This window comes from Panicum virgatum, chromosome 1N (genome assembly GCF_016808335.1).
Source record: "Panicum virgatum strain AP13 chromosome 1N, P.virgatum_v5, whole genome shotgun sequence".
Taxonomy (NCBI): Eukaryota; Viridiplantae; Streptophyta; class Magnoliopsida; order Poales; family Poaceae; genus Panicum; species Panicum virgatum.
Window position 1 is genome coordinate 11510207 of NC_053145.1, and position 143027 is coordinate 11653233.

The 143027-nt window shown below is 45.0% G+C and overlaps 6 protein-coding genes and 3 long non-coding RNA genes across 36 annotated transcripts in view; 3 read left to right on the top strand and 6 right to left on the bottom strand.

Moving 5' to 3' along the window:
* The first annotated feature begins 11956 nt into the window (after positions 1-11956).
* On the top strand, positions 11957-16651 carry LOC120655148 (BEL1-like homeodomain protein 2). Of its 3 annotated transcripts, none has more exons than XM_039932864.1 (6): positions 11957-12332; positions 12962-13959; positions 14047-14450; positions 14534-14594; positions 14693-15024; positions 16548-16651. In XM_039932864.1, exons 2-5 carry the CDS (start codon positions 13012-13014, stop codon positions 14855-14857), a joined length of 1578 nt encoding a protein of 525 aa, XP_039788798.1. In that variant the 5' UTR covers positions 11957-12332; positions 12962-13011; the 3' UTR covers positions 14858-15024; positions 16548-16651. The 3 variants fall into 3 exon arrangements, with proteins under 3 accessions (XP_039788798.1, XP_039788799.1, XP_039788800.1); XM_039932865.1 differs by lacking the exon at positions 11957-12332 and adding an exon at positions 12358-12805; XM_039932866.1 differs by lacking the exon at positions 11957-12332 and adding an exon at positions 12358-12552.
* A 15529-nt stretch (positions 16652-32180) lies between these two features.
* LOC120655151 lies at positions 32181-35348 on the bottom strand. Its single transcript, XR_005667344.1, has 3 exons — positions 34272-35348; positions 33052-33483; positions 32181-32963 (listed from the first exon to the last, which is right to left on the bottom strand). It is a non-coding gene; the product is annotated as an uncharacterized LOC120655151 (long non-coding RNA).
* Positions 35349-35787: 439 nt separating this feature from the next.
* On the bottom strand, positions 35788-38755 carry LOC120655150. Its single transcript, XR_005667343.1, has 10 exons — positions 38603-38755; positions 38359-38431; positions 38160-38238; positions 37544-37640; positions 36948-37040; positions 36656-36823; positions 36504-36556; positions 36297-36417; positions 36144-36185; positions 35788-36050 (listed from the first exon to the last, which is right to left on the bottom strand). It is a non-coding gene; the product is annotated as an uncharacterized LOC120655150 (long non-coding RNA).
* Positions 38756-54627: 15872 nt separating this feature from the next.
* Positions 54628-56444, bottom strand: LOC120655152 (abscisic acid receptor PYL9-like). The gene is made up of 2 exons (XM_039932867.1): positions 55710-56444; positions 54628-55114 (listed from the first exon to the last, which is right to left on the bottom strand). Exon 1 carries the CDS (start codon positions 56366-56368, stop codon positions 55775-55777), a length of 594 nt encoding a protein of 197 aa, XP_039788801.1. The 5' UTR covers positions 56369-56444; the 3' UTR covers positions 54628-55114; positions 55710-55774.
* A 5157-nt stretch (positions 56445-61601) lies between these two features.
* On the bottom strand, positions 61602-67282 carry LOC120655153 (pentatricopeptide repeat-containing protein At1g51965, mitochondrial-like). 5 transcript variants are annotated; one of them, XM_039932873.1, is made up of 5 exons: positions 66555-67282; positions 64744-66180; positions 63772-63915; positions 62610-62835; positions 61602-62544 (listed from the first exon to the last, which is right to left on the bottom strand). In XM_039932873.1, exons 1-2 carry the CDS (start codon positions 67251-67253, stop codon positions 64975-64977), a joined length of 1905 nt encoding a protein of 634 aa, XP_039788807.1. In that variant the 5' UTR covers positions 67254-67282; the 3' UTR covers positions 61602-62544; positions 62610-62835; positions 63772-63915; positions 64744-64974. The 5 variants fall into 5 exon arrangements, with proteins under 5 accessions (XP_039788807.1, XP_039788805.1, XP_039788804.1 ...); XM_039932871.1 differs by lacking the exon at positions 63772-63915 and having other exon boundaries at positions 61602-62033; positions 62131-62544; positions 62610-62848; positions 66555-67281; XM_039932870.1 differs by lacking the exon at positions 63772-63915.
* Positions 67283-67390: 108 nt separating this feature from the next.
* On the top strand, positions 67391-75371 carry LOC120655154 (endoribonuclease YBEY, chloroplastic-like). 19 transcript variants are annotated; one of them, XM_039932880.1, is made up of 17 exons: positions 67394-67833; positions 68016-68267; positions 68362-68493; positions 69103-69277; positions 69397-69477; positions 69563-69663; positions 70173-70265; positions 70938-71027; positions 71362-71481; positions 71569-71619; positions 72314-72499; positions 72632-72921; positions 73024-73073; positions 73345-73666; positions 73758-74081; positions 74463-74908; positions 75009-75371. In XM_039932880.1, the coding sequence occupies exons 1-12, from the start codon at positions 67501-67503 to the stop codon at positions 72680-72682; spliced, it is 1665 nt and encodes a 554-aa protein (XP_039788814.1). In that variant the 5' UTR covers positions 67394-67500; the 3' UTR covers positions 72683-72921; positions 73024-73073; positions 73345-73666; positions 73758-74081; positions 74463-74908; positions 75009-75371. The 19 variants fall into 19 exon arrangements, with proteins under 19 accessions (XP_039788827.1, XP_039788820.1, XP_039788825.1 ...); XM_039932877.1 differs by having other exon boundaries at positions 73024-73666; positions 73758-73898; positions 74008-74081; positions 75009-75342; XM_039932879.1 differs by having other exon boundaries at positions 73024-73666; positions 73758-73853; positions 73964-74081; positions 75009-75342.
* On the bottom strand, positions 73269-74789 carry LOC120655156. Its single transcript, XM_039932894.1, has 2 exons — positions 74480-74789; positions 73269-73833 (listed from the first exon to the last, which is right to left on the bottom strand). Exons 1-2 carry the CDS (start codon positions 74752-74754, stop codon positions 73512-73514), a joined length of 597 nt encoding a protein of 198 aa, XP_039788828.1. The 5' UTR covers positions 74755-74789; the 3' UTR covers positions 73269-73511.
* A 4644-nt stretch (positions 75372-80015) lies between the features above and the next one.
* LOC120655158 lies at positions 80016-91506 on the bottom strand. Of its 4 annotated transcripts, none has more exons than XR_005667349.1 (4): positions 88946-91506; positions 84636-88759; positions 80370-80528; positions 80016-80234 (listed from the first exon to the last, which is right to left on the bottom strand). It is a non-coding gene; the product is annotated as an uncharacterized LOC120655158 (long non-coding RNA). The 4 variants fall into 4 exon arrangements; XR_005667348.1 differs by having other exon boundaries at positions 84636-84690; positions 85380-91506; XR_005667347.1 differs by having other exon boundaries at positions 84636-91506.
* Positions 91507-142321: 50815 nt separating this feature from the next.
* The window catches only part of LOC120653301 (protein FAR1-RELATED SEQUENCE 5-like), a 2267-nt gene continuing 1561 nt past the window's right edge, over positions 142322-143027 (top strand). Inside the window, exons 1-3 of the mRNA XM_039931068.1 lie at positions 142322-142488; positions 142589-142761; positions 142992-143027. The exon at positions 142992-143027 is cut by the window's right edge and continues 174 nt beyond it. Coding sequence (XP_039787002.1) covers positions 142322-142488; positions 142589-142761; positions 142992-143027 — 376 coding nt within the window. The remainder of the gene's footprint in view (positions 142489-142588; positions 142762-142991) is intronic.

Genomic DNA, 143027 nt, shown 5'->3' on the forward strand with positions numbered 1-143027 from the left:
AGCCCAAGCATAACATCATCAATGCTATGCTTCAAAAAAAGAATCTTGATACAATGGAAGTGGGAGAGCTTGTGGGTGAAATTCGCGCTCATGAAATGGGTATCCTTGGTATGTCCGAAGAGCCAACTACAAGCAAGTCAATTGCTCTCAAAACCAAGGCAAACAAGCACCGCAAGCTCAAGATGGTCAAGCAAGAATCAAGCTCAAGCAATGAAGAAGAAGATCATCATGAGAGCTCATCCGATGAAGAAGATGATGGAGAACTTGCTCTCATGATGAGAAAGTTCACACGCTTGAGTGACAAGATCAACAAGAAGGGTTTCAACTTTGACCCTAAAAGAAGAATGTTCCGGCCATGGGGAGATGTCAAGAACAAAAATTGCTACAATTGTGGAGAAAAAGGTCACATTGCTCCAAATTGCCCCAAGCCGGACAAAAGAAAGAAGGACAACAAGAGCAAGCATCGCCATGATTCAAGCGATGATGATGAAGATGAGAAGAAGAACAAAAACAAGAAAGTTGGGAAGAAGAAGAGCCATGACAAGAAGACCAAGCTCTTCCCAAAGAAAAAGGACAACACCAAGAGAAGCTTCTTGGTAGAAAAACAAGAGTGGGTGACCGATGTCTCATCAAGCGAAGAATCAAGTGATGAGGAAGAAGATATCGTCACCATCGCCCTCACTAATGAAGAATCATCACTACCTCCACCTCCCATGTGCCTCATGGCAAAAGGTAAAACAAAGATATGTGAGGTGGATAGTGAAAATGATAGTGATGAAGAGCTTGACCCTTATGAGTTCACTAACCTCATTAATGAGTATACATCCGTTATCAAGAGGGAAAAGGGCAAAGTCAAGATTCTTGAGAGTACTCATACCAAGTTAGAGTTTGCCCACTCCGATTTGCTTGGTAAGTACAATGACTTGCTCAAAAAGCACAATGAGTCAATTGTACTTGCTAAGCAAGTTGAAGAGAGCCACAAAAAGCTTAAACAAGAGCATAGGGAGTTGGCTCACAAATATCAAGAACTTAAATTTGCCTATGAAGCAATTGACCCAAGTCTTGAGAACTTTGTCAATGAAACTATTGAAAAGGTCAATTCTTCTACTTCATGTGATGACCTACTCATCAATGAAAATGATATTAATGCTTTGTCCGAGCTTACACCTTCTAGGGAAAAGGAATTGATGGATCAAGTGGCAAGTCTCAAGAGTAGTGTGGAGAAGCTCTCAAGAGGAGAATACATCCACAAGGAGATTCTCTTCAACAATGCCCGTGACTATGGCAAGAGAGGTCTTGGTTCATTTCCGGAGCCAAACATAGCTACTACTCCTTCTCCAGAGATCAAGACTAGCTTCATCAAGGAAGTTGGTTCATATTGCCAACATTGCCAAGTCACCGGGCACCACACTAGGGAGTGCACTTTACCATCACGTCCTCTTCCTAATTTACCCAAGAATTACTCATCAATATTTCAAAATAACCATTTTCTCGTGAGTAAAGTGAAGGGCAAGGTGAAGGCCAAATTCATTGGCAAACTCACTAAGGAGTCAAAGAAGAAGCTCCCCAAGCAACTTTGGGTTCCCAAAAGTCTTGTCACACATGTGCAAGGCCCAAAGCTTGCTTGGGTTCCAAAAACTCAACAATGATTCTCATGTGTGTAGGTGAACTACAAAGCCGGTGGAAAACATTGGGTACTTGATAGCGGTTGCTCTCAACACATGACCGGCAATGATAGCATGTTCACCTCTCTTGAAGACCCCGGCGACCATGAACATGTCACCTATGGTGATAACTCAAGGGGAAAAGTTTTAGGTTTGGGTAGAATAGCAATCTCCAAAGATTTATCTATTTCAAATGTCTTGTTTGTAGAATATCTTAGTTTTAATCTTATTTCTATTGCTCAATTATGTGATCTTGGATTAACGTGTACCTTTGACAAGAATGGTGTTGTAGTAACTCTTGAAGAAGACAAGTCAATGGTATTTACGGGATTTAGGCATGGCAACATCTATTTAGTGGATTTCTCTTCAAAGCAAACAAGCTCCATGACATGCCTCTTCACCAAGTCGTCTCTTGGGTGGCTTTGGCATAGAAGAATTGCTCATATTGGCATGAACAATCTCAAGAAAGCCCACAAGAGAGGGATGATCACCAGCTTGAAGGACGTTACCTTTGACAAGAACAAATTATGCAAAGCATGTCAAGCCGGGAAGCAAGTTGCAACACATCATCCCATCAAGACGATGTTGTCTACCTTCAAGCCGCTCGAGCTACTTCACATGGATCTCTTTGGTCCAACTACATACAAGAGCATTGGTGGTAACCTCTATTGCCTAGTAATCGTTGATGATTTTTCACGTTACACTTGGGTCATGTTTCTAGGCGATAAGGGTGAAACTCCGGAAATCTTCAAGACATTTGGAAGAAGAGCTCAAAGGGAGTACAACTCTCCAATTGTGAAGATCCGGAGTGACAACGGCACCGAGTTCAAGAATATGAAGATTGAAGAATGGTGCGATGAAGAGGGCATCAAGCATGAGTTCTCCGCCACCTACACACCTCAACAAAATGGAGTGGTGGAAAGAAAGAACAAGACACTCATCACTCTAGCAAGAGCAATGTTGGATGATTATGGCACGTCCGAGATGTTTTGGGCGGAAGCAATCAACACGGCTTGTCATGCATGAAACCGAGTGTATCCTCACCGACTCCTCAAGAAAACTCCATATGAGCTTATTACCGGGAAGAAACCAAATATATCCTACTTTCGAGTCTTTCGGTGCAAATGCTTCATTTATAAGAAGAAAATGCTCGGTAAGTTTGAGAGTAGATGTGATGAAGGTTTCTTTCTTGGTTATGCATCAAACTCCAAAGCATATAGAGTATTCAATCAAACCTCCGGGTTAGTTGAAAAAATATGTGATGTGGAGTTTGATGAATCTAATGGCTCCCAAGAGGAGGTTGTTGGCTATGACAATGTAGGTGATGAGGAAATTGAAGAAGCTTTGAAGAAGATGTCCATTGGGGATATCAAGCCGGAAGAGGTGCATGAAGGCAATGATCAAGGGGGAGGATCTTCCTCGTCTACACCAAGCACCTCCACGGCACCCCAAGTGGATGAAGATAAAGAGAAAGATGATCAACAATCTCAAGAAAATGTTTCAACGCCAACACCCGAAGTACAAGATCAAGAAGAGCAAAATGTTCCACCACAAGCACAAATCTCCCATCATCCACCTCCACAATCATCCGCGCATGTACCGCTAGTGAAGCATGGTCGTATCTCCAAGGATCATCCAATGGATCAAATCATTGGTAGTCCATCAAAGGGAGTAAGAACTCGTTCTAAACATGCTTCATTTTGTGAACATCACTCGTTTGTTTCTTGTATTGAACCCACTAGCATAGAGGAAGCGCTTGAGGACTCGGATTGGGTGATGGCCATGCAAGAAGAGTTGAACAACTTCACCCGCAATAAAGTTTGGGTCCTTAAAGCTCCTCCGAAAGACAAGAATATCATTGGCACTAAGTGGGTCTTCCGGAACAAGCAAGATGAACATGGAGTGGTGGTACGCAACAAAGCAAGACTTGTGACAAAAGGGTTTTCTCAAGTCGAAGGATTGGATTTTGGTGAAACTTTTACTCCGGTTGCAAGACTTGAAGCTATCCGTATCCTTCTTGCTTACTCTTCACATCACAATATTAAGTTATATTAAATGGATGTGAAAAGTGCATTCTTAAATGGCGTTATTAACGAACTTATTTATATTGAGCAACCTCCCGGGTTTGAAGATCCGAGGAATCCTAATCATATTTATAGGTTGCACAAGGCACTCTACGGGCTCAAACAAGCTCCAAGAGCTTGGTATGAGAGGCTTCGTGATTTCCTAATCATGCAAGGCTTCAAAATCGGGAGGGTGGACACCACATTGTTCACAAAAGACGTCAACGGGGATTTTTTCATTTGTCAAATTTATGTTGACGATATTATCTTTGGCTCAACTAATGATTCACTAAGCCATGAGTTTGCTACCATGATGTCTAGGGAATTCGAGATGTCCATGATTGACGAATTGACCTTCTTCCTTGGTTTTCAAGTCAAACAAATGAAGGAAGGGACATTCATCCATCAAGAAAAATATACTAAAGATATCTTGAAGAAGTTCAAGATGGATGAATGCAAGCCAATCAAGACACCCATGGCAACAAATGGCATCTCGACTTGGATGTGGACGGTAAATCGGTTGATCAATCCCTCTATCGTTCCATGATAGGGTCTTTGCTTTACCTTACCGCATCTAGGCCCGATATAATGTTTAGTGTGTGCTTGTGTGCCCGCTTTCAAGCTAACCCAAAGGAATCACACCTTTCGGCTGTGACTAGAATCCTTCGGTATCTCAAGCACACCCCTAGCATAGGCTTGTGGTACCCCAAAGGTGCTAGCTTAGATCTCTTGGGATACTCGGATTTGGATTTTGCCGGAAGCCGTGTGGATCGCAAGAGTACATCCGTGGGTTGCCACTTGCTTGGGCGTTCTCTAGTTTCTTGGTCAAGTAAGAAGCAAAATTCCGTGGCTTTGTCCACCGCGGAAGCGGAATATATAGCGGTCGGTGCATGTTGTGTCCAAATCCTATATATGAAGCAAACCCTTTTGGACTTTGGTGTGAAACTAGATAGGATCCCACTCCTTTGTGGCAATGAAAGTGCCGTAAAAATTGCCAAAAATCCGGTTCAACACTCTCGCACAAAGCACATTGATATTCGCCATCACTTCTTGCGTGATCACGAAGCCAAAGGAGACATATCTCTTCAAGGTGTGAGATCCGAGGAGCAATTGGCGGATATTTTTACAAAACCATTAGACGAGAGTACTTTTGTAAGGCTAAGGAATGAGCTTAATGTGCTAGATGCGGCAAACGTCATGTAAGTTGCCATGTCATATAGAAAAATGCATACATATAGGACACTTGTCTAACCATGGTAAGATAGTGATGAGCAAGGGTTTAGCTAGAGGTGGTGGTCCACTTGTTTTCCTCTAGGCTTGTAGAAAGGCTCATCATGAAGAAGCTTCCCGTGGGTTCAAACTTGACAAGTAGATCTTAAATTCTTGTTATGCATTTCTTGTCATATAGGTGTGCACTTCATGTTTACTTTACTTTCGCATGTGGTTGTAGCTTGCACCATCATTGCATACATAAGGGTCACAAAGGAGATCACTTGATGAAAATAAGACTTGTTTCATATACAAGATCTTAATTCATGAAAAGTGAAAAGAGCAAAGTGTTAGGTGCGTTGTTGCCTAGTGAGTCATGTCAGGATGAGTTTGAAGCTCTCTATCTTCAATATTCCTATGACATGGCTCATACATTTTATTTGGCGTTTTGTCTCGCGTTGCGGCTTTTCCCTTGTGTTTGAAAAGAAAAACTACTAGGCTTGTGTGCCATCCTAAGTATTTTGAGGGGTAAAGTCACCTATGCAAGTCCATTAACCTTGTTTTAGTCGAATCTTATAAGTTTATTGGACTTAGCATGGAAGAGTGAGCTGAGTGGGGTTTTTCGGGTTCACCGGTTAAACCGACGTTCTATGGAGCATCATCATCAGTTTAACCGGCGTTACTAAGTTTGTCTCAGCTCAGTCAAGCTTCAGGCGTTCAACCGGCGTTTTCAAAAGTCAGATCATCGGATCAACCGGTGAACGTCAGTACAGATCAGACCTAGAAATCAACCGGCGATTTGAGCAATGAATCGGCGAGTACATTTTTGGCAGCATCGGTTCAACCGGCGTTGAGATGCAGATCTGATGGAGTCTCGGGTAAACTACACCGACGTAATCAACCGACGTCCAAACCCTAAGCGTCGGATCGACCGGCGTTAAGAAATTTCGCGGGGCCCACTTGTCATATATCTCTTGACCCCGCGCTGCCGGCCTCTCTTCTTCTCTCGTTTCCCCGACTACGCGCCGCCTCCTCTCGCCGTTCCACCGCGCCGCCGCCTTCCCATTGCGCCGCCGCCGTTCCACCTTGCCGCCGCCCGTACGCCGCCACTGCAGGCCCTCGCCACCGCAGTACGCCGTCCTCGCACGCCCGCGTCGCCGCCTTGCGCCGCCCACGCGCCTTCTGCGCCGCCCCGCGCGCGCAACCGCCACCGCGGCGCGCCGCCGCCGCTTGCGCACCGCCATTGCCGCCACCAGCGCGCAGCTCCACCTCTCCGCAACCAAGCCAAGCAAACCTAGACACATCGCCCACGCAGCGCCAATTCGCCGCACGCGAAACCCTACTCGCGCATCCACGCCTCGCACGCCAAGTGTTCGGTGATTTGCCCGAACCGTCGCGCGCACCCTAGCTCGTAGCACCGCGTCCTTGTTGCTCCCAGTTGTCGAGATGGGTCATGAGAAGAGGAAGGGGAAGGAGGTTGTGGTCGAGAAGCCCGCTCGCAAGCGGACTCGTGCAGAGAAGGAGGCCGAGAGGGCCGAGATGGTGGCCAAGGCCGCCGAGGAGCAGGCATCAGGCCGTGCTCGTCCGTTCCAGATCAGGGAGGACCCCAGAGGCAGAGGCAGGGGTATGGGCAGAGTCAGAGGTGCCAGGGCCACCAGAGCCGCGACAGCAGCAGCAGCAGCGACAGATTCAGACAGTTCTGACCCAGAGGCATCACAGTCAGAGGAGCAGAGTTCTCCGCAGCAGTCGTCTGAGGGAGGTTCCCCGCCAGCGACAGAGCGTCGCACTAGACCGAGGACACGAGGAGGACACCAGTCCCAGGAGCCTCGCAGGTCCGCAGCAGCAGCAACAGCAGCTCGCAGAGCCGAGGCCCTAGAGGCCGAGCGCGCAGTGTTCCGTATGGACACTGTTGTGCGTCTGGAGACAGGTGTGATGCTCCAGAACTTGACCAGAGCCAATGCGGCCAAGGTCAAGAGGCTCAAGTGGAGTGTTGAGGAGGAGGTCTGGTTCCCAGTGACCCGAGACAGCAGAGTTGATAGGAGGTTCTGGACTCTGTTACAGGCCAGCTTCTACGAGACCTACCAGAGGAGGGGCCACCGGATCTTTCCGCACAGGGTTCTTGACTGGGTCTCACTAAGGACAGCTGCAGGGGGAGCAGACGTGAGAGCTCACTTTGCACACTTTAGAGGTCTGCCCAGGTTACTAGAGATGGAGCAGAACAGATACATCGAGGACTGGGTCAGAGTGTTCTACGCTACAGCTTGGATAGCACCCGAGCGCAGAGCCGTACACTTCATGTTTGGAGGGCAGGATTTTGGTCTGTCGAGGGCAACTATTGCAGGCATCCTTGGAGTTGACCTGGTTGACGTTTCACTGCACGAGAGGGTTTACGGGGACTCAGATCCACCCCGCAGGGCAATGATTGGTGGGATTGCACCTTCTCACGAGGCGATCTCTCAGTGCTTCCGCCAGCCGTTCCCTGCCTCCTACGCCAGAGTTCCCAGCCTGCTGACCCCAGAGTCATACGCAGTACACATGGCACTCCGGAGGACGTTGTCGCCGAGGAGTGGCTACCCAGAGGGGTTTACTGGCTTGCAGCAGCTGTTACTGCTTCACATCCTCACTCACGAGCCGTTCGATATTGTTGACTTTATTTTGGCTGAGATCGAGGATGTGATCACTGACGGGATGGGTGTTGTGCGACAGTTTCCGTATGCTCACTGGATCAGCTATATCTGTTCTATGATCGTGCCAGCTGAGTCACCCGTCAGTGCAGTCTACCGTCAGGACGAGGCTCCCCGGTTCCCAGTTTACCGTCCGACAGCTCCCCAGGACCGGAGGAGAGGCAGACAGGCCGAGAGAGCTGCCATGGCACAGTTGTCACCAGAGGCACAGGCCCGAGTGGAACAGGAGGATGAGGCACTACTAGCTACCGAGGCCCAGCTTCCCGGAGGAGATGATGAGATACACTGGTCTGAGCTTGAGTCAGACTCCTCCGAGGACGTCGAGTACTTCCCTGCAGCAGCCCCAGCTAGTCACGACCACGAGGCAGGAGGGTCCAGAGAGCCAGCCCCAGAGTCAGCCGCTGCTGCTACAGTTACAGAGTCACAGGTGACTCAGCCGTCCGAGCTTACCTCTCTACTTCAGCAGCTTGTCACTCAGCAGCGAGAGGATCGGATAGCACAGGAGGAGGCCAGGAGAGCCCATGAGGCCCAGCTCGCAGCCATTCAGAGAGAGGCCACCCGAGAGCGTGCTGCAGCGGAGGAGCGGTTTGTCGGGCTTATCGACAGAGTCTCTCAGAGGACAGACGCTCAGTTCCAGCAGATGCAGCAGGGCATGATGGCGATGTTCGGGATGATCACACAGCTATACACTCACACCGGACTCGCCCCGCAGCATCCAGGACAGCCAGGCCTTCAGGGCGTTGGAGCACCCCAGCTTGCAGCCACTCCAGCTCTAGCCCCTACTACAGCTCCAGGGACTACGGCGACATTGGAGACCACGTTCTCGATGTCCGCACTACTTGGGTCTGCCGGTCGTCCACTCTTCTCACCACTGCCAGCGACTTCACTCTTCCAGGACTCTCCTTTGGCAGTCCAGTCAGTCGCCCTCCCCGTCGTACCACAGACACTACCTTCAGGGGGAGGAGGAGAGGGTTCTTTGCTTTAGCAGTCGACACAGCCGGCAGCTTCAGCACTTACTACTTCAGATGTTGACACATCTTCTGCTGAGCCGGTTACCACTTCTACGGACCCTCTTCCAGGCAGTGCCAGCACGAGAGCCTCGACGACAGCTACACCCCCAGTCAGTTCAGATCCAGTAGGCAGTTCTGACCAGCAGCTCCCGTCTGTCACCGAGGGTACAACGTCCGACGACGACGACGACGATGACCCGGACCGCTTCCTCGCCGTGCCGCGACAGCCGGATCAGTAGCTCGCCTTTTTGGTGCTTTGACGCCAAAGGGGGAGAGAGTCAGGGGGAGTTGGAGTCAGGGGGAGGGTAGAGTTAGAGAGAGCTCGTAGTTTTATTTGGTCATATGTCAAAAGAGGCCCCTCAATTTCGTTATCCAAAAAGGCGATCTCGGTTTTCAACTCTAATATATGTCAAGAATAAGGATCTTTCTAGTCCTAAGTGTCATAAGGTTGAGAAGGATACTTAGGTTAGTATAGGTTTATAGTTTTGTAGTGATCGCACTATTAAGAGGGGTTAAGGCCAAGTAACTTGAGCATGGACATGGTCAATCAAAAATGGATGCACACTATGGTCACTCAGGTTTCTAGAAGTTTAAATAAGTGGTTTTCAACTTATATCTCAAGAATATTTGGATTTCATTCAAGACTCAAATCAGAAAAGGCAAAATCAGAAAAAGTCTTTAACACCGGTTTAACCGACGCTTTCATTTTTCTATACGTCGGTTAAACGAAGTCAGCAGAGTCTGGACAAGTCAATACACCGGTTAAACCGACGTGTTTGAATTTAACGTCGGTGCATTAGTCCAGAGTTGGTTTTTCCAAGGTGTTTCAAGTTCTATACACCGGTTAAACCGACGCTGTTTGAATTGAGACGTCGGTGCAATTGACCAGTGAGTTGGTTTTTCCAGGGATTTCTGAAGTTGTACTCACCGGTTAATCCGACGATGGTTTTGAGTTAACGTCGGTGCAGTTGTCCAGAGACTTGGTTTTTCAGTTGATCAGTGGACAACTACACTCACCGGTTAAACCGATGATACGTCGGTTAATCTGCCCAAGTTGTAACGGCTAGTTTTCAGAAGGGGAAGTTTACATTCATCGGTTAAACCGACGCTGGCTATTGGAGGATCGTCGGATTAACCGGCGCTACGTAATTTTCTGGCAGCTTTTCTCCAACGGCTCTATTCGTGTAAGCTGCCTATATATACCCCTCCAATGGGTCATTTTGCACACTCTTAACACTAGGCAACATTCATACACTCATACATTGTTGAGAGCCACCTTGAGCTTCATCTTTCACATACTTGTTCATCCAATCAATCAAGAAGCAAGATTAAGGACTTGAGTAGAGAGAATGTTGTGTGCATCCGTTCTTGGTGATCGGTTCTTGCGCAAGTGAAGGCCTTAGCTTGTTACTCTTGGTGATTGGCAGCACCTAGGCGATCTTGGTGATTGAAGGTGTTTCTTCCGGAGCTTGCCAACGATTGTGGGAGCCCGAAGAAGTTTGTACGTGGCTTGAGCTCCACCATGCCGGGATGGTGAACGAAGACTCTTAGTGAGCGCCCTCGTCTCGGTGACTTGGGAGGTGACAAGACTCTTAGTGAGTGTCACAACGTGGATTAGGGGTGTGTGCCAACACATCGACACCACGAAAAAAATCCGGTTGTCTCTTGCCCGCTCTTTACTTTCAAGCACTTACTTTCATGCAATTATTCATGTGCTTGACCTTAGAGATCATAGTTTAGCTCTACCTTTCTTAGTTTCATATCTAGTTGTATCTTTGTAAGCTTGTGTAGTTTGCTTAGCTAGCCGGTTGGTGAATTGAGCCTTACTAGTATTGCATAGGTTAAGGTTGATTTACCTTGTTTTAGAAATTTAAAAAAGGCCCAATTCACCCCCACTTGGTCCATCGATCCTTACAATTGGTATCAGAGCCTCGTTGCTCATTTGGATCATTAGGCTTCACCGCCTATAGTGTCCACCTAGGATCCTATGTGGCTTCACGTGGAGACTTCAAAAGAACTTCCAATTAGTAATAGTAAGATTATGATTAGTTAGGTTCATTAGATTCATCTCGCGATTTACAATCCATATGTGCAAAAAAAATTATAAATAGACTTCATTTAGTACTCTAAATTACTAAGATTCTTTTCCAAAAGTTTTTGGGAATGTGATCTGGCCATGTTTAGTTCCCAAAAATTTTCAAAATTTACCATCATATCAAATTTTTGGACACATACATGAAGCATTAAATATAGTTTAAAACAATAATCAATCGCACAGTTTAACTGTAAATTATGAGATGAATCTTTTGAATCTAATTAGTTTATGATTGAATATTAATTACCAAATAAAAATAAAGGTGCTACTAGCCAAACCCAAAAAATTTGGGGAACTAAACACGCCGTAAACACAGTGTGTTTTTCTCCTTGAAAAGCCTGCACAAAGAGTAGCAGAACAGCAGCAATAGTACTCAAACGATCCCACAACTTTAAAAGCAGCAGGTTTGGACACATTTGCTTGGCCTGGCCTGGCCTCCTCCGCTCTCTTCCTCCTCTTGACCTGTGCAATTGTGCATTCTGATTTCTGGATCCTTGCCTGCATTTGTTCCAGCAACCGGGAAGCTAGCGTGATAAAATAATTTCTTTAAAAAAAGGGTGATAAAAGGGGGAAAAAAAGAAGTCGGGAAGCTAGCGAGGCGTGACAGCAGCCGCATTGAGAACAGAGGGATGTACTAGCAAAAAAAAAGAGAGAATAGAGGGATGGGAAGGGGAAGAAAACACCAAAATAAAATTTGGGAAAATTCGATTCATGCCACCACAACTCCGTGAAATTGGGTGTCATGTTGAAAATTATGCCACTCAATGGCGTGATTTTCAACATGAGATCGAATTTCAAGAAATTGGAGTGGCATGGATCCAACTGACCCAATAAATTTCCAAGATTTTCAACGTATCCATGCAAATCTGATTTGCTTCCATCCCAGTGAAAACAAAAAAATAAATATTCAAGATATCCGAATCCGTGTGAATCCAATCCGCATCCATCCTTAGAGAATAAGCAGAGGGAAATGCATTGTTGTTGTCCAGATCCCTGGATCTCTTTCTTTTACATGCATGTATATATGCATGTGCTAAGATTGTTCCTGGAGATGTGATATAGGCCAACCTTTGCTAAGCTGTTGCTCAACTCCTGTGGGTGATGACTGATGAGGGATGGGCAGGGAAGCGCCTATTTTGTGCGCATGCATGATGCGTCGTTTCCTTAATTAAAAAAATGCACGATGCGTCGCTCTTGCATTCCATTTTATAATGTCATGGAGTATGTATGCTGCAGAACAGTGTGCATTTGGATTACCAATTCCATTCTTATCACTACAAGCAGCTGTGGATCATGGCCAATGATGATGGGGGTGGTAAACCTCTTATCCTGTTCCCTCGCACCCTTCGAGCTGAGCTCTCATGTCACGCCATGCCATGCCATGCCGAACACGGTGAGTATATAGGATGGGAGTGTACGCCTGCCTGTATGGGCGCCAACACCTTTGCCATTGCTTCTTCGGAGAAGCAGGGTCCCTCCATGTTTCTGATGTTCTGTGTCTTTGTGAGTGAGAGAGAGCCCCAGGCCAGATAAATCTCTGGACCCAGCAGTGTCAAGATCACGGAGAGAGAGGGGCCTGCTCCTGGAGGCTTTGATGCTGGATGCTTGTATGTTCTCAGCTCCCCCCTCTTTAATTTCCTGTCAACTCCATCATCATGCATGCTTGCTTGGCTGAGAAGTGATAGCAGCATCTCCCCTGCCGGCTATCTCCAATTCCTGTCTTTCTGCTTGTAGGCGTTCCATTTGGAAGTGCTCATCTTTCCATTTTAGGATGTGTGTGGGGAGTTGAATCTTGGAAGGCTTCTTGATTTCGTTTCATTTTTTTAGGTCATCTCCCTTGGTTCTTGTGGTCGTCTGATACTATTGCTTCTGTTCATCTCTCAAATCTCTACTTCTGGAGTCCATGTAGTTTACTGTTCATGAATCATTCATATGCTGGAATTTTGTTAGGATCCATGTACCTTTTAGTGATAGGAAGATGCTACTAGTTATTGAACACCTCTAGCTTGTGGCTTATCCCCTTCCTTTTTCTTCCCGGTGATCATATCGCAATCACCATGGGGAGATCCTTTTAGAGCTTGTACGGCTTGTGTCTTGAGCAACTGCACATCTTCTTCCTGTTCTTGGTTTTTCATCAGAACAACTAGTATACCATGATCCTTGCTGCTAGCATTGATCCAACAAGAAATTGCAGAGAAGAATGTGTTCATGGTCTAATTCGTGCTGCTGGTTGCAGGTGTGCTGAAATCGCATATATTTTCCGGGATTTCCTGACCTGCGACTACAATGGCGAGTAATCCGTCGACGTTCGCGCCAATCGGGGTGGATGCCATGACTGGCGGCTACTTCATGGCGGGCGGTGGAGGCGGCGGCATGATGAGCGCCGATGCGCCGCACTTCCACCCCAGCGTGCTTCTTGAGCACGGCGGGTTTGGCTTCGGCTTCGGCGACGCGGCGGTCGGCGCCGCCGCGGCGCCGTCGGACCTGGGCGTGAACTACGCGGCAAACAACGCCATGCTGGCCTCCTTCGCCAGCCACCTCTTCGCTACCGCTGCCGCGCCGCCCCTGGATGATCACTTCGGCGGGAGGACGCCGCCGGAGATGGACGAGGGGTATGGAGCTGGCAGCGATGGAAGCTCCGCGGCGAGCCTGCAGTGCCCCGGCCACTCGGGCGCCATGGCGGTTTGGTCGTCGTCATCGTCGTCCAAGAAGCCGGCCGGCACTTGGATCACCGCCGGCGGGTCCAGAGCCGTCTCGGTCCACGAGCCGTACTACCTCGCCGGAGTCCCCGACGTCGCCGGTTTCCACTACCCGCTTATCGCCGCCGCCGCCGCCAATGCGCCGGCGTCGAGCGAGTTGTCGCTGACCCTGTGCTCCAAGTCTTTCCCGGACAGCGCGCTGAACGGCGCCGAGCAGTGCTCGTCGGGAGCGAGCCGCTCCGCGCTGACCGAGCTGCCGCAGGCGCGCCCCCGGCCGGCGCACTTCTCCGTGGTGGTGGCGCGCTCGCGGTACGCGGCCGTGGCGCAGGCGGTGCTCAACGACGTCGCCGGCCACCTGCTGGACGGCGTCGCGGACGTGGCCGCCGACTCGTGCAGCGGCGGCGCGAGGCCGTCGAGCGGCTCGGTCGGCGCGCGCGCGCCGACCGTCGTGAGCTCCAACCGGCTCCTGGCCTCGTCCCAGGACGGCGGCGAGGCGCAGAGGGTCAGGAGCCACCTCCTCAAGATGCTTCACCTGGTGAGCGTTCGTTCACGCTCTTTCCCGATCAAATTCCCCTGAATTTTTATTTTTTAAGCATGTTTCGATGATGATGGTTATCTGCAGATGGATGAGAAATACAACCAATGCTTGAACGAGATCCAGAGCACGACGGCCAAGTTCAACGCGCTGATGCAACCGGGCGCCGCCGGCGTCGTCAGCAGCGGCAGCATCCGCGCGGCGTTCGCGCACCGCGCCGTGTCGGCGGTGTACCGCGGCCTGAGGCAGCGGATCGCCGGCGAGATCATCGCAGCGGCGAGCCGGGCCGCCGGCTGCTGGGGCGAGTCGTCGTCGTCGGTGACGGCCGCCGGCGACGCAGAGCGGAGCTGGGAGTCGGCGTTCATCAGGAAGCACTGGGCGGCGCAGCAGCTGCGGCGCGGCGAGCAGCAGTGCTGGCGGCCGCAGCGCGGCCTGCCGGAGAAGTCCGTGGCCGTGCTCAAGGCGTGGATGTTCGAGAACTTCCTGCACCCGTAAGTCCATGATCCTGCCGCATAAATGCTTCAGCGATCGGAATCGACATTGCTGATCACAGTCAGATTGGTGATCTGCTCAGGTACCCGAAGGACCATGAGAAGGACGTGCTGGCTTCAAGAAGCGGCCTTACCAGGAACCAGGTTCAAGCTTCGCTCCGCCTGAAAAGAATTAAACTCGACCGAATTCATTTCAAATTGGAACTTTTCGGTAACAGATTTGAGTGATTCTGCATTGGCAGGTGTCGAACTGGTTCATAAACGCCCGCGTCCGGCTGTGGAAGCCCATGATCGAGGAGATGTACGAGGACCAGAAGAAGAGCTCGGGTGGGCAGGGGGCGGCAATGGAGCCTCACACGAGCAAGCGTCGAATTCGCGAGGTAGAAGAAGGCCAGGGAACTCCTTAGCCTGCATCAGGAGCTGCTCTTTCTAGCACCCAGCTCCTGCCATGCTGTCATTGCTCTGTTATTGGCCCGTGTAATTTCCTTCTGTTATGTACATATCATTGCCAATGCCAGCATTTCCAAATAGATCTTCAGAGCATCCTGGTTAGTTCACTTGGAAGAGAGACAAGGTGTCGGAGACCACGATTAGGACACCCTAATCGGGGTACCAAAAGCACCCTTAAAACGCAAACACATATTAGGCAACTGAGCCCATGAAAGCCTACGGCCTTCTTCCAATCTGGAAGAAAGGAAATGACTCAAAGGAGCTCAGCATGCGGCCCATCCGCATCCCCTTCGGACCCGCGGGGTGATCTCCGTCTCGCTCGAGGGCTCCCATCGAGGCCCTTGACCATGCCCCGCGTCTCCGCCTCGCTCGAGGGTAGCGAACCTACCCTCGAGGAGGCAAATCATCTCCGCCTCGCTCGAGGGTAGCGAACCTACTCTCGAGCAGGGCGAATTATCTCCATCTCGCTCGAGGCCACCCCTCGACGTAAAAGACAAATGACCCTTCCACTCACCCGCCCGTCATACAGAGCCATTAAATGCCAACAACTCCTCCACAGCGCCCAGGACAGACGGCGTCATGCCGCCATTCCCCACATTAGCTGTGATCGGAGTCCCGTCCGCCAACTCCGGTCACTGCTTCGCCATCCCGGACGCTATGGCAGTACTGTGAGAACCTGCGACGCGGGACGAGACGTGCTCGGCACAGCTCCCGTTACTATTTTAACAACTCCTACTGTCCGAGCTCCACCTCACCACACCAACAGCGCCGGACCCGTCCCCAGCTCGGCAAGGGGTCCGGCGGCGCCACGTGTCCCCTGAGGAGGGACGCTCAGCACTAGCAGCCGGAGACCCGGACCTCCCCCCTCGAGGGGTCCGGGACCTCCACGCGACTCCCGGACCCCTTAGTGCACGCGCTAGCACCCCGCCCGGGGGGGGGGTCCGGAACCGCCACGTGCCCCATTACCACTGGCGCACATATATATGCATGACCCTGGCCTGCAGGGCCCACGGAATGCCACCACGCCACATCTGGAGGACTATACACCCTACAGCAACGACCACGCCGCCTGCTGGGGCTGGCAGAACGCCGGCGCGATCTCTGCAAGACTAAGGACGATACCCAGGACGACTGCCACGCCTGACGCCATGCCCCACAGTATACTTCCCACAGTGCTCGACCACTGCACCCCCGTGATTCGGGGGAAATACGACGACCTCCACGATCCCCTGCGCATGTACACCGTCCCTCCTTGTGTCTATAAAAGGAGGAGGCGGGCTTCCTTTAAGGGGGTCGTCGTCGTCGACGACATCACGCGGTTAGACCACTCGATAGAACGCAACACTCAGCACCACTGAGCACTCGATATTGGCACTCGCCTCAATCGATTTCTTCTCTAGCGGAGACCTGGGAGCTTTCCTCCCTCTCTCGCCTCGCTTGTACCCCTACTACAGGCACCCCCGGTGCAAGATAATACAGTGCCCTCGCACACCTCCTTGCTGGACGTACGGCCCCGCGGCCGGAACCAGGATAAACCTGTGTGTTACTGTGTTGCCTCTTGCATCAATATCTGGGACGAGAAAACACGCAGCATTACTAGTTGGGGTCCGGACCGGGGTCCGGACCGACGGGTGACACCGACACAAGGGGACTACTGCTGAATCACTTGAGCATGTAATGTACCCCGGTCCGGTTGGTCATTCAGGAGGTGATTCTAATCGGCAATGTGGGCAGTTTCAGACAGCAGATTCCATGCTTGTTTGTTGTCAGGTTCTACTAGTAGATAATGCTAGCGAATCCTAACGAATTTATTATCAAACCTAAACTGTGATAAGTAGGGGTGCTATTGCTCTTGCTCCCTTCACAATTCAATTTGGTCCTATATTTTTAGTAAAATTGTACTCCCTCCGTTCTAAATTATAAGTCATTTCAAAAATTTTGAAGAGTCAAACTATCTCAAAATTTGACCAAAATTATAGAGAGAAATACAATTATTTATAATTTCAAATAGATATACTGTGAAAATATAGTTAACAAAGAGTGTAATGATACTTGATTGATATCATAAATGTTATTATCTTGTTATATATATTTGGTCAAATTTGAATTTTTTTGACTCTCTAAGATTCTTGGAATAACTTATAATTTGGAACGGAGGGAGTATTAGATAAGAGCCTAACTCTTTTAGAGCCTGTACTTAGATTATCTAGACTAAAATTTGAGGCTTTTTAGATTATCTAGACTAAAACTTGAGGCTCTTTACTGTATCTTTTTCAAGGCCGACTTCCGACGGAGCGAAGCAGAGGCCCGTCGACGGTTCATATACCCTCTCCTCGCTCCGTCGGCGGTTCATATACCCTCTCCTCGCTGTGTTGTTCCTCTTGTAAGCCGCCGCTAGGCATTGTAAACACTCACCCCAATATAATGAAGATTTGCTGGCTGACGCATGTGGTTTTTTTCCTTCCGCATTGGAGGGGTTTTTCACGTTAAATTCTCATATCTTTGTGTGGCTGATTTCGTTGTTCTTCGCCGTTTCTTCCCCCATCGCATCTAACGCAAGCCACTCATTTGGGGGATCGGAGTTGTGAAAAAAAATACTTAAAACGCATTTCCAAGTTCTGAAGTTCTCAGGATATTTATACCTGTAGTTGCACAGAATGTTTTGTCTCCTTGTACTTTCTTCCTTGTTGGAGTCGTTTGGTTGTGAAACTGTAGGTTGCAACATTATTATCTCATATCTCTTAAAAGGATTTTCTTTTTTTGTTTCTTACTGACTGACCGATTTTTCGCCAAAGTACAATAATGTGGCACTGCATTACAACAGTATGCTACTACTGGTTGGAGCCTAGCTAGCATTTAGGTAGGGCCCGTCTCTTGATCCACTATGTCGATCCAAATTCGCCACATGAAGGCACATGATATGTTGGGCCTGATTTATATGGTGTCTTCATGCAGGCAAGTTGGAGTTGTTTGTCCATCAATGTGTCGCTGTTTTTTACATGACAGTTCATGGAAATAAAAAAGAGCCGCCGGTTCTTAAATTTATTCGGTTTATGTAACTTAGATCCTACTTTTAGATAAGGGTCAGTTGGATCCATGCCACTCCAATTTCTTGAAATTGGATCTCATGTTGAAAATCACGCCATTGAGTGGCATGATTTTGAACGTGACACCCAATTTCACGGAGTTGTGGTGGCATGAATCGAATTTTCATAATGGCAGATCTTGCTCCCTAAAATTAACGTGGGATGTCACTTAGGTTCATATACTCTCAAAGTGAAAATCTAAATTTCAAACGTAGTTTCTGGTGTCATCTAGGTCCATATACTCTTAAAATACAAGTACATCCCACTAATAAAGTATAATAGGATCAAATATTGTGCTTCCAAGCACACAATTACTTTCATTGCCTTCTTTTTCAAACTTCTTTTGTTGCCCTTTAATCAACTTCTCCCCACATTTCATTTCATTCATGGTATTCATAAGTACTTGATTCTACTTCCTAATTTGGTTTGTGCAGCTACAAATTATTTAAGTTAGAACAATCTTCCAAGAATAAAGTATGGTTGTCATGCGCATCTAACAATCTAAGATATTGCCTCCAAAGTGAAACATCATCAACCTTCTAGATTCATGCTCATCATTATTGTTTTGTACACTTTGAGCTAAAATTTTCTTTATTTACTATAGTTAAATTATATCTATAAAAAATAGAATTTATCAATTCAATTTGAATGCCACTACATTTTGATAATACAAGCACCTAGGTCTAGGTGACACCCGAAGCTAAGTGTACAGAGTTAGATTTGTATTTTGAGAGTATAGGGACCTAAATGACACCCGAGCTAAGTTTAGGGAGCTAAATCTGTAATTTCAGAGTATATGGACCTAAAAGACACAACCGAACAAGTTTAAAAACTGGTCATGCACTTTACTCTATTAATAATCATAAGAAAAAATAGGGATAATGGAATCAACATAGACTACACAATTAAGATTTTTTTCTAAAAAAGAAGGATAGGAGAACCACTAATCGAAAGAGAAGCAGGTGATCGCTTGACTGGTTTTGGTGGTTGTACTAAGCTGTCCATTCTTTGTTTGATGCCCTGTGTATATTATTTTTGGTTATTCCATTCAGTTGTGGGTAGTATGTCCATAAGTAGAGAGGGTGGGATGACTTCGCTAATCTTATTATTTAGCAAACGCAGTTTACTATAGACGCTAACAGATATGTGCGGGAAAAATATTTAGTGCAAACCAGTTCTTCTATGGAATTGTGAAAACCACTCCAAAAAACATTCTTATAAGTTTCCAAAAAAAATTGAAATGATGTGTATCCCTAGTTTATTCTTACTTCTTAGATGTATTTTGTTGCAAAATATGAGATGCAAACTCAGTTGGTGAAAATTCATACAAAAATGATAAATTCCAGTAGCATGTGTGCTAATTTTGTCTTCTAGTGCACATCCACCTGAAATTTGATATTTTTGTATGATTATTTCTAGATTGAGTTTGCATCTCAACTTTTGCAACAAAGTACATATATAGATGAACTATGAATGGTTTCGGAAATTTCTAAATATGCTTTTTAGAGGGTTTTCAGTATTATACCGAAGCGGTGGTTAGCACTTAATATTTTCTCCCTTCAAAGATATGATGCTACTCCCTCCATACTCAAAAGAATGGAACTCTTGTTTCCCAATGAGTCAAACAGTGTTTCAAGTTTGATCAAATTTATACAAAAATTACTAATATTTATATCTTCAAATAGATTTAGTATAATAAAATAACTCTCGCTTCCCAAGGTGAACAGTATCTATCACCAGCCCTAACATCACCCCACAAGTGATACATGGCAATAGTCGAAAATAATTGAACTATAGACGGTATTAAAAAATCAGCATAGATAAATAATATAGATGCATATATCTTTCGGTGCTTACACATCTTTACACATAAATGGAGACACAGTCTAGTGGTTCCTTCAAGAAAATTTGATTATTACTATTGCATCTACACGTCCAAGAGGTCTAGGGACTGCACATATTGAACATTACTTGTTGAGGCGGAGCTCCATGCCTGTTGCGTGTCGCCCTGTGCCATCCCAGTGTCGGCTCAAGGTTTTCTCTCAAGCAACCGCCAGGGTTCCCCGGCGGCGGCGTGATGTCGGCTCATGGTTTTCTCTCAACACGAAGCCTGGAGCCAACCACTGTCGCCCGGGGGAAGTTGACCGTCGACTCCTCCCTCCCCAGGACCGAGTCTCTCTCGGTGCTGCTGCAGACAGGACTCCGCCACCAGGTGCGGGGCCCAATGCCAGCACCAAGGTCGAGCCGGCGAACGACCGCCCTTCTACACGCTCCGTGCTCATCCAAACGAGCACCCAGCTCGTGATGAGCGGTCATCGGGCCGGCTTCCGACGGCAGACGGCGATAGCTGGCAACGGCAGGGCCACTCCCATTCAAAGCCAAAGAATTTGTTCCCATGCTATCTGAGCGTAGGACAATTCTTGTGCTGGGAGGAGCCCTGCAAGCTCCCGAGGTGATGCTGGATGATGCTGTACAAGCACGTCCAGGGCGCCATCGCCCCAACGACTCAGAAGAGCCCCCAAGATAGAAGCTCCACTACGGCCAGCAACGTGCACGCCTTGCGGGCGACGGCTGTAGGATATCACTAGATAGGATTGGGTGTGTTTCTCCTTTGTAATGATTGGGCACCTACGTGTGGTCCAGAGCAGTAAAGGTCCGTCCTTGTAAACCCGACCTCTGGCTTCATCACACAAATAGGCGACACCGGCAAGTGGTCCAGAGCGGTAGAGGTCCGCCCTCGTAATCCCGACCTCTGATGTTCACCACGAATCAAGCAATGAAGGAGATTCGCTTTCTCAGTCCTATCTTTACATTAACCTGATAGCACTTTGTCTGTTCAGCTTGTATGTTTTCTCCCTTCCGTACGGAGTCTTTTCTTTTGTTGCTAACAATCCAAATTAAGCTGCTGGCTTGTGGTCAGGTGAGGACACCCCTTCTAGCTGGAAGGCAGTTCGGACCCCTAGGGACCTGCTCAGGAGAAGTGGTGCTCGTATCCTGGGGTAGAGAAGCTCCGCGTAGCTTAGCCTGGTAATGTACCCTAAGCCTACGTACTTCACTGCCCTGTTACGAGTTCCCTAGTATCCGAGGCTGCTGTTCATAGAGGTCCCGGGATCTTTTCTAGTATAAGGCCTGGTTTCCTGCGCCTTGCTGCAAGGTCCGGTGGCATAATTTATGGATCGTCAGCAACAACTCAAGTCCACTCCGGTGGCCCGCTCCGGCGGAGACCGCTCGCCACGGTCGCTCCAAGTCCACTCCGGTGGCCCGCTCCGGCGGAGACCGCTCGCCATAGTCGCCTGAAGCCGGGTACGGGGAAGTAGTGCTTGCTCCTTGGGCAGTTCGAGGTCCGCTTAGCTCGGTTCCGTACCCTAAACCTGCACCTTCGCCGCCCTATGGAGAGCACTCTAGTACCTGAACCTGGCGACAAGTGCTACGGCCTTGAAGGGGTCCGGAGCACCCGCTCTTGACATGGGCACGCCAACGCAATCACCATTGCATCATGATAATGGCCCCACCTGCAGGTTCGTACCTCTCCCGAGGTGGGCCCGGGGGCCACTGTCGGTACCTCAGGACTGGGGTACCCCCTCTTGCTATGTCAAGGCTCGTGTAGTTATCCATAACTGCGCCCTAAGGAGCTGAGCAGCCGGATCTCTGGGGTCCGCCTCCATCTCACCGGACTAACAGCCCCGGACCCGCTTTCCGCTCGGGACAGGTCCGGTGTCACCACGTGTCCTGGAGAAGAAAGCGCTCAGGGCCAAAACGGCCGGGGCCCCGGACCCCTCTCCGGGAGGGAACAGACACCCCGCCTGGGGGGTCCGAAGCCGCCATGTGTCCGCAGGCGCAGGTACGCGTGTGGTCACCAAGCTCCCTCGGAAAGACTTGCCCACCTACCGCATTCAATGCGGGAGGCGTTAAGTGCGCTCTGCCACAGCAGAGCCCGAGGAGACTTTTGCCAGGCTGTGCTGTTAGTCGCGTGTTACCAAGGTGCACAGTGCAGCCGCTGTCACCACTCACGCCACGCGCGGTAGCTTGCTACGCCAGTTAGACATGACAACTCAGCGACGGAGTATCATAACGCCTATGCGGTAGACCCAATAGTCTACACCGCAACCTACACTGCCTCAACGGGCGCCTCGCCGATGGGACATTAGAAGACCTCCCTCGGTCAGGAAGTCTACAAGACGATGAAGCGTATCCGGCAAAAGATGCTCCATCACTGTAGCACCATTAGTGTCTATTTAGTATAGTATACATCCTTGTTGGGCCCACCGGTCGGGGTCCAACGCCTATGTACGCGCCCTCCTTGCTCTATAAAAGGGGAGCGCCCGTTAGAGAAGCTCTCAAGTCCAAAAAGAGAGACTTGGGGGCAGAGGATAGACTCATTCATTCCTAGTGCAATACACCACACAGTGGATGTAGGGTATTACGCTCCGGCGGCCCGAACCACTCTAAATCCGTGTGTTCTTGTGTTCTTGCCCCGAAGCTAGATCGGCCTAATAGCTTAGCACTTCCCCGAGTACTCCCCCTCGGGGGATAGGCGGGTGCGTTCCGCCACCCGGCTGTGGGTACCCCCAAAAGCCCACGACAATTGACTTGGAGCACACCAGAAATTTTGGTTTCACCGGTTGAACCGACGTTAGGGAAGTTGAATACGTCGGTGCAATGGACCCAGAAGCTGAGGCAAGGTCTATACACCGGATGAACCGACGATTGAGTCTTAGTGAACGTCGGTGCAGTTGTCCAGAGAGTTGGTTTTTCAGAGTTCATAGGACAACTACACTCACCGGTTAAACCGACGCAGCATCGGTTGATTGCCCGTATACGTAACGGCTAGTTTTTGAGGCGGGCAGTTTAGTATCACCGGTTGAACCGACGATGGATATTGGAGGTGCGTCGGATTAACCGGCGTTAAGTATTTTTCTTGCAGCTTTTCTCCAATGGCTATATTTGCTTGTGCTGCCTATATATACCCCCAAGGCCGGGTCATTTGAGTGTGCTGGAGTTACTAAAGCTTACTACACTTGAAGAACACCTCCAACCACCATAAAGCTTCATTGTACATCATATAGGCTTAAACACACTTGTGAGAGTGCTTAGTGCTTGGTTAGACTTAGCTCTTGAGAGAGTAAGCTTGAGAGAAAACCTTGCTGCGGCAAGCATCTTGTGTACTCGTCGTGTGACCCTCCGACTTAGTGTGGAGCGGCAACGACACTTTGTGCGGGGAAGGAGACCCCTCTTGGTGAGAAGCTTCAATAGTGAAGACGGTGCCGTTGGTGACGCTTTGAGAGAGACGGTGGCGGTGGCCTTGTCTTGGTGACTTGACGCCACTTAGCCTTTGCTTGCCGGAAGCCTTGGTGGCGAACGCAAGACGGTGATCAAGCGAAGAGACTTGGCATCACACTTGTTCGTGTTGGACAAGTGGCCGTGGACGTAGGGAGGGATTTAGTGTACTAACCGAACCACGTTAAATCGTGTGTCTTGGTGTCTTCACGGGAGTTTGCATATTCTCTCTCTTACCTCTTTACTTACCGTATTATGTTTCCGCATTTGCTCTATCTTGCGTGCCTCTACTTTCCTAGTTAGTTTGATTATGATTGGTTATAGGTTGCAAGTCTTTTAGGGATAAGTAGAGAGTAACATAGATAAACCTTAGTCATAACTAGCATGTGTAAGACGTGTTAGGTTTATCTCATGCAAATAGATTGAGCCCTAGGATAGAAAGCTATTAACGATCCTATTCACCCCTTCCCCTAGAGTCGGACACCCCGGTGATCCTAACCACTGTTGGCCGCCAGCGCCTCTTTCTACCGGCTGCCCGCTGCTGGCTACTGTGGGCCGGCGCTCTATGACTAATCGATCTGTCGGAGCTTGTGCTAGTCCATAATTGTCCTAGAACAATCAAGGCACTGTCGCCGATCTCATACCCCATTAGGTGACTAGGGAGGAGCCGAATATTCTTGGAGGTATCTTCTGCCCCACTTAATTTTTTGAGCCAGCTCCGCCACTACTTGTTGTAATAAGGAAGTTTGTAGAAGCAACACCTATACTGTTACTTTTCTTATCTGGACAACGAAATTAAAGAAAGTTTCTTTCACATAATAATGAAGCGGTTTAAAAAAGAGTAGGAGGGAAAAAAACTAAGGAAAACAACAACCCTAGCATCCTAGGGACAGGACAATTCTATACTTTAGTCCGTTTATTTATGTGACTATTTAGTTCAGTGGTGGGTGATGTGTCTCTCAACAGAGAAGCGAATGAGACAACTTTTTAGTTTTAAGATCGGGCGAAACAAATCTCATGTAGATATTGATAGTAGATGTGCTATGGTGATTGATACTAATTTTCTCCCGTGGGTAATAATTAATATATACTCCCTCCGTCTCTAAATAACTATCGCTTTCGCTTTCCGAGAAATAACTTTGATTAATTTTATATAAAAATATATTAACATTTATGATACATAATTAATATTATTATATAGATATTTTAATTTAGTTTTTTGATAAATTTATATGGAGATATAAATATTGCACGTTTTTTCTACAAATCGAGTTAAACTTATGGCACGCACACCAACGATGACAGTTTAAAAAGGGAAAGAGAGAGTAACTCCGAATATCTGACCGGTCTTAACCGCATCCGGATCAAACGTAGACAAGCGCACACTGCATCTAGAATTTCAGGCTTCAAATGCATGAGGTTTCATTGCATTGTGAGGTGACGGACGGTTCATGGCAGGCATTCGTGAACAATCCAAAGCTCTCCAAAGCTCAACACGACGGTCGAGCTGAAACGTCCTCACGTGTCGTTTGAAACGTCCACATGTTCGTTCGGTTGGCAGTATTCAGTATCCCTGCCGGTATGAAACGGCTGCGAGTCCGAGATGTTGACTACACGCTACATGCATACCTGATCACTCCCGGATTCTGCGTGCCATCCCACGCTGAACCATGGCTCTGTTTGGTTGTGTTTTAGGAATTCTAAAACACACTTTGATCGCGATTAGGAGTGTCAAATAAATTCAGTTCACAGAACCAACTCTAGAATTTCTGCGCTAGGAACCTGAAGAATCTAATGAGGCTTTTGACCGCGTGATTAGAAGGTAGTTATTGTAGCATCACTGTAGCTAATCATCGATTAATTACCGTCATTAGATTCGTCGTGAAAAGTTACATCCATCCCTAAAAAAATTCTATAAATAGACTTCATTTAGCACTCCATACATGTAAGATTTTTTTATTGAAAAACGTACATTCTAGCGTTGCGAGAAAGACCGCCGGAACCAAACAGGGCCCATCACACCACAACCATCCATGCTTGGATGCAGCAGAGAAAGGGCCGGCCCTGTTTTCAGCTCTGGCCTCCTGAGACAGGCAGAGGCTTGCTAGCTACAGAGCTATCTGAGGGGGTGTTCAGTTCTAAAAAAGTTTGCGCAGTACCTGTCACATCAAATTTTTTAACACATACATGAAGCATTAAATGTAGTTGAAAAAAATAATTAATTACATAGTCTAACTGATTCCTACGAGATGAATTTAATGACACTAATTAATCAACGATTAGATATTAATTGTTAAATAATAACGAAATATGTTACAATACTGAAAACCAATTTTTTTTCACCAACTAAACACACCCTGAATTAAATTTAGACAGACGGCACAATCAACATGCCAGGCCCGGCCGGGTTTTAGCCGCTAGCTGAGCTGCTGCCTGTGGCTGCTGCTGTGTTGCGATGCGAGCAAAGCAAATATCCTTGTCAGTGGCGCAGGTCTGCCGGGCTGTTGGCTTGTAGCCCGGTGTGCATACTGTTACCGCAGCACTTCACGGCTTCCCCTTCGACTCGTCACGTCACGGCCTCACGGGAAAGCCCTTCTCACGGGCCGGGTACGGTGGGGAAGAAGAGACGTGAGGGCATTTTGGTCAATTCGCTGTTAGCTGGTGCAATTTGTCCGATTCAGGTGGGATTTGTGAACTAATGGATTAAACTTTAGTTGCATTGAAACTAAATTTTAGGTGGAGTTTTACCTGTTTTGGATACCCTAAAGGACTAAACTCCTTGGATCCAAAGCGGGCCTACTTCATGAATTCCAGTGTCATGCGTCCTCCCGTTGAAAGATGTTTACCTTTTTCAGCTTCTCATCCTTTTAGGTTGAAGATGCAAACCGCATATACAATAATATAGATCAATTTATTTGCTAAATGTCGGTTGGATTCATCTTATTCATGTTTTTGCAGCCAGAGAGCAGTGCCATTTGTTGTGTTTTTGAGGGATTTCTTGCATTGCGAAATGGTGATGGTTCCCGTACAACCATTATTGTTGCAAAATGGTGTTTAATAATGCAATTGGAATGAATGATTTTATCATTTATTTGCTTGAAATTGACTTTTTCCTTCTCCTTTTCTTTAAGCAGGGAGGATCTTGAGTATTTTTAGCATTGTGGCACGCTATCCCTCACTATATTTGATTTTGGTAAATGATAAGATAACCCCTATCACCATTACTTGCTATTGTACATGATGCACTGTTACTTTACATTATGTTGCTTGAACATTTATAATTTTTCACGATTATTAGTTGAACTCAACGTAAGAAATAGCAGGCTATGAAGTTTAGCGGCAGTCTTCTCTAAAAGCTATAAGCTAAATCATTTAGCGGGATGATAAAATAATCAACAATTATATACACAATTAGAAGCATCATTGGTCTAACACTCTAAAACAGACTCAACATGTCTATTGACTGCCCAACTGTGCACATGCTGCTTTGTCTATGGTCCACTCTAATTATATTGATTCTTTTGACTACATCTTTGAGGGAATGACACTACGAAATATACTCACAACTTGATCTTTAGCTTTGCTAAATATCACAAAAACCTTTTTAGCGGGCATTTATTATCGCTAAATCCTGTAAAAATCCCTTTAGCGAATATAGCGGACAAATATTGTATGGCATAGCGGTAGATCTCCTGAAAAGCTAATAGTGGATTATAGCGGGCAATTAGCGGGCTATTTTGTACATTGGTTGAACTTTAATTAATATGAAGTGTAGCACTGGCATCCCCCTAAACTTTGCTCTAGGTCCGCCCCTGCGTACAACCATTATTAATATTGTTGTTCCTAGCATTTAGTTTCATGTTTAATAATGCTGGTCGAACTTGGATAGTTTCCACTTAATATTGAGTTGGGAATATTTCGTAAAGTAGCTGTCAGATGACCTATTTGCATTGGAGATTTGGCCGTTTTCAGGAATGGTGTGAAACTTTTGTTGAGATGTTGAGGGTTTACTCTACTTCCAATTTAGTTTAAGATGCTTTATCAATTTGTTTGGACAAGAGAGAGCTCTTATTTCAACAAGGTGAATCTTTCATTGATATGTCAAGCGTGTACTTTGCTTCCAATTTAGTATATATAAGATGCTCTGCCAATTTGTTTGGAAAAGAGAGCTCTTATTTCAACAAGGATCTACTCAGACCTCGAGCGCTCTTCTAATATAAAGAGACAACCACGAATCCTAAAGCTTGAGCCGCAACATTGTTTTAATCTGTATGCAGGTCAACTACTGGAACACTAGATAGAAAAACTACTGGAACACCAAATAGAAAAATTACTGGAACACCAGAAATTTAACTGTTTGTGAAGAAAGGAATTCTCTTATCTTCTCACGTGGCTCCTCCTATATCTTTCCTATCATTTGTTTTGAGCAGCTCAACTCTTCGACTCCAATCTGGGCTCATTGCGCAGGGGCGTAGCCAGGATATGAACATGGGGGGGATGCTCAGTGAAAAATGGTCATATAGGGGAAAAATCGATCAATAAGAATAGGTCTATCAGACCATATATCTGGTTGCACACATAGATGGATCCTCATATATATTGCCATTTATTTCTCGAACCATCTAACCAATAGGCTTAATTTTTTTTCATTTTCTTTATGGCCCAAGAACTGCCAACGACGCCATCCCAAAAATGATTGAAAGAGAGTAAAAATAACTACTTCTGAAAGAAGGAAACAATTAGGGTGGAAAGTCCCCTAAAAAAAGAAGGTGGAAACAATAATTAGTAGTAATAATTTTTATGTATTGAAGCAAGTAATACTAATTATTCATGGTTTGATCAGTAAAGAATTGCAGAAGCCAAAATGGGAGTATTTTATAACATCCGTGGCCAACTAGATTGACAGGGCCTAATGATGACAGTCACAAATAGCCAAACGATGTCTGCGTACTTGGCGGCGTATTGAGATTCTACAGATGAATAAACAAGGCGCGTATCAGCAGCTAATTGAGGAGAACAATCAGTATTCAATGGGATACAGAAGGCTTAACCTTTGGCAATTAAAATCTCAAGCCTTACTCAACAGTTGTGCTAATCTCTGAGCTCATTTGCATGCCCGTGAGGAATAGAGGGGGCCAGCTGTTAACAAACTACTGATACAATTATCCTGGTGATTAATATCTACTTGGACAGATCCGTAGTTAAGGGGTCCAGGCCCCTGGGCGCCCTTCTTGTGGCTCCGCCCCTGTCATTGCGTACCTTTTCTCTTCTTCACAATCTGTTGCTACAGTCAATGAAGTATAGCACACACTGCAGCTTCAACGTCAAGCTTGCTCGATGCACGGAGTGATAAACCACATATCTTCGCTGGAGCCTGGAGCCATGGTGCCATGCTTGCTACTGCTGAGAACATGGTATGCTTGTATGTTTTGCTCCAACATCCCACAAGACCACAACAGCATTAGTTGGGTATAACCCACTACAGTTACCAGGTTGGATTGATTGTTGGAGTAATACATGGTTTTCAACAAGAACATCACGTACGTTTCTGTAGCTTCACTAGGTCTTCATATTTATATCAGCTCATCGTGAATTTTATCAGTCATGCATGCATGTATCATTTGTTTATCACATTTGTTGCATGATTTTTTTATCACGGCAGGTAACCTTTTGCATGAGTAGTTGTGACACGCCGGCCCATTTCTCATGATTTTCTTTTATCTAAACCTCTCCTTTCTTATGAGCATCGTCATGCATGCAGCATGTAGGGGAGCCGGATCGGAGGTGATAAACTGTATGCGGCAACGTCTCCAGGCCTCTGCTGGGTTAGTTTAGCAATGCTGGTTTGGCCGTGTACAATAACGTAGCTCGTGTTTGCCGACTGGCTGCACAACGGGGGACGAGCGTCCGTACTCAGTATCATCTTCGTTCTGGATCGTGGCAAGTTAAACAAAGGAGGGTCCATTAAGCTGCAAAAACAGCTTCGTCTTTCTGCTCTGTTCTTCAAGAACAGAGAAAAAAAGATGTGCAGGCGACGGTGGGAAGAAAACTGAGAGCATAAAAGAAGGAGCGAGGAACAAGAAAAGCTTCACTTAGATTACAACATTCAAGCCAAAACTACAAAAACCTAAAATTACAAAAAAAATGATACAACAGGAGAGATTCAACGTTCAACTACATATCTGAAAACAAAGATAGATTCAACATTCAACACCATATCTGAAAACAAAAAAAATTAAAGATTCTCGTGCCCACATTTGCCTCCGCCACCGGGCTACGCCAGTGTGCATCTCCGCCGCCGCAGCCTCGCCGCACCCGCGCGCGTCCCCGCCGCCGCAGCCTGGCCCCGCCCGTAGCGTCCCCACCGCCGCAGCCTGGCCCCACCTGTGCGCGTCCCTGCCGTCGCAGCCTGGCCCTGCCCGCGGGCGTCCCCGCCGGCGACGCGTGGCCCCGCCCACGCATGTCCCTGCCGCCGCAACCTGGCGCCGCCGCCGTGGCCTAGCCACACCCGTGTGCGTGTCCGCCGCCGCGACCTGGCGCCGCCACTGTGGCCTGGCCGCGCCCGTGCGCGTGGCCGCCGCCTGCTTGAGAGAGGAGAGAAGGGAGATGGAAAGAGAGAAGAGATAAGGGAAAGGGGAGAAGGGAAAAGGATGAACAGATAAAGAGCCACTGCTGGCCACTCGTCCCGTAGATTTTTTCGTGTGGTCACGTTAGTACCGAGTGGAGGCTTCACCCGGTATTAACAAAATTCTTTTTGTACCGGGTGTAGACTCTACCCGGTACTAAATATTCTGGGTGTTATTTATTAGTACCGGCTGGAGCAACAAGCCGGTATTGAATGGTCGCTAGCTGTTGCACTGTTCGTGTCGGTGGCGCTTTTTAGTGCTGGCTCGGGGTTCCAGCCGGTACTAACCGGCTTCCAGGGGCACTGTGCGTCCCGCCCGATACTAAATTTTTCCGTTAGTACCGGACCAAAGTGCGATCGGTACTAACGTGCAGGGATAAATGAGTCGTTTTTTGGCAGTGAATAGAAAACAACTTTCGTTTGGTCAGCTCCTCCGGTAACGTTATTCATTGTGTTGATCCTCATATAAGGACTAAGAGCATCTCCAAGACTTTGCCAAAATTAACTTGGCAAATCTTGTGATCTGGCAACTTGCTAAAATATATGCCAAGTTAAAAAGAAGGCAATCTCCAAGAGTTTGCCATTTGGGCTTGGTAAAATTAAAAATCAGGCCCACCAAAATTACCGGATCAACTACTGCCGCTTCACATCCCGTCGCCGCGCTGTTTTCTCGTCGCCTGATCAGGAGCCGCGGACTCCAGCGCGCCGGTGGCCATCATCTACTCCAGCCGGCCATCTCCTCCTCCCATCAGGTCAGCATCTGCTCCTCCCATCACACAATCATCTACTCCAACGCCGATTGATCTTGTTCTTTATAGATAATCGTCTTGATCTCCTGCCTCCAGCCGGCAATCATATTTTGTTGTGTGATCTAGTGTTTTGATATATGTACTGCCGACCAGGGGTCATGCCTTTGAAGAGATCCCTTATTCTAAGAGAATTGGATGATTCATCATCCGATGACGATGACTACGTGATATTCTCAGCTGCTCAAATTGTGCATACTTATTCCAATGCCAAAAGAAGTCATGGTGGCTCTGTCCTTGGCCATAGAGTTCTTTATCATGACAGAAAAGGCGGCCACGAAAGGATGTTTCAAGATTATTTGGCGGTTAATCCAACATACACTCCTGAAATTTTTTGTCGAAGGTTGCTGTTCTTTCACTTCGGTTTGGTTCGTATTATCTGCTAAATTATTATTTGAGTGCTTAAAATTTAGTTTGTTTTCTTCAGGTACAGGATGTCTAGGCATCTTTTCCTACACATAATGAATGTTGTTGAAGCACACAATGATTACTTCGTGCCAAAAAGGAATGCGGCCAATATACTTGGATTGAATTGTTTCCAAAAAGTCACTGCCGCTTTTCATATGATCACTTATGGGGTTCCAGCTGATTTAACTGATGAGTACATTTGCATTGGTGAAAGCACTGTACTTGAGTCACTACGTAGGTTTGTTGCTGCAGCTGTTGAAATTTTTGAAGGTGAATACCTGAGATATCCCAATGAGACTGACACAGCACGCTTACTGGCAATGGGTGAGCGAAGAGGTTTTCCTGGAATGTTAGGGTCCATCGATTGTATGCATTGGGCTTGGAAGAACTGTCCTTATGAAAAACAAGGTCAGTACAAAGGCCATGTGGACAAGCTCACTATCATTTTGGAGGATGTTGCTTCGCACAACCTTTGGATATGCCAGGGTCACATAATGACATCAATGTTCTTCACCGGTCTCCTTTATTTGCAAACCTGGAGGAAGGAAGAGCTCCAGAGGTGAACTATACCATTAATGGCCATGATAATACGATGGGTTATTATCTAGCAGATGGTATATATCCCTCATGGGCTACTTTAGTGAAGTCCATCACTCTTCCTATGGAGAACAAGATACAGTACTTTGCGAGAGCACAAGAATCAGCGAGGAAGGATGTCGAGAGAGCTTTTGGGGTTTTACAATCTAGGTTCGCCATTGTTTGAGGACTAGCTCGCATTTGGGACACAGAGACTCTGGATTGATCATGAGGGCTTGTGTGATCATGCACAACACGATTGTGGAAGATGAAGGAATCATGGACCCTAATGAGCGTTTCGATTACGGTGGTCAAAATGTGGAACCTTCTCATGACAACAGCACTCGTACACTTGATGAATTTATTAATGCATACAAAAGGATCAGAGACCAGGAAACACATGTGCAGTTGAAAGAGGACCTCATCCAGCACTTGTGGAACCATCATCCCGATTTATATTATCTACATAGTATTTTCATTTAAATGTCAGTATCAGTTTGATTTGGAACATTGCAAATAAACCTCTCCAATCGGTGCATTGTTTATTTCATATTGATATATATTATTTGAATTTGCTGTGCACTTGATGCTGTCCTTGCTAGCATATTTTGCAGCCTGTAACCTGTTGTTGCGCAGGAAGTACCGTTTTCAGGTCATGATAGTGAACCTGAAGGTGACAATGAAAAAGTTCTCTAGCTGACACTAAAACTAATTTTCCTTGCGTCGAGCAATGATCTTCAGCTGCATCATCTCAATGTACTGCAGCTGCAGCGGGTTGAGAGACCTCTTGTCCACTAACATTATCTCTTTTTCCTCCTTGAGCAATTCCGCTTCAGCTTTTTTTCTTCATTTGACACTCGCTTCTTCTCTAGCTCTAGTGCAGCCTTGTCTACCTCAAGCGAAGCCATAAACCTCTCCTCTTTCGCCTTTTCTTTTTCCTTGTCGAAGGCCTCCTTCTTCGCCCACATCTTGTCCAATGCCTCCATGCAAGCTTCGCCACCTCCTCGCCTGAGACCTTCTTTTGCTTTCTTTATCCCTTGTGGCCTTTTCCTTTCTTCGGTTGACTGAGCAACAGCATCTGTGATAGCTTCATTGTTGGTGGCTTCATCCCTTGGCCTGGACACCTTGGTGAACTTGTTTTTTTTCTTGTCTGCTTGCTTCTCCAGCTCGGCAAGTTCTATCATCTTGTCTTTCCACTTGTCTTCTTCTTTCAATATGTTCCAACAAGGTATAAGAGTAAATGACTTTTTGTCCTTATCTAGTTCCATGTACATCTTGGAGGTTTCTGCAATTTGTACAGACAATGTGTCAATGTATATATCTTTTTCAAATAAACCAAATGTGAGTAATAGATTAAACACTTATTTTCATACCTTGTCTTGGATTGTTGTTCCACTTTTATTCCTACGCTCAATCGCAGCATTGCATTAATAGAACTTGTTAACTTGAGCCTGAATTATTAGCCACCTATGCATAATGGAACTCTCTGACCTCACAGCTGTGGTTTTATTATCCTTCTCAAAGAAAGCATGTACTCTACTCCAAAATGTGGAACGAGTTTGATTGGCCCCGTTAATGGGATCTTTGCTAATGTAGAACCAGCCCGAGCATATAACTTCGTCTTCCTCCCAATGAAAATTTTTGGTCCTCTTCGATCCCTTTGTACTGCGACTTGGTTCAACTACAGGAGCACTCAAGTGTCTTGTGTGTTCGGAGTGTTGAGTTCTTCCAAACCAGCAACATCAGAATCATCTGCATCGAGTAGAATGTCTGACAAGAATCCATCTCCTTCCATCTTAATGAGTCTACAAAAAAAAGAGAGAATACACATGAGAATAACAAATACAGGGCGTGAGCAGGCAAATACAGGGCGTGAGCAGCAAATACAGGGCACCACCATATGACTTCTAAATTGACTATCAGATCAAGGTAAATATTCAGCAAATACAGGGCAGCAGCAAATATTTGCATCATGCTCTTTGCTCCCTGCCCCAAGCTGAATGTTCTGTTCTTGGTGCTTGCCTCGCGTATGAGAGAAAAAAAAACAGAGAATGTTATGTTCTGATCCACAGAGTTAACAGAAAGTGCCTTTCAGAACTCTGAAGGTGCGCACTGATAGTGAGAAGTTGGACACAAATCGTGTGCACTTTGGCATTGTTCTTCAATAAAGCTTTACTTTTTTCGTGGTTTCGAGACCAAGTGCTGTCTCTCTCAGTAGTGCACCGGATCAAGGGCAGCACCACGCCAACATTCAGCAAATATTCAGATGGTATTGTATTCAGATCTAGGTGCGTAAACATTCAGCAAATATTCAGATCAAGGGCAGCCAATATTCAGCAAATATTCAGATCCAATATTCAGCATATATTCAGCAAATATCAAGGCAAATACAGGGCATGAGCAGCAAATATTCAGCAAATACAGGGCAGCAGCACGCCAATATATGAAACCTAGATTGATTAGCAGATCAAGCCCACCACCACTGGAACATATGAACCCTAGATTGACTACCAGATCATGGAGGAGGTGGCCAAGACGAGGAAAAAGGAACTGATCGGGAAAAAGCATCAGAGAAGAGGAAGAACGATCGAACTTGAGAGCCGCAGGCGTCGGGATCTGCTGGGGAGGAGGCGGCCTTGGCGAGGGAACTGAAGGAGGAGACAGCCACGGGAAAAAATCGCGACCAAGAAGGAGGCGGCGGGACAAGGGACACGGGCTTGGCGCGGGAAAGAGGCGAGGAAATTTCCTCGACCGCGCGGGAAGTCCAGCGCCGGTGCGTGAGACCGCGATGCGCAGCCAGATACGCGCGCGTATGCGTGTGCGGACGGGAGGAATGCCAAGTTGCTAAAAATGCCAACCTTGTTTCCCAAACTATTGGAGACGAAATTTTCTTGTTTTGCCAAATTTTCTAGGATGCCAACTTCATTTAGCAAACTCTTGGAGATGCTCTGATACGAAACATACTCCCTCCATTCATAATTCATAGATGATAGTCTTATTTAGAATGGGTACAATGATCAAGGAAAAAAAACATTGCTTATCAATCCTACTTATCCCATCATTATTTACCTAAACAAACAGTATTTAACACCCCTCCTGCATGCAGCCGGTTTTTATCCACAGGCACGCGAAGTCGAAACATTGTGTCGTTTCCCGAGGCATCAATAATTTACTCCGACGCAGTTAATGGGTGTTGGGCCCTAGAGGCAATTGATGAGTGAGCTCAAATAAGACTATCAATCTTTAAATTTTCAAATTTTAGATAAAACTATCATATGAAAATCTTCAGATTTTAAATAAAACTATCATATGAAAATGGAGGAAGTATTACGTAGATCCGGTGAGTTGGAGCAATTAAGCTTGCGCAGACTAATCACGCTGTTATTAAGCTCACTCATCGATCCCCGGGGGGCTGCTAGGATAGAGGCAAGGTATCATATCTTTTTGTACTATTATATGGCAGATCGAATTGTTTGCGCACGAAGGTATACGGAGTATATAGTTGGTAACGATGGATTTGTAAGCAGAATAAAGCATGAAAATGGTTTCTTGCATGGAGTTGGAAAGTTGTTTAGCAGGCTTTCGGGAACGTTGATATATTATTATATATAAGTAGTTAGTGTTCACCATTTCTACTATGAACTGGAAGTTCAGTTACATAGGTACATAGACACACTCTGTTACGCGGATACTCCTAGGAGGTGGCGTATCCGTATCCGATATGTATCGGATACGGATACGCCCCGGATACGCCTCGGATATGTTTCTAGCCGTATCCTAAAAAAACGGATACGTATTTGCTTGGATACGCATATCTGATACTTTTGGGCTAGATGGGATACAGCCTAAAGCAGTAATCAGCCCACCCAAATGCTGTTTTGGTAGTAAGAGATGATACAAAATGATGAACTTGCTGTAATAGAATTGTAGAACTAGATGAGCAGCAACTGAAGAACCCCTTGTGGAATCAATTGTGCTTTTAGAGAATGCTAGTTATAGAGGTAATGTTATATGGACATGCAAGTATTGCACATCTGAGTATAGGGGAAGTTACTCAAGAGTAAAATCTCACTTGCTGAATATTTATGTGATATTTATATATAATTATTAATTATTCTATCCGTATCCCCGTATCAGTGTTTTTTGGGAAAGTGCGTATCCGCATATCCAATACGTATCGTATCCGATACCCGTACCAGTATCCGTGTAACATAGTAGACACACATACTGGCGCAGGCACATATATACATGTACGCATACATATAGATATATCTAGATATATATAGGTGCAGAGGACGAGCTGGAGCCTTGAGAATGATATTGTTTTTTATTTCCTCGCTGGCGGCAGATCTGGATTTTGCTGTTCTTGGGCCTATAAATTAATATGTTAGTGTCGACCTTGTTGTTTTCCTTTTTTTATATCTTGAAAAGGAATAGGTTATGGAAATGGGGTTGGAGCATGCACCTGATGCATTGCACTACCATTTCTTGGGCTCACGATCTGAGTCTGCAAATTTTTGTAAGATGCTAATTAGGTGTGAAGGTACTTTGTGCAGTAGAAATTAATGTTGGTTGCTATATTTGTGGGAAGAATATAGTACTTCAGCTGCGAATTTACCTGCATAATAGTATGCGTCGTTTGGGTCCTCATCATCGGAAGTTTCACCTGAATATGTGAAGCCATTGAAAGTAGGCGGGTTGTTCATCCTTTTTTATCCTCTATTTCAGCTGCAGTGAACCTAGATTTGTTTTGTGTTAAGCGCATAAAAAGGAGCATAGTTTTTTTGTTTGAAGAGGGAAAAAGGGATAAATAATTGTAGCTAACCTTCAAATACAGATTGCATTCTCTTACCATATCTGGATCTTCTTCTTGTTGATCTGTTATGGAAGAGCCATGGATAAAGTTGTCAGTACAATGAATTCGTGGTTATGGTGAAGTAATAAAGAAGTGCTATGACTTGTGAAATGTACAGTTACCTTCAATGCGAGGTGGATTGTCATAGTCCGGATGTATCTCAAGGTATGGGGGTCTCAGCCAGTGGGAAGCATATCTTTTAGGTACAGTTTACAAGCTAGTTTTCATAGTAACAGGAAATGTGTGTATTACTGTCTTGTAAGCAGTACAGCGTGGATTGGAGAGGAAGCCTGTTGTTGGGATAGAATTAACATTCAGCACAGTTCTTTCAACCGTACAAATCCCCGTTTTATTGTCCATGGTATAAGTTTCAATGTCACAAAAAGGATCAAGCAGTGCAGAAAGGTATTTTACCTGAAATGCATAGGGAGGGTATACCATGAATATCTATTGTCACTGGAACTTTCCATGCTTGGATCTGTCATCTAGCATCATCAGTCCATGGTGCTAAAGAAAATGTATAGTTGTTGTCAGTGATAATTTGGTAGCTAAAGATTGTGTGGTAGCTGGAACTGTAAGATAAAATCTGGTGGCAAGATAAAATATACATCAGTTCCCAAAGCAAATGCTGCATAAATAAATATCTAGTTGTATTTGTGTGCGAAATGTGGTGTGAAGGTAACATTGGGGAAATGATTAACTTTTAGTGGGACGCAATCTGATATGAATCCTAAGAGATGTTCAGTTGTTATCTCTCTACAGATAATTATTGTTCGGTTACATTAATAGTTTGTTATTTTAAGATTGTAAAAAAGCTGTAAGAATGAAACTACTTTGAGGCATGCTTTTTCGTATGCTGTGGTAGGATCTAAATGTGTAGGCTCCCAGAAAAAAATGTTCATGGCATGGGCCAGAAGCTCCAACTGAGACAGTTCCAATTCGGCACCACATAGAACTGTGGAGTCATCTGCAATCTCAGTGATAAGAGATGCGTATTGTAAACGACTTACAGAAGCCGCAGCATGGAGCAGTGCAATTGGAGAAGGCCTGTTTATGAACATGATGTTTCTGTAACGACGGCACGTGTTCCAGCTCTGCTTCCTGGGACTATTGTACAAAAAGGAGTATAAGAAGAAAATACAAGCAAAGAAAAGGTAAATAAAAGAAAATGCATCAAAAGAAAAAGGTTGGAGAGGCAAGGTAATTTTAGTAATGGAAGGTGGCCTATAACCACCGCAAGAATTGAGTACAAACTAAGCAGAGGGGAAGAAAAAGGGAATCCAATCCTGAGTTAGAACAGAACTTCCAATTTAAAGGGTGCAGACAAGAGTTAAGCATTATGCATTTTTTTTGCCTGTGAGGAAATTAATATTTAGCATATAAATATGAGACTATGTGCCAATTATTATTGCCAATCTGGTAAACATTGGAATGCAATCAGGTTTGAGATATGGTTTTATATAGCCATATCACTGCTTTATTTGTACTAAGAAGTACTTCGAGCACAGCATACCCAAAAATACGCAGCAACTTGACATGAAATGTGCAAAACAATTTGGCAATACGGAAAGTAAGAACGCAATAGGAAATATTGGGAAACAGGAAGGAAAAGTAGTAGTGTATTACCAGGAATGATAATATCGATGCAGAAGTGCTGAGCGACTCGAGTGGTGCTCGGTGGAGTAGGCAATCTCCCACTACAGAGCTAATAATTGGAGGATAGGAATTAGTACCAGATCAACAGGGTTTAGAAAGCGTCAAGCGTTTGCAAGCAAAGTGGTATTCTAATATTTTTTAAGGAATGAAATCGATGTCTATGCCGAACCTGATTATGCAAGCCAGCAGGCGACAGCGTTATGTAGGCAGATCTGGAAACAAGAACGGCTGAGAACGGCAACCTAGACAGCAGAAAATCGAACGGAAAACCAAATATAGATCTATAAGCAGTAGGAACAAATATGTTAAATTGGAGGAGTAAAGAATGGCAGGAGAAGCTGAGCAGGAAGCATGGAGTTTAACCTTTCTCAAGAAATCAGCAGGAAATATATTTTTTTTTAATCAAGGCTTACCCAAAGAAGAGCAGAAACGCTCCAAAAGCAGCGGGCACCGAGGACTGTCACTGAAGCTACATTGGAGAACCTAGAATTCCTGGAAAAGATAAAAATTTGAGGCAGATCTAGCAGCGCCACTCAGATAAGAAGTAGAAAAGAAATAGATGCAGCTAAGTGCTGGAATGGGTGGGAAATTTAGAACCCTACAGTGAATTGCAAGAAACCTGGGTCCAAATCAGGGGTGTACCCCCAATGTGGTGTGCCTGGAAAGTTTTTGCTCAAATGGCCTCTGGGTTTGGCTTAATGATTGAGGTAGACTGGGCAAGTCTGTTCAAGTCCTTTTTTGAGATGATGAGAGACAAGATAGCCTGCAGGAACCCATGCAAGATCCCTAAAGAAAGGCTCTATGAACTGAAAAAAAATAGCTCTACCTAGTGTCATTTCTAGTGGAAGGTTTTGAGCAGGAAAGCCGGAGGAGTGCCCCCCCAAATGAGGATGACAAACCTGATGACGATGATGGAGAGGAGGATGACTTGGATTCTATACATGATGGTGACCTAAATATGGATGTGGATAAAACCATACCGCCTAGGTCCTCGGCTTCTGGGAGAGGAATACCATATGAAAAGCAGCTTACCCCTAAAAAGGGAAGCAAGACAGTGCTGATGGGAGATGAAGAGGAGATTGATCAACTTCACCAGCTGCAAGAAAGTATGAATCCCGAAGCTACTGCAGAACTTTCCTCTCAGCAAGCTGCGTGGTTGGGTTTTATGGATCAGATAAAAGATGGGGATAACAATGCTGATTGTTCTATTCTCTTGAGAGAAATGGAGCTGGCTGACTCTGATGAAGAGGATGCCCTGGATGAAGAGGATATTTTGGTTGAAACTGATGTGATGACACATCAACCCCTTGACAAGCCCTGTGCAAGGCAACTCCTTGAGGAGTTCTCAGAATGTGTGTCTATGGAAGCTGCCAAGGAAAAACCAGCTGAGGCAAATCAGAAAAGGAAAACTGTTTGGGGTCCCATTCAGAAGGATGCCAGACCAAGAAGGTATGTGGATGATGGCAAAACAATCCTGCAGAGAGCTGAGGAACTGGCTAGATACAAGAATTTGGAGGTGGCATTTAAATGCAAACCAGGTAATTCTTTTGCCTTTTCTGTACATGATATTGCTAATCAAATTGACCTGAACATGGGATGCAATAATAAAGTAGCTATAGAAAATATTGAGATTATGAAAGGTAGAGACTTGGAGAAAATTACTAGCTTTAAAGATAGTAATCCTGAGTTGTCTCTCCCTAGTAATCTAGAATGTGACGTTGACGTTAATGCTCCTTCTCAGATGGTTGTGAAAGAGGATGATAACATTAACCTGAGTGATTTCCCTCCTCTCAATGGAGTTGAAGTAAAATGGAGTGCCACTCTGCCTCTTAAAGGGGATGGAGAATGCTCCAGTCAATGGTGTCAGGTTGTTTCCAAGAGCTTGAGCTCAGATAATAAACAATTGTTTCCCCATGATAGGTGCTTTCTGGAACATTTGAGGCCTTAATAAGGCTGGTAGGCTTCAATGTGTGTCTGATTTTATTAATGACAACAGGCTAGATTTTGTTGGTTTTCAAGAAACTAAAAAAGAGAATTTTGAGGGAGCCTTTCTAAAAGCTATTAACCCTCATTTCTCTTGGCACTGGCTCCCTGCTCTTGGTACAGCCGGTGGTGTCCTTGTTGGGGTCAGAGATAGTAGGCTGGAAGTTATTGGCTGGCAAGCCAACAAGTTTAATGTTTCCATGGTTGTTAGAAATACTTCTGACAATTTTGTCTGGAAGCTAGTAGTGGTTTATGGTTCTACTTATGAGGAAGGGAAACAGGAGTTCATTGATGAATTGGGTACTATTTTTGATAACTGGGATGGCCCTGTGATGATTTGAGGGGATTTTAACATTGTCAGATTTTAGTCTGAGAAAAATAACGGGATGATTAATCATCGGTGGTCGGATGCTTTCAATGACTGGATTAATAAATGGAGTCTGATAGAGTTAAAAAAACCCCTCAAGAAGTTATACCTGGGTAAATAATCAGGACTGCCATATCATGGCTGCTTTGGATAGAGTTCTTAACACACCTTGTTTGACCAGAAATTCCCCCTTGCCAATGTTAAGGCTAACTCAAGGTCAAGTAGTGATCATGTGCCCCTAGTGGTGAACTTTGGGGTACATGACAAACCAAAACGTAGCCCCTTCTGTTTTGAGAAGTGGTGGCTACAGTTGGAAGGTTTCCATGATATGGTGGCTAATATCTGGAACACCCCCTATCAACAGTCTGACCCAATGGAGGTATGGCAGTTTAAGGTCAGACTCCTCAGGAAAAAATTAAAAGGTTGGGGTTGGAATGTTAGTGCAGAAGTTAGGAAGAAGGAGGCCTTACTCATTAGATATGACCTCCTAGATAGGAAGTATGAAGAGGGATCTTTAAGTGAGGAGGAGAGAAGTGAAATGAAACAAGTGCTTTATGAGCTCGATTCCCTTTGGAGAATGGAGGAAATTATAGCAAAACAAAGATCTAGAGATAGGGATATCAAAGAAGGTGATCGAAACACGTCCTACTTTCAGGCAGTGGCTAATCAGAGAAAGAGGAAGAAAAATATCAATGCCCTTGAGGGCCCTGCTGGAATGGTGGATAGTACTAAGGATATGCTTGATTTAGTAGTAGATTATTATAAAAATCTTTTCTGTCGTGAAGCTAGTTTGGGTCTCTCTTTAGGGGACAACTTCTGGAAAGAGGAGGATAAAGTCTCTCCTGCAGATAACTGCTTTTTGGAGGCACCCTTCTCTGAAGATGAAATTAAGCTAGCTGTTTTTGACTCTTATGCGGAAGGGGCTCCTGGTCCTGATGGCCTCCTCTTTTTATTCTACCAGCACTTTTGGGATACTATCAAGTTAGATTTAATAGCCCTGTTTTCCGCTTTTGAAACTGGGATGTTAAATCTCTCTAGGCTTAATTATGCCTCAATTGTTCTTATCCCTAAAGAAATGGATGCCAAAACTTTGAAGAAATTCAGACCTATCAGCCTACTTAATTGCAGTTTCAAAATTTTTTCCAAGGCTATGAACAATAGGTTAATCAAGCTGTGTGATAAGCTGATTTCTTCAAACCAATCTGCCTTTATTAAGGGCAGGTATATCCTTGAGAGTGTAGTATCAGCCCATGAAATTATACATGAGGTTCATAGAAAACGAGATTGTGGCATTATTTTCAAGCTTGACTATGAGAAGGCCTACGATAGGGTGAGCTGGGAATTTTTGGATGAGATATTGACATCTCGAGGTTTTGGAGAAAAATGGGTAGGTTGGATTAGGAATGTGGTGGTGAGGGGTGGCTCTCTTTGTATTAGAATAAATGATGAGGACAATGTTTATTTTAAAACTGGAAAAGACTTGAGGCAAGGGGACCCCTCTCCCCCCTCCTTTTCAACCTAGTGGCTGATGTCTTCACCAAGATGCTTATGAAAGCTGGTGAGCAGGGCTTGATCTCAGGACTTATGCCTGAGGTGTGACCTGGAGGAGTAATTAGTTTGCAATATGCTGATGACACCTTGCTATTCTTGGAAAAAAATTTGGATAAGGCAAGGAATTTTAAATGGCTCTTGTCCTGTTTTGAACAGCTTTCTGGGATGAGAATAAATTATGAGAAGAGTGATATGATTGGTGTAGGGTTGGATGAGGACGAACTTAATGCCTTTGCCAATCTCTTTTGTTGCAAGGTTGGCACTTTCCCTATTACTTATCTGGGTGTACCCCTTCACTTTAACAAGCTCAGAAGAGAAGACATACAACCTGTAGTTGACAAAGTGATCAAGAGAGTAGCTGGGTGGAGGGGGAAACTCCTCTCTTATGGGGGGCGTTTAACCCTTCTGAAATCCTGTTTAGCTAGCATTCCCACCTATCTACTCTCTGTAATCAAATTCCCCAAGTGGGTTATTGATGCAATTAACTCCCAAATGGCTCACTTTTTATGGAATAACCATGAGGGAGAGGGCAAGTACCATCTTGCCAGCTGGCAGCTTGTTTCCCAGAGGAAAGAGGTGGGGGGCATGGGCATCCCTGACCTCCATAACTTCAACTTGTGCCTGCTAGCCTCTTGGATTTCTAGGTATCACTTAAGTGATAATGCCCTTTGGAAAAAAAAGTAGAGTTCAAATATAGAGTTAATGACCCTAACCTCTTCTGCTGCCCTGACATCAACTCCTCTCCTTTCTGGAAAGGTGTTCTATGGGCGGTTAAAGCAGTCCAGATGGGTTATTCTTGGAAGATTGGTAATGGTCAACATGTCCGCTTCTGGGAGGATAGATGGTTTGGCTCTTCTAGCCTTGCTATCCAATACTGGCCTCTTTATGTCTTAGTTAATGAGAAAGAGAGCACAATTGCTGAGTGTTGGGACGGGGTAAACCTTAAATTCACTTTTAGGAGAACCGTGTCGGCTTATGTGATGAGGATGTGGGAGGAAATCCTAGGTATTACGAGTTCTATCACCCTTTATGAGGAACCAGATTCGGCTGTTTGGACTTTTAATTCCAATGGGGTTTACTCAGTCCAATCCCTTTATGCTGTTATCAGCTTTAGAGGGGTCCAACCAATCCACACCCCTGTGGTTTGGAAGCTGAATATCCCTCCCAGAATCCAAGTTTTTCTCTGGTTACTGAGCAATAATAAACTCCTTACTAGGGATAACCTTAGTAAGAGAAGAAATGTTGAAAACAAGTCTTGTCTTTTCTGTGCAGAACCGGAGTCTGTAAATCATCTCTTCTTTGGTTGCTGTGTTGCTGCAAATATTTGGAATGTTTGTTCGGACATCTTAGAGACTCCTTTGTCGGACTTTGATTCCATTGCTAAACTGTGGCTATGCCGCAAAAAACACTACATTACTAATATGTGCACCTCTGCTATTCTTTGGAGCCTTTGGAAAATGAGAAATGCTCTTTGTTTTCAGGGACTTGTGTTGATGGATGTGAAGAGGATTCTAAGCAAGGCAGCTGGAATGTTAAGAAGATGGAGGGTGCTGTGCAAGGACTCGGAAGGTGCACGCTTGGGGGAGATCGCGGAAGCTATGGACAGAAAGACGAGAGAACCTGCGCGTCTTACTTGGCCTCAGACGGATGCTTCACCAACGTTTGAGGGGTGCAGGGGGTGCTGCCAGCAAACTCGTTGATGCGGGGCGCTTGTAGTTTTAATGAGGTAGCCCATGATCTGTGATGTCTGTTCCCTTTTGTTGGCTATATAGTGTGCGTGCTTCGAACACGCAGATGCTTACACTTGTGAACGTTTTATTCGTTTGAGTAAAATGGGGGGAAACCTTTTCTCTAAAAAAATAGATGCAGCTGAGTCAATACATAAGCAGGAGGGAAGCAGATCAATCGGACCAATGGGAAAAGGAAACCAGCCAGAGCGTTGACGCCAGCAGAGCCAAAAGTCGAAGACGCCGGGAAAGCTCGCCGACTAGGAGCGCGTGGACGAGATTGCACAGAAGCGGATGCGCAAGCGGATGCAAAAGCGGCCGGGACGGAAGGAGCTCCACGGGCGGAAGCGCATTGACGGAGGAAGGGAACAGAAGGAGGAAGAGGAGAACGGACGAACCAGATCCAAAGGATAAGAGCAAGGGAGCAGGGAGGACTCGCGGTCGGTCGGCAAAAGCCCAGAAGTTTTGAACCAATGAAGAAACGACACGTAGCTAAGCTCTGGGGTGCAGGAAGGGAGCGAAACCGGGACCGTCGGATGGACATCGCGCGGAGCACATCATTTTTGCTATCGTGGACACTCTGAAAGGGCCAGGAGCGGCGCGCGAATGACATATAGAAATAATAATGGATTAGGCACGTGATCCAACAAGAAATTAAATAAGAAAAAAGCTACATTTTTCAAACCTTATATCCAAATTAAAATCCGACCCCACCACTGTATTTCCTACGATGAAATGTTCAAAATGGATGATCTTTTGGTGGAGCATTTTTTTAGCATGGAACATTTTTTTTTGAAGCTAGAAGAATTGTTCCAACACAGTAAAAAAATATCCCACCTTCTGTAAGAATTTTTTCTAACATAATAAAAAAATATTCCACCTTCTGGAGCAATTTTTCTTAATATTTGTTCCAAATGAATCAATTAAGAAAACTAAAAGAAAAAACCACCAATAATATTGTATCCCTTCATGGGCCGTGATTATGCAGACAAACATTGATATCAGTGACAGTACAGAACCATCCATCCATAGAGCTACCAGCCACAAGCATATGGGCCGCTGTTGCGCAAGCCGAAGCAAAATGGTACGGTACACAATCGGCCCATTTAACAAGCCTGGGCGCTTCTGTGATGGAATTCCATCAATCACCCTCTTGTTTATTTTTCTCAAATTAAGATTAACGCGAGCCATCTCGTCGATCACGTAGTCGTAGAGCACACACTTTCGAAGAACGCGTTGCGCACCTGTACATTGAGGTGTACCATTATTTGTTGTAGTTTCGTGGGGTTCTGGTTAGTACAGGATGATAAACTAGTCCTAGTTGAGCATCTTTAGCAGATTACTCACTCATTCTTTTGGTAATAGAAAGTGCTCCAACAAATTACCAATTCCATCACTAATACTAAAGTATTTTTTAGTGAATGCCAAAACATAGCTCCTCCGTACTCAAATGTAGAGGGTTTCTCCCTTCGGCCTATAATTTGAGTAATCTGCTACAACACTGCCAAAAATGTTTAAAACATGATTTGTGATGGAGAGAGAAAATATATAAAATATGTGAGATAAGTAATTTGCTGGAGATGCTCTACTAGCACTAAAAGAGTAAAAGCTGATGAGATTATTTATAGTAAAATCTTTTCACCTATATTCGAATCTTCATTTTAGTGCAGATGCGTGTCTTTTCGACTAACTGATGTTTTTTTATGGTAACTGATGTTCAAATATTTTTTCTATTTTATCTGAAAATTTATTTAATTGTTTACATATAGCAAAACAAATTAAAAAATGTGAAACTTCTACACTATGGTTATTGCGAATTATAGAAACATAAAAAATATGCCAAGTATACTTCAATGTATATAAAGGTTAAATTGTCGAAACTTCAAAGTATGACTTGAGTTATATGAGATACTATATAGTTATAGCTATTAGAGACCTTGTAATAATTTTTTGGACAATTAGATGATCTTAAATGAAAAAGTTTTCAACTACAAAGTTTTCAACTACAAAGTTTTCAACTACAAAGTTTTCATAATTCTCTACAATTTTGATATAAAGTTTGACTTCATCCGAGATCATATGAAAAAGTTATGAATTTTTTTGTGTCGAACCATTTGTAGGGGCGGGCCGTGCCATCACCCACCCCTAAAAATAGATTTGTAGGAACAGGTGAGGCCATGTCCCGCCCCTACAAATGCCACCATTTTTAGGGGCGGTTCATGGCGGGTGCATGACATCACCCGCCCCTAAAAATGCTCTTTGTAGGTTCGGGTAAAGCCATGAACCGCCCCTAAAAATGACGATCATTTTTAGCAGTGGGTGAGGGGGTGACCCGCTCCTAAAAATATTTTTCTAGGAGTGGGTCGGATGCTACTGTAATCTTACTCTATTTGTAGCAACGGATGGAATTTTGAACCGTCTCTGAAAAAATCGGGGTGTTCCTACAAATCAATTTTGTAGTAGTGGTGTCTTTTAGACTAACTGATGTTCTTTTAAGGTAGGGGCTCGTGTCACTTGTGGTAAATTCGTCCTCTGAAAACCCACCGGTCTAGACTCTCAGCGGCATACACATGAAAACTCACCGGTCTAGACTCTCAGCGGCATACACAGGAAATATATAATGTTGTATGTTCATAAATGTGAGTGAACGGAGGATGCGTTTACAGAACAAGCATGCATCAACGTTACGTGCACCACACTCCGTAGCTTGAAGAAACATATGAATTATATTTGATTGTTCTTGTATAATTCCAGAAACTTAACTTCAATTAACCTCAGATTACAAGCAAGCCCTTAGCACCTCCTTTATCCTTTGCGTTTTTGAATTAGGGATAAATTGTGAAAATATTGCAACTACTCAATTAATATTTAGATCTCTTAAAAATTGTGGCTGCGAAGCTTATTATGAAAATGAGGGTCATGGTACCGGTGGACGCATGGTTCTTTGTAAAAAAATATAATATATTCCTATGGCACAAATAAAACAAACATAGCTGTGGAAAGAAAAATAAAAAGTCAAAAATATGGGAAACAAGTCAGGGCATTATTCTCACAACGAAATCAAAATGGGAACAATGCTAACCGTGGACGGATAGATTATTTGTCTTAGGAGTATTATTATTATTGTCGTTTTGTGGCGGTTCTGGTTGTGTAAGAGTTGATCTGAATCAGTCCTCAAGTTAAGACGTGATAAACTAGACTATTTATGCTTGTGTCAACCTTAACAGTGCTACATACGGCGCCGGAAAGATCAGGTACTATAGCAGATGCTATAGGCCTACAACCACGCTGATTCGCTGAAGCTTTTTCTTTGCAACACATCATGACAGTATCCCATAGAAAATTCATGGTTCAAGCTACTCTTAAGGGATCCCAGAAAATTAATTTTATTATTTCATTCCCAATTCTACACAAGCCCTTACACTTACAGCTGGTTCGATTGCACTCAACTGGCTGGGCTGGTGGCTGATTTCACACTGTAGATACAGTAGCCTTGTGTGACAACGGTCACAAGTTGACCCTGGGTTATCAGCCCAGCCAAAAGCTGCCCATTCGAACATGCTGTTAATTCTTATCTTATTCTTCACCGTGAAGTATATTGTCATACTTTTGCAAAAAAAGTTGTACAAAAATACAATTTTTCGAAAGCATATTGTAACATTGCAGAAACTATAATTTTTATTAAATGCCTTGACTAAAAAGCAGAGGCTACGAAAGATGTTGGCCCTATCACGAAATTGAGGGCTAGGTGCATGGTTCTTTGTGGAAAACGGATTCCAGTGGCATATAGAAAAATGAGAGTCAGCTCCATACACACACCACAAAAACAAGATGAGATATGAGAACACTCTAATCATGAAGGGGAAACTCATTGTATTTGGAGAATATCAACGGTTAGGTTAATTATGCAAGCTTATACGAAACGAAGAAAATCATTAAATAATTCAGAAACATTTTCTTCTTTTTCCTTTGCGTGTTCTTTGCAATTATATATGAGTAAAACACACCGCCGGCCCCAAAACTTTGCAAGAGGTGTCATCCAGGTCCCCAAACTCTCAAAATGCACATCTCGATCCCTAAACTTGTTAATTGATTCACGTGAGGTCCAAATCAGCCTTACCCTTATTAAACCGCTAGCGTGTCAAGCTGACTGGGCTTGACATGGACCTGACATGTGGGACCCACATGTCAGATCCACCGTCTACTCCCTTTTCTTCCCTCCTCTTCAACCACATCTCCGCCAGGAGGCAGAGTCGAGCTCGGTGCGGAGGTGCTGGAGGCAGGCGGTGCTGGAGGTGGAGCCGAGCTCGACGCGGAGGTGCTGGAGGTGGGGCCAAGCTCGTGCGCCGGTGTTGGATCTCGATTCGGCGGCGGGATCGGTCGATTCGCCACCGCCACCCCTCCTCCTTCTTTGGCGTGGGCCACGCTGCCCCTCGCCTTGTCCACCGCCGTCGGCTGCTGCTGCTGCCGTGGCGGCTTCTCCACGGGAGCCACAGAGGCCGCCCCGACGCCGGTGGACATGGATGGGGCGGAGGAGGTGGCCGGACGCGCCGCGAAGCAGGGGTGGGGGTGAGGCAGCGGCGCATCTCCGGCGGGGCCGCAACAGCCGGAGCACAGAGGCGACCGAGCAAACGGTGGGTGAGCTCCACCACCGCTCCACCACGGATAGGTGCGCGAGAGCAACCGCGGTGAGCTCCACTGCTGCTTGGCCCCAGACAGGCGCGCGGGAGCCGTCACGGGCGTGATCCACGGGCAAGCTCTACCGCCGCTCGAACCTGGACTGGCGCGCGGGAGCCGTTGCGGTCGTGCTCCACCGCCGCTCCACCCTGGATGGACGCGCGGGAGCCTCCTCGGGCAAGCTCCTCCGCCGCGGGCGAGCTCTGCAGCAGCTCCGCCTTGGAAGGGCGCGCGGGGGTGGCCGCGGCCGAGTTCCGCCGCCGCTCGGCCCCTGACGGGCATAAGGGAGCCGCCGCGACCCTGTCGGTCGCCTCCGTGCGCTGGCAGTCACGGCCTCTGTGGCAGAACCGCCTAAATTATCCCGGCTCAAGTGCGTAAACCATCACCATAAATGCAACATTAGCTTAAACGCACTTCAAACGGAACAATTTTTGGTCTGTCGGGTAACGTCCCGATACAACCACCGATTCACGGATCGAACAAGCATACCCCGCACGAAGGCGAGTTCAGAGATATTACAACCACAATTTTACAACTCAGGCATAATAACGATTACATACCAGTTAAAAACATTATTACAAAGCCAACTTAAATAGAACAGTTATACAAGTTATGATTATAAGTTCAGAGTCTAAATAGCGGAATATGAAACACCATGACTACAACACGTCGCAAAAGTATACCAAGCTAGCCCAAGCATGGTATCACTCGTCATAGTCATTGCCGGCCGAAGACGTATCCCATTCTACAGACCAGCCAGGAGGCAACGAGCAAGGATAGGTCAAGCTAGCGATCTGATCCTCGAAACTCAAACCTGAAAAAGAGTTTCAACAGCAAGGCTGAGTATTCTAATACTCAGCAAGACTTAACCGTCAACGGGTATAAGTAGCCCACTTTAGCTAGACTGTGCAAGGCTTTGTGAGGCTCTGGTTTTCCTTTTGCTGAAAAGCAATAAAGAGTATGTCCTTACTTTCAAGTTTTAGCTTCAAGATTCTAGTTGATTAACCATTCTATGTAAGCAGCTACTATCCAATCATGGTAGAATTCTAAGCAAACATCAAGATTGATCATAATATTGTTGCTCTTGTTACTCTGTGTGGCAGATCAATCAAGCAGTCTCATTTCATCGTGAGAGGCGGACGATTCTGAATCGAAATTCAACCTTGCAAGGACAACCTAGCACACACGTCTGGAACACCGTCGGGTCATTCCCAAACAACCGTTGACCTTTCTTTCCGGCTTGTGGATAGTGCCACTCTCCCCGACTACAGGGCTCCAAGGCCGAACCTTGTCCCTAGAAGTCGTAGTGTTGCGCAACATAAAATAAAACCTACTCCTAAGAGAGAGTGGGAGGTATATCCACTCCCCGGTCCAATCGGCTACTAGGCTTGCCGCGTACCATATTTACGGCATGTGACTAGTACTTTCAAAAACTTAACCGGCACTACCACACACCGCGACCTTAGCAAGTTCATCAACACAGACGGGGTCTCACATAAGATCATGAAATCGAACACAACCCCGTCCGTCGTCCTTATATTGATGACAGAAAGTAAACAATCAATTCCTATAAAGCTCGCGAGTGACAGGCAATCACTCGACTTTTACCGGTCCTATAAGCTTAGCAAGTAGTCGAACTCAGGTCTAGTGTTCAGTACATAGGTTCCTAGGATCATGCATCTAGGGTTTCAATTCAAATCCTAAGAACTGTAAATGCACAAGTAAGTAATATAGTAAATGATATTAATTTGAAATATAGGTTATGTCCGGGGCTTGTCTTCTCGGTAGTTGCTAACTATTTCAGCTCTAGGCTCTTCCAAACTTTGGTCCGGGGCTTCAGTTAGTACGGCGGTGTTTACTTGAGCTTCGAGATCACCTCCGTCAGACTCCGGAATCAGCTCGTATGTCCCGTCTGACAAAGTAGTTGTATCTATATGTAATGCAAGAACAATATTATAAATACACACATGGGCAAATGTTTATAGAGTAGTTAAATACCAAATTTAACTACACAAGGTATCCTGATCAACAGTACAAAAGAAGTTGATTAACTTCCTAAACAAGTGGGGTGATATCCTATACAAATAAGTCATGGTTTGCAAATAAAACAACAACTCAGAGTACAAATAGTAATAAAATCTACCAAAATTACCCTAAACAGAAAATGAACAAAATAATCTACCCTGTAAAAATCATACCAAAACATCTAACCATTTAGTCAGAATAATTCATTTACTCAGATAACATCTAGAAAAAGCAAGAATTACACAGCTCAAAATAGAGCAGATCAGAAGCTCAAAATTTAACACGAGATCTATACAGGGATTATCTAGCTACTGTGAATTTTTCATGATTTTATCTACACCGAAATAAGTCTGAGAAAATAAATAAAACAGACAACAGATTAGCAAGATTTATTTTTAGCCCCTGATCTAGCCATGAACTAAGGCTCAAACTTCCTGGACAAGCTAATATACTCCAGATGAACACTCAGGAATATTTTCATGATTTATGAACAATAGAAACTATTTACCATGATTAAAGTCTACTAAACAAAGATTAAATCAAATAAATAGTTACACAAGAGAACTGATCATGAAATTTTTATAGCAAAGCTAGTGTAACAAGAGTAAACTACCACAAAAATTTCATAGCTATACCATCTTTCAAGCATCAGATAAGAAAAAGAGTAAATAACTAGTATTTATAAACCTAGTAACACAAATCAAAATCTACAGCAAAAACTTGCAACTAAAGCCTAACATATTCTGGTTCTACTGCATAGAGCTCTTCAAGAGGATTCCAAAACATCAAGATTTTCTATTTTACGAATTTTCTACGAATTGATCTAGAATTTCAAAGATCACAGCAAACTATTACAAACAAGCCCCTATAACACTATTCCCCTGAGTCACTGACATCGCAGACAGCCCCCTGGGCTTTTTCAAATTCAAAACCGAGGTCCTCGGGTCGGGTCAGAGGGGGAGCGTGGGTTTGACCGGCGGTTTCCCGGCGAGGGGCTCACCGGCGGCGAGGGTGGAGGGGTGTGGGAGCTTCACGGGTTCAAGGCGCACCTCTGGGTGCTTGGAATCGAGGCTAGGGTGGTCGGAGAGGGGGTGTCGATGGCGAGCGGCGGCTTGCGGGCTCGGAGCACGGCGGCGGGGTGGCTCCGGTGGTGTTCGGGTGAGGGGAAGTGGCTTGGGAGCTGCGCTAGGACGAGGCGACGCTAAAGGTGGGGGCTGTAGGGGTGGAGCGGGCCTGCAGTGGCGGCTCCGCGGCGGGGTGGAGCTTGCCGGGGTTCAAGCGGGGCGGCGGTGGTGTTCTGCAGCGTGGGAGCGAGGATAGAGCAAAGAGATGCACGAAATCGAGTCCTGGGATAGGTGTAGTGCTCGGGCGCTCGCTAGAAGAGGGCGGCGTGCTCTGCAGCGGCCGTTCCACGGCGGCGTCGCGGTGGCGGCCGTCGGGGCGGTTCTGGAAGCGGCGGGGGTGCGTGGCACGGCTGAGGAGCTCCAGCGCGAGGCTAGAGGGCGGTGGAGGAGGTCGTCCGCGACGCGTGGGTGCCAGCGCACGGCGAAGTAATGGCCGGAAAAGCCGGGAAGGCGCCGGCGGGCGGCGCTGTCGGTGGCCGGCGACGGGAAGCAGAGCAGGGAGGTGGGAGATGGTGATAAGGGCCGATTTGTAATTACAAAAAATTCCAGGGACTAAACTGTAAACCAGTGATAACTTTTAAACCAAAGCTCAAATGGAAAAGTGCCCAACATGAAAGTTGTTCAACTTTTCAAGATCTACAACTTTGATGTTGTGCAAAAATTTATTTGACCAAAGATTCAAGAGCTAAAATTAAAATCATTGAAGAGATTTTGAATTCTAGGAAATTTGTCTTTTTCAAAGCAAATTCACTTCAACACTAGACTCAAAAGCAAAAATGGCTGCCATGCATTAAATGCACTGAAATTTTACAAAAACACCCTCCACAAAAGCTATATTCATATTTAACTATATAAAGGACCTTGCATAAATTCATAATTACACATATAACCTTTCATAATTACAAAAAGATCCTTTTTAAGTAATTCAAGCACATGATGCATAGCAAACCTACACAATTACTGTGCAGACACCTAATTAATTACTGTGCAGACACCTGGGGTGTTACAGCCTCGCCGTAGATGCGCGTCGCCGCTCCACCAGCCGTCCCGGAGATGCGCCGCCACCTCCCATGGAGCTCACCAGAGATGTGGTTGAAGAGGAGGGAAGAAAGGTAAGTAGATGGTGGGTCTGACATGTGGGTCCCACATGTCAGTTCCACGTCAAGCCCAGTCAGCTTGACACCCTGGCAGTTTAATAAGGGTAAGGCAGCTTTGGACCCCACGTGAATCAATTAACAAGTTTAGAGATGCAGATGTGCATTTTGAGAGTTTGAGGACCCGAATGACACCCCTTGCCAAATTTAGGGGCCGGCGGTGCATTTTACTCATTATATATTTACACTGCCTGATGTAAGTGTAATAACTCATGTCATGATGAACTTAATTCATTACATGCAAGTTGCATGTTTCTAGATGCATCCTATTATTGTTTAATCCTATTATTAGTAATAAATAAATTAACACATCAATTATATTCTGTATTTTTCCTGTGTTCTTTCATGCTATCATGATGGCGTTTAGCAACTAGCTTGCGAATGCACACACAGATATAAAGTCGTTGTCGCCGTGGGCTTTGACCATTAGGTGGGCCCTCTAGAGTGGGAAAAAAATATTTTTCTTTGGGGTCTTTCTTTTGCCTCGTCCATGCAGGGGGCACTGCATCAGCTACTTGCTGATGAGTTGCTTCGCTTACCAAGCAATGCTGGCCACAGCTTTTTGCAACTTGGTCCCTTTTTTGCGATATACACATGATTCTTTAGGTCATAATTTTCTTGGGAAAGTCACCGGAAAACAATAAAAAGCGTCAAATAGATATGATGATATGAATTTTATTTCTACAACTTGCTGAAGAGAGGCACTGCAAAGCTAGATTTGGATTCGTAGCACCTGCAGTATTATATTTGATTTCGAGGTCTTTGCTCTTTATTGTGTCCACATATGTGGATAGTCAACACATTTGAAAAATAAGCAGGTGATCACACCAGTTTTCTCGTGAAGGGCAAAATATAATTAAGCACATTATTATGCTAATGACGAAAGCAATGAAATCATGCAATGGAAATTCTCAACAACTCATCATCTTTTCTCTGTGAAAAGCTCCACATGAAGATTAGTTTATTATAACTCTATACTCCCTCTGGTGAGCTCACAATTGATCCAATCAACATCATATCTAAAGGAGCGGGGGAGCATAATATTTTTCACATCATTTTGTTCCATTATTAATAGTTCCTCTATCCATCACCTAAGGCATATTTTGATTCAAAAGTGTTAAAGTTTACAAGTTTTTTTTATTAACAATTAGTCCAATTGAACACACATTTAGTGTATCAAAGTTGCATGAAAATATTCGTATAAAAATGGCAAAAAAATATGGCATCAATTTTATAGCAAGCAACAATATATTGTAAGAGAAATTCAAAATATACAAAATACGTATGTTGGAAGACTTTTTGGTTCCAAAGCAAACTTTATACACTGATAAGATGGAGTACATATAGATAAAGAAATGTTGGGAATTTGTAAAACGAAACCACATATCCTGCTGAGCTTTTGAAAACTGCTCAAACATATGTTGTTCTTTTAGAAATTTCAAAATTTCCTAACACGCTTTGTGTAGGAGTTTCATGATTCAGTCAAAAGTATATATGCAATCGTGATAACCGATATGAGCAGTCGAACCAGTTTTGTAATCTTTATTATAACTGAACCACTTTGTAATTTCTTGGTGACAAGTTCCTATCGCTACACATTTGTAACCTTTTGCTATTGCAAAGATTTTACATATATCACGGATGGTTGAAGATAATTATACGTTACCGGGGACATTTTACGATCAATACCATGTATATATATTATTTTGATATTGGGAACATGTCTCGTGCAAACTCTAATCTGGACCACCGGATCAACATCCAGGGGGAAGGGGGGGGGGGGGGGGGGGGGGCGCAGAGGGAGTGTGAGGGGGATTAACAAAAGTGTGATTACCCAATCCAAGGGCAGGCAGTTAATTGTAAAATTACCCAATCCCCCCATGCCGCTGGGATGTTGATCCGATGGTCCAGATTGAAGTTCACATGGTTTGCACGGAAAAGTTAGTTTGGACAAAAACCGACAAAGGACACTATTTGCAGACCCTTGACACTCATTATGATCTACATTAATCTCTATTGACATCAGTGTGTATGTGTTGGTGGGCAGGGCTTTGGCAGCCTGGCATGGCGTGGTCGACGTTTGGCAACATCCATAGAGCGGTGAGGCACGGCGATGTTGAAACCAGCAATCCAGCTGCAGCCAGCCATGCATGGCGATTGGTAGAGCCTTCTCATTACGCAGGCAATTAGGCGAAGGTGAAGGGTCCTCCCGCCTAAAGCCCGCCAGTTTGTACCTGTAGCAATTTCCCCTTGATGATCCACACATCACATGATCCACTTGACAGAGGCTTGGTTAGAGAAAAAGCAAAGTCTTCAGCTGAAGCACATGAACAGGAACAAAGTGTGAAATTATTAAAGAACCCCAAGTCTCCAAATATATGCCTTCTACTAGTTTGTTCTTTCTTCGTCAAATCAACTTGTTGAGTCCAATCCGTTTCAAAAAAAAATATTTTCCGTTTCAAAAAAACTTGTTGAGTCCAAGAGAACCAAACAAGAAATGGATGTCTTAAAAGTATGGGGGAAGGGGCACACCAACTACCCAGTCTTGATTGACAAAAACCAAGAGACTGACGGCATTATGACATTGCAGCAGGGATAAGGATAGAGCAGGCAGATATATATTTACAAAGAGCAATCCAAGAAGAAAAAAAAAAGAAAACACCAACTTGCACCCGTCCCCATTTCGATCGATGTCACCAACTTGGCAACTCATCATCAGATTTGCAATAACCAAAAGCTAGTAGACAATTAAGATGAGCAAACAAGAAGAAGAAGAAGAAGAAGAATGCGTACTCAATTGATGCATGATTATGATTTATAGCAAATTGACAACATTTTCTCTTCTATTTTTTGCTGCTGAAAAGATGAAAAGAGGACCGAAATGAGCACCAATATAATGCAAGAAGCATCACCATGCGGGCATGTGCGGTGGTACGGTACACCATGAAGATTGAAGAAGACATGCAAGGATGATGGATCAGTGATCCATGCTGCCGGCGGAGGGCCGCGGCGAGGAGGAGGAGGTGGCGATGGCGGCGAGCTTCTGGAGGTTGAGCTTGACGACGGTGTCGGTGAACATGCGCGTGTCCTCCTCCGTGTTCCCCTCGGGCACGTCGACGACGTAGGACTCGACGACGACGCAGTAGGGCCCCGGCTGGAACTCGGTGACGGAGGTGACGGAGCGGTAGTTGCGGAGGCGGTGGTCGCCGCCGACGACGCGGAAGCTGAGGATGTGGCGGTCGTCGTCGAGGATCTCGAGGCGCTCGGTGCTGGTGGAGGCCGGGAGGCCGGAGACGACGGTGACCTCGCGGACGCTGCCGACGGTGGCGCCGTCGCCGGCCTTGAGGTCGCAGGACTTGATGAAGTGCTTGTAGCGCTGCGGGTTGGCGAAGCCCCGCACGATGGGCCACACAGCGGCGAGCGGCGCGTCCACGCGCTGCGTCACCAGCGACGTGCACGTCCCCGCCGCCCGCCCCGGGAACGCGTGGTGCGCGCGCACCACGCCCTCCAGCTCCCGCTGCTCCGCCTCCGACAGGCCCTGCCGCAGCGCGCTCTCCATGTGAGGCTCCATGCTTGCCTCCTGCTGGCTGCTGCTGCTTCTTCTTCTCTCTCTACCCGTGTGTATTATAACCCGTGTTAAGTAAAATTTTACGCAAAAAGACGAATGCATGCATTGTGTACTAAATGGAGTTTATTTGCGAATTTTTTTCATGGATGAGTGTAACTTTTCGAGACGAATCTAATGAGCCAAATTGAGTTGGTTTTGTAATTAGACTTCATTTAATATCCTTAATTAGTGGTCAAAGCGCCAAAAAATTTACATGCAAATTTTTCCATGCTCCAACTGAACACGGCAATAGTGTCAACAAATCTCTCTCTCTTGGCCTAGACGCAGTGCCAGTATGGAACCAAACCAAGCTAAGGGTGTGTTTAGATCATTTTGCATTTTGCGTTTTTGTCAGGAAATCTTTAATATTTGAAGTATTAAATGTAGACTAATTACAAAACTAATTACAGATCTCGTCTGTAAACTACGAGACGAATCTAATGAGCCTAATTAATCCATCATTGGATTATTTTACTGTAGCATTACTGTAGTAATTTAGTGTCTAATCACGTTCTAGTTAGGCTCATTAGATTCGTCTCGCGATTTACAGTCCATTTGTATAATGCGATTTATTTTTCGACTATATTTAGTACACCATGCAAATAATTTATAAAAATTTTGCATTTTGCCTTTACGGCATCTAAACACGGCCTTAGGGTGCCTTTTTGTTTGGGTTTTAATTGATTGCTGGAAGGTGTCTCACCTTTTATGGTTGGGTGCTTCAGTTGTTGGCGCCTTGTTTGGGTTTTATTTGGCCGCTCAGCCTAAGGGACCATTTCTTTTTTTTTATCAGAGCCTAAGGGATCATTTGGTCCAGTTATGAATCGTCAGCCAAGAAATAGTGTCAAACTCTTTGTGCCCCCACACGTCATGAACTATTGGGGTCATAATCGTATCTTGAGTGCTTCAATTATTTGAAGTTAACTTCTTCATAAATTTACTTGCGAAGCTTACACAAGGGGCCAAATCTTGGTAGAAAAGAATAATTAATAATGGTAACCCTTAGGCAGGAGTCAAAACACTGGTATTTTAAGGGTTTTATTTCTTTTTCAAAGCTAGTTTCTTTTCGAACTTGCTTGTAAAGACCAACGAGAACTAACTCTTTGCCAAAGAGAGCCTAAACATAGTCGCAACAGGTAGGCCATTCTCGTATTATGAGTTTTTATCTAAATCTGTTTTCTACAGGAATTTTCTTGCAAAGCCTAGAAGGAGTCAAATTTTGGTTAACAAGAACCTAATTATAGTCATAACCTGCTTGTCATTTTGAGGTTTTCAGTTTTCTAAAATTAATTTCTTCACAAACTTGGGGCTGGCAGCAATTTGCTGTGCCTTGTGGAAGTCGAGAAATGCTGTATGTTTTGAGAAAATAAGAGTTAACTCGCCAACTGAATTAGTTTTGTTCGGTTTCGGCTTTTATTTCCTTTTGGGCAGGCTTACAGAAGGCTGACGACCGTGAACAGTTGGAGACTGGAGCTGCGGCGCTCAAGGATGCAGCCCTGAACTTCCATCACGAAGGGCCGTCACCACGAGATGCTGGCGTGGTTCTGCTATAGTGATCCGCCTAGTTTCTATTTCGTTGTTTTGGGTTAGGCTCTTCGATGTGTTCGCCCTTGGGGTTTAAGGTTTGTCGGTCTGCTGCGAGGTTTCTCTCATGTTTATCTGGAGATGTTTGGAGCGCGTGCTTCTTTTCTCTTGTAGCTACACTTGTTTCTAGTGTGTGGATGTTCGTTTATTTCTGGGATGCTGGAAAACTCTGTAATTTCGTTGCCTTGGTAATGAAATTCGGGCCGCTGCCCTTGTGGAAAGATTTCTTCACAAACTTCAAGAGAATACACTTTAATCTCGAATTGGGTTGTATCTTAGGAGTACTGGTTTCGTGTGAAATTGGGTTCTATATTAGGAGTTCTAGTTTCCAACGCAACCCCTTTTTATTGGCGACCTGTTTTTAAATCACAGAATAAAATATTAGAATTAATTTGTCTTCATTGGTGTCATACATATTGGTTCCTTTTTTCCTTTTCCATTAGTTTGCATAGGTGAGGGATTGATATTGATACACAAACCTGTAAATGTTTCTTTCAAGGATGGATGCACAAAATATTTGTATATTTTGGAGATAATGTTGGTTGAGGCGCTTTCCTTCCCTCTCCGCTAAGCATGCTTGGTGTTCATCTAGGTACTGTAGTCAATTTTGACCATTAATTACATATATTAAATAAAGCCAGTTTACAAAACTAACTCCATAACTCCTGCGCTATTTCGCGAGACGAATCAAATGAGGCATTTGATTGCATGATTAGAGGTTGGTTACTGTAGCATTAATGTAGCCAATCATCGTTTAATTACCGTAATTAGATTCGTCACGAAAAATTACATCCATCCGTGATAAGATTTTACAAATAAAATTCGTTTAGTACTCCATGCATTCGAGATTCTTTTTTAGCACAAAACGCGCTATAGAACCAAACACGGCCCTGCTTCGAAATCGAAATATTTCCATGTAATAATTGATCCCAGATATGCATGATTGAAACGCAACAACCTTCTTTAACTTGTCCCAAAAGCATTTGACACGAATGAAGTGGAATGTATGTATATTCGTGTGAAACTCGTGCAGAACACGTACCGAGAAAAACCAACTGTTTCAAACAGAAACAGGGCGAAACCTGTGTGTCTTGGAATCTGAAAGTACCGTAGGACAGATGACCCAGCAGCAGAAGGACGTAAAACACGGGCCCTGTTTGTTTGAGTAGCACAACTACAACACACGATTCCCGAAAAAAGAATCTTGCATGCATGGAGTACTAAATAAAATTTATTTGCAAAAATTTTTCACAGATATGTGTAATTTTTCGAGACGAATCTAATGATGGTAATTAATCGATGATTGGCTACAGTGATGCTACAGTAACCATCCTCTAATCGCGCGGTCAAAAGCCTCATTAGGTTCGTCTCGCGAAGCCGCACAGGGTTGTAGAGTTAGTTTTATAAATTGACTTTATTTAGTACCCCTAATTATTGGTCAAAATTTTTATACTACTCATGCTACTGGAAACCAAACAGGGCCACGGACGAGCGGGGGGGGGGGGGGGCCGGGCGGGGGCGGTGGGTTTGCTGGAGATGCGGCACGGGCGGGAAGACTGGGGATTGGAGAAAGTCAACTGCACACTTCACGGAGTGCTACAAGGCCACTGTGCATGCATGTGACAGGCAGAGGAGACCTTTCACTCAACTGTAGACGACCTTCTAGTATGATGTAACACGGTTGTCCACACTGTTTACTACTAAAATAAAAGGCGGAATAGCCAAACTCGTCCTTGAACTATCCGCGGAAGCTCACTTTCGTCCCTCAACTACGAAATCAGCCGTTTTCGTCCTCCAACTTTCGTGACCGCGTCATTTTCGTCCCTGATTTGTCGTCTAGCGCCACGCTCGCGTCCTCGTCAGCAATCCCCGTCTCTGACTCCCTCCCGTCGCCCTCCCTCCCTCCCTCCCGCGGTCCTCTGCTCCTCTGCCCCTCTCTCTCCGATGAGATCCACGGCGGCGCGCGCGCGCGGAGCTCGCTCCCACGCGCGACGGGGGCGGCTCGGCGCGAGGAAGTGGAGCAGGCGGCCGGCGCGGCGGCGCGCGGAGCTCGGCCCTCCCCTGTTCCGAGCCTCCTCCAGCGGCGGCCGTCCTCCCGGCGGCCATCCCTCCCGCGCCGGCTGTCCTCCATCCGTGCCGCCCTCTGCCCGCACCTCTTCTTCTCCGAATTGGTGGCCAGTCCTCGCGGCGGGAGTGAGCCGGATCTGGCGGCGACGCCCCGCCGCCCAGGACCAGGTCAGCAGGCCCGCGCCGAAGGGGCGGCCGCGGCGGCCGCGGCCGAGGTCATGGCGGCCCGCGCGTCGGAGCCCGCGAAGGGCCGGCCGCGGCAGAGGCCATGGCGGCCCCTACGCCGGAGCCCACGGCCTCCATCTCCGGCGAGCGTGCGTGCCACCTCTCATGCTCACCCCTGGTGGCGGCCGACAGAGCATCACCGGGGAGGCGGCGGACGCCGTGGTGGCGCGCGCAGGCGTCATCGGCCTCGCAGTGGCGCGCGCGCTGGTGATTGGTGATGGCCCCTGCATCCCCCTCGGAGCTCGGCTCCCCGCGGCCAGGCTCGGGCTCAAGCCCCCTCGCCAGCGCGCCCCTCCTGCGGCCTCCCTCAACGGCGGCTGGTGGCGGCGGCCTCCCTTCGGGGCGCAGGCCGGCAGGGAGGATTCGAGGGCGGCGCGGATCTAGTCGCCGCCGGCAGGATCCATGCGCCGCCGGCGTCCCTACTCCCCTTCTCCTTCGACTCGTCGAGCACGCCGGCCTCCTCTGTCCCTCCCTCCTCCTCGGCCGTGGCTGGTCCATGCGGGCGCCCCCTCCCTCCCTCCCGCGGTCCTCTGCCCCTCTGCCCCTCTCTCTCTCCGATGAGATCCACGGCGGCGCGGTGCGCGGAGCTCGCTCCCACGCGCGACGGCGGCGGCTCGGCGCGAGGAAGTGGAGCAGGCGGCCGGGGATTGCTGACGAGGACGCCAGCGTGGCGCTAAACGACAAATTAGGGACGAAAACGACCCGGTCACGAAAGTTGGAGGACGAAAACGGCCGATTTTATAGTTGAGGGACGAAAGTGAGCCTCCGCAGATAGTTCGAGGACGAGTTTGGCTATTCCGCCAAAATAAAAGTAGTACTCAACTCATTTGGTCTCGCAAGATAATCAATCTGATAAGCATCTTAATTAGCATTCAAGTACTTCAAACGTACATAGTATATGATATTTGGAGGAACTAGTAGCTTGTATAGTTTATAGAAACCAGTGTCAAAACAACTTTCTTCTTTCTTTTTTTTTTTAAAAAACGTAGTATGTACTTGCTGGGAGGTGAGAACAAATGCAAGTGGATGCACGGGTGATTTGGTACGAACGAACCAGTGATGTGGTTTGAGAGAGCCAGCAGATGCACACATGCATGCGGAGGCAGTGGAAAGGAGCCGTGGGATTTGTAGGGCATGTGACCCTGATAGCGACAAAGCAAAGGCAGCCTGGCTGGCCGCTGACAGACTACAACTACTCTTCTCCAATTAGTGTGCACTTGTCTGAGCCCTTTTTCCTTTCAATTCCTATCGATCGATACATACAATAAATCGGGCGAAACTATTCTGTTTCCTCGCATTTTCAGTTCGCAATGCACCATAATTGAAGAAACTTTCTACTGCTGCTTGCTTATCATCATTGCAGACCGAAGGACAACTGTATTTCCATGCCGCTACTGTTACAGTTCTGACAATAGTTTTCCTTGTCAGATCAAATTCTGAGTAATATTTCGGAGGCTGCTACAGCTAAATAGAAAAATTTGGGGTGTGTTTTTTGTTTGAAAAACTGCTAAATGATTCGTACAGTGGCAGATTTGGCGGGCTCGCAAACACGGATCAACTAGTGCGTTGCTATTGATCCGTGTACTAGTTATTTGAACTTATGGCAGATACTTATTTCAATAGGTCCTCCTTCCTGTGTAGGAAGGGTTTCTTTCGCATCTCCATTCAATTTCATCTCTGGCAAAGTCCATGAGCTTCACGTCGGGCTTCAACATTGCCTGACAAGCGGTGAATCCATAGTGTTGTTGATGTCCTGGGATGCAGACGTCAGTTATGTTCTTGCACATTTCATCCTTGGCCGATAAATCATCAACAGTTCTTCTCCTGCGCAATACAGAAATTATTTTCACCTCTCTCTTGTCATTCTTGACAAGTGCTCCGGTGCCAATTTGATGCAATGCAGCGGAAGGCAAAGCAGGAGGGTAGTCCGGAAGCCATAAAGTTAGCATCACGTACACGGGCTCTGCAAGATGATAAACGAACCCTGCCTGAAACAAATCAACCTACGGTTAACTGCACCAGATAAGATTTCAGAACTTTTTTACAAAATCAAGGGATTTTACATTGCTGAATCCGCAGTGGACACATAAGAATCAATGGAAAGAAATGAGATTGATTTTGAAATCAAAATAACTGGTACAGCCATCAAAGAAGTATTTTTTTCCCAAAAAATGTTATCGTAAAATCAACTTGCCTTTATTGCTGTAGGAACTATCTATATCAGCTTGGTCTTCCAGTATCTTGAATCACACCCGTCATTTTCCCTGAAATAAGAAACCCATCAGTTTCTTTGTACATCCATTATTTAATTGATGTTTGCACAGATTACCTGTAGACTCCAGTAAGACAGTGAGGCCCGAAGTGATGCAGCAAAAGTATTTGATGTACTTGATAAGAAATTAGGGCTAACCACCACTACAAATTCTTCTTGGCATCCAGTAAGTCAATAGCCCCAAGCAACGGTGTCATTAAATAGATGCATGAACACCTTTGCCAATAACTTGCCAAAGAAACGTGGCACTGTTCCGAATATTGAAGATTCCAAGCAAGGCCATCTGCGTGCTGAAGCTGTGAGTAAGAGTATTGTAAGGGAAATGCATGGAATCTAGAAGAAATCAATATGTAAACTTCAGCAATATATTGCACACAAAAAGGATCAATAAAAAGATCTGTAAAATAGCTCAATATTAACATTCTTGAATGACCAATTCCAATTTTCATCAAACTAGAATAATTTATTATCATAGAACATGTCAATGTAAAATTCAAATTGAGGCTTGAATGAAGCAATTTGAGGCTTGGTTTGCTACCACCCACTTTTCAACTAGTAACAAAATAGATTTAGGATTTGTGCAACTCAGTTTTTGGAAGAGAATTTAAATACCACCATTTATTCCAACAGTTATTCAATATTCACTTTCCTATTACAGTGCTGAGATTTGAGAATGTTCAAGGATACCCTTGCAATAAGTATATGTTCCCACTTATGTGATGCAAGCAGCTGTCATTTTATGCCGATTTTACATTATAAAGATTTTGGAAGTGTAATGTGGTCCTTAAACTTATTGTATGTCTCTGTCATTGGTCCTGTCACTCCATCTAGGTCATAAAACCATGAATAGCAAGCAAAGTTGCCATTATTTTCAACAAAAAAACACCACTGCATTTAATTACATAGGCTCACTTTCAGATTAGATTAGTACTGATAAAAAAGGACTGGTGGATGCAATAAGAATAATAAATATAATATATGGAGATGACACGGAGATGAACTATGATCCATTAGTCAGGGCATTGCTCACGAATAGACCTGTTCAAGCATGGTTTTGGGCAGTTTTAGAAGATAAACCAATAATTCTAACAAAAAACAAATATTTGAATTTTAAGGTGTGAAAAGCTACTTTATTAAATTTCCTGTAAGGATCCAAAATGTACAGCTTTTCAGCCAAGAATAGACATTGATTCAAAATTTAAAACTATTCACACTTCACATAATCCCGATGCCCAGATTGTCTAACAATTTGAAGCATATTCTGGTATTCTTATTTGCTCCGAAGTGTTGACAGCAACAGATCATATCCACAGAAAACTCATCCATATCTTATCCTCTTGGAATGGAAAATTCTTCTCACAAGCTGTACAATGAATTAGGAGGTTCACATATTGATTTGCAAACTAAAATCACTTTCATAGGCAGCGGCACCTCATCACATTAATAGAAACTTCCATACTGGGTAATCGAGCAAGTGGTACATTGATGCAAAATCATTTCTTGTAACACACGACTTGAGATCAAATCAAATGAGAGCATATGGAATAGTGTTATAAATTGCTGATGACAACTCGTTTTCATTATTCAAGGTAAAATTTTGCCTAAACTATTGTATAACTGTATGGATCAAAAGATTAAAGAAAAGTACTTAACTATGCTAATGCTTGTTATTGATAGATTTAAGAAGCTTATTATTGATAGATTTAAGGAGAAATTTATGTTTCGTTTAAACAGGAATGGCTCAGGCGTTCTCCTATGCACATTACACAAAACAAAAGGAACTGCCAGGCTACAACGATGGTGCACAAAAGAGAAAAGAGAATGACATCTTGTCTTCTTATAATTCCCCTGCAGTGCACGCATCCTTTGCATACGTGAGCCACCAATCTTAGTTTTTAGATGCACAAAAGTGATCCAAAAGCTAGACCAGAATGGGCTGGATTTCTGTCCATTTATTAAGGCTAAACCGCTGACTGAACTAGAAAGAACTTTTTACAAATTAAATTATTTATTAATCTTTTATTCCAAAATTCCCCTGAAAATCTCAAAAGTGAACCAACCCCTTGGACTGCTGTGAAAAAGTTCTGGTTTTAAACTATGAATATAGGTACTAAGTTTGTGTTTTACAAGATACATCCTCACATAATGAATATAATCTTCTGATAGGATGACGAAGTATAAATGTTCTTACCTCTTCTCAAGATGTCCATCATCTATGAATTGTTCAAAACTGAGATATCAGCAGCCATGCAATACTCTTGATACTTATCATTCTGATGGACTACTAATTTGTTCCATGGTGATTGAGCAATCATTTGGTGATATTGTTTAACTGCAATACACTTGTAACATTGCACACAGATTATGTATCCTCAGCTCCACCTCATAGGAGGTATGCAACCGAAGGAACCAGAATGGGCCATCATACTGGACTTACAACCCAACCTGTAGTCCGACTTGGCTTACGTATTCTTACTGTTCGTTGAGATCTACTTTCTAATCGCTCAAGTATTGAGTAAGTTATCGAGTCAGGAGTCAACCCCTGTTGCTTCAGAGTTTCATAAAGTTTATGAGCTTCTCCTGTCTTCCCACGTCTCTCCAAACAGTCTAGTAAAATGTTATAGGTTACAATATTAGGAACACATCCCGCAGCAATCATCTCATCAAACAAACTGCATGCCATATCAACCTTATTGGATTTACCAAAGCACTCAATTAATATGCTGTAAGTAAAGACATCAGGATTATATCCTTTATCTTGCATCTCTTTGAAAAGCATGTGGGCTTCATCCAGATCTCCATTTTTACCAAGGCAGTTTATGAGAGAATTGTAGGTGATGACATCAGGCTTACAACTGCTAGCTTGCATTTCCTCAAAACGTTCACGCACCTTATCAACTAAGCCAACCCTACCAAAACTTGAGATCATAATATTGTATGTGAAAACATCAGGAACAACCCCATTGGCTTTCATCATATCGTAGAGATTGCTTATGAAAGATACCTGCTTGAGCTTCCCAAGAGCAGAAAAGACCATATTGTACATTTCAACATCTGTAGCAATCCCCTTTTCAGGCATCATATGTAGTAGATCAATAGCCTCTGTTGTTTTTTCTGCATTGCATAGCGCCTCAAGCATTGATACAAAAGCACCCCGGTCTCCTTTTTCATAGGAACTCCACATACGACAGAACACAATATGAGCCTCACTTGCATGCCCAGATTTGCAGAGTGACTTGATCAAAAAAGAATAAATCGATCTGTTCAGATGTCCACTACAGATATCTAGAATCTCATTCAGCCTGTGCAGGTGTCCTCCTGTTGCTAAAACATCCAGGATAACAACGCTATATGTGAATTCATTGGGCTGGCAGCCACTCTCAATCATTTTAGAAAGCATAAAGATCACCTTGTCAACCATCTTGTTCTTACCAAGAGCCTCAATAACAGTATTATAAGCAATCAGGTTAAGAGTACATCCTTTGGACACCATTTCCTCCAAAAGTGAGAGAAATTTAGTTGTGTTCCCAGCCTTTCCAGACATTCTAATTAGTATAGTGTATGTATATGCATCTGGCTCACAGTTGTTTTGTTTCATATCTTGGAAGACTTGATAAGCTTGGTCAACCTGCTTGCACCAAATTCCTACTTGTTAATTGATGATATGCAGTTAGATTAAAACTTTTTTTTTGTGAGGAAACAGAAATTCAAGTTTTTCAGAAACAAAGCTCTACTGATGCAAAAGGACTAAAATGATGACTCAGGGTATACCATTGCCTACTAAATCTCTACATACTCTTTAGTAGAGTCTAAATTTTAAAAATTCCATCTTCAGGAAATATTTGGGTAACACAACTCTCATGCTTGACTGCTTGTGATTCCTAATGCTATGGTGAAATGATCAGAACTAGACATACCAACAACATTTTTCATGACATCCTAAGCTAACACAGTATGACAAAGAACATCACTAAATATATGGGATTGTGCTTAATATTATACCATTCCAGCCTTGGCAAGGGCATCAAGCAGCATGTTATATGCAAAGATGTCCAGCTTATATCCCTTCCTCCGCATCTTCTCATACATCTCGAACCCCTTCCACACCTCCCTGCTCCTCAAGTGCGCCTGCACAATGCATTTGTAGGTGTACCCGTTCAGCCTCAGCCCCCACTTCTTCGCCAGCTCCAGGCACCTGCCCACCTCCACGCCCGTCCCGACCAGCAGATTCACGGTGGAGATGTTGCCGGGCACGCCGTCCCGCTCCATCTCCGCGATGAGCCGCAGGGCCTCGGCGGGGTCGGCGCGGCTGCGTAAGAGGAGGGACAGGATACGGTTGTAGGAGAAGGCATCGTGCCGGAATCCCGGAATGGAGGTGGCGGCGAAGAGGAAGAAGCTTAGGGCGAGGGCGGTGTCGGGGGCGACCGCCTTGATGACCTCGGAGGCCTCGTCGGCGGTGATGGTGAGGCGGAGGGAGCCGAGGTAGTCGGCAAGGTCGAGCAGCGGGGAGGGGGAGGACGGGGAGCGGAGGATGCGGGCGACGGCGCAGACGAGGTGGCGGCGCGGGAGCGGGAAGCCGCGCGTGTCGAACGGGGTGGGGGGCGGCGTCGGGGAGACGGTGACGGTGAGAGAGAGGCCCGAGGGGGACGGCGTCGCGGCGGCGATGCGGCCGGAGTAGGTCGTCGCGAGACGGCGGGGCATTTTGGCCGGCGTGGTTGGGGGGCAGCGGTTTGGCGGCGGCTGAACCCGAAGGCACGGAGCTAAAGATTTCACTGACATGCGGGGCCAGATGGTTTCCGCAATAAACTGGGACCACATGTCAGTGACGCTCTGTTAAACCCTTGTCTTCCTCGCCGCTCGGGCCTCCCCCAGCTTCCCCCCTCAACCTCGGGCCAAAGGTTCTAGAACCTTCTAGACGCCTCGCTCGCACCCCGCCACGCCCCTCCCGATGGCGCGCCTCCATCTCCTCCTCTCCCGCGCCCTCGCATCGCACCACCTTCTCCCTTGTACGACCGCCTCCGGCCTCCGCCCCACTCCGCGGCGGCCTCTCCCTCCCCACTCTCCGCCGCCTTTTTCTCCTCCACATGGTCATACCCTGCCCCCCTTCGCCGCCGCCGCGTCGCGGCAATACGCCGCCTCGAGCTTCAGGATAAGGCGCCCGTCGGCGCCGCCGATGTTACTGAGGCGGAGGAAGGCGAGGAGGCCGACGCGGAAGGCCCCCGGCGAGCTCATTGTGCAAATTGGCATCGAGGAGGACATCCCCGACGATCCTGAAATCTTGGTATTGCTTAGGCGCCCTAGTTCCACAGCTTTGAGCTGATGGGGCTTTGCATTTTTCCTGAAATTTCCCCAAATTGCACATGCGTTTGATGATTTGAAGCCACTTTGCGATATTTCCCTTTGTATTTTTGTGAAATGTTGAATTGGCATGGTATGTGTACGTCATTGCGAGTTGCTGTGCAGAGCATTGCGGAAACACTCCGAACTGATGTTGGGAAGGTGGTGAAGGTGGCCTTTGACAACCTTGAAGGCTCTGAGTACAAGACCAGAGATCCTTCTATAAGCAACTTGAACAAGTACAATACCGTCGAGCTTTCTCTGCTGCTTTGTGATGATAATTTCATCAGGGAGCTGAACAAAGAATGGAGGGATGAGGATCACGCTACGGATGTTCTGTCAATGTCACAGCATATCCCGGGGCTTGATATCCCCATTGTATGGCTTGCTACCGAATCAGTCTATCAGTCTATTTGTTTTGGATGCTTGTCATTTAACCTTTTCCTTTACATGTTTTATTTTGCTCTTACAGCTGCAGTTGGGTGACATAGTAATTTCTGTTGATACAGCACAGCGGCAAGCAGAAGAAAGAGGCCACACACTTCTTGATGAGATCAGAATCCTTGTGGTTGTTTGTTTTTTCTCTCTCTTTTTTTTGAGGAGGGTTGGTTGGTTTTTCTCATTGCTAGTATTTCAACATTTTGGTATTGTAGTGCCCCATCTCTGTTCATTTCCTAATATTTAACTACAACTTCACCAGTTGCATCAATGATTCAATAGCTGTGTAGTTTTTGTTAGATTTATCAATATAGTGATGTTGACCTTGTAGTGCACTTTGAACATTCGTAAGATTCAAATGCAACATTAAGCAAAATCGTATTAAAGGCCAGGTAAAAAGCTTTGTATGTACGTCATAGTGGCACTATTTGAAAAAAAAAGACACTGTTAAGTTAAAAGCTGTTTGGAAAAATAGAAACTACACTTTGTGGACAGTTGCACTGTGCACAAATGCTCAACTGATTGTTTCCGTCTGCCATTGCTTATTAATTGCTTGAATGCCCCTATGCTTAAGGATTTACTTCTATGCTAAATTGCCAATAATGCTGTAATTTGTGAAGGTGCATACGGCAGTCAACATAACTGCCCGCTATAGCTTGCTATTTCTACTGCAATGGTCATAGCGGCAGCTCAACGAAATCGCTATAGCGCCGCTACAGCACCGCATATCCTGCTATTTAAAACACATTTTATGCTGACCAACTTAATCCAACAGGTGCATGGATTGTTGCATTTATTGGGGTTTGATCATGAACTCAGCGAAGTAGCTGAAGAAGAGATGGAGAAGGAAGAAGAACATATATTAAATACTCTTGAGTGGAGAGGAAAGGGATTAATTAAGAGTGCATATGACATTGCTAGTGATATGGCACATTTACAAAGTTCTGCTGGTAAGTGGTATAAGTCACCATTGCACATTTTAATGATTTATTACTTTATATGAAAGGAAAATGAATGTCAATGTATTTCTCATCACTGGACTACCTATGGATTGACCTGTTGTGTACAGAGGCCAATAACAATATAGAGAAAGTGAGCCTAAAAGAGGAACGTCGACCCAAATTAAGCCATATGATTTGTGATATAGATGGTGAGTTGATCGAGGGTGTAGAAGTCGTTATGTTTTACTGGATCTTGAATCGAGTTCTAGCGTATAATTCTGGAAAATTGGTAAGGTACTTTTGTGGATTATGAAGGACGCCTGCATGAAGAATCCGTAGAATCTTTGAGAGAGGCAATTGCAACAGGAGTAAATGTTATCATGGTTACTAGAAAGGTGGGTTCTATGCATTCATGGCATTTGTTCATCTAAATCTCAATGATGTTGATTTGAAGTAGAGGCTGGCATGAAACAAGTTTTAAAATTATCAATCATATGCCAGCCTTTTGAAACCAGAAAAGAGTATGTGGAACACACTGGAAATTTCTCATAAAAGCTGATAATTAACACAACAGGATCTTTAGTTCTTTAGTGAATCATATTATGTCAATTGCTTCCTAATTCTCTTCGATTGTCTATGTGCTCGTTACATATGTTTATCAATTGAGAAAATCTATGAAATACTTTTAGAAACTTCTGCCTCATTTTTGGGCAATTATGTAATCCTGGTAAAGAAAAATTCTATATAGCTACTGAATTTTTTTAGTGAAGTTAAAAAGAATCAATATAATATCATGTGATGAGTCTAAAAGTAAAGCATGTAACTGACCTCCAAGAGCTTACAGTTTCTTCACTTGTCATTCTGTATCCTTGTGTGTTCTTGATATATCTTTTTCTTTAACTAGAGTCGGGTTTCCACCATCAGAACCTTCAAGCATCTTGATGTCCATGATAAAGGTGATTTTGTATCAGTGACATCACCTGGTGTATTTTTGCAGGTAAATTCTGTCTGATTTCACTTAAATAAGAATTCTTGATTTGTGGATATTTGTGATCATGTGAAGACCTAATGTAAGTTGTGTCATTAACTTGGTTATTCCTATGATGTAGTCGTGAAGATGTTTGTAACAAACTACTTTGTTTCCTTTCCCCATATTTTATTTCACTCAATGTCACAGAGGTCCTATTATTCATATGTGTGGTTCACTTGTTTAGCATAGCCAGATGCAATTCCTTAGCAATTACCTTTGACCACATACTGTTTACATAACATTCGATTTTTATCCTACAAAAGAAACAGCTCATATGAAAACTTGCAAAGTTACATGGAATGGAATGCAGTGAAATCTTGCTTTGTTGCACAAACAGGACATGATTAAATGCTAAGATTTTGAAATAAGGACACCAACTGAACCTCGTTAACTGCTCCTGATCCATGTCTGTTATTTCTGCAACTAAGTAATATGTATTCCAACAGCTGCATAAAAATAAAATGATGTTTCCTTATACCAATGTGTAAGGATAATGTAGAAGGAAGTGGGTATCAACAGTTGAGCTCTGCTCATCATTTTTCCTTGCTTATGTAAGCAACTGGTGCTATCATCACATGTGATGTTTCTAAAGTGATACCTAGGCCCCGAATGGTTATATTTCTACTACATTTGGTTCAGGGTTCACTTGTCTATGGAAGGCATGGCCAAGAAGTTTATAGAGCGGAATTGGATGTGGATATCTGCAAGGAGGTGGTTACTTGCAATCATGTCAGCAAATTATTTTTTACGAGCAGTATATTTTTGGAGTTCTATTCATGTATTGTTAGATATGCTCTTTCTGTTGAAGTTTTAATTCTGCACTTTATTCCTTTATTAGGAAGAACTATTTTTTTAAATAAATTTGGGCGTTTTCTTTTATTTGATTGGTTTTTTATGTTCGGCATAAAATGCATTCTCTTTCAGCATATGCTCCTTTTACCTTTCCCTTTTTTGACTCTACAAACAATTCTGTCTCCTTTAGGATTTTTCACTAAAAAATCTCTGTAGGAGTGGAAAAAACATCAGTTCCGTTATCAATAAGTTCCTTCGGTTCCATTTGCAGGCATTTCTGTACTCCTTGAAGCATAAAATTCCTGTTGTTGCATACTGCAAGGAACAATGTTTGACCTTGTTTGAACATCCATTTGTTAACTTGTTGCACACTGTGCATCATGAGAACAAGGTATTACTATAGATATTTGCTAGACCGACTTCTATTCTTATTATGCCAGGTTTTAGGCAGTTGAAGCAAATTTGAATTTGATATCAGGTAAAAGTGATGCATTCTGTTGAGGAACTGCTGGAATATTCATCTATTCAGGTTTGTCTTATACTCTTACTGCAACGTAACATATTGATGCATTCATGAGACCGGCAGCCTTTTTTTTGTCATGTTTCGAGGCAATGTTCCGAGTAGCACACCTACAGCACTTGATGAGATCATGAACTTATAACGTGCTCACTTGTCTGAAATGATCCAAAATTCCAAATTATAGTTTCATTTTTATATATTTAGATCATGCTAAGGCTAGCTAGTAAAACAAATCTTGAAAGAAGCACTATTAGTAATTGGGCTTAAAGGGTGTAAGGGAATTCCTAGACAGTCTTACCCTTGCAATATTCCTTTGAAATTCTGCAAGGAGGCTGGTTCGAACCTAGGACCTCCAGGCCACAAGTGGAGAATCTCTACCGCTGCGCTAGGTCCGACCTTCATTAGTAGTTGGGCTTGCAAGTTCGAATTGTGACCATCAATACCAATTTGTTAGGATCTGTATTATCTATTTAGTTGATATAAGATTGTCCTCTTCTCTGTAAATAGAGATGAAAGAAGAAATGGAGTGGAATAATGAAATTTCAAGTTAACTCATAAAATGCCTTCAACACATCTCTTTAAAATCGAATTGTTGGAAAAACACTGTTGAATAGCACTCTGTAGACCTTCAATAAATGAAATAAATAGATATAAGATTACTTTGACTTCCATTGGATTTGCACCTATTTACTTGTACTTGCAGAAGTTGCTACTCTTTGACAGTGCCGAAGAGGATTCATCTGTCCTGAGGCTGCATTGTTCAGAACTGACTGAAGGGAAAGCGCGTGTTCTCAAAATGCAGCCAAATACAATTGATATTGTGCCACTCAATGCTTCGAAGGGTTGTGGTATAAGAATTCTACTTGATCATATTGGAATAACAGAAGATGTAAGGATTCATTCCCATCGAAGAACTATATGTAGTGTTCATTTTTGTGCCTTGTATCAATCTTTGTGGTGTCCTCTTTTAAAAAGTGCTAAGTGCTAACATTACATTTTTCATATGAATACATGTCTGCAGTGTGATCTTGACACAGTTGGAGACTATACAAGATGGCTGAGCAATATGTGATTCAACTGAAAACATTACTGGATCTTTCTTAAGAAAAAAACATGGCGATTCAGAGCATTAGATGTTAAAGAAGCAATCGTATGCATGTCATGCACCAAAGAAACATAATTACCACTTTGGATGTGTTTACTTTGAAGGCTGCAAAAATCATATGTTCATAGCACATACTTTTTGGCTGGCAATTCATGTGCTTTTATATTAGGAGGGGCAGTGAATGGCAACTTAAATATTTAATTCAGGTAATACAAGTTTTTAATTGAAATTGTGTAACTTCAGTGTGAACTTGCTTTTGTTTAAGTTTAGATAACATATTCCTTGGTTGTCTTCTGAAATCTGAACAGATCCTTTTGTTGAGATGCATGAAAAAGAGAATGGAATTAACCACAGCCATGTGAGCAAAGTCATATTCATCAGTTCATGACAATTTTGACTCTCCGTAGAATTTTGTATATTTGTGTTTTCTGTTACCATTGTTAAATGTTACTCAGTTAAATGTGTAAATGGCTCCTCATGTGGATATTTATTTATTATGAAAAGAATACTGAAGTGTAGATTGATGAGTAGGAATTCAATGGGGGCATTATGATAAAGATAGCTATATTTTCTGCCATCATAAATCTTGTTGATTATGATTTACCCTTTCTCATTCTATCCACAAAAAGGTTTGACGTTCACATGGATCAAGAAATGAGGCATAAAAGAAAATATCTTGATCCTAAAAGGATATATAGTTTGAGATTTCTTGTGCAAAGCACACAAGAAGCAGAGCTGGTCAATGGGAAGTGGAGACTTGGCACCCTAGTTCTTACTTATTCCAGGTTTGTCTTATTTACAGACCAATATGCATTTGTGCATCTCTCTTGTTCTGGTGTGTAGATGGTTTGCCACCACTATACGAGTGGCTTTTGTTGCTAGTTCTTGACATTACTCTCGCAGCTGAACCATTTGAGGGCCTCTTTGCTATCACCTTGTTGCATGGCCTTGGTAAGTTGTTTGACCGTTGCTTCATGTCTAATCCTGCTGAATAACTTTTACATGCCTTCATCCTCTTACTGTATGAAATTTTCTTTGCAAGGTCTTGAACACATGTAGCATCAGATATTGATGTGAATGATTGGGACTTCCCTTGGTAGTACTTGGACAGCCCTGTCCTATGGAAATTAAATTAGGTGTAAGTGAATCTGAATGCTTGGCAATTGAAATGTAGTTTATGAAGGTAATATTGAAATTTTGATCCTTTATAATCATGACATCCTGTTGTCCAATTATTCAATTTTTCAGAAAATGTACAAATTGAAGTAAACTCAGTTGCATCCTTATAATAGATCGTGTGCAAAGGGGACCCTCTCCTACTTAGGACATGATTGTCACCTTTCGTAAAACTGCCTCAAGTGATCTTGTAAGCTATTTATACTTTATACTTTATAAAAAAAATAAACAAACCATTTTATTTTCTGGTAGGGGCAGGAAGTCAGGAACTAGCCAGTATTAACACAAGATAGTAGTACAAAGAAATCACAAATTTATTTGATCATTTGTAATTTTGCTGCTATCTCAATTTCTACCATTTCAGTGAATGTAAAACTCATCAGTGTACTATTTAATAAAGTAGTTTTGGAGCCTGGTGACACATTACGATTTTGTTATTAGGAATTGGAAAATGCAGGCAACAAATTTTATGTCTTCAAAGCTGTATCCTCTGAGTCTCTTTTAAACAGCTGGATTACAAAGGAGCATGGTGGTGTTTTCTCTATATGAGAAATTGGTTACACTTGTGCAGGGGGCAAATATACTCACCTGACTGGAAGCTGGGCTAGCAGCAAGGACAATTCGTACACTGGACCCTCGTCATCCAGCTGCAACGTGCTCGAAGATGCTGACGATGGCTCATAGGGATGACCATGTGGGCATGATGCTTCATCATCAGACAGATTTGAAGCTGATGAGCACAAGGACCCGCTGGAGGCACCTGAGAAGGAAGCAGATGCAGAGGGATCTCCACCTTGTTCATTGGAGCTCTCATCGCGACATAAGAATAACCCATGAGATGGTAAATTGCAAGGCTCTGCCATTTCATAGGAAGCTCTGCTCAAAGTTTGGGACTTGGAAGGCAAAGGGACGCAGCATATGTTGATATATAGAGACGTAGGAAGAGAGCTGTTCAAACTGGTAGATAGATAGGCATCTAGTTTTATCAGATAGGCTTCATCGACTCGGCGCCAGAGAGTAAGTGATAGTTACCCTTACTCAATGTGATCTTGATAGGTCCGCGTCCTGATATTTCTTATTAATTATGAATTCCGTTCCTTCTCTTCGTTGTTCACAGGAAGGAAGAAATTGACATCAGTCACAGTTACTTTGGGTAGATCATTGGTAGCCTGATGGGGGAGCATGTGAAAACGACGTGCTCTGGCTGCTTCAGATAAGCATCTTATCCAGGGCTAAGAAAAGAGGTTTATCCCCGCGGATTAGGAAGGATAAGGTAGACTATGGCTGCAAGAAGGTGCTTTCTGTTAGCCCGGTGTTAATTATGGTAACTAAGAGCGAGATCAGTTTCTTTATTGTGTTACCGCTGACTTGTACAGCCAGTCGGCTGGATCTCAGTCAAGTCCTAATCAGGGATGGAGTAAATTAGGGTCGCTTTGGATCCAAAGTGATAATGTGTGAAAGTGCGAAATTTTAGTACTAATATCCGGAAGTGCTAATGGGGTGGACTAAACTTTAACCACGACTTAAAACCTTTAGGATATATACGAGTACTAATATGTGCTAATGTTTAGCATTCAATTTTAGCTCATCCAAACAGATCATTAAACAACGATGCTCCCTTATCCGGCACATGTTCTCACGACGGCACGAAGGTGTAGTTCCATTCATGATATGTTCCTGCAGAATTTGCTGACGACATCCTAATGCATTGCCAGAGCAGCCGCTGGCTTATACAGAAGCAGTTGTCAGTTACGTGAATTACCTTCTGTATGAGGATGTACGCATTACCAGGGCTTACTTACGCGCAAAGAGTGATTCTCACGTTACGGTTAAGCCACGTAGTCCCTAATAAATTTATGATTGCTCCATTTGTCAAGAAAGAGAGCAATATAAAAACAGGAACTTTATGCACTTTCCCTTTAGAAACCACGGAACTGAAGACTACTTCCCTCCTCCAGCTGCAGTACAATTTTCATAATAGTAGTACAAGCTAAATATCTGAAGGGGCCAAGTAGGAGACCGAGATACCCTTACTACACTTGCACCGTTACGTGCAAGCTTGTAACGACGGAGGCGGACGGGCATCGTTAACGCGCACGCCATTTGGGCGTCTTTGGATTGCAGGATTCTCAAAAGGAATTTTGTAGGACTCTAACTTCAGCAACTTTCACTGCTAGAAAATGGAGTATTCGTCGCTTGCATTAGTACCGGCTGCATTTTGAGCCGGTACTAATACATGCATTTAGTACCGGTTCGAAAGAATAGTGGTTCGGGGAGCAATTGAGCACCGGTTAAGAACACCAGCACGTACTAAAACAGTTCCACCGGCAACTGCTAGATTCCCTAGAGGCAATTAAGTACCGACTAAAAACACCAACCGGTAATAAATTGCCTTGATGCAACTTCGCACCGGCTGGAGGTTTCAACCGACACTAAATTTTCCTCAGATAGTACCAGCAGGAGGTTTTAGCCAGTACTAAATAGCCCGATTGAGAACAAAACTATGCATTCTTTCTCCCTATAGAATTAAAGTTTCCAAACATAGAAAAAGAAGTGATCTCACCTCCATTCTCCATCTTAGAAAAAAAAAGAAAAAAGCATCAAGATTAAGATTAAGGCTGCACGCGGACACATGTAGTGCTGGAATAAAATTCAGTAACCTATATCAAAACAATTTGAAGCTCTAGCCTAGTGGTAATAAATTATTAATGTGAAGCATACTCATGTATTTGAATATTGAGGGAGGCCCGCCAGCTGGATGTTCAAATCCTACTTTAAATATGACTCAATAAATTAAAAGGTTGCTATTAGGGCTTTTTGTAATGGCACCCAGGGCTTGAGTGCGAGGGCGTTGAAGTGTATATATACTACATAAATAAGAGGGTGGAGGTCATAGGGATGAATTTCATTTTTTGTTATCTGAAACACATAGGGATCAATCTCAAGATAAAAGCAAACAACTAAGCAAAGGTGTCATCCAAACACTGTAAGGAGCAATTAGGAGCGCTCAATGGAATTAGGCCAGATAATTCTATGGTACTGATCTTTTGTATACGAATCAAACGTTCCTAGTTAAGAGTCGTACTAGAGTTGTAATAAGATATCGACAATCACTTGTACTATTTTAAAATTGTGCTTAACGAATCTGCTGTCGGTTTTACCAAAATAAATAATGTAGTGATTGCTTCATCATCATCATCTATGTTTTTCTATACGAGAATGCTGTCTTCCTATTGTATGGACCAACTCCAGGGAAAAGCTTGGGCCATAGGCCCAACTGTTTAACCTCAAAACGATTTTCTCAGCCCGCTACTTTTGTGCAGAGTTTTTTTAGTACAGTACAACGCAGACACTCACAACACGCAACACGTATGCACACTCACCCCTGTGAACACACGTACGCAAACCCTACACCTATGAGCACCTCCGAAGGACTGGACCGACAGATCTGGAGATTCCCGAAGTCACCATTGACGTCTCGTTGTCGACGGGAACGTCACTTACCACTTAACGCATAATGCCGAAAAATATTGGAATAAATCCAGAAAAGTGCGAGCACCCGTGCCAAATCGAGGACTTACCCGGGTGGATAGGTTCCCCCACAAGGGACCTAACCAACTGATCTACCATCAGTTCGCGCGTACTTTTGTGCAGAGTTGGTTGAGTGGAACTGCTGAGAACTAGGCCTCTTGCCACTTTCGTCTCTTGGCGACAAACAACTTGCATGTTCTCTGGTTAAAATGGAATTGACGAGTTCCTCAAGCACTGCACCTTTCAATAACCATATTATAGAAAGGAAATTTACTTATGAAGTTACAACCCATAAAGGTCAATCTTTTTTTGATACTCAGAAAAGAAGGATAATTCTCACAATCAGGTCAATTTAAAATGTGTAAGTTACCATTTCATAACCATTATTACGTATAGATTGGGTGGACAAATTTAATCGAGAACTGAACCGAAATAACCGGAACCCAAGTATTTAGGTCCCTATTCGGTTCCTAGTTTCTAAGAACCGAAATTAGTCTGATTATTTTGGTTCTTGATCTCAATTAACCGAACTAACCAAAATATATCAAAGAAGTCCAATAGCACATTTGGCCGAAGCCCAAAAGTATACCAAACCCTAAATTTAGGCTACCCTCCCTTCACCCCACACACACCCTCCTGTCCTCGCCGCAACACCACTCCAAGCACCACTCTCGCCTCCCAACTCCCCTGGCCGCTGCCTCACCCTCCTAGCCTCCCCCTCCCTCGGCCTCCATCTCCCTCCCTACCGGCGCGGCGGCACCACGCCCGGCCGCACATCCTCCCTCCCTCCCGACACGACAGCGCCATGCCCGGCCATTGTCTCCTCCCTTTCTCCCGGCGGGGCGGCACTGCCGCGACACCAGCGCATAGACGCTGGATTGCGGGACAGGGTGGCGGTGGCACATCCAAGGCAAGTGGTCGCGGGACGGGGTGGCGGCGGCAAAGTGCGCCAACAGATCGACGGCGGCGGCCCGTCGGACGGGGCGACGACAGCAACAAACGGCCGTGGATGGCGGATCGATGGTGCCACGACTATTTTTTCTTTTGTTTTTCATTATTTCTTTTTTTTCCCTTGGCTTGGTGAAGCTATAAAACATATCGGTTAGTTCGGTTATAACCAGAACCAAACTGAAATAACCGAAATCGAATTTCATTAGTTCTCATTTCTTAAAAGAACCAATCGGTCCCTAATTTCTTAAAACCGAACTTGTGTAAGAACCAAGGAACCAAACTGATCGGTTCGGTTAGAACCAAATGCGCAGGCCTACTCACAGGACATTTGAGGGTATCCTGACAAAGGAATGAAGGATGATAATCTATGCTCATCACTATGTCAATAACTAGTTAACACATGGCATCACTTATATTTTATTTTACATTTTTACGTAGTGTCACGAACAACCTGAGGGCAATGTGCTTTATGGATACTATCTCTGCGAATTCCTCAGGAACAACGGGCTCCACTGAACAAACTCCAAAGGCGTACGTCAATACTATACCCATGTTTATATTCAAATCATTCCTTTTTCATGTCATTAACAATATAATTTAATTAATACTAATCCTTCTTTTCTCATGTAACTTTTTTGTTGCAATTGACGCAGATTCGAACCATCAACAAAACCATAAGCAATGATGATATTGATGATATTTGTGCCGATATATGCATATTTATCAAACACGATATCCGTCATGAGAGAGGAGCCTACCATAGCAATGAAAGCGCGTTGGGTATAGGGTATAGACGAGTGCCATCAACTTCGCAACTGGGATAGCTAGTCTTCTATCTATCTATACTATAAAAATAAAAAATAATTGAAAACTTTTCTCACTTAAATTAGGTCCACCGTACCCCTCACGCTGATCCCACCTGTCGCGTCTGAGGGAGGTGGGAGGAGGTGTAGACCTATAGAAACCGTGAGTTAGGAGATGTTTCTGCCAAATAATAATATTTTTGTCACCGATCCATTCTCTTACCCGCCCCCTGTACCCGCTCATCTCACGCCCCGCCCTTGCATTCATCCATTTGTACCTTTTGGTGCTCTGATGAATTCTTGAAGAAAAGAAAGATTGGGCAAGGTTCTCGGAAAAAAATCCTAATGGCGCTCAAAACAGGGGTGGCTCCAGGCCTTTAGTTGAGACTCAGCAATATCTCATAAGCTTCTGGCTCATGCTGCATTTCTGAATAATAAACATTTTCTTCTATGTCATGAATTCTGCTTAGGAATTACCATTGACAACTTTTTTTATGTCACAAAGGAAGCAAAGTATGGACTTGAGAAGGCCACTCACTATGTAAGAAAGTCTTGTAGTAAGAAAGTCTTGTAGGAGATGCGGGTTAACTCACATAGGAGACACGTTTTTTTTCCTCCAAATTCGTATCTCTGATGTGAAGTTATAGGAGATGCAATTTTTTCGCATCTCCTATAAGAGGTATCATTGGAGACGCATTTTTATAAACCCGCATCTCCAATGACTTTCACATAGAAGACACAGGTTGTTAACTCGCGTCTCCAATGACTTCACATAGGAGACGCAGGTTGTTAACTCATGTCTCCAATGACTTTATAATGATGAATAAGAAAACAAAAAGAAAAATGAAAAAGGAGGACAACATACACATTTATATACATCACATATAAACATGTTTTATCCATTCTTTACATCACAAATTCACATGCTTAATCCATTGTATACATTACAAATACAATCCAAATCTATTGAACTCATACAAATCTACTATTATCTTGTGCAGAAACAAAAATAAGACACCATTTCACTTGATGCCCATTTCTTCTCCAATTGCTTTGACCTACAAGAATATGTGAACTCTAAAGTGCTATCATAATTGCAAATAAATGCATATATGTTGCAGAAACAATTGGAAAAACATAGGTTGCGAGGAAAAACTGAGCATGAAGAACATAGCCAAGCAAGTTTATCTGACCTGTTGCGTTGCAACTTCAAGAAGCTAGAAACTCTCCACAACATCTCGCACTTCGACCTGTACCCAAGGACAGCAAAATTCAATTATAGGAACCAAAACTGCTGTGTAACTAAACACTAACCAGGATTTCCGAAAAATGTCTTTGTGAACCTTGGTAACCTGGAAGAACCAAGGTAAGATCAGAACACTAGGCATAATCCCACGAAAAAAATAGCAAGCCAGTATACAATTAGAAACTTGTAATAGATGTAGATGTGAATCCTCATACATTACGAAAGATTCCCCACTAGTAAACATCCTACCGTCAAATCTGGCAAGCTGAAGGGAGTGCTTTACTGCAAAGCTTTTCTGTAGAGTTATTGGAAGCAAATTAAGTAATTCTTGACTGAAAGCGCTAGAACCTCAAACTACTCCTATTCTGTATGTACTACTACCAACCAAAGACACCAAATCTGAGTTTAATACAATGAAAATTAAATCAAACTTAATATTTTCCATGGAAGGAGAAGCGCGTAGATATGTTTATCTATCTGCAGTAACTGACCCTCTCCACAAGCACACGCAGAGCAACTTCAGTGGACTCTCCAGTTTTTTTTCATAACATTTTTTTTATCAAGGTTGAACTCATAGCAGGCTTGAATGTTTCATAGGTGGTCTAAAAGTATCCAATCTACTATTATCCAATGATTAAATATGTAGTGTGGTAATATATGTATTGGTCAAAGGAAGCCTGGAAACGAAGGCCACAAGGTGTTCACAAAGCCAAGTATTGCTGGATGGCTTAATATTTTGAGCTCAGACAACACAAACCAGTTAATTTCCTTTTAGGAGAGACAACAACAACAACAACAACAACAACAACAACAACATAGCCTTTTTTCCCAAGCAAGTTGGGGTAGGCTAGAGATGAAACCCGAAAGAAATAAGTTCAAGGTTAGCACATTGATAGCTAGTCTCCAAGCGCTCCTATCCAAAGCTATCTCTTTAGAGATATTCTAATTCTTAAGGTCTCTCTTAACCGACTCATCCCACGTCAGTTTAGGTCTACCTCTACCCCTCTTTACATTATCGACCCGCTCAAGAACCCCATTACGCACCGGCGCCTCAGGAGGCATTCGTTGGACATGTCCAAACCATCTCAGCCGATGCGGGATAAGTTTCTCCTCAATTGGTGCCACTCCGACCCTATCCCGAATAACTTCGTTCCGGACTCTATACCTCCTTGTGTGCCCGCAAAACCACCGCAACATCCGCATCTCTGCTACACTCAGTTGTTGGACATGTCGCCTTTTTGTAGGCCAACATTCAGCACCGTATAGCATCGCCGAACGAATTGCTGTCCTATAGAATTTGCCTTTTAGCTTTTGTGGCACCCTCTTGTCACAAAGGATGCCAGAACCTTGCCGCCACTTCAACCAGCCAGCTGAAATTCTATACCTAACATTTTCATCAATGTCGCCATCCTTTTGTAGCACCGATCCTAAATACCGAAAAGTATCCTTCTGGACCATCACTTGTCCATCTAGACTAACGTCTCCCCCCTCATGCCTAGTCGCGCTGAAATCGCACATCATGTACTCGGTTTTGGTCATACTAAGTCTGAACCCTTTCGACTCTAACGTGCGTCTCCACAGCTCTAACTTCCTATTAACCCCTGCCCTACTCTCGTCAACTAGCACCACATCATCAGCAAAGAGCATACACCAAGGGATCTCACCTTGTATATCCCTTGTGACCTCATCCATCACTAAAGCAAATAAATAAGGGCTCCATGCTAACCCCTGGTGTAGGCCTATGTTAATAGGAAAGTCAGTGGTGTTGCCATCACATGTCCAGACAAACGTCGTCGCATCCTTGTACATATCCTTAATGAGGGTAATATACTTAGTTGGGACTTTGTGCTTCTCCAAGGCCCACCACATGACATTTCTCGGTACTTTGTCATATGCCTTCTCAAGGTCAATGAAGATCATGTGCAAGTCCTTCTGTTCCCTATATCTCTCCATCAATTGTCGTATTAAGAAAATCGCCTCCATGGTTAACCTTCCAGGCATGAACCCAAATTGGTTTTGGGTCACACTTGTCACTCTTCTTGGGCGATGCTCGATAACCCTCTCCCAAAGCTTCATCGTATGGCTTATCAGCTTAATCCTACGGTAGTTAGTACAACTTTGAACATCACCCTTGTTTTTGAAGATAGGTACTAATATACTTCTCCTCCATTCTTTCAGCATCTTGTTTGACCGAAAAATGAGATTAAAAAGCTTAGTTAACCATACTATTGCTCTATCTCCTAAGCATCTCCACCCCTCAATGGGGATATCATCAGGGCCCATCGATTTACCTCCCTTCATCCTCTTCAAAGCCTCCCCGATCTCTACCTCCTGAATTCTTCTCACAAAACGTCTGTTGGTATCGTCAAAAGAGTCATCTAACTCAAGAGTAGGGCCCTCTCCCCATTAAACAACATGTCGAAGTACTCTCTCCATCTATCCATGATCTCCTCATCCTTCACTAGCAGTCGATCTGTCCCATCCTTAATGCATTTGATTTGGTTGATGTCCCTTGTCTTCTGCTCGCGGATCCTAGCCATCCTATAAATATCCTTCTCCCCTTCTTTCGTGCCTAGCCGCTGATACAAGTCATCATACGCCTTACCCTTTGCTACATTCACAGCTCGCTTTGCAACCCTATTCGCTAATTTATAGCCCTCGATGTTGGCTGCACTCTTGTCAAGGTGGAGGCGCTTGAAACACTCCTTCTCCTTAATAGCCCTTTGCACCTCGTCATTCCACCACCAGGTGTCTTTCCCCTCCTGTTTGCCTCCCCTACTCACGCCAAACACCTCTGAGGCCACCTTCCGAACACATGTTGCCATCTTTAGCCACATGTCATCTGCGTTTTCTCCTTCTTCCCAAGGCCCCTCACCTAGCATCCTTTCCTTAAACGCTTGTGCCGCTTCCCCTCTAAGCTTCCACCACTTTGTTCTCGCAATCTTGGCACGTTTGTCCCGGTGGACACGTACCCGAAGACGAAAGTCCGCCACCACAAGCTTGTGTTGAGGGACAACACACTCCCCAGGTATCACCTTACAATCTAAGCAATCACGTCTATCCTCCATCCTAGTAAGGATAAAGTCGATCTGGCTCAAGTGTTGTCCACTACGAAACGTCACAAGATGGGATTCCCTCTTCTTAAATACGGTATTCACTATCAACAAGTCATAGGCTAACGCGAAGTTCAACACATCCTCCCCCTCTTGACTCCTGCTACCGTACCCAAAACCCCCGTGCACTCGCTCGAACCCTACATTAGTCGCACCCACGTGGCCGTTGAGATCTCCTATGAAGAGTTTCTCGCTGGTAGGCACGGTATTAACCATGCTATCTAGATCTTCCCAGAACTGCATCTTGGTGTTCTCACTAAGGCCTACCTGAGGGGCATAGGCACTGATCACATTCAAAACCGAATCTCCAACTACCAACCGGATTAGGATAATCCGGTCGCCTTGCCTTCTAACCTCTACGACTCCATCCTTAAGGCTCCTATCAATCAAGATGCCTACACCATTCCTACCCGGAGTTGCTCCCGTGTACCAAAGCTTGAAGCCAGTATCCTTAATCTCCTTCGCCTTCTGGCCCTTCCATTTAGTCTTCTGAACGCATAGAATATTTACACGCCTCCTAATTGCTACATCAACTAGCTCTCGCAACTTACCCGTTAGGGACCCTACGTTCCAGCTACCTATACAAATCCTAATTGGCTCGGCTAGCTTCCTTACCCTTCGCACCCGTCGAGAGAAGTGCGAAGACCCTTGCTCATTTTTCACTACACCTGGGCGTAGATGTAGCGCGCCATTCAAGTGATGACCCGACCCTTGCTCACTTATCATCGTACCCAGGTCATGATACGACGCGCCCTTGGGGGGATGGCGACCCGGCCCTTGCCCATTTATCACCACACCCGAGTTCCGATGTAGCGCGTCGCTAAGAGGGTTACGCCCCAACGAGTTTCTTGTGGGTTTCAAAACCATTAGAGTGGCTATTTTTATGCTGGTTTGCCAAAACCTAACGCAACCATCCTCCTTTATCCGGGCTTGGGACCGGCTATGCTGAAACGACTCAGGAGAGAGAGTCTTCCAGTCAGCATAGGCGGAGTTAATTTTTAGGAGAGACCAATTAATTTTTTAGTATCAGGATGCTGATGGTGTAGCATAATATATTCAATGAACTGAATGAAATGTACACTAGTGCTTGAAAAACAAACCTGACAATTTCCATCCCCCTCTATTTGTGATTCAGCCAAAACATAAGTGCCCAATCTGTCAAAAAAAAACTGTAATGGTAAATGAACTTAACACAAAACTAAAAAAGAAAGCAGACCAACACTTGTAGCTATTTTTAAGAAAAACATGTATAATTCCACAAGACAAATTCCAACAGTGTAGCTTCTTGTGTTGTTCTTATGAACTGAAACTGACAGATGCAATTAGAGATACTGGTGCCTTTTTCTGAATGTTGCACATATGTGAAAATAAATTGAATATAAAATACCAGAGATCAATTTCAGCAGTGCTATCTACTCCAGCAGAGACAGACAAAGGCAGTCAAAGGGGCTCATATGTGCTGTAGATGTGTCTGACCTATAACTGAACAATGTTTATAATATAAAAAATTCGTTCAGGTAGACTAACAGCAAGCATCAGATGTTAACCACACCAAAATGCAACTATCAGAAACATGCAATCAGATATTAACCACACCAAAATGCAGCTATCTGGAACAGGTGCAATGTTGTGCCAGGGTACTTGCATAATGTTCATAAAAAAAATACTGCAATTGGCAATAGAAGCTGTAATAGAAGAGAGTTTTGGACCCTGATAGAGTTAGGAATGTAAAAAATCAGGATCCCTGCAAGATTTGTCATTGGAACATGTGTTATCAGTAACAAAATGGTTATCAGGAGTATATTATTCAAGTAATCAAATGCTAATGAGTAAATTTAACATACCTAAAAATTAGGTGGAAAATGATGAGTCGATGGAGATGATTCGTATATTAAACTTGCATAGTGTTGAAGGAAGCAAGTCAAACTTCTACACTCTTCTCCACAATTCAAGGATAAGCTATTTTCCACGGAGTTCTCTAGAATATCTAAATAAAATAAATCAAAGATATTTCTAGGACTAATATTTTCATGGAAGAGTGTAGAATTTAGATCAAGGGCTATGATTTTGCCATATGTCAATAATCCAATGGCCTTGTAACCCTATAAATAGAGACCCCCTCCCTTGCCATGTCATCCATCCAAGAGCATGGTAGATGAGAGCAAGGTAGATAGCTAGGTGAGAGCATGAGAGGGTGAGTGCTAGGTAGCCACTAAAGAGTGTCTTGTGTAATACTACTAGAACATGAGGCGCGCGATGCGCGCCCAACCGTTTAAACAATCAAGTATAAGTAATAAATGTGATAAATAGCATGCAGATAAGATAAATTCAACACAAAATCACAAATTATAGTAATAATACATCGTTAATATCCTAGCATTTAAGCAGTGTGGGTACACTATCCATAGTAGGTGTCTATCCGGCATTTGGATCATAAATATTACAACATAGGTTCATGCCCATGCGTTGCTACACGCCGTAAAAAGATTTAATATATCCACAAAGCATATAGAACATGGTATGAATCTTAACAACCTACTATTTTGAGGCAGATTGGGATCCACAAGCATATGTTTTAATACTATGAAAGACATGAATGTGGCACACGAAGCTAGTTAATCAAGTTAGCATTTCTTTCAATAAATTAAGCAATACACCATGATATATAAGTTCATCCAACTCTCTTCCAAATGGACTTTGGCAGTAAAAACATTTGTAGCCATCGCTGAACCATAGCAAGAGACTTTGCCATCATCTTCTACGAAATCTCCATACTCAAATTACTTGTATCAGAAAGTAGCTAAGTTCAAGGGACTCGAGTGCTTTATTTAATTTGAAGGAGAGGGTGCTCGAGAGTAGCTAAGAAAGTTCAACATTTAACGAAGGAGGGTTGTTTTCCAATTAATAGTAAGCAAGAAGCTAGTAGTAAGAACCAAGTAAAACAAGCGGCTCGTGGTTTACCAAACATTGATGAATACGCAAATAAGCAAGCAGGGGAGTAAAAAAATCAAAGCAAAATGCTATCTCTGAACTTATACGAATCCATCTCCTTTCTTTAGTGGCCCAGGATACAATGTGGCTGCACTCTACACACCATTAATATTTTTATCGTTAGCACATGACAATATAGTTAACAAAGTTGGAATCAACGTGGGATCATCAACTAAAATAATAGCTCGGCACAATCACCGTAATAGAAGGATGTAGCAGCACATATCAATAGTTCGGTACAACACTATCATGAGCTTTTTCTGTCTCCCCCTCAGTTAAGTAGACGGACTAATTAATAAGAAATGATTGATTGGTTAGTTAGTTACTCAAAGAGGGCATATTATTTAAAATATTATGGTAAATTTGCTATTTGAGCTGTCAACTAATTATGTCAAATAAGAAAAAAAAACTTTGTCTTGGTAAAATAAAAAAAGAGGCTATGAGATAAGAGCTTGCTTACTTCTGGATCCCTAGATTGTACATCCCTCTCTGCCTCATTGACCCTCTTGTGCTTCTCATAATATAGTGCAATTGAAAAAGCTTGATAATACTTCCAACATAGCATCTCTTAAAGCTTGAACCAATTGGCACTTGGCCTTCTATCATCACTTCAAGTATTAAACATGACAGGTCCTGTATGCAAACTATATATGCCAATTCAACATATATGTAGGACCTGATCTCAATCCTATTTACAACTTAATCTTTACTCTTACTTCAATATAACAATATTCTATATTTTTCTTACATGTATTCCTATGATACCTATAATCTACAAACTTTAGTACTGATTTGACACCAGGTGTGAATTTTCTTTACTAATTATTATCACAAGATGACAATCAGAGAGAGGTACAACCATAATGGAATCAGAAGGGAAAAAAACACTTGGTTAGGTTAAATTGCTTGCTGATAAAATGAAAATTTTCATAGCCTAAGTTTTTTCTGCTAACAGAAGCACCAATCCTTTTCAGTTGATGCAGAAAAAGCCCACTTCCTGGTCTCGGATCACTGATGCAGCACGTCCACAAGCATAACCAACACAAACAGCTATGTGTCAGACCAATGAAAAGTAATTCGTGAGCCTCTAAGAAAAGAAAATAATAACAGTAGATGTCATGGCCAAGAAGCTAAATGATACAGAGGCTTCAAATGGGGGAACTAGAAGAATGCAAAACATGTATCTAAATTTTCAAGGAAAAAGATTAAACATCAGTGCAGATCTAACGCACTTAATAAATCGGTTTGGCAAAAAAAAAACAATGCACATGTATACACAAGGTTAGAGTCAGAGCTAGATCGATGAGCAGTCTGCATCTTGAATGAGAATTTTTCGATGAGCAGTCTACATCTTGAATGAGAATTTTTCAGATCCATAACTTTTGAGGGAGTGAACGAATCCAATCAAGAGAAATACCCCTTCCTGTCACAAGACTGTACAAGGCTAATTTATTACACATGTACTGTAACACCTTAGGAGTAAATAACATAGGTTGAGGGAAAACACCTTAGAGGTTCCATAAAAGAAATAGGCACAAAGCAAAATGGATACATTTTTTCCTTTCATGTACAGTTAAGAGGCATGGAGAAAAACATAACTTCTACAGAGAAATATAACTTCTACAGAGAAATCAAGGAGAAGCAAGTTTAAACAAACAATGACGCTATTAAATGATTGTCCCACCTCTCAGGTCATGCCAATGGTACATGACCACACAAGCAGAGCAGGTAAAATGGACATGAACACTACATTTCCTATTATTGACAGGCCTTCTGATTTCAGTGGAAAACACAAGACAACAAATGTGTTGCTTATATTATATCAATGGCCTTTTGATCCCAAAGGAAAAACGCAGATAAATATGTTGATTGTAATATCGCTTACAGTTAAATCTTTTATTTGTAACCAGCGACAGATTGTAATATGCCAAAAAAAGATCGAATTTAGTAGATGAAATCATGGTCAGATCTGAATACAAATACCATCCGTTACCATAGATTAGGGGTTTGGGTGTTTATTTCACACAGCAGGATGTGAAGGGAGGGGGTTAGGCACAGTGGGCTACTTACTGCCAGGGAAGAGGAGTCTTACCTGGGCAACAAGTGAGGGAGGAGCCGGAATCGCGGTCCGCCAGGAGGACCTGCAGTTTCACCTTGCCGTCGGAGGCCGGGTCGGGGGACGCGAAGAGGCGCTCGAAGTGGGCGCCGAAGTTAGCCAGCGCCGCGTCCACGGCTGTGGTTGGTCGAGCAGCAGAGTAGTAGTAGTAGATTCAGAGAAGCAAGAGTAGAGCAGCAGATTAGCAGATTAGGAGATGGAGGAACCGGCGCCCGAGGAGGAAGCAAGGGCCGCGGCCAGCGGGGAGGCGCCGAGGGCGGAGCAAGAGGAGGCGGAGCATGAGTCTTTCGAGGACGCGCTCACCAACGAGCAGCCGCGGGAGGTAGGCTGCGACCTGCTAGATCCACGGTGGCCCGTGCCGCACGGAGGGGTGAGGGCGGGGAGCGCAGCCGGGGAGGAGAGCCGCGTCGGGCGAGGGACGCGGGGCTGGGCGCAGGCCACCCCAGCAAGGGCGCCGCGGCACTAGGCACCGGCCGCTCCCGTGAGGGCCCCGACCGGCGGGGAGGAGCGGCGGAGGTAGGCGGAGAGGGAGGGGAGATGGCGGCGGAAGGCGGGGAGGACTGAGGAGGGTTAGAGTTGGGGTTGGGGAGGTGGCCGGTTGGGTGGTGGGAGGGGGTATTTGGAAAATGTCCTTGAGGTGGTTTCTGTGAAAATGATAGCACTATCTGTATTTCGCTTCTTCGTGTTGAAATAAATTTAAGTATGAGGGTTTATTTGTAAAATATATGCCCGTAGTTATTGTGCGTTTCAGGTGTGTTCGATTGAGCTGTGATTCCTATGAAACCGGAGGGCATTTTTGCAAAACAGTCTGAGCTCGCGGGGGAGCGACACGTGTGCAACTTTTCCTGTGGGATGCGGCGGTGAGGGCAAAGGGGAGTGGGTTTTAATCACTCTGATTGTGTTGTAATAAAGCAAGTGTTTTGTAAGTGTTAGTCTTTCAGTTTCTAAGTACTTAGTGTATAAGTTGTGATCTATCGTAGGTTGGCTCTGCCACCCAGAATCACATAAGGTCTAGGGTTCATCGTAGGAAGGCTCTGCTTCTCGGAAGCCAGCTTCATCTGTTGGTAGGCTCTGCCATCCGGAAACAAGAGAGCGGCTCTGCTGCTGAAAGGACTTTACACACTAAGTAGCAAGAAATTGAAAAGGCTAACCGACTCTAGAGTGAGTTGGTATGTCTTAGGTGTAGGTCCTCAGCTTAGTGGGTATTAGGCTATGTTTTTAAAGCGGTAAGGCGAGGCGAGGCGATCCACCACCGCCGTATCGCCTAGGCGAGGTATTAGGGCCACCTCGGTTCCCAACACATAGTTTCTTTCTTGTCAGCTTGTGATTCGGTTGTTGGGGGTTCTTTTCTTGAGACCAATGGTTTTTCAGGCTAGGTACAATATTGTGCCAATAAGCTACTCGCATATTGTTCAGGCTAAATATTCCTATTGGTGAGAGAAGCTGTAATAAAAGAAAATATTGTTAGGCTGTCAACTATCTTGGACATTTAAATTTATTTTTAGGCATAGTGAACTTGCAGACGACAACTGGTGCTATATAGGAATTTACTAAGGAAAAGCTAACTGGCAATAGGTAATATCACTAACATACAACCTGGTCAAGCATAAGTATAATTTAAGTCAGGGCAAAGCGAATCCATATGGATGTTTTGCAGAAAGAAGTAGTTTAAGGTACACAAGCTTTCATGATATGCAGATCAGTTCAAGGTATATACTTGCAGTGCTTCTTTAAATTCATAATTAATCTAATCCCTTGGTGCTCAACTGAATAGCTCATAGTACCAAGGGGTCAGGTAAAAATTAAGCAGGAGCTAGTAGGATTTAAGTTGGAACTACACATTGGTTTAGCAAAAATAAATACAGTTGTAAGTTGCAATAAACAATCTAGCAGTATAGAGGTTCACCTAATAAGTGCAGGTACCAATCTAGCAATATATGAGCATATATTGTCCAAAAAATTAATATTGCTGGAACAACAGGAAGTTATTGTTGGTTCAGGCCACCAAATGTTTTGATCATGAGACAACCATTCAAGGGCTGCAACTCTAAAGAATAGAGCATTAGTCAACTTTGTTTTATATTTCCTTTTCACCTTACCACTAAACAATTAATATAAAAAAGTATTGGTTCAGAGCATTATTCAACTTTACTTCACATTTAATACATCACCTTCAAAATTGTTTCCCCCCAAAGCAAGAAATGTCCATAAATTACAGTTGTTTAAATACACAGTGTAATCTGGTTTAACCCTTTTTATTTTCAATTGGAAAGTAATCCCTCTCTGAATGAACCTAGCGAAGAGAAATGAGTAGACCTAGATTACTAATTGAAATTAGTAGATCTAGATTGCCAACTGACCTATAGAAGAGAAAAGAGACGCAACACATCTGATAGGATTAAAACAGAATTAGAAGTAGAGAGGGAAAAGGATTAGCGCTATAGATTTGTAATACCTGGAAGCTCGTGTTGAAACTTGAGTGGTCTTGACTCTTGAGGATGCAAGGGGTCCTTCATGAAGTCATTGGGCGCGACGCCGGGGAGGTAAAAGACAGCGGCCGGTGCGACGGCGAGGAGGGCCGTGGCCTCGAGCGAGGCAGAGCATCACCGGCGGCCGCATGCTGGCGGCCCAGTGGAGCTCTCGTGCCTCCACTCCACGTCGAGCTCCCGCACCACTGGGGCGCCTCCGCCCACGTGTGGAGGTCCCACGCTGCCGGGCCGCCTCCGCCCGCATGGAGCTCCCGCGCCGCCGGGTCGCCTCCCGCGTGGAGCTCCCGCGCCGGTCGGCCACGTCCGCCCGAGCCTCGAGCTCCCGCCGCTGGCAACGGAGGGGGTGGCGGTGGGGGGAGGATTTGGATCGGGGGAGGGGAGACGGAGAGAGAGATGAGATAGAGAGATGAGGCCAGATTGAATAAAAACCTTGGGTCCGGACTATACTAAAGGAGACACGGGCCGTGTTTGGTTAAATTCCATGAAATTATTGTAGCACCTTTAACCACTAATTTAGAGTATCAAATGAAGCCTAATTACAAAACCACATCCACAACCCCCGTGTAAATCGCGAGACGAATCTAATGAGGCATTTGATCGTGCGATTAGAGATTGGTATTGTAGCATCACTGTAGCAAATCATTAATTAATTACTGCCATTAGATTCAACGCGAAAAATTACATCCGTCCCTGAAAAGGTTTTGCAAATAGACTTCATTTAGTACTCCATGCATACGAGATTCTCTTCTCGAAAAATGTGCCGAAAATTTTTCTACCGTAACCAAACACGGCCACGGGTTCGGAACGTGTCTCCCATGACCGATGAATTTATTGGAGACACGAGTTTACAACACGCGTCTCATAGGAGACGTGGATTATCTATGGAGATTTTTAGCAAACTTATTAGAGACGTGGGTTATCAACACACATCTCCAATGAGTCATAGGAGACGCATTTAGAAATCGTGTCTCCTATGATGGTGTCTTCTTTGAGGACTTCTTACATAGTGATTATTATAAACACTTATTGCTGCATGAAATCTGGCATTAAAAATTACGATTGCAGTGGGAATGCTGGTCCAATTCCTAGCGAACGAGCACAACAACTAGTTGTAAGCAGTTGGATTTGTACTTAGTTTCAAGCTTAAGTGTGTTTCCTTTTCTGTTTTTAGTTTGCGACTAATAACTTTTGTTATTTTTAGGATGACTACAATGCAGCACTCCAGGAGAAGTATCCGGATAATTGGCAAGAGCAACCTTTTGATGGGCAAATAGCATATGACATTGGTGGTGGCTTGTCCCATGGTCATCTTGCAATAGGAGATGGTGCTGTCAAGAAGGGTCCAATTATTGATTCTGCCAAGGCAAATGAGATAAGGCCATCAACCTCAAGGTCTTACCAAAATCTCTTCAGAATGTATGAGGAGGAAGTTCAGAACAAACATCGCTTAAGTCAACAAAATGCAGTCTTGACCCGACATGTGAAGCGGACTGATCGTGTACTCGAGGTCAAATTCTACTTTGCTAGACCTGCAAATGATCATTGATGAAAAAGCCAATATAGTGATACCACCTGACATGCTTGTGGAGGAAGAAAATGACATGGTAAGGTTGAGATGGATCAGATTGCTAGAACATTGACTTTTGACTAAGAGCCAATAAATTATACCTATTTTTTTGTTAACTGTATAGTGGTCAATCATGAAATATCTATCCTCATGGATTGTTTCTTATTTGGCGATGTAGAGAGAGACTGGAGATGGATCCTCCCATGCTTCAGCCAACTTGGACATCAATAGTGATGGTCATTGAGTAGCCTTCTATTGTGATGATGATCGTAAGTATTTTGTGATGCTGGCATCTTTTGTTCACACTATGCCAGAAACCAGCAAGTTTGAAGAGCAATGTGTTGTGTAATATTTTGTGAGGCGGAAGTATTCTGGTTTGTGTGCTAGGCAGCTACTACATATTGCCTCTTCTGAACTTCTATACTTGCTAGCATATTGCCATTGAAGAACCTCTTAGGTGACCTTGTATTCTCATTTGTGTGCTAGGCAACTAGGTTAGGATGATGCATATTTTGCAAGACATTTAGAATGTAGTCGACGACGGTGACTATATATGTATATGTAACAGCAACAATTTAGCAACTTGTGTGCTGGGATTGCAGCAATAGCTTGATGTATGAACACCTTCAGTGATGGTTGTGGTTAATTTTATCTCCCCTATGTGTGGATGAATGACTGGATGAGCTGTTATTGTAGCTGATATTGGATGGATATATGAGCTTAACTATTTTAAAAAATTAAAACCAGATTTCTGGTAGAATCCATCAAATTATCAACCGTGTCGGCAGTTGTGGCTGACAGGGAAAGTTTTAGGGATCCCTGATAGTCAGAGCTGACACAGAAAGTTTGAGCCATCCCTGTCGGTAGGTGGACGACATGAGAATTTTGAATTTTCCTTGACGGTCTTGTATCCGACGAGGAAGTTTTCTTGACGTTTTACACCGTCACCGACGTGGAAGCCTATTCCTGTCAGTGGTAACCGTCACGGAAAAGTGTGTGATGGCTATCCATCAGGGAAAAAGTCCTTCCCTGTGATTCCATCCATGTTAGTGAGGAACGAGAGTACTCTATCCTGCCTGTGATGAGTGAATTGTCAACCGTGCGGTGTGATCGTGCGCTTGGTCTTTGGATTGCAGGTACACGGGCGTCGATTGTCGACGGGGAGCTGCCGTGGAGGTGCTGTGGCCGATGAACCGTGCGGTGGACGGCGGTGAAGGGCAGCCAGGACCAGAGCTTGGACCGGGCCGCAGCTGTGGCGTCCACTCCTGGATCGAGGGCGCAAGCGGCGACGGAAGGCGGGTTTCTTGGTTTGCGCCACAAAACCAAGGAGGCGGACGGCGGTTGAAGACGCCAAGTCGTGGAGGCACGGGCATCGGTCTTGGGACTGACGGAGGCGACAGACGTCGACAGCGTCTAGGGCCTCGCTGCGGGCGAGGAGGTGACGGGCGTCGGGCGGCGTCTAGGGCCGTCAGAAGGCCGAGGCGGGAACGGCGTCTAGGGCCACGGCGTGGAGGCGGGAATCTTCCCGCGCGTGAGGTTTTGGCGGTTTTCTCAAAACCGGCCACCTACCCGGGTTTCGCGGACCCTCCAAAACCGCGGACCGGATCTTCGTCAACGTGGCGGTATCGCAGCAAAAACTTCGAGTCGAAGAAAGAAGCTCCGCCGCCGATCGAGGCTGTACAGCGGGGTGCTGCTGACCCAACCGGTCTGACCGGTCCCGTGGACCGGTCTGACCGGTCTGGCCGCAGCAGCCGGGTATAAATACCCCCACCAGCCCGTGGCTAGTTGAGCCTCTTGAGCCTTTTGTTTTCTCTTCGTTTTTCCTTCTCCCTGCCCCTGCTCTAGGTTAGGGCCAAGGTCTCCAACGCAAAGGGAGGTTAGATTATAGCTAATCTCTTCGATTTAGAGGGTGGATGATGGTGTGGTCGGCTCTAGCCTTTGTATAGGTGAATTCCTCCGTGAATTATGAATGAAATTGTGTTGAGATTCACCTATGTGTGCTGAGCTTTTCGTCCTCCCCTTCCCTTTGTGTTTTTGGACTTGATTTTTCCTCCTTTAAGGTGTTTCGTGTTTGGAGGAGTCAAGTCCTTCGATTCGTGGTTTGATGGACTCGTTGTGACGATTCTAATCTATCTAGCCTAGTGCCAAATCTGCAGGAATCTCGAGTTCTAACGGATTGAGATTTTTGGGTTCTTGAGAAAACCCCAATTCTCTTTGATCTTCCCTCAATTCCTCATGATCTGTTAATCTCTTGGGAAAGATCTTTTGGGAATATATTCACGGGGTAGTTACGAAGCTTTCCTCCAAGTTTCGTTGGATTTGGGCTTCGTTTGCTCGAGATTTGGCATTTGGAGCTTTGTTGGCGGGCTGTCTGGGAGAGACCGGTCTGACCGGTCTGTGCAACCGGTCTGACTGATCTGCAGTTTGAAATTCCCAGCCCGACCGGTCAGACCGGTCCAGTACACCGGTCAGACCGGTCTGTGTATGCTGTGCTGCGACTTGTGAAGTTTCTCTCGCTTTGCTTCCGCGCTGCGACCTGGGTCTTCTGCTTCGAGATAGCTGGTCCATAGCTATTCTTGCTGACCTGGGTTTGAGGGCTTGCGGTGATTTTGGAACATAGGCCGACGATTTGAATTTCGGAGAATTTTTTATCGGCTCCCATTCACCCCCCTCTGGTCGCCAGTTTCGGTCCCTCAATTGGTATCAGAGCTTGGTTGAGGTTTTCAGTACCTTAACCGGTTCGAAAACCACTTGGCGACCATGGCGAGTCTTGGTAAGATTCCGGTGTTTTCCGGCGAGGATTATGCCTACTAGAAGGTTCGCATGAGAGCCTTCCTGCAGAGCATGGGAGCCGAGGTCTGGGAGATTACCACGAACCAGCTTTACAAGGAGCTGGCTGTTCGGACCACGCCTCTTCAGGTGACCCAGCACGAGGCTAACGCCAAGGCCGTCAATGCCTTGTTCGCTGGCGTTTCTCGTGTGGAGTTCTCACGCGTCTAGGGTTTTCAGGAAGCCCACAAGATCTGGACGTGCCTTGAGAACTACCACGAGGGTACACCTCAGGTGAAGGCCAGACTGTTCGAGACTCACCGGCGTGAGTACGAGAACTTCACACAGGAGCCGGGTGAGAGCATTGACCTGATGTTCAGTCATTTTCAGTCGATTGTGAACAAGGTCAATGCGAACAGATCTGCTTGTGCCCTTGAGTACACAGAGCACGAGAAGGCCCTTAAGTTGCTTTACGCACTTGATCGCTCTGTGTGGGATCTCAAGGTGAACACCATCATTGAGTCTGTTGGCTATGAGACTCTGACGGTGAACGAGCTTTTCAGTAAGCTCAAGGCCACGGAGGTGGATAACCAGACACGAGTCAAGCTCAATGGTGCCCTTCCTTCCAAGAGCGTCGCTTTTGTGACTGGCCCAGGTGGTGGATCGGGCTCTAACGCTAACTCTGCTCTTGGCTTTTCTCTTGCCTCTTTGCCTTCTGTTTCAGATGAGCAGCTGGAGACGCTGGGCGACGACGACTTGTGCCTCCTGATTAGCAAGTTCCAGCGCATCTACCACAACAGGCAGAGGAAGAAGAACCCTGGGTGCTACAACTGCGGCGATCTGAATCACTTCGTCGCCGATTGCCCCCAAGAAGTCCGGCGGTGGCCAGAACAACTCCTTCGACTATTACCGCCACCGCGACCACGACGAGGGAAGCTCCAACAAGGAGCGTCGGCACCACAAACACCGCAGTCGTGACCGGGGAGGACGCTTCGACAAGGAGTCACTCAAGAAGCGCCTCCAGTACAAGGCCAAGAAGCTCCAACACCGACCGCTCTTCTTCACCGACCTTTGACGACGACAAGAAGAAGAAGAAGCGGGACAAGGAAGCCACCGGCTTCATCGGCCTTTGCTTGGCGGCCGGTCGGCGCAAGAGCTTCTGCACCATGGCGGGCGAAGCCAATGGTACTCGTGCATCTTCGGGTGGACATGCTACACCGACGCACTCCGGCTCTTCTCCTGGATCCGAGAGCGATTCAGAGGTAAACTCCACGATCGACCTGCTTGATACAGAGGTTAGGGAGTTGTACGCCGCTCTCGACAACCAGAAGAGGCTGCTTAAGGAAGCAGCTAGAGAGCGTAGAAAGCTTAGGGCTGAGCTGGCTTGTGCTAGGGAGAAATCTAGTGAGGATGAGTGCGCTGGCTGCATATCTCACATGAATGATCTTGTTGCTCTCCGTGCCAAGCATGATGAGAACGTCGCGAACTTAGATGTTGCTAAGACTTCGCTTTCTGACGTGTCTCACGAGCTAGCCAAGGCCAAGCATGAACTTGAACTTGTCAAGGATGCTCCCATTGTTAGTGATGTGCTTGAATGCGATGAGTGTCCTATCTTCAAGTCTGATCTAGCTTCTTTACAGTCCAAGTTTGCTAATGTTGTTTGTGAACTAGAGGAGCTTAGATCTAGACCTGCTTTGCTTGGCGCTTGGAGGCTTTGTCCCACGCTTAGGTTGGAGCTAGAGGAGAAGAACGCTTTGATCAAGTCTTTTGGAAAGAGTAAGGTCGTAGAGTCTAGCCCACCTATTGACTGCTCTGTTTGCCCTGGTTTGATCTCTGATTTGGATAATCTTGCGGTAGAGAAAGCCAACTTAGAAAATGAGAATACCTATCTTAGGGCGATTCTGAGTTGGGTTTCTAGCAGTGAGCCGCAGTTGGGCATGATGATTAAGCAGTTCAAGCGTGGTGATGGGTTTGGGGTCGGTTACACATACACGAAGTCAGACTTTGACAGGTTGTATGGTAAGATTGGCAAGGCTGCTGGAAACACTGCTAGCACGAGCACGCAGCCTTCGCTTGTTGACCCCATGGATGGTGTGCTTAAAGAACCACCGAAAGCACCTCCGCAGAAGCAGGTTTGGGTTCCAAAGCCCAATGAGCTGAGGAATTCCCTCGACACGCTCCCTGCTGCCGCAGCCCAGGTTGCCCAGAAGAAGGGGGCTGCTCCTCCCCGTTCGCAAGCTAGGCCTCCACCTCCCAAGCGTGAGGTGAGGTATCACTGCGAGTTCTGTGATAGGGAATGTCACCTGGAGGAGTTTTGCTTCAGGAGGAAGCGGGCTGTGAGGCGAGAGCAGGAGAGACGGAACGCGGACATGTACTCTGCTCGAGTGCATGGTCCTTCTCGCGCGTGGTGGTAGGCTAGATGCTAGGGCGCGTCGTGTAGGTGGAGGTCAGGGAGACGGTGGTGGTTACCGTGCTCCAGCGGGTGGTCGCTTTGCCGGCCGTGCTCCTGGTCGTTTTCAGTACGGCTATGGACCACGAGACCGAGGCTTTGGAGGAGGTTTTGAGGCTCCACGCTTTCCTCGCGGTGGTGTTCGTCAGTCATGCGGTAGACGGGACGAGGGATACGCTTTGTCTGGTTTTGTTAACCCCTCTGTAGAGCAAATGGCTCGACACTGGTTTGCTTCTCACTTTGCTAACCCCAGTGTTGAGACATTTGCTCACTCTTTGTCTCACTACTAATGTGCAGGTCGGAGGCTTGGAGAACAGGTGGATCATGGACTCCGGTTGTTCGCGCCACATGACCGGAAATGACAAATGGTTCTCCAGCCTCACCCCGATGCGCTCAAAGGAATACATTGTGTTCGGGGATAATGGAAGAGGAAAGGTACGTGGCCTTGGCGCTGTTCGAGTTTCTGATCGCTTTACCCTGAGAGAAGTTGCTTTGGTTTCGAATCTTGGCTTTAATTTGCTCTCTGTTTCACAACTTCTTGATGAGGGGTTTGAGGTTCGCTTCAAGGAGGGTTGCTCGCGTGTTTTAGATTCCAGGGGAGATTTGGTTTGCCGGATTACACCTCGCGATCGAGTTTTCTTGGTTGACTTCTCTGGAACTCCTTTTGGCCCTTCTCATTGCTTGATGGCTGGTCCTTCTTCTGATCTGTGGAAGTGGCATAGGAGACTTGGACATTTGAGCTTTGACTTGTTGTCGAGACTAAGCTCACTTGGCCTAATCCGAGGATTGCCCAAATTGAAGTTTGAAAAGGACCTTGTTTGCCATCCGTGTCGCCATGGGAAGATGATTGCCACTTCACATCCGCCTGTTAATCAGGTGATGACCTCTCACCCTGGAGAGTTGCTACACATGGACACTGTCGGTCCTTCTCGGGTGATGTCTGTTGGTGGAAAGTGGTACGTTCTTGTGATTGTGGACGACTTTTCTCGCTATTCTTGGGTCTTTTTCATGAGAACCAAGGATGAGGCTTTCGAGTTTGTTCGAGACTTGATCTTGAGGTTGAAAAACGAGCTACCCCAGGCCATGCGAGCGATTCACAGTGATAATGGCACAGAATTCAAAAACACTTGTTTTGACGCCTTTTGCAGTGATCAAGGGCTTGAACACCAATATTCTTCTCCCTACACTCCACAGCAGAATGGAGTTGTAGAGCGGAAGAATCGGACGCTGGTTGAGATGGCGAGGACGATGCTCGATGAGCATAGGACTCCTCGCAAATACTGGGCTGAGGCGGTTAACACCGCTTGTTACGTGTCCAACCGCATTTTCTTGTGTGCTTTCATGCACAAGACTTCTTATGAGTTGCGGTTTGTACGCCAGCCCCGTGTTGACCATCTCAGAGTTTTCGGTTGCCGGTGCTTTGTGCTGAAAGATGGAAATCTTGATAAATTTGAGTCTCGCTCGTCTGACGGTGTTTTTCTCGGTTATGCTTCTCATTCTAGAGCGTACCGTGTGCTGATTATTTATACTAACATCGTCAGAGAGACTTGTGAAGTCACTTTCGACGAGACTGCACTGTGCAAATCTTCTGTCTTTGAAGTTGCAGGAGATGATGAGCTCGGCACCTCCATCTTTGAAGATGAGGAGGAAGAAGCTGCAGAGGGCGACGCTGAGGCTACCACGCGTGTTGTGGACCCAGCTATCTCTGCTATGAGCTCGGACGATGATGACGGCCCCGACCCGACTACGTCTACTTCCCGGGGGCTGTTCGAGGAGGTGACTCAGGCTTCACCAGCTGCACCTGAGGAGACACCAGTTTTGGTTGAGGAGGAGGCGACTTCGACACGGGAAACACTGCGACACATTCAGCGCCGCCATCCACCTCAACAGATGCTAGGTGATCTCAACGAGCGAGTCACCAGGTCCAAGGTAACAAGTATCGCTGGCTTTGCTCATTTAGCATTTGTTGCCTCTTTTGAGCCCAAAGATATTGGACACGCTCTTTCTTATTCTTATTGGGTCAATGCCATGCATGAGGAACTTGAAAATTTTGAAAGAAATCAAGTTTGGGTCTTAATCGAGCCTCCACCTGCTTGTAATCCCATCGGAACGAAGTGGGTTTTCAAAAACAAGCAGGGTGAGGATGGTTTGGTTGTTCGAAACAAGGCTCGTCTTGTTGCCCAGGGGTTTTGCCAAAAAGAGGGTATTGATTTTGAGAAAACTTTCGCCCCTGTTGCTCGTTTGGAAGCTATTCGAATCTTTCTTGCATTTGCTGCTTCCAAGGGTTTTAAGGTTTTCCAGATGGATGTGAAATCTGCCTTCTTTAATGATTTTATCGAAGAAGAGGTTTATGTGAAGCAACCCCCTGGTTTCGAAAATCCCAAGTTTCCAAACTGTGTTTATAAACTTCAGAAAGCTCCTACGGTTTGAAACAGGCACCTAGAGCTTGGTATGATAGATTGAAAACCTTTTTGCTGGCTCAGGGCTTTAAAATGGGATGTGTTGATAAAACTTTGTTCCTCATGCAATCTGGCACTGATTTTCTTTTAGTTCAGATATACGTGGATGATATTATCTTTGGTGGCTCTTCTCACGCTCTTGTCTCCAAGTTTTCTGAGCAGATGTCCAGGGAGTTCGAGATGAGCATGATGGGTGAGCTGCAGTTCTTCCTCGGGCTGCAGATCAAGCATACTCCTCAGGGCACTTTTGTCCATCAAGCCAAGTACACTAGAGACCTACTGCAGAAGTTCGACATGAGTGACTTGTCTCCTCAGCCGACTCCGATCAGCACTTCGACGGCGCTTGATGAGGACTTGGACGGCGAGGCGGTGGACCAGAAGGAGTACAGGAGCATGATCGGCTCGCTCCTGTACCTGACGGCGAGGCGACCGGACATCCAGTTCGGCGTCTGCCTTTGTGCGCGCTACCAGGCTTTTCCACGCACCTCCCACAGGCAGGTGGTGAAACGCATCTTCAGGTATCTGAAATTCACCCCTGAATTTGGTATTTGGTATTATGCGGATTCTTCTCTGGTCTTGGTGGGCTTTTCTGATGCCGATTTCGGTGGGTGTCGGTTGGATCGCAAGTCGACATCCGGCACTTGTCAATTTCTCGGTACATCTTTGGTGTCTTGGTCCTCTCGCAAGCAGGCTAGTGTAGGGCTTTCTTCCACAGAAGCTGAGTATGTTGCCGCTGCTAACTGCTGCTCCCAGATACTTTGGATGAAACAAACCTTGCAGGATTATGGATTGAGTTTCGGTAGGGTTCCCATCTTTGTAGACAATATGTCAGCCATTAGCATTGCAAAGAACCCTGTCCTACACTCAAGAACCAAGCACATAGACATCTGATTCCATTTCCTGCGAGACAACCATGAGAGAGGACACATAGACCTGATCCATGTCCCTTCAGAGAGGCAAACCTCAGATATCCTTACCAAACCGCTAGAGCAGGACACCTTTCCTCGCTTGCGAGGGGAGCTTGGGGTTTGTTACCCCTTTTGATTGCTGACTTTTGTTTTGGTTAGCTTGGTAGGTCTTTGTTTTGCTTCTCTTGATTTTCTAGGTTTGGTAGTTGCATTGTGCATATGCATTGTACATGTTTGCATTTTGCATTGTCTCACTTGCACTAGCATTCTTGTATACACTGCTATGATCTTCTAGTACCTGCTAGTGTGAGTTGATAAATTTGATCATGTATAGCTTGATCCACTGTGTATATGACATCATCTGAGTTAAGCTATTTTGATTTAAAAAACTGAAAACATGATCACCCTGTCTTGGCTACTAGCATGTTAGGGCGTGTTGATATGCTTTGCTATCTTATTCATGCTAGTGTGGCTTTTCGTTCAGCAATTCATACTTGAAATGATTTAAATATGATAAAATTGCTTGAACTGTTCTTGAATTGGATTGAAAAGATCCAGGTGGGATTGCTTGTCGCACTGATCGAGCTTTCGGGACGGCTCACTTTGCACTTGTGAGAACCCGGGCAAGGCTGTGCATGACTCAAACGAGTGCTTTAAGCTTCTGATTGTCTTTTGGCATAGGCTTGGCCTCGTTGCTAAGTGAAGCATGACGAGCTTTCAACCCCTGGCATTAAGATTTGCTTGAGATAAATTTGATTGAAAAATGATTGTTGGCAACTTGTTTTGGCTGATTTGGCTCACCTGTATGAGTTTGAGTAGCACTGCTTTTCATTTCCTATTTGTTAGTGCTAGATCATGGGTGATGCTTTTATTTCTCCTAAACTGAACTTGCCTAGCTCTAGACTGATTTGATATACCCTGATGAGCTAGATGCAGGTCTTGTTTATGGATGCACACATGCTTGTGACTAGATGTTGTTCATATCATTGTATCCCTGAATGCTTTCACTTACACCTCCTGCATTGCATTCATTGCATAGCGTCTGTTCAGGGGGAGTTTCAGCTTCAGGGGGAGCTTTAGGTCTTTTTAGGCTTGATGTGTGCATGTGCCAACAAAGGAGAGAATTTTGAGAGAAGTGATCGAACAAGGGAGAGACTTGTTTGATTTTTGAAAAACTTGTTGTGCACAGGGCCTTGAGAGTGCATCATTTTGGGAGAGTTGCACTTGTGAGAGGGAAAGGAGTTTCTGCTTTGGTTTTGGCTTCTGGTTTTCCTTGTTCTCCCTCTGCTTCTTGCATGACTGCGTCGAGCGTTACCTCTGTCTTTGAGGAGTCATGTTTTGGCTTTTGATCGATTGCGTCGAGCCGTTGCCCTTGTCTTAGGGGATCAATCTCTGCTTGAGTAAGTGACTATTTCTGCTTTTCTGAGCTTTGTGTCACTTGCTTGAGTTCTTCACTTTCTTGCTTATCTTTTTATCACTTCTCTGCTTTCAGGTGGTGTGTTGATAATGCACTCATCAATGGGGAGATTGAGGAACGAGAGTACTCTATCCTGCCTGTGATGAGTGAATTGTCAACCATGCGGTGTGATCGTACGCTTGGTCTTTGGATTGCAGGTACACGGGCGTCGAGTGTCGACGGGGAGCTGCCGTGGAGGTGCTGTGGCCGATGGACCGTGCGGTGGACGGCGGTGAAGGGCAGCCGGGACCGGAGCTCGGACCGGGCGGCAGTTGTGGCGTCCACTCCTGGATCGAGGGCGAAAGCGGCGACAGAAGGTGGGTTTCTTGATTTGCGCCACAAAACCAAGGAGGCGGACGGCGGTTGAAGACGCCAAGTCGTGGAGGTACGGGCGTCGGTCTCGGGACTGACGGAGGCGACGGGCGTCGACGACGTCTAGGGCCTCGCTGCGGGCGAGGAGGTGACGGGCATCGGGCGGCGTCTAGGGCCGTCAGAAGGCCGAGGCGGGAACGGCGTCTAGGGCCACGGCGTGGAGGCGGGAATCTTCCCGCGCGTGAGGTTTTGGCGGTTTTCTCAAAACCGGCCACCTACCCGGGTTTCGCGGACCCTCCAAAACCGCGGACCGGATCTTCGTCGACATGGCGGCATCGCAGCAAAGACTTCGAGTCGAAGAAAGAAGCTTCGTCGTCGATCGAGGCTGTACAGCGGGGTGCTACTGACCCGACCGGTCTGACCGCAGCAGCCGGGTATAAATACCCCCACCAGCCCGTGGCTGGTTGAGCCTCTTGAGCCTTTTGTTTTCTCTTCGTTTTTCCTTCTCCCTGCCCCTGCTCTAGGTTAGGGCCAAGGTCTCCAACGCAAAGGGAGGTTAGATTATAGCTAATCTCTTCGATTTAGAGGGTGGATGATGGTGTGGTCGGCTCTAGCCTTTGTATAGGTGAATTCCTCCGTGAATTATGAATGAAATTGTGTTGAGATTCACCCATGTGTGCTGAGCTTTTTGTCCTCCTCTTTCCTTTGTGTTTTTGGACTTGATTTTTCCTCCTTTGAGGTGTTTTGTGTTTGGAGGAGTCAAGTCCTTCGATTCGTGGTTTGATGGACTCGTTGTGACGATTCTAATCTATCTAGCCTAGTGCCAAATCTGCAGGAATCGCGAGTTCTCACGGATTGAGATTTTTGGGTTCTTGAGAAAACCCCAATTCTCTTTGATCTTCCCTCAATTCCTCACGATCTGTTAATCTCTTGGGAAAGATCTTTTGGGAATATGTTCACGGGGTAGTTACGAAGCTTTCCTCCAAGTTTCGTTGTATTTGGACTTCGTTTGCTCGAGATTTGACATTTGGAGCTTTGTTGGCGGGCTGTCTGGGAGAGACCGGTTTGTGCAACCGGTCTGACCGGTCTGCAGTTTGAAATTCCCAGCCCGACCGGTCAGACCGGTCCAGTATACCGGTCAGACCGGTCTGTGTGGGCTGTGCTGCGACTTGTGAAGTTTCTCTCGCTTTGCTTCCGTGCTGCGACCTGGGTCTTCTGCTTCGAGATAGCTGGTCCATAGCTATTCGCGCTGACCTGGGTTTGAGGGCATGCGGTGATTTTGGGACATAGGCCGACGATTCGAATTTCGGAGAATTTTTTATCGGCTCCCATTCACCCCCTCTGGTCGCCAATTTCGGTCCCTCAGTTAGTGCATCCGTGATGGTAACCGTCACGGAAGACTATCCGTGACGGTGTTGGGGACTTTCCGTGTCGGATCTATCCGTCATGGAAAAGCTGATCTGGGGTAGTGTTGGAACATGAATAAATTGTATTGCTTTTGTAGTGGTCCCGACACCATGCAAAGGAACATATTTTTTTTCAGTGTTGTTTCATTATGCAAAATTCATGTGGCATGCTATTCATATTGTGTTCAACATTGCACCACCTTGGAATGAAGATGGTCCATTTCATCAATAGTCTAAACGGTGGCAAATATAAGACGTAATTTAAACTTATTCACAGGGGCATCGGTAATTTGTCGCGCACTTTGGCCCATACGAAACACTGGCATTGTGTTTGACAAATGCCAAACAAAATTTTCTCCACCTATCTTATTCAGTTCAGCTGGGCCTCACTAGCTGTAGTTAACAAGTTATGAGGCAGTGATGAGCAAAAGAAGCTGTTGATCTAGGTGTGCCGCGCGCTGGAGACGAGGGTGATGCACTTCTTAGCCTCTCATTAAGGGCCTAATAAACCTTAATGGTACAACTTTTGTTGATCATCATGTTGCTGCTGCCTGCTGGGGTGTCATTGATGAGTAATATATCTGTGGAGATTGTTCCTCGTGGGGGCCGGGACTTATCAAAGGGCATATTCTTGAGAAGTGCTTGGACAAAGCTAATCTTTTAAAGTGGCAACTGAGCTCGCCCTTGTCTCGATGCCATGGATCCCCAGATCCTGCGTGCTGACAGGGAAAGGAAGGTTGGAAGAAAAAGGAGACCGAGCTCGGAGCCTGCTGACGGAGAAAGGAGCACGGCGAACGGGGCCATGGCGTGTGCCGTGGTCCCACGCGCAAATGAAGGGGAAAGCAAGCGCGTGCGCGAGCCCACAAAACGACCGCCTCTCGCCGTCACTCGCTCGATCCCCACTTCGCAGCTCCCCAAGATCATCAGAGAAGCATGGACATGGCGGGGGACTGCATGACCCGCGTGTGCGCGCTGGCCATCGCCACCGCGGCGTGCGTCGGCCTCCCGGGCGCGCTCGTCTACGCGATCGTCCGGACCGCGGCGGCGCGGCGCTTCGGCGCCACCGCGGCGTTCTCCCTCGTCCTCGTCTTCTGGGTCACCGTCAGCGCCGCCTACTACCCGCTCGTCTGCGCCGACGTCGTCCGGGGGTCCGCGCTGGTGCGGCGCGCGCGCGCCCGGCAACCGCGCGGTGGCGCGCCGTTGCCGCGGTCCGCGCCGGCGGAAAGGCGGGGAGGGCGTGGCGGCAGGACCCGCCGGAACGGGTCGCCGGCGCCGGCGCACGAGCGGCGCGCGGCGCGGGCGCCACGGGACCACGACGGCGAGACGCCCGAGCCCTGCGCGGTGTGCCTGTGCGACGTGCAGAAGGGGGAGGCCGCAACGTGGCTGCCGGCGTGCCAGCACGTGTTCCACTTCCACCAGCACTGCATTCACCAGTGGCAGCACCTGCACGGCCACCCGACCTGCCCGATCTGCTGGAGCGACGCCTACGTCGCGCCGCCGCCGCCGCTCCAAGGAGGCCACAGCGACACGACGACCGCGCTTCCCCAGGCGCCGCCATCGCCGCCGCCTCCGCCGCCACCACCGGCCGTTCGCGGCCGCGACGCGCGGGTGGTTGTCGACACCCTGGCGTCCTACGGGAGCGGCAGCAGAAAGGGCGCCTCGATGGTGTCGCCGCCGTTCATGGCGCGAGGTCCACAAGAAGAGCACCATCGCGGCATGACCACGCTTCCCCGGGAGCAACCGGCCGGTCGGATCGTCGCCGCCGATGTCATCCTAGCGTCGTCGTCGCACGAGCGGCGGCAGCCGGACGGCGGCGAGACGTCCGAGCGCTGCGCTGTGTGCCTGTGCGACGTGGAGAAGCAGGGGGAGACGCTGATGTGCCTGCCGGCGTGCCTGCACGTGTTCCATCGGCACTGCATCAACCAGTGGCTGCACCTGCACGGCCACTCGACGTGCCCGATCTGCCGGAGCGACGCCTTCGCCGCCGCCGCCGCCGGAGCAAACGGTGTGACGTTTTCCAGCTTCCGATCTGTTCCTGACTACTGAATACTGAGCCTGGCGACTGGCGTACGTAGGCGCGAGGGGCAATTCATCCGATTCTAGACTCAGGGCAGCTTGGTCTGGCGACTGGCCTGACTACTGAATACTGATTAAATTACTCTCTGGTGGATCTAAGAAGACTCTTTAACGATGTAAGGTGGAGGCAAACGGTGACTTTCAATAATCGGTGCAGCTTGGTGTTGTCAGTTGGGTTCAGGGCAGGGACTACATAGCCTGCCTATCTCTGGTACGAGTGCCTTGCATTTTTATCTGCTCCATATCTTCTTGTAAATAGGAGCATTTTGTACATATATATGTTATATATACTTGTGAGAACATTGAAATGATGAGTAGTACGTATTTGTACATTATTGTCCTGCCCACCCAAAATTTTTCACCCATGCATCACATCAAAGAGAATCTTACATCTATAAAATATTAAATGTAGACGAAAAAAAACTTATTATATGGATGGGCTCTAAAAATTGCGATACGAATTTAATGAGCTTACTTAATCCATAATTTGCAACAGTGATGCTACAGTAATCATCTACTAATCATGAATTAATTATCCTTATTAGATTCGTCTTATGGTTTCTAGACGAGATCTGTAATTAGTTTTATAATTGTTAGTCTACATTTACCACTCCTAAATGGTAAAATTCTCTTCGAAAAAAATTTCGTCAAAACTTTTCACCAACTAAACAACCCCCCTATTATAAAGGGTGCAAAATCGAGCTCTCCTGAAGAGACGAATTAAACCCATGTGAGAGAGTAGTGGTGCATGCAGTAGGTAACCACAATGATCGAAGAAGATGACCATGACCCATTGCGCGTCCTATTGGACGTGGACACGTGTCGCTGCGATGGAGTCTCTCGCAAGCCTCACTGCCGGATGACGTCATGATAAGCCATAGCCAAAGCGTCGGCCACAAGGAAAGTGAAAGTGGCCCTTCAAAGCTTTGCTCAGCGCGAAGCACGTCCCCTCCGATTACCTCGTTCATGCATCACCACGTGACTCTCTCTCTCTCTCCTTTTCACAAGGTGCAAACCTGCAGACCAGGTTAATTTTAGAACACAGTTAAACTTATTCCGAAATACAGGTCGTTAGTTTTCTCCTAAATTAAACTTCTCTAACAAGTACTCCCTCCATACTTTAAAAGAATGTCATTTTGGACAGTGACACGGTCTCCAAATCGTAAAGTAATATATTTATATTTTTATGAAAGTATTTTTCAAGACAAATCTATTCATATGGTTTTTGTATTTTGAAACTCAAAAACTTAAAAGTTATTCATGATTTATATTCCCAATGTTTGACCCAAATCTTGTCCAAAACGACATTCTTTTCAAGTATGGAGGGAGTAACAACTAAGTTTAGTAGGCTCTATGGCACACAACAAGCTGCTTCAGCACGTGCGTGCATACGACATACGATCGATCCCTAGGAGCCCTCCTAATAACCTACATGGCCGGCCAATCGATCCATGCATGCAGCTGCGCATAGGCTAGCTAGCACGTATACTACGAGATGTCTGAGTTTTGAAATATATTTTAAAAAACTTTACTGTACGGTGCAGAAGCCAAATATTAGCCCGGCCTAGCACGCTGCACTAGAAAACGCCTTATAAATACATAAAAGCAAATGAAAACAGAGTGTATATATATACTCCATTGAGTGAAAGCCATGAGACTGCTAGCTACTGAACCTATATATATTACGCCAACCTGCAGATATACATGAGACACTCCTCAACATAGCCTGCCTATCTCTGCTGGTACGAGTGCCTTGCATTATCTGCCCCATATGGCCATATCTTCTTGTAAATAGGAGTATTTTGTACATGCATATATTATATATGTACTTTTTTAAAAAGATCCAGAAACTTACGGTTGGGCTGTTCATTAATAAGAACAGAACTGACCCTGTTTATATGTAAACCGGATCCGAAAATCAAACAACCGAACAACTAGACAACGCCTACAACTACAAAACCTACAACTGGACAACTATAGTTGGGACATCAACCAGAACTCTCTCAATTTGTCCGGTCGGATTGGGACATTCACACGAGACATACTGAAAAAACTTCATCTGGTCGGATTGGGACATCGACCCGAGCCTCCGCGAAAACTGCTCGGTCGGATTGGAACGCCGACACGAGCCTCCATAACCAACACCACAGCTCCGTGTTGGGCTACCACTGCCCGATCGGATTGGAACATCGATAACCTCCTCAAAGGTAGGACTGGGTCATCAACTCGAGCCACCACACAACCAAAGCCATAAAGCGATTTTTTTTTGCTTTTTTAGAAAAAGGAGAAAAAAATCGCCCTGTTAGAAGCAGCCACAGCTGAGCAAACATTCCTGCTGAAAATGCCTAACAATGCCTTCCGTGTAGTAGAGATGCCGGACGTCACCTTCAGAAATGACATTGCCCCCAAGGCGCCATCGACGCCGTCCCAAAAAGGGATGGATTTTATCCGCATCATCATTGCAGAGTAAAGGAACGGCCAACGCCGCCAGCCCCACCACCATGGCGCTGCTTGGAGCCTCACACGACCGCAATCAAAGACGCTACTATAGATGGCCAAATGGGCGGCCCAGCCCAACACGACACGGAGCCGATTTTGGCACGGTCCACTTAGGCACGGCCCACTTAGACACGCTTAATTAATCGTGTCATGTTGGGCTGGTTTATGGGCTGAGCCAGCGGCCCAGACACGACACGAAAGTCGCTGGACCGTGTCGGGCCAGCCCATCTAACCCACGAGCACGCCATCACGTCGGCCCATGGAGCACGACCTCCGCTGCCGCTCGCCGGCCGCAGCTTGCGCGCCGCCGCCGCCACCGCTCGTCGATGCCGGTCGCCGTTCGCGTTGTCGCTCCGGCCGCCCCCCGCGCGTCGCTGTCATTCGCACCCGCCGGCTGACCTGCGCATGCCAAGCGCCGCTCGCCAGCCGCCCCCAGCACGTGGCCCCGCGCCCGCCGCTCGGCGGCCCTCCGCTGCCCACCGGCCGCCGCCGGTGGCCGGCCCTCCCATGCACACTCGCGTGGGGAAGGGAGAGATCGAGAGAGACTGAGATCGAGACAGGTGGCTGCGACGGCTGGGTTGGGAGGATGTAGCGGATGGGTTGTGTGGATGGAGTGAGGGGGAGTTAGGGATTTAGAGTTGGGTGGGGAAGTATGGGCTATTAATGGGCAAAATTGTTCCAGACACAAAATTAGTCGTGCCTAATCGGGTTAGGCCCGTTAGTCGTGTCGGGTCAGGGTCAACACTATGGGTCGAAATCCAGGCCCAGGCACTACCCTATGTATCGTGTCGGGTCGACCCTGACCCTATTGGTCGTGGGCTGGGCTGAGTTAGGATAGGGTTTTTTTGTGTGTCGTGCCTAGTGTGGTCCATTTGGCCCAGCCCATTTGGCCATCTATAGACGCTACCATGGCAACGCTGACATACGCCCAAGAAAACTGCTATCAGCCACGTCTCCACGCCATCGTCGACACATCGTCGCACATGTCGCAGATGCCGGTGATGCAGCCAAGACTGGGCGCCGCCGCAGCCACGCCCTCGAACGGCTGCCGCCGCGCCCTGCCCGCGAATGGCCACCGCCACCGCCCCGCCCGCGAACGGCCGCAACAGCGCCAAGCCATGTCACACAGGCGGCCGCGGGTGCATCCGATGCCGGGCGACGCCGCGCCACCGGCAGCCGTCTGTGCACACACCACCCGTCATTCAATGACGATGCGTACCGGTAGCACTGTCTATAGTAGCTAAGCCAAGTTGTAGCCGGCCGCCGCCGCATGTCCCCGGCACGCTGAGGTGGCTGAGATGGTACCGGCCAGCCCCTACTCGGAACCAGCCATAGACGGTCGGGCCCGCCGAAACCGCCATGACTGGAGGCTGCTTCAAAGAGAGCGTGAGAGGGGAGAAAAGGAGAGGAGGGTAGTGGAGCCCTGCTGCCACCTGCTTCCTTGCGGCCGCGCGGGCTTGTTGTGAGAACATTGAAATGTGAGTAGCATTTGTACATTATAAATACTATTATAAAAAAAGCATTAACAGAGGCTTTTTTAAAAACCCCCTCTGAGGCGGGTATAAAAAATAACCATCTCTGTTAGTGCCCAGCATTAACAAAGGCGGTCAAAACATAAATGAGGCGTTCAAGAATACCGCATCGCAAAACATAATAACCGAGGCGGTCATGATAAAGATGACCGCCTCGATTAATAGTCCTATTTTTCAAGGGGTTATTTGTAATGGGTCCGCCTTAGTTAAAAAGCCAAGCCCAGAAAAATCCAACTCGACCCGATACATGGCTCCAAATATATATGCTCTTAGGGACTTAGGGTTTTCTTGGGCCTCACTCCATCCCTCTCCTCCTCCCCTCAGCGCACTCCCAGCCTCCCTCGCGGCCCTTCCTCCCTCCCTCGCGACCCTCCCCTCTCCTCCCCTCCCTCTCTCCCATGGCGCGGCGCAGGGAGGCCGGATCCGGTGGCCATGGCGGCGGCGGGCCATGGGATCCGGCGGCCGCGGGCGGGTGTAGGCACAGACGCGGCGGCGGCGGCTGCGGCCGCGGGCTGGCGGGCAGTGGCGCCCGATGGGCTTGGCGGACCCGATGGTTTTTTTTGTTTTTTTCTATTCAATTAACAGAGGTGTGCAGGAAACCGCATGTGAAAATGCGTCATTTACAGTGACGTTTTCTTAGAGACGGTTGGCTTTGCCCGCCTTTGAAAATCAATTTCAACTGTCTCATAAAAGATTATTGTAGTTGTGAAAATTGAGAAATCGAGCTCTGAAGAGACGACTTAAACCATGAGAGAGAGAGGGGATGCAGTAAGTATGCACTTATCGAAGAAGATGCCCATGACCCATCACCCATGGCATGTCCTATCGGACGTGTGGACACGTGTAGCCGCGCTGGAGTCTCTCGCTAGCCTCACTGCCTGATGCGTCATGATAAGCCATAGCCAAAGCGTCCATAAGATCATAAGGAAAGTGCCCTCCAAAGCTTTGCTTGCCGCGTAGTCCCCTCCAATTACCTCGTTCATGCATCGCCACGGCTGGCTGCTGAAGTGCTGCTTTCGTCGTTTGTATGTACCACTACATAGAAGCAAAGCAACCTTGGTGCGCACATATAAACCAGGGGCAAGTGGATAGAGAGTTAGCTAGTGGGGTCTCTCTCTCTCTCTCTGCAGATGTGCATTGATCGGTCAGGTCAATTTTAGAACACAGTTAAACATGTCACCTACTCACTCCATTCCAAAACATATAGGTGATTTTAATTTTATCTTAAGTTAGGCTTCTCTAGCTAACAACCAAGTTTATAGGGAAAAAAATATTTGACCGCTTCAAAAAAAAAGTTTGTAGAAATAAAATATATGAATATTTACATTACTAAATAGATTGCACTGTAAAGATATATTTCAGGATGGACTTAATGAAACTAATTCAGATGTTATAAAGGTTGGTGCATTTTTTTATAATAAACTTATTACTTTATTAGTCAACATGATGACGATCGAGGAGGAAGGAGGCCGAGGCACGCAGCCTTGTGTGGTAGGAGGTGGCAAAGGTTGCTCCATTCTTTTTTTTTTTGTCTTGAGAAAACGGGCTTGAGAAAACGGACATGATAGGGAGGAGGAAGGAGGCAGAGGCAGCCTCGTGTGGGAGGAGGTGGCAAAGGTTGCTCCATTCAATACGTAAAAAAGCATCAAAGGAGACACATCTTTATGAAATGCGGAGTTCTGACGCGTCTCCTTTGATATATAGGAGACACATATTTAAATGAAACGTCTCCTATAAGTTTGTTCCAAACTCCAAGAGACAACCCGCGTCTCCTATGTCGCGTTATAGGAGATGCGGGTTTACTTGCCGCATCCCTCAGAATATAAAAGAGACGTGCTTCTTATATACGCGTCTCCTATTTGTGCAACTTTAGGAGACGCGTCTTTAAGTTACACGTCTCCTTTAATAAGCCGCGTCTCCTATATCTCCTGTAAAAGGAGATAAGTGTTATTTAGCCGCGTCTCCTATATTGTGCTATTAAAGGAGACGCTGTTCTATAACATGTGTCTCTTACAAGTTTGTTGAAAGGAGACGCTTGCTTAACATTGTGCGTCTCCTACAGCTTTTCTTCAGACAGGACTCCGCTTCTGCCGCGCCCCTGCCCGCTCACGTACGCCGCCACTCGCCGGCCGGCCGGTAGCACAGCCTAGCGCCGCCCCTCGCGGGCCTGTCCTTGAGGTTGCTGCTCATTGCACCGGCCAGCCACCACACACAATTCACACGCCTGCGCGTTATCCGCCCCGCCATACATGCCCACGCACGCACACGTACGCGCACCTCCTCCTCCCCGCCGGAGCCGACGGTGGCGAGCTGATCGGACTCGTCCTGGGCCACTGCAGGCCACCATATGTGCCCGTCGTCGTCCCCGGCAAGCGCCACCGCCGCTTGAAGAAGCACCACACCGCCGGCATCCCGGCCCGCGCCCCGGCCATATATGTCTCACGCGCCTGGTATCTTACAGGGGTTTTCAAGAAGATGATGACGACGCTTAATTCAAGAACCATACTGGTGGACTAATGGTTCATCAATCTCGTGTGTGCACTAGTCTGATCCTCACCGCAGGCGCTCTAGAGGCCAAAGGTGAGCCTTTTCTTATCATTGAGGTCAATTTTAGGCTCATTTATTCATGTTGTAGTATGTGTTTGAGTTGAATTTTAAGTATTTCAATATTGTAGTCATGACTTAAGAAAAAAAGAATATTCTTCTTTTTCTAAGAAAACAGGCTGAATTTTATTAATATTGATATAAAAGGTACAGTGCCTCCGACCCCTTACAAGAGAACCCTTGAGATAAAGCTCTTCATTGGTTCTCCTGCCGTGCCGAGCTTCGTCGCCTCCTGTTGGAGCCGCCGTTCGCCATCCCTCCACACCAACAGGCTAACAAGAACTAAAAACTTGAAGCTTAAAACCGAGAATCCCAGTTTTGAAATGGCTCCACGAGTAGCACATCGAACAAAGCGATGTGCTGTAAAATCGCTGAACGCCCAGGCCTTGCAACACGGCTGCTAGCTGTATAGTATCGTCATGAATTGCAGGATCTGACGCCTCGAGCTTCAATGGCAGATCTAACACAACGGATGAACCCGCAAAGGGAAAACAGAAAACACACCCCCAACAAGGCACGGTACACAAGCAACCTCCAACTCGATTGCATCAAGTTGAGGTAAACTTTGCAAATATTCGTTTCCATTATGGAGCAAAAATGTTCAAAAGCAACCAATATACCATATACTTAACACAGCATATGTTGTGCTAAATATATCCGCTACAGGCATCCCCCTTTTACTGCACAGATGCATGGTCTGTAATAGCAGCTGCCGGTCGAATACATCAGGAACCTCAGGCCCTTGCAAATGCAACAAATTAACCACCCTGTTTAAATGGTTTTTGTGGCTGCGATCCGAAATCAAACAAATAATGCATAGGATATATGGCCATCAACTTGATACCATAATATATTACTTCCTGAGTTACTCAGCTATTTCTTTCACTTCTGGATAGCAGAAGCAAAGTCTGAAGCCTGTAGCTCGATTGCTCATGGTCGACGGCATAAATTCCTCAGGTAAACAATTTCCTATATAGTATAAATTTGAAAGAACAATTTAGTACCATGCAAAAAAAAATGATACACAGGCTTAAGGTGGCTGTCTGGATTTGGATGTACTATAAACGTAAAAACTGGCAAATTAAATTTACTAATAAAGCATACATTGTGCAGTGTTTTTAACATTAGGTCCTGGAAGTTCAATTAAGTATACATAATGCTTTGCATATTGTCATGAAACAAAACATATGCTAATTTAATTGCTTTTTCTAACTAGCTAGTTCATCAATATAATTAATAAATTCATATCCCCAGATTAAACACTGGTTAATTAATCTTTAAAGACATATAGTGCAATTTAGGCATTATGGGTTGTTCCTTAATGAATCAATGGTTCCAGGGAATCAAATAATCAAATGAAAAGGGCAACTAGACATGCTAATCTGTAAGTTGAGTTTCTGAAATATATAGCAGGTCAGCACACACATAGATCAGACCACATGAATCACTGTCAAGTAATGGATGGTTAGACAATGGATCAGACTACAGGTCATAAGTAACACAAAGTAAAGTACATAAATTGTTAGTCATAAAAATGCAGTTAGACAATATTAGAAGTGGAGACTTACCTCAGATTGATCATGCTCATAGCGAACAAGGAATCTGCAATCACATTCCCTCGAATCATGACTTTTGATTTCCCTACCATGCACACGAGCATCAAAATAGAGACCAGTACTCTGTTCACTTTCCTCATTGTTTCAGAACAGAAGTGCAAACGATAGAACTAAGGAAGATAATAGCTAGTTCCTGTCAGTATTCCTTTAAAAATGTTACACAAACATGGCCAAAAGTATAAAAAAACATAGTAGTCCAACCTGCACACACATAATCAAGTAGGAAGTTTTTTTTCTTGGTATACAGTTACAATCTTTAGAAATCAATCTTCGGCATGCAGTTACAATCAGAAAGATAGAAAAGCCTAACAGCTGAGGCCCGAGATGTAATTATTTGGGTGGAGGGAGTAATGAAACTACAGAGGAAACATGCTAATCTTGAGTTCTTGTCTACATCGTCAAGCCAACTACAAGATGCTAATTAATATATAGCAACAAACTAAAAATGAGTTTAATATTGCAATACCTTATAACAAAGAACAAGGTCCCAACAGTGCACAAGTACACATTCTGTGGCCCTGAGTGGAAGAGAACGCTGTCGCAAACAAGTACGAGCGTTGACCCATTCAGCTTGTTCTGCTCCAAATCTAGGGAATTGGACCATTGCTTCCTGAAATCATAAACACAAGCAAAATGACCCTAGTTAAATGGCACATGTAGGAAGAACAACATAAAATGACACAATGCACAGGGTCTCCAGTCCATAGATATGTTAGACATGGTACCTCCGTTCCACAATATAACAAATTTTTGACTTGGTCAAAGTCAAATATTTTTATCTTTGACCAATAATTTCTTTAAAAATAATTATTTTTAAATAAAAAAGTTACATGTTGTGATAGTTGGTTTCATTACGAATAAAATTGATATCACTTTTATGTTGTCAATCTTTATAGTCTTTTATCATCTACGGTCAAAGTTTAAACAATTTGACTCGGAGAAAACCTAAAAATAGCTATATTTTGGGATAGAGGTAGTACATGGTTTACGGGTGGTTCACTATCAGATGGTAAAGGTATTTTTTTTCAATGCAAGGTCAAACATTAACCCCATTTCCACGGCAAAGTCATATACATTGTATAGTTTGTGTTACAAAGTATATACTGATCAGAATGAGATTACAAGACAAGAAATTACTTGAACTATAAGACACTACTTGTGCATCGCCTATAATAGTAGGAAAGTATAGCAGACTGATTGCGCTTGATTCAGGAAGCCAGTTTGCTAAACATGCAATCGATCAGATCAAAACACTGTCCTATTTAGCATGCTGCTTTCACAAAGAACTAACATAATTGTTTCAACCTATTTGCAAAATCAATAAAATTTAATGATAACTTGAGCTCCTTACCAGTTCACCTAATTCAGACCTCCTAAAAGAAATGACATCAACATCATACCTGCATTGCAAAAGGGTGTCACACATATTGAAAAATCTACGTTATAATAAAAAGCCTTGAAACGTAAGAACACTAAAGTTATTATTTAATAGTGAATGAATCCAAAGCTTTCATCATTTTGCCATTAAACAGAAGTACTTAATGACCAAGTTAAAAAATCTTCTTTTTGTCCCTTCTGTTCTGTCTTAACGTTTTTCTTTTGCTAAGAACATAAGTTCATATAATGTTTTAATGTCCTTGGACAACAGATATTGTTTCTGCTAATTATGTACCATTTCATATAGCTCTTTCCATACTATTACTTTAAATGACAACAAGGATGATCAGTTAATAATAATCTCATAATTTTGACCAGCATGTGATATATAACAACGGATAAATGTTCATCAAGGGACATAATATTTTTTTCATTATTAACAGCATATAGCATAATCATATATGGAAAAATATGATGACAGAAATCATGGAGCCCATGGGGAAATTTGTAATACAATATGTACACAACCAACTTCGCTACCACTACCGGAAAACCGATAGTTGCCGAGTGTCTCGGTCTTTGCCGCGTGCCAGACCACGGGCACTCGGCAAAGATGTGGTTTGCCGAGTGCCAGGCCGCGGACACTCGGCCAAAATCTGGCACTTGGCATGTTCGGGCGTTGCCGAGTGCAGGCCGTCGGCAAATCAAGGCACTCGACAACATGTCTCCTTTGCCGAGTGCTGGCCGGGCGGCACTCGGCAAAGCCCGAGCACGTGTCCAGCACGCGCGCCCGCCGTGCGCCGCCCGTCAGGGGGGCTGACGGCGTCAACTCTTTGCCGAGTGTCTCCAGCTGGCACTCGGCAAAGGTGAAATATTGCCGAGTGTCTCTAGCTGGCACTCGGCAAAGTAGAAACGTTGCCGAGTGCGCTGGCGTGGCTCTCGGCAAACTTCTTTTGCCGAGTGCTGGTGCCCAGGCACTCGGCAAACTTGGTTAAATTTTTTTTTGGGCCTTCAAATTTTTTTGGTCTCCACTTAAATTTGATAATGTAATTCCTAGTAACATAAAATAATTTTATTGATTGGTTTACTATTTTCCTTTAATTTTTTTGTTTGCGGGGAATAATCCTTCGAAGTAAATTTAAAATTAGAAGTGGGTCGAAATTTCGAAATCAATGAACGGAAATTTGATATTTATGTACCTGAATCAAAACTGATGCTGTATGTGTGAAAGAACTTAAAAGTTGAAGCATCTTTATCAAGAAACTTAATCACAAGCGTGTGCACGGACGTTTGGAAAATACCAAAAATAGCATGCAATGTCTGAAAATCATGGGAATTGTGCACATCTCTTGGTTTCATGCGAGGATAGAGTGGAAAAAAATTGACAGTGTTTCGGACACGTGACAATGTACGCCACTTATAAGCCGGAGAATCTCTGAAGAAGTTTCGAAGAGATGTGTAGTATCCGGTTGGATTTGTGGTTGAAATGAAAGTCGCATATGAATTTCAATGTGAAACTTTTTATATAGAGAAATAACTACAAAACATGTGTCTTGTGAAAATTTGGTTAATTTTTGAATTTGTTATCTATATATTAAATTATTTTTGGCACACATTGAAAATCATTATATTTAGTTTTAAGTTGATCTTTAAACGCATGAAATAATAGGTTTTTTTGCATGAAATCATGAACCATAATTTGTTGCTTTATTTTGGCAAATTATTTAGTTGGTAGTCACTAAATTTTTTATACATTCCTCATCAAAACGAATTTGTTGATATAAATTCAATTCGACTTTAGAAACACATGAAATAATAGGTTTTCTTAAATAAAATCTTGAAACTTGAAATTCAAATTATGTTTATTTGAGTTTGAAATAATTATGCATGAAATAATAGGTTTTCTTGTATTATGTTAATTTAGTTCCATTGTTTTGCAACTCACTGTAAAAAAACTATTTGCCGAGTGCCACCTGATCCGGCACTCGGCAAAGAAATGAATAAAAAAAATTTAAAAAGTCTTTGCCGAGTGCTGCCGATCTGGCACTCGGCATAGCCAAAGTTTGCCGAGTGCCGGATCAAGGCACTCGGCTTAGAACGAGAATAACCCCCCGGCGCCCAACACTTAATGCATTTCTCCATTCCGTTCACGCGCCCCGCTCACGCCCCTGACCTGCCGCACCACCCCGCCCACGCCCCGCCGCCGGTCGCCTCCCTGCCGAGTCTCCCCCGCTGCTGGTCGCCGCGCCGACGCCCCCCTTCCCCCACCGCCGTACGTCTCCACGTCGGCTCCTCCCGCCGCCTCGCGCCGCCGTTGCTACCTCCCCGCCACCTCGCGCCGCCGCCATCGCCTCCTAATGCCCCCCACCCCCGCCGCCGCGTGAAGCCGCCGGAGCCCTCCCCGCCGCTTACCCCCGCCTCCACGCCGGCAGGCGCCCGAGGCCCGACGGCCGGCGCCTCCACGCCGCCCGGCGCATGAGGGCGCAGCCCGCCGCCTGGCTTCGCCTCCTCGGCACCTGAAGGCGCCGCCTTGGAGGCCCCTCCCCCCGCAGCAAGGTATTTTTTTAAAAAAATATTTAGTTAATTTTTTTAGATGTTAACTACAATTGCATTATGATTTGTAGGTAGTTTTTTAGGTAGATTTAGATTTTTAGTTAGATATATATATTGTTTGTTTGATTTATTTATAATGATTTAGTTTATTTTATTTAGGTAGATATAGATTTTAGATGTTAATTGTTTATATAGTTTATTTAGACTGGTTTAGTTTTGGTGCATATAGATTTTAGATGTTAATTGTTTATATTGTTTTTAAGACTGGTTTAGTTTATTGAGTTTGGTTATTTTAGATTATACAGATATTGATAACAAAATGATATATTTAGTTAGTTTATTGATAATTATATTTTGAAGAGCAACCCGTGAATATGGTAGAGCACGTACACCAGTTAGGCGTCTCCCGTTTGAAAAAGATACGATTATAAATATGCAGATATTTGCAAATATGGTAGAGCACGTACACCAGTTAGGCAGCTCACGATTCCTGTGAAAATCGTACGTTACCTTCCGTTCATTCAGAGGATCCAAAGACTCTATATGACCGAGGAAACCGCGAAACAGATGACATGGCACAAAAAGGTGTTCGATACAACCCTGATCCTGATAAGATGGTGCATCCCTCCGACGGTGAGTCATGGACTCATTTCGATGAGATTCATCGTGAGAAAGCTGAAGAAGCTCGTAATGTATGTGTTGCGCTGGCAACCGATGGATTCAATCCTTATGGTATGATGGCCGCATCATACTCATGTTGGCCCATGTTCGTTATCCCCTTGAATCTCCCCCTGGTGTTCTCTTTCAACGACATACCATATTTGTGTCGTTAATTATTCCTGAGCACCCAGGGAATAAAATGAGTGGCCCCTGTGTTGCTATGTAAGCTGGAGAAGATCTTTCCACCCACCTTCTTCAATCCGATGCAGCATTTGCTTCTACACCTTCCGTACGAGGCACGGATGGGAGGGCCTGTGCAGTACCGTTGGTGCTATCCAATTGAGAGATGTCAGAAGGTTCTTCGAAAGAAATGCAAAAAAAAATGTAAAATTGAAGCTTCCATTGCAGAGTCATGTATTCTAGAGGAGGTGTCAAATTTCACTACCAAATACTATGGTGACAATCTTACAAGCGTGCATAATCCACCCCCTCGTTACAACGCTGGCGATAATGAATCGAGTCTCAGCATCTTCCGAGGACAACTTGGAAGTGCAAGTGATGTGAGGTACAAGACCTTGACCCATGAAGAGTGGCGTCGAGTCATGCTATACGTGTTGACCAACCTTTTGGAGGTGGAGCCGTATATTGCGTAAGTTCTCGACATTGTGCCCACTTCACGAGTTTTCTTTTCACAAGTTTCCACTACTTAGCATCCAACCCCCTTTGTCATTTTTGATACAGGGAATTTCAGCAACTATTTTGGCGTCGCTCAAGGGCTCCAACCCCGATGGAAATGGAGAGTCTTCTTAAAAATGGCACGGAAAATTCACAACCCGATTTCATTTATTGGTTTCAACGGAAGGTAGTCTTCAATTCATAATTGTATTCCATTTTTTTGTCCTCGAACTATATGACAAACTATCCTGCATACGCTTGCAGGGCCAAACTGATTCGTCCATGAGTGCCGAGTTGAGACAGGTTGCCGATGGTTTTAGCTATAGGGTCAGGTCGTTTAACGTTTATGACGTTAACGGATATCACTTCCACACAATGAGATACTAGCAGAGTCGACCCAATCGAAGAACCACTAATACTGGCGTTTTTATGCCACGCCAAGACGGAGTTGAGTATTACGGAAGAGTTGAAGAAATATACAAACTCAAGTTTCATGGTTCTGTACCTCTCAATCCAGTCATTTTCAAATGCCATTCGTTCGATCCAACATTAACAAGGCAAACCCCTAGTGTTGGCCTTGTCGAAATTCGACAGGATTCAACGTTACAAGGTGATGATGTGTACATTGTGGCTCAACAAGCCACACAAGTTTATTATCTCTCATACCCGTGCCAAACCGACCACCGTCTTCGGGGTTGGGATGTTATGTATAAAGTATCGCCCCACGGCAAACTTCCTCTCCCAAACAACAAAGATTACAACAATGATAGAGAGTTTTTTCAAGAAGAGGGGCTACAAGGGAGTTTCGAGATAGACTTATCCGACGAGATCGGAATGGAAGTCGACAATGAAAGAGAACTGGACGAGGAAGGTAGAGATGAGGTTCAAAATATTTAGGACTTACAATTACTAGAGTGACTACATTTAGGCAGAGACAGTGAAGACGACATTCCTCATTCGGAATCTGCTGGTTATGTTGACATAGCTGATAGTGATGATGAGGATTACGATCCAGCTAATCCCGATTATGATGACTACTTTTAAAACATGTACGACTTGCAATATTTAATATATATTATGTTAATTTGTAGTTATATTTTATTTATTTTTATTTATTTGCAAGTATTATTTATCTTGACTAATTTGTTCGCTCCTTTTGATTTCAGGTAACCAAACAAAGATGCCAGGTGGTGGCAAGATGAGTTGGCTGAGCACCTTGTACAGGGGCAGTGGTGGAGGAGGCGGTAGTGGGTCCAATGCACCCGAGGGGTCCGGGAGCCGTAGTGTTCGCAAAGGTGGTGGAGGAGGGGGAGGGGGAGGGAAAGGGAAAGGGAGAGGGAGAGGGAGGGGTGGAGGAGGAGGTAGTGGGAGTGGTGGAGGAGGTAAGGTGAGGAGGAGAAGGAGGGAGAGGACCCCTTCTCCCGTAGAGGAGGAGGAGGAGGAGGAGGAGGAGGAGGAGCAGAGGAGCGAGGAGGAGGAGGAGGAGGCCGAGGAGGGGGTGGCAGGAGGTGAGCCGACGGTGTGGTTGCGTGGACTGTCGACACTCCCGCGACGTCCGATCCCTCTAGCGAGACGTCCGATGATTAGGCCACTAGAGCCTAAGTAAGTATGTTAGTATTTTTTTATTAAGCATTACATATATTTAAAATTGCAATACTAAACAAAATTTTAAATTAAACACTCTTTGCGGGGGGTGGTTTTTTGTGCAGCCTGGTGAGCACAAAAGGAAGCCCAATGGTATCTTGGGTCTTTTGTGCAAACAGCACTTCCCCGGACTCCTGATGCATGCCGGGGTCGTGGAGCCGGCATACACGTGGGACCACTACATGGCCAGCCCGGACGCTACAGATCGTGAAGGAAGGAACTTCACCACCAAAGCGAGGCGGGTGGTCGGGGAGTTGTGGGTAAGTCATTCTCCAACTAAAATGGTCTTCTGTTTCAATTTTTGTAATGATGATTGCAATTATCTTGTGGCTATATATGAAGGATTTCTACAGGTGCGAGGAAGGCTATGAGGCCCGGGCGAACGAGCAGGCTCACCAGGCTTGCTACAAGCTGGTGAAGGACATGCACTACGAGGCTCGTGTACAGGCCATCGTTGTGTACTGTGCGCAGTACGAGAACAGGAGTGTCAAGAAACCAGCCGCAAGGGACATTTTCCTCATGCGAGACCAGTATTTAATGGTAAAAAAATGCCATCTCTACTCATTTATATTGTATTTGATATTACAATATGTCATGCACTTCATTACGTTTAGGTGTCTTCGAACTGGTGCACAAACAAGGCCGAGTGCTGGTCCATGATGGTGGACAAGTGGATCAGCGAGGACTGGGCCCGCCAGCACGCCTTATTCCGGGAGCGCTGCTTGATGATGCCGGTGTAGGATCAAGAACACCGACTAGAGGGGGGGGGGTGAATAGGCGGTTTAAAATCTAAAACCAATAACACTAGAGAAATTTAGTTAGCAACAAAGGAAAGCCCTATATCATGCTATTACTATCTCTAGATGGGTTTGCAACCTAAGGTGACAAGACACAAATCAAGCTCTAGTAAAGTAAATTGCTCAAAGTAAAAGCAAGTATTAAAGAGAGCAAGAGGAGTAACCACGCTTGACACAAGAAATTATCCCGTGGTGTCGATGACTTGCCGGTCACCCCTAATCCACGTTGAGGTGGATTCCAAGAATCAACCGCTCCTCTATCAAGAACCTCTTGATCTTGAGCTGGCTTGAATCAAGGAACCGCTCCACACCTCGATTCCACTAGAGTTGCTCTTCACCACTCCGGTGAGGTGAGCACAAAACCTCTCACAACCGAAATCGGGGCTCCTCAACAATCTCCTTGGAGGTGCTCCACGAAATCCACTTCTCCAAGCCGTCTAGGGAGCGGCAACTCCCAAGAGTAACAAGTTGATGACGCTTGCTTGAAGTATCCCTAATGCCACAAAGCTCAAACTCTTGATGCAATGCACTAGGAAGCTCTCACACTCTCAAAAAGGCAATCTCTAAGCAAGTGTGTGTGAGAGAGGGATGCTTTAGCTCTAATGTGTCAAGAATGCTATCCAAATGGCCAAGAGAGTCACCCAATGGCCGGGCATTGGGTATATATAGACATCCCTCCAAAAACTAGCCGTTACACTCTTTTCTGCGAAGTCGCGGACCGTCCGCGGTTCAAAAACCGGACTGTCCGCCGTTATAAACTAGTGAGTCAGAGTGCATTTAATGCGTGTCAGAACTAGCCGTTAAGCCCTGGCGGACCGTCCGCACCCCAGTGGCGGACCGTCCGCAGTTAAGAGTTCCACACTACCAGAGACTAACATCGTCTCTGGAACATTTTGAGATTAGCCTGCGGACCGTCCGCGCATCACGAGCGGACCGTCCGCAGTTTAACTTTTCAGCCCAAACCAGAGAAACAACCTCTCTGGTACAAACCTGAGATTAGCCGGCGGACCGTCCGCGCCCCATGGGTGGACTGTCCGCAGTTCAACTTTGAAGCTCACACCAGGCAGACACCCTTTCTGGTACATATTTGAAAAACAGTGGCGGACCGTCCGCCCACCTGGGCCGGACTGTCCGCCAGCCCACCAGAGCCTTTGCAAGCTCTCTGGAACGGTCGCGGACTGTCCGCCCCTCTGGGCCGGACTGTCCGCCAGCCCACCAGAGCCTCTGCAAGCTCTCTGGAACGGGAGCGGACTGTCCGCCCCTCAGGCGCGGACTGTCCGCCGTTACTCAGTCAGCACTCGAACTTAGTCTATTTCAAATCTTTTCAAAACGCCGTTAGCCCTCATGCATGCAACTAGACATTTTGAGCAAAATGGCACTAAAGACCCGTCAAGCATGAGTACACAACCCCTCTTGATAGTACGGCTATCTATCCAACAAATCCGGTCACTTTTCATCCACTAAACGCCTTGTGACCGGTAAAACGCAAAAGCCCTATTTTATACCTTTGTCTTGAGTCCGAGCTTTGCTTATCATCTCCAAAACTCCATACGTTCACAACCAAATCTCTTTCACTCGTAGATCAACCTATACTCATTATCTCAAATGAATTCGTTAATCCACAAACCGTTGTCATTAATTACCAAAACTCGAATTAGGGGCCTAGATGCTTTCAATCTCCCCCTTTTTGGTAATTGATGACAACACTAAATTTTGGAGTGATAAAAGTTTTCAAGTCAACTTTATACACTAGGCATAAGGTGGACTTGGAATTGAACTTTGGAAGAACTTACTCATTTTCTTGAAAATTTCAGAATATGGTATGAATAAATTCACCAAGTTCGATGAGTAGAGAGAACTCCCCCTTGATATGTGCATATAAATTTTCATGAATACCAAGTACACATATATATATTTGAAACTTTTGACGGAGTTTTCCCTACAAGTGGAAATCGAGGCATACAGGATACAAGATATATATGATATGAACTTTAACATGATTAGCAGAAACTCACAACCACAAGATGAACATAAATAGATAAGAGTAGCATAAACTAGCATAGTTCATCACACATTACAAACCAAGGTTCAAATCCAAACACAAGTCTCAAATAGATTTCATGGAAGACACAAATAAACAGGAGGGGCAATAGTTCAACACAAGTAATCATGAGTGGGCAGCGGAAGCCAAAAAAAAACGAATGATCTCCATTAGAAGTCCATGAGCTCCCCCTAGATCCAAGCACTCCAAAACTCCTTCTCCCCCTTTGGCATCAATTCCCAATAAGGTCAAACGGCTGGTGGAGGAGGTGGCGGTGGGTAGAACGGCTGGTGCGGGTAGAACTCTGGAGGCGGCACTGGAGCCGGAAACACTGAGTAGAAATGATCAGTAAACCCTGTGAAGGCTGTGCTGAAGGCATCAAAGCGCTGCTCTAGCTGCTCCTATCTCTGCTCAAGCTGCTCAAACTGCTCAGAAGAGGGCAAATCCTCAAAACGTGAGTCAAGGGCTGCTATATCTGAGTGTAAGCTCTCATGAAACCCCTGCATCTGAGTCATCATGGGCTGGAACATCTGCTGCTGCATGTTCTGAAAGTTGAGGTTCATCTGATTTTGCATCTGACTAGCCAACCCCGCAATCTGAGAGGACATGCTCGCCTGCATGGATGCAAAGTATGGATCAAAGTAGCCAGCTGGAGGAGCCCACTGCTGCTGTGCTGGAGGATGCGGTGGTGGCATGGCATGCTGAGCTGCAGCTGCTCCCATATGAGCATCATCATCACTATCATCTTGCCCTTGTGCTTCGGCATCCATATCATCTCCAGGGAAGGGAGTCAAAGGCCTCAAGAGAAAAGCATTGTCATTCTTAAATGGCCTGAAAGGAGTGTGCTTGCATTCACATAACCCTCTGAAGCTAGTCTTAACCTTGATGATGGACATAATGTATGGAGCAAAGTACAAGTTCATCTCCATGTTAAGTCTCAAGTCTGCAAGCTGATCCATGATAAGTGCAATGACATTGATTCTATTTCCATTCTTGATATGAGATATCACATTCCAATAGTGCCCTCTAATCTTGTCCTTGTTGCCACTCTTAGGCATGAATGTGACTCTAACAATTTTATTTATCACTGCAGGATGATGCCTCAGACCCTGAGTGCCCCCAAAGCTTCTAGCAATTCCAAGATGTGCAGGCTCATAGAACATGGGGTAGTCATTTTCATCTAGAGAGTTTTCTAACACAACATTCACACTTTGCTCACTAGTGATGAAATTATAATCCAATTGATTTGCCTCAGCAAACTGTGCAAATGTGGCACCATAGGTTCTTTTGCCAGTTGTCCACCTAAATGTTTCCTCAACCATGTTAATCTCTAGAGTGGCATAGAACTGGCGTATCACAGTTTCATTCCAATCACACCTATGCTGCAAGAAATTTGCTAAACCCATTTGCTGAAATCTATCCACTAGATCAGACATGACTTGATGTTGTCTCATATATCCTAGGTCAATGGTCTGATGTTTGAAGACATTTTTCTTAATTAGATGACCAAAGTAAACATCTTTTTGTACCTCGGTTTTGAAGAAGAGAATGTTGGTGTCCCGAGGCAAACTAAACTGATCCACTGCTCTTGCATTTGCATAGCTTTCTGCAGTCCATTGTCGACTAGGTAGATCCAACCCCATCAAATCTGTAACATCATTGTCAACCCCTTCAGTATCTTCCTCTGAGGACTCATCACCAATATCTCCCACTGAAGATGCTGCAGCCATCTCACTAACATTTGGAGCATAGTCCACATCATCCGAGTCATCACTGTCTCTTTGTCTCTTGGAAGTCATTGCCTTCTTAATTTTTGAAGCAGTGGCCTTGATGATCTTCCGGGGTGGCCTGAGATCAAGATTTAACCATAAGAACAATTACTGAAGTCATAGAATCAATCCTTAATGATATAACTCAATTCAGCACTGATATGAAAAATCTGATACTCGCGGACCGTCCGCACTTCTGAACTACCACGGCGGACCGTCCGCGTCCAGCAGGCGAACTGTCCGCGACCCATCTGTTCTGCTCAGGAACACAAAATCGCCCTTATCTTTGATTCACCCACATTTTGAGTTTCGATTCAAATCCACCAACCAAAATTAATCTATAGCAACTCCTCATCACTAGAAATAAGATCCCCCAAGTATTTGCACGAATCCATGGTCAAAAAAATAGATCGGAGCATCTAACCCTAACTCTTTCCAATAAAGAAATCCAAGAACAAGAGTTAGGGATTCATTGAAATACCGAGAGGACATGATGCACAATCTTGAGAAGAGTCCGGGGATGCTCTCGGACCGTCCGGGAACCACTCCAAAAAGGCTTGACCTTGTTGTCTCCCCCACGTGCTTGAGAGAGAAAGAGAGAGAGCCTTTTGGAGGATATGTGTGGTTTGGTGGGGGAGAGTGAGAGGGACACCTCTTATAAATCAAGTCTGGCCGACCCCACCTTTCTGTCCATTCGCGGACTGTCCGCGATATCCCGGCGGACCGTCCGCCTTTGAATCTTTACACTGCAGCCCGACTGACACTGCCTCTGTTGAATTCTGCACAGCCTCTGGCGGACCGTCCGCGGTCCTTTGGCGGACCGTCCGCAGTGTATTTCTGCGGTTGAGAACTTCTCTGCAGAGCCTCTGGTGAACAAGTCCCATGAACGGCGGATTGTCCGCCCCTTACCCGCGGACCGTCCGCGCTACCAAAAATCTGACAAGTATGAATTCTGCCAATTTTCTCAATTCCAACTCCAATTTGGGATCATTGCTCATATAAAAATCCAAAAATCTCAAATATTGCATGAAAACCTTCAAACGACTCATATGAGCAAGTTTCAACAAGAATTCAAAAATAAGTCGAGTAGAATCATGAAAACTCATAAATGGCTCAAAAATACCTCAAAAATTCATAAAAATGAAACAAGAAGTGCATGAATGAACCATATGCCACATGTGCTAGTTTTCAAGCAACATTTGAGAAGTCAATGATATTTAACTCATTTCTTAACTTGCAAAACCGAGATTCATCCAAAGGCTTGGTAAAGATATCGGCTAATTGATCATCCGTGCCAATACCATCAATCTTGATATCACCCTTGTTCACATGATCTCTAAGAAAATGATGGCGGATATCAATATGCTTGGTTCTTGAATGTTGAACCGGATTAGAGGCAATCTTCACGGCACTTTCATTATCACATAACAAGAGAATTTCATCAAATTTCACACCATAATCTAGAAGAGTTTGCTTCATCCATAACAATTGAGCACAACAACTTCCGGCCGAGATATATTCCGCTTCGGCGGTTGAAAGAGCCACGGAATTTTGCTTCTTTGATGACCATGATACAAGAGATCTTCCAAGAAATTGACAACCACCGGAAGTGCTCTTCCTATCAACCTTGCACCCGGCATAATCCGAATCCGAGAATCCAACCAAATCAAAATGAGCACCCTTGGGATACCATAAACCAATATTAGGAGAATATTTTAAGTATCTCAAGATCCTTTTGACGGCGGTCAAATGACATTCTCTAGGTGCGGCTTGAAATCGTGCACACATGCAAACACTAAACATGATGTCGGGCCTAGATGCGGTCAAATAAAGCAAACTACCAATCATAGAACGATAAAGCTTTTGGTCAACCGGGTTACCTCCCTCATCTAGGTCGAGATGCCCATTGGTGGCCATAGGAGTCTTGATTGGTTTTGCATCTTCCATTCCAAATTTCTTCAAGATATCCTTCACATATTTTGATTGACACACAAAGGTGCCTTCCTTAAGTTGCTTGATTTGAAGTCCAAGAAAGAAACTCAATTCACCAATCATGGACATCTCAAATTCCCTAGACATCATTTCACCAAATTCCTCACAAAAACTTGGGTTAGTTGAACCAAAGATAATATCATCGACATAAATTTGACAAACAAACAAGTCTTTACCAATATCTTTAGTGAACAATGTAGTATCAACCTTACCAATTTTGAAGCCCTTAGAGATAAGAAAATCCCTCAATCTTTCATACCAAGCTCGTGGAGCTTGCTTAAGACCATAAAGAGCTTTAGAGAGCTTGTATACATGATTTGGCTTCTTGGGATCTTCAAAACCGGGAGGTTGCTCAACAAAAACAAGTTCACTAATCTTGCCATTCAAGAAAGCATTTTTCACATCCATTTGAAAAAGTTTAATGTTGTGAGAGCAAGCATAAGCTAATAAAATTCTAATAGCTTCTAATCTAGCAACGGGAGCAAAAGTTTCACCGAAATCCAAACCTTCGACTTGAGTGAAGCCTTGAGCGACCAATCTTGCCTTGTTTCTCACAACCATTCCATCTTCATTTTCCTTGTTTCTAAAGACCCATTTAGTGCCAATAACATTATAATTCTTGGGCCTTTCAACTAAGTCCCAAACTTGATTCCGGGTGAAATTATTTAATTCTTCATGCATAGCATTCACCCAATCCGGATCTCTCAATGCTTCATCTACACGGTTAGGTTCAAGAAAAGATACAAAAGAATAATGTTCACAAAATGAAGCAATGCGAGATCGAGTTTGGACACCTTTACTAATATCACCCATGATTTGATCCACCGGATGATCTTTTGCAAGAACATGATGAATTCTTTGAGGAATAATGGGTTCTTAAGTTGATGAAGAAGGTGCACTAGATGAACCAACTTGATCTTGTACTTGAGAATCATCATTACTTGAATCTTGTACAATTTGTTGTGCTTGATCATTTGAGATAGAAGTTGAAGGATTAACTCTAATAGAGATAGAAGGACCATCTTCATCTTCATCTTCTTCTCTTGGTCTAACATCACCAATTGACATATTTTTCATTGCATTTCTCAAACCATCACTTCTCACATCATCAAGATTTTCTTGTTCATTATGAGAACCATTTGTTTCATCAAACTCAACATCATATGCTTCTTCAACAATGCCATGTGTTTTGTTGTAGTCCCGATAAGCCTTGCTATTAGATGAATATCCAAGAAGAAAACCCTAATCACATTTGCTTTGAAACTTTGATAACCGAGTTCTCTTCTTGAGAATATAGCACTTGCAACCAAACACTCTAAAATATGATATATTTGGCTTCCTTCCAATGAGCAACTCATATGGGGTCTTGTTATGAAATCTATGGCAATACAATCTATTAGAGGCATGACAAGCCGTGTTGATTGCTTCGGCCCAAAAGCTATCCGAAACATTATACTCGGAGAGCATTGATCTTGCCATATCAATCAAGGTTCTATTTTTCCTCTCAACAAGACCATTTTGTTCCGGAGTGTACTTGGTTGAGAATTCATGCTTGATTCCTTTCTCATCACACCATTCCTCAACTCTTGTGTTTCTAAACTCACTTCCATTGTCACTCCTCACTTTCTTCACCTTGAGCTCAAATTCATTTTCGGCCCTTGTAAAGAATTTCTTGAATGTGTCATATGTATCGGTCTTGTCATGAAGAAAGAAAACCCATGTATATCTTGAGTAATCATCCACTACCACAAGACAATATCAATTTCCACCAATACTTCTATATGTTGTAGGACCAAATAAATCCATATGTAATAATTCCAAAGGTCTCTCGGTTGACATGACACTCTTGGTGGAATGAGTATTTGCAACTTGCTTTCCGGCTTGACATGCACTACAAAGCTTATCTTTATCAAACTTCACATTCTTCAAGCCAACTACTAAATCATGCTTCAAAAGACGGTTGAGTTGTTTCATGCCAACATGACCGAGCCTTCTATGCCATAACCAACCCAAAGATGATTGAGTGAATAAGCAAGTGGACAAGTTTGCTTCTTTAGTAGCAAAATCCACAAGATATACATCCTCATGTCTAAATCCCGTAAAGATGTGATCTTTTCCATCCAAGCTAGTCACTACAACATCATCTTTAGTGAAACTACACTTATATCCAAAATCACAAAGTTGAGTGACCGCTAAGAGATTAAACTTGAGAGAATCAACCAACAATACATTTGAAAGAGAATGATTGCTTGAGATAGGAATTGTACCAACTCCTTTGACTTTGCCCCGGCTATTGTCACCAAAGATGATGTCACTATAGCCACCCACATTCTCATTTAGAGAGGAAAACATCATTTGATCTCCGGTCATGTGTTGAGTGCATCCACTATCAAGCACCCAATGTCTTCCTCCGGACTTGTAATTCACCTACCAAGAGGAAGTAACTCTTTTAGGTACCCAAAGTTTCTTGGGTCCTTGAATGTTAGTGACCACATTAGTGACCAAGACTTTTGGCACCCAAATGGCATTCTTTTTAGCACCATTTATAGGTATCCCAACAAATTTTGCACTAACATTGCCATTTGAATTTTTCATAAGCATGTAACTTGAATCAAAGGATATGACTTTCTTGTTGGTGCAATTCTTCTCAACATGGCCAACCTTCTTGCATTTTTCACAATATGGCTTGCCACTACTCTTCACAAAAGTAGTTTTGGTTTGCACAAAAGCCTTCTTTCCTTTCTTAGGAATATATCCAAACCCTTGCTTGTTCAAGGTGAACTTTTGGCTTGCCCAACAATGATTAAATTTTGCTCTATTATCATAGCATTTTCTCAAATCATTAGTCAAGCAAGTAACCTCTTTCTTAACAAATTATTTTCCATAATGAGAGATTCATTGCAAGAAGAGTTATCAATTTTGGTGCACAAAGAACTAGTAGAGCTAGAGCCACAAGATTTATCATCAATTAAATCACAATTAACACCAATGCTCAAGGTTGCTTTTCTTTCATGACTAAGCAAGGTATTGTGAGCTTCCTCAAGCTTCTCATGAGTTTTTTTGAGATTCTCATGAGAAGTCTTTAGCTCCTCATAGGAATCTTGAAGAGAAGTAAACTTCAACTTCAAGTCCTTCAACTTTGCCTTTTCCTTTGTCATGAATTCATCGGCATCATTAAGCATTTCAACAAGATCATCATATGAATATTCATCAAGTTCACCATCTTGTTGTACCTTTGCACCACCCTTTGCCATAAGACAATGTGGTGTAGAGAAGAGTGATGGAGCCTCCTTGATGGCGATCCCGGCAACTCCCTTGGATGGCTTGTCATAATCGTCATCATCATCATCGGAGCTTGCATCGGAATCCCATTCAACAAAATAAGCTTGGCCATTCTTCTTCTTCTTGATGAACTTCTTCTTCTTCTTCTCATCATTTTTCTTGTCCTTTTTCTTGTTTGGACAATTGACAATGATGTGACCTACTTCACCACAATTGAAGCAAGTCTTGTCCACAAAAGGATTTTTTCTTGATGATTGACCTCTCTTGCCAAAGCTCTTTTTGCTCATCATTCTATTGAATCTCTTGACAAAGAGAGCCATCTCCCCATCCGATTCTTCTTCTTGGCATCCATTTTCTTCTTCATTTTTGCTATCTTGAGCTTTGAATGCCACACTTTTCTTTTTCATATCAATTTCTCCACCATGAGCTTCATCTTGTGATTTCTTGAACATGTCATGGGTGAGAATTTCTCCCAATATTTGTGTGGGAGTTGCGGTCTTCACATTTAACCTTACAAGTAAGGTCACAATTGTGTCATATCTTTCCGGAAGACATCTAAGAAACTTGTGGTTGAAATCCCCATCCGGTACCTCAAATCCAAGTCCCTTGAGGTCATTTACAATGTCATTTAGCCGGTTGAACATCTCGGCTATGCTCTCATCCTTCTTCATGGTAAATTCACTAAAATTTCCTTTAAGCAAATATAGCTTGGCCTCCTTCACCGTTGATGTACCCTCATGAATTTCCATGAGCTTCTTCCATATGTCATTTGCATTTGTAAGGCTCTTGACTCTATTAAATTCATTTACATCAAGAGCACTAAAGAGCACATTAATCCCTTGATCATTTAGTGTCTCATTTTCCTCATCTAGGGGTGTCAAACTCTTTGGGTCCAAAATGACATATCCATCATTTACTACTCTCCATAGCTTTCTACTCATGGCTTTGAGATGAGCCGACATCCTAGTCTTCCAATAATCATAATTGTTCCCATCAAAGAATGGTGGCTTCCCAACATGAATCCCATGATCACTAGTCATTGTTCTACTCCAAGATGGTTAAATCCTTAATTAATGGAGTACTTAGCTCTGGTACCACTTATAGGATCAAGAACACCGACTAGAGGGGGGTGAATAGGCGGTTTAAAATCTAAAACCAATAACACTAGAGAAATTTAGTTAGCAACAAAGGAAAGCCCTATATCATGCTATTACTATCTCTAGATGGGTTTGCAACCTAAGGTGACAAGACACAAATCAAGCTCTAGTAAAGTAAATTGCTCAAAGTAAAAGCAAGTATTAAAGAGAGCAATAGGAGTAACCACGCTTGACACAAGAAATTATCCCGTGGTGTCGATGACTTGCCGGTCACCCCTAATCCACGTTGAGGTGGATTCCAAGAATCAACCGCTCCTCTATCAAGAACCTCTTGATCTTGAGCTGGCTTGAATCAAGGAACCGCTCCACACCTCGATTCCACTAGAGTTGCTCTTCACCACTCCGGTGAGGTGAGCACAAAACCTCTCACAACCGAAATCGGGGCTCCTCAACAATCTCCTTGGAGGTGCTCCACGAAATCCACTTCTCCAAGCCGTCTAGGGAGCGGCAACTCCCAAGAGTAACAAGTTGATGACGCTTGCTTGAAGTATCCCTAATGCCACAAAGCTCAAACTCTTGATGCAATGCACTAGGAAGCTCTCACACTCTCAAAAAGGCAATCTCTAAGCAAGTGTGTGTGAGAGAGGGATGCTTTAGCTCTAATGTGTCAAGAATGCTATCCAAATGGCCAAGAGAGTCACCCAATGGCCGGGCATTGGGTATATATAGACATCCCTCCAAAAACTAGCCGTTACACTCTTTTCTGCGAAGTCGCGGACCGTCCGCGGTTCAAAAACCGGACTGTCCGCCGTTATAAACTAGTGAGTCAGAGTGCATTTAATGCGTGTCAGAACTAGCCGTTAAGCCCTGGCGGACCGTCCGCACCCCAGTGGCGGACCGTCCGCAGTTAAGAGTTCCACACTACCAGAGACTAACATCGTCTCTGGAACATTTTGAGATTAGCCTGCGGACCGTCCGCGCATCACGAGCGGACCGTCCGCAGTTTAACTTTTCAGCCCAAACCAGAGAAACAACCTCTCTGGTACAAACCTGAGATTAGCCGGCGGACCGTCCGCGCCCCATGGGTGGACTGTCCGCAGTTCAACTTTGAAGCTCACACCAGGCAGACACCCTTTCTGGTACATATTTGAAAAACAGTGGCGGACCGTCCGCCCACCTGGGCCGGACTGTCCGTCAGCCCACCAGAGCCTCTGCAAGCTCTCTGGAACGGTCGCGGACTGTCCGCCCCTCTGGGCCGGACTGTCCGCCAGCCCACCAGAGCCTCTGCAAGCTCTCTGGAACGGGAGCGGACTGTCCGCCCCTCAGGCGCGGACTGTCCGCCGTTACTCAGTCAGCACTCGAACTTAGTCTATTTCAAATCTTTTCAAAACGCCGTTAGCCCTCATGCATGCAACTAGACATTTTGAGCAAAATGGCACTAAAGACCCGTCAAGCATGAGTACACAACCCCTCTTGATAGTACGGCTATCTATCCAACAAATCCGGTCACTTTTCATCCACTAAACGCCTTGTGACCGGTAAAACGCAAAAGCCCTATTTTATACCTTTGTCTTGAGTCCGAGCTTTGCTTATCATCTCCAAAACTCCATACGTTCACAACCAAATCTCTTTCACTCGTAGATCAACCTATACTCATTATCTCAAATGAATTCGTTAATCCACAAACCGTTGTCATTAATTACCAAAACTCGAATTAGGGGCCTAGATGCTTTCAGCCGGGTCCGGCACATCATCAGGTGAGCCGTAGCCTCGCCGAGTACAAGGAAACTTGGGTAAGTTCACTAATTTCTTCATTCTTACTAAAGCTATATTTTGAATTGTTACTAATGATCTTGTTGATTTCTTGGCAGTCGGAGTCTCATTCAGGCCAGTCTTGCAACGAATTCACGGCGTACGCCATGTCTCACATGGGCAGGGCGACGTCGGACGTGGCCTACAACCCAGCGGCTCCACCAGAGGCCTACACAAACCCTAGCATCCCGGCGCGCCTCAATGCATACACGGAGGTGGGAAGGGCACTCCACGGGGAGACTTGGGATCCGGCGACCGCGCCACTCTCCGGAGAAGCCATCACGAGGGCCGGAGGCGGGAAGAAGCACGGGCGGTTCTGGATCGCCAATAGCTTGGTCGACACGGCGAGTACGCCCAGCCTCACGCAGCTTAGGGCACGTACCACAGACTCGACCCCGCCCATACGTCCATGACCTGAGACTTCTATGGCCAGCGTGCACCAGAGACAGGTTAGTTCAGATGTAGTTGTCGTTCTATGATATTCACACAATTTTGCTTCGTATTGTAACATGGATGTTAAATTCTTGTAGTCCGAGATGGAGGAAAAGTGGGCTGAGGAGAGGAGGTGCCGATTGGAGATGGAGCGGAAGCTGGAGGAGGAGCGGAAGCTGAGGGAGGAGCAGTCGGCGATGATGCAGAGCAGGGTCACCTGGATGCAAGGACTTGGCGTGTCGTTGAACTATGCGACGCCGCCTCCTTCCTTCGCCCTTCCAGCTCAGCCTTACCTTCCCCAGGGACCTTCTAGCACTCCCGTGAGTATGCAGAATCAGTTCGTGTGTTTCTATTTATATCTTTGTTATTCTTACTCAATTTATGTGTTTCTATTTGCAGAATCAATCGTGGAATGCATCGAACGACCTTCCTCCGGATCAGAACTCGCCGGCGGCTCCATGGCAAACTTGCCCCCCCCCAACTGACCGTGAGTGATTTGTAGTACACTAGTGGACTTGTGACATTATCTTGTGGATATATTTTATGTATTGGACTCGTTCTATGTGATGGACTTGTTCTATGTGATGTATTGTCTATCGGACTTGTGAGCCATGTCATCACTTGTGTTATTTGTATCGATGCTATTCTCATAATTATCAATTATATATTTGTTGTTATAACTGTCTGTAATGTCATTGTATTTATATATATTTTTGTTGTATTTATATCGAAAAACAGAAAAAAAAACAAAAAAATTTGGCCACTTTGCCGAGTGCTTATGCCAAAACACTCGGCAAAGTGGCCTTGCCAGGTTAGCAGGACAGCTGCTTTGCCGAGTGCTAAAATCCTGGTACTCGGCAAAAATTTGAAAGTTTGCCGAGTGACAAGATCCAGCACTTGGCAAAGCAGCCACGTGACGCGACCCTGGGCGGGCACTTTGCCGAGTGCCAGAGTTTCAAACTTTGCCGAGTGTCTGCCGTTAGGCACTCGGCAAAGTGCCCGCCCAGGGTCGCGCCACGTGGCCGCTATGTCGAGTGCCAAGGCTCTCGGCAAAGCCTTTGCCGAGTGCCCGAAATCCGGCACTCGGCAAAGCCCCCTTTGCCGTTAGAGGCTTTGCCGAGTGCGCTTTTTTGCCGAGTGCAAACAAGCCTTTGCCGAGTGTAACTGGCACTCAGCAAAGCCAGTGAATCCGGTAGTGTACTTTTTTCAGCTTGAAAAATAAAATGAAGTGCAAATATCTACATACCATGCGCCATCTCTATTTGACTTGGCTTCATATTTGATTTGACTTCCCTCCATAGAATTTTTCCCTGGTTTTTCCAAACAGTGTTAAGAATTAGAAAAAGGACATGAGATAAAGATATAATGAATTCATGATGCATTTGTCAATATAGTTATAAGACAGAAATTATAAAAGAAACAAATTAGGGGGGAGACAGTTTTCTTGACATATAGCTCTTAACAAGGTGCCGAGCAGCAGCCAGGAAACACGCTGAAACTTCACTCAAACCACTTTACAGAGTGAGACGAGCATATGATCTGACCTATGGCACCTAAGTTTGAGATCGGGCGCACTATGATTCTGTCCGTTATGACAGAGATTATGATGTAGCAAAATAATGAATAATAGGATGAAAAAAAAGTTGTACAGAAATTATGATGCAAGGAACTAATTCAACCTATCAGAGTTTGGCTGCATGAAATTGGATGATTTTTTCATAAGAAATGGGATGATGTTTTTGTAAAATTATAATATAGAACGGGTGTGAGTTCAGTTGTGTCCTCCCATAAAAAAAAAAAAAGACCACCAGAAGCACGCATCCTATATCCCTCACATAGAAGAGAAGAAGAAGGAAAGTAAGAAGAAGAAACAATCAGCAACCATATACAAATAACTCATTCAAAAGAGGTGTACATACACGAAACAAAGCATGGTTGGTGCCCTAGTAATTATACTCAATGTACACCGGCCGACACACTCTGACACTCAGGGAGCTAGAAGTGCCCACCACCTGAGGAAGAACCGGCGTGCACAGCAGCCGAGGAACCGGCAGCAAGCTGACGGTGGGTACGGGCAGCCAAATTCCTTTGTGCCTGCGCTGCCCTGGCAGCCTTGCCCTCACGCGAATAGTAGCGCCGGTTGCAGAACCAGGTACGAACCTGCAGCGCGAGTACCCAGATCTGGGTCGTGTTTAGTTGCACGTTGTAAAGTTTTTGAAAAGACATCTTTTTACATTTGAAGTACTAAACATAGACTAATTACAAAAATAATTACAGAACTCGTCTGTAAATCGCGAGACGAATCTAGCGAGCCTAATTAATCCGTCATTAGAGGTTATTTACTGTAGCATTACTGTAGCAATTTAGCATCTAATTACAGCATAGTTAGGTTCATTAGATTCGTCTCGCCATTTACAGACAGCAGTCGCAATGTGTTTTTTATTTCGTCTAGATTTAAGTCTCCATGCAGGTGCCGGAAATTTTTTTTGGAATTTTGATTTTTGTAACTAAACACGGCCCTGAGTGAAATAGCGAATCGGGTTCCTGAATTCTGACAATATTTGAGACTAGGAATTCGATATGAATCTACAGATCACACCTCGGTGTGACCACTGCACGTACGCGTACCTGCTTCGGCTGGATAACAACCTTGCCGATGCGTTCAGTGGAGGCGCTAAACTTTCTCGCGAGCTCCACCAAGGCGACGCGGTCGGGGCTAGGGTTGCGGAGTGGCTGCAGGCGCGCTTCTATCTGCTCCACCTCTTCCGGCAGGAACCGGAACGGCGCCGCCGCCAGCACCCCGTCGCTCCTTGCGCTTGGTGGCCGAGCCATGCCTCTTGGATGGAGATCACGACTGCAACTGATGCTACTACTCCAGACGCTGCTGGATGGAAATTCAGAATGAGAGAGAGAGAGAGAGACAGAGAGGTTACTAGTGAGGGAAGAACCGCTGCGTGCTCTGTGCCCTGGGCATCGTTGTCTTTTTTGTCTTGTCTAGCTCACGACGTAAGCGTGGACTCACTGCTCATTTGTCAGGACAGCATGCCGAGTTGGGCCTACGAGCCCATCGTGTTAGGCCTGCTTGCCTATTTCTCTATTGGGCTGCGCCCATTTACTTGTCACATGTACTGAAGATTGGGTGCTCTCAAAAAAAAAAAAAGTACTGAAGATTGGGAAGCGTTGAACGGGTGCGATTATATATCACTGCTGGCGATGTTTCCCAAACCATCACGTTAAACCCAGATATCAATTTCGGCCGCAATGAAGCCCACGAACTATATGCCATGCTTCATCTACAGAAAAGATTTCATCCATGGAAAGGAGGATAGAGATGATGACATCACCCACATGCATACAACATTGTAACTAAAAAAACTATAGGTATTGAACCGGACATTCAAATTAAATTTGATTTGCACCATTAACTTTATTTTAATAAAATCTTCAAAACAAGATCACACTTACCTATGTTTCCATGATATTCCGGAAAAATATTTTTTAATACTTAATAATGAATTTTGGCTACTGGGAACAAATATTTTAACAACATGAACACATATTATTTTGTATGAACAAAAAGATTAAACATAATGAACAAATAATAATATACAACGAATTAATGTACATAATATATGTATATATAGAGATATATGTAGCGATTTACATACATGTGGGCGAGTATGAAAGAGGTGCGGTGATAAAAAATTATGGATTTAGGCAGAATCATTTTCCCTGATGCTGTTTTTGCCTTCCACCAAATCCTGTCAAGCACCGGTCCTTCCATGTGGGCCTTCAAAGGTGCTTTGTGAGAGAGATGGGTGGGTTAATGTAGGTGATAAATGTTATCAATTTTTTTATCCTTTATAGTATAGAAGTATAGACTATGTAAATATGCTTGTAGGGTTGTTACGGACAAAGATACGTACAGTGTATTAATTTAGAGGGGTCTATGTGATTGAATCGTGGATGCTGGATGGAGTGATGATCCGACTCGCATACGTGATGGACCAAGATCCACATGTCAATCGTAGAAGTTGAACCAAACCAAAAATTAAGATGAAAATGTACGTGCTTTAAATTAAGATGGAAACGTTATGTGCTATAGAAATATAAAAAATCTAGGTAGAAGATCAAAGTACTACTCTGTTATGGTATTCTTCTTTTTTGTGATTATTCTGCACAACCACGTTGCTACAACAATGAAAACAAGTGCATTATTGCCACAAATTAAGAGTGTCTTATTGACCGTGCCCATTTGTAGTCCAAATTAAAGTGAAATGAACACAAATGGTAGCTGTCTGTAGCTACCATGCCAGGCTGGACGGTGGTTTTCAATTTTCATCTCATCATCACGCTGTCACAGAAATAGCTGGAAAATATTAACTGCTAAAAAAATGGAAATCCTTTTGGAATCGACCCCAAAATTTATAGCAGCCAACTAATCACCAGTTCACTTGGAAACTTAGCAAAATTAGCGTTGGTTAATTAGCCCCTAAATAAAGGCCATTTGAAATCGTGATGGTTAATTAATTGCCATTATAGCGTTGGTTTTCCACTATATATACATGAACATTGTGTAGATCAAGCGCTTCTCATCTTAGTATTCTACCAGCACGGGAAACTCGTCGACGAGAACCAAGCATCCAGTGCATTCCTACATGGAGAAGTTCCCCAAGAACATGGCTGCTCCTTTGCTGCTGCTACCGCTGATTTTTCTCAGCAACCTTGCAGATCCTGTGCAATGTAAGTTACATACCGGTGGCCTCTTTGTTAGCTTGCAAAAAGATTTTTTTTTCCAACAAGGGCAGAGCCCGAATTTCATTACTCAGGGGCAACGAAATTACAGCATGAACAGGTATCACCAGCGTGCGAAAATAAAAAGAGGAAAAATGCAAAAAGAATTAATTATGACCATGCCTTCTTTTTTCTTTTGCCAACTTTGACAAGCAGGCAGAGGCATGGGTGAATTAGGCCATGTGGAACTTAATCTCCCACCAGCAATTTGCTACAAGCCCGGTCCGCCAGGATGCTTTGGAAAAACATGTTGGTGCTGTGTGGCGGGTCACGACAATCCTTGTTTTCGTACAAAAGATGATTGCAAAAAGGCTTGCCACCGAAATTAAAATAGATTAGCTATATTAGAGCAACAATGTAATAATCATGAGTGAAACTTTTTCTAGGGCACCATGAGTGAAACGTTTGCTATGAATAATGGGAACAAGAAAGAAATGAAACACAAAGATATTGAGATATTTTTTTCCAAATCAAGCTCCTTTCTCCACCTTTCGATCACACGTGCTATCTTGTTCTTGTGAATAATGTAGCAAGTATATGCGATATGTTAATATTGGATCTCCACAAATGTGGTGAAATTTATAATATCTGGTACTGTTTTATGGGCTTGACCCATTTAATACTCACTCCGTTCCAAATTATAAGTCATTCCAAAAATCTTGGAGAGTCAAAGTTTTTCAAGTTTGACCAAATTTATATAACAAGATAATAATATTTATGATACCAATTAAGTATCATTAGATTCTTTGTTAGCTATATTTTCATAGTATACCTATTTGATATCGTAAATCTTTGTGTTTCTCTCTATAATTTTGGTCAAACTTTGATATGGTTTGACCCTCCAAGATTCTTGGAATGACTTATAATTTGAAACGGAGAGAGTATCATCCATCCACTAAAGGATGAATGAAAATTTTGCTGTGTCCACCCCGCTATCAGCCCCCCTCCCCCGGCGAGGGGACCCAATCCATACCCCCCGACCAAGAAAAAGTACCCAGGAAATCCTCCACACCAAAATGGACGGTTCAGATTAGGCCTCTTTCAAATCTGACGATCCGGACCAAAAGGCTTCAACGCTGAGCCTCCCAGTCCCCCGATCTCACCTCTCTCTGCCCGGCATTGCGCGCGTCCTCCTCCGCCCGGCGTTGCGCGCGTCCTCCTCCTCCGCCCACCAGCGCGCATCGTCCTCCTCCGCCCGGCCGTCGGCGCGCGCTTCGCTCTCGCCGACCAGGGACGCACCCGGGGGCGATTCTCGCCTCGCCAGCTGTTCCACCACCTTCCCCGCCTCCGGCAGCCGGAGCCGGCGGCCCGCTGCTGCGCTGCAGCTTGCACGGCTCGCCTCCTGCCATCCTCCTTTCTCTTCCCCCAGCCTCCAAACCTCAGTCTAATCTGTTCCTTGCCACCGCCGGCTGGCGGTCATCGCCTGGGGCCAAATCGGCCGTCCCTTCGCCGGATCCGTCCGCCACCTTGCTGGATCTAGCCACCCCTTTATATTACTGGACCAAAATTATTGATGTACCAAAACTAGTGGTTTTCTATATTGATGTAGCAAAGCTAGTGGTTTTTTATATTGCTCTGATCTCTTTTTATTGCTAAACCAAAAAAGAACATTGCTGATTGGCCTCTTATATTACTTGACTTAGTTCAGTATACAGTATTCAAAGTAATATGCTTCTATTCGTGATACAAATACTGAATTATTCATGTTCATTATTCCTAGTAGTTTCAGTACTCATGTTTAGTATTATAGTTGTTGACCAAAACAACTGAATTGTATTTTCCTTTTGTTTGTAGCACTTTGCTTTCAATATGGAAGGGACTGATATTGCAATGAATCACTCGAGCCCAGCCATCAGCTTTGTCAGTAGGCACGTGATGGCAACCCCGGTTTTTTGCACCTCTATCAGGAACAGCTCTGCAGCCTTCACCGGATTCAGTAACTGTGGGAGGCGCTCTCAATGGCAATTTGGTAAGGACACCAGTTGTGATAAATGCACAACCGTTGAGTTGTAGCCCACCTTGGCTGAGGCATGAAATGAGGTATCCGGCTATTATGACGCCACCGCCATGTGTTGCACTTACAGAAATGACAACACCTGATGTCAACCAGACTTACACGCATGTGAGTGTTTTCAAATAATATGTAACCCCCCTTGCTGCATTTTACTGAATTACTGAATTATTGTCATGTGAGTGTTTTCAAAAAAAAAATCTATGTAAAACCCGCTGCTGTGTTTTACTGAATTACTTAATTATTGTCATGGCGGGACAAAGGTCTAGATCGCAAGTTTGTTCCTAATTTAGAGATGAGCTTTGAATCACTGGATCGTGCATATGACTTCTACAGATCGTATGCTGAGAAAGCCAGATTTCCAGTCAAGAAGAATAGGGTTAGGAAGAATACAGTGGGGTGTATAACAGGTCAAGAGTTCTGCTGCTCGTTTGAGGGAAAGCATAAAACGAAGGTCGGGGATGACCATAAGATAGCAAAGACTTCGAAACGTAATGGCTGCAAAGGGATGGTGTATGCAAGAACAGCGGGAGATGGAGGGCGTGCCTTTTTTACACGCATTGTTTTTGAGCATAACCACAAACTCGTTCCTTCACCGAGCATGACAAAGCGTATGAGAGCACACAAGGTTGAAGATCCAGCAGTGATGAACTTGGTTGACACAATGTACGCTAGTCATGTCCCCTACCCCAACGTTATGTGTGTCCTACGAAACATTGCGGGTGGAGCTGAGAATCTGCATTTGACTGAGAGGGACATCCAGAATAGGTGATCGCAAAAAAATGGTTCCTAGGTTTATTTATTTGGCACGTTAATTACTGTACAAAAATAAGTGTTATTGACACTAAAATAACACAAATTATTGCAGGCGAGCTGCGCATGTTAGAGAAGAACGAATGGATGATATACCAAAGTTGCTGGCCATCTTTAGAGAGTGTAAAACCAATAATCCAGAATTCTTTTGTGAGTTCCAACTTGATGAGAAGAATGTTGTGAAGAATGTGTTTTGGAGCCACGCCAGTCAGCAGGGTGACTATGCAGGTACTAATTATTAAATCACACAAAAACTAGGGGATATTCAGTTACTGAATCTGTTTGTAGTATTATTGCTGTAAATTACTGAATTATTGATAAATTACTGCACTGTTATTCCATTTACTGAATTACTATATTTGTAGTATTATTGCGGTAAATTACTCTTATTTATATAGTTTGTAGTAAATATTCATCTTGAAAAATATAAAAAGACATTGTTCTTGCCTTTTATGCAGATTACTCTGGTGTGGTTACATTCGACACAACATATC

Excerpts from the sequence above, each read along its gene's own strand:
- LOC120655148 (XM_039932864.1), top strand. The coding sequence starts at position 13,012 with ATGGCGAGTAATCCGTCGACGTTCGCGCCAATCGGGGTGGATGCCATG. Across the intron at positions 14,451-14,533 it reads TTCGAGAACTTCCTGCACCC|GTACCCGAAGGACCATGAGA; the intron begins GTAAGTCCATGA and ends TGATCTGCTCAG. Across the intron at positions 14,595-14,692 it reads GCGGCCTTACCAGGAACCAG|GTGTCGAACTGGTTCATAAA; the intron begins GTTCAAGCTTCG and ends CTGCATTGGCAG.
- LOC120655152 (XM_039932867.1), bottom strand. The coding sequence starts at position 56,368 with ATGGAGCCTCACATGGAGAGCGCGCTGCGGCAGGGCCTGTCGGAGGCG.
- LOC120655153 (XM_039932870.1), bottom strand. The coding sequence starts at position 67,253 with ATGCCCCGCCGTCTCGCGACGACCTACTCCGGCCGCATCGCCGCCGCG. Across the intron at positions 66,181-66,554 it reads CCCTTGCCAAGGCTGGAATG|GTTGACCAAGCTTATCAAGT; the intron begins GTATAATATTAA and ends TGGTGCAAGCAG.
- LOC120655154 (XM_039932880.1), top strand. The coding sequence starts at position 67,501 with ATGGCGCGCCTCCATCTCCTCCTCTCCCGCGCCCTCGCATCGCACCAC. Across the intron at positions 69,664-70,172 it reads TTATCATGGTTACTAGAAAG|AGTCGGGTTTCCACCATCAG; the intron begins GTGGGTTCTATG and ends TTCTTTAACTAG. Across the intron at positions 70,266-70,937 it reads CACCTGGTGTATTTTTGCAG|GGTTCACTTGTCTATGGAAG; the intron begins GTAAATTCTGTC and ends CATTTGGTTCAG.
- LOC120655156 (XM_039932894.1), bottom strand. The coding sequence starts at position 74,754 with ATGGCAGAGCCTTGCAATTTACCATCTCATGGGTTATTCTTATGTCGC. Across the intron at positions 73,834-74,479 it reads CTAGCCCAGCTTCCAGTCAG|GACAGGGCTGTCCAAGTACT; the intron begins GTGAGTATATTT and ends TAATTTCCATAG.